The 144,179-nt window shown below is 48.1% G+C and overlaps 1 protein-coding gene and 1 pseudogene across 1 annotated transcript; one reads left to right on the top strand and one right to left on the bottom strand.

Moving 5' to 3' along the window:
• The first annotated feature begins 2,006 nt into the window (after positions 1 to 2,006).
• LOC120838193 lies at positions 2,007 to 3,878 on the top strand (annotated as a pseudogene).
• A 58,588-nt stretch (positions 3,879 to 62,466) lies between these two features.
• On the bottom strand, positions 62,467 to 143,181 carry LOC8034602 (mediator of RNA polymerase II transcription subunit 1; the record flags this gene model as incomplete). The annotated part of the gene is made up of 9 exons (XM_040207998.3): positions 62,467 to 67,600; positions 68,870 to 69,204; positions 78,198 to 78,533; positions 85,903 to 86,171; positions 88,135 to 88,857; positions 92,576 to 92,955; positions 95,024 to 95,222; positions 98,633 to 98,905; positions 142,918 to 143,181. Coding segments are annotated over 9 exons (2,865 nt in total), but the record flags the coding sequence as incomplete, so codon positions are not given.
• Positions 143,182 to 144,179: the final 998 nt, after the last annotated feature.

The raw sequence follows: 144,179 nt of genomic DNA, 5'->3' as shown, positions 1-144,179 counted from the left end.
CAACATCCGACAGGCAAGCGATCCTGATTCCGTTCTCATTCTCGGTTTTTCTGGCAAAAACCTTGCCCCCCGATGAAAACACAAGCTTCCATCCTACGCTTTTTTTCTTTGAGGTTGCAGCACCAAGTAGTCTTTGGTTTGAGCCAGACAGGTGTTCGTTGAGGTATGCGAGGTGATTGTTCACCCCCCCCTTCCCCCCCCCCCCCCCCCCCCCCCCATCGTAGTCAAGGTCTTTGATCGTGAATCGCTGCTTTTTGTTTTTCTGTGGGATCTTATTTCGTTTTGTGCGCTTATATTCTTATCCGAAGTTTTGAAAGACGGGACTCTGTGACACACGTCACTATCTAAATCTGAGATCGGCTCGTTTAGAATAGTTTCAATACGTTTTACAATGTCGTACGGGTCACCTTCATCCGGGACGCCTTTAATTTCGAGATTGTTTGATGCTGGTGCCTGCTCAAGCCCCTCAATCTTCTCGCTCAGCCTTCGGTCCTTAAAGGACAATTCATTTTGTTTAGTCAGCTTTTGCATTTCCTTCTGAATTTCTTGTATCTCTTTTTTTTTATTCCATTCACACTATCGCAGGTGTCACTGCAGTCTTGACACTAACCTTGATATTTCGAAGGTCAACTCCAGGTTCACCTCTTAAGCCATCAACAGCCTTCGCGATTTCTTTGCCGGTTTCTTTGATCATATCTCAGACTAGGAAGGCGAAGTTACGCGGATTACAGAGCAGAAATTTAACACTGAAAGAAGACCAGGCGAAGTTACGCGGATTACAGAGCAGAAATTTAACACTGAAAGAAGACCAATCACAAAAACAAAACAAAAACAAAAAATAATGACAGTGTGCTGTGTTCGGCAGTAGTGCGCAAAACAGGCATATGTGTATTCCCTTTTAGACAGAAAAGAAATGCTCACCTGCAATAACAGACGGTTAGTGTATGCACTGCTCGCGCGCCATCTGCCGAACTGAACTCCCGAATTAAATACATACACACTAGTGATGGGGCTGAGCAGATTATTTCAGTGGAAAAGAAAGTGAAGGAGGCAGAAAGGAAAATGTGGGAGGTAGGAATGCGGAAAAACTTAGGTCTAATAATGTACAGGACACAAAAACAGGACAAGAGAAATGAAAAGGGGTTTAACAATTCACTGGGAAGTTTACTGTTTCAGGCCAGAACAGGAGTTTTGATGTCGAGGACGTATATAAGGCTAAATTTCTGGAGACTGACGCATTATGTGCTGTCTGTCATAATGAGAGCGAGACACCAGAGCACTTGGTTTTTAAGTGCATGGGCTTCGCCCTGCCCTCCCTCAAAGGGTAACAGATCTGACCGGGGCCCTGAGTTTCGCTGGCGACGATGGAAGGACTGAAGAGAAATGGATTAGTCATAAAGAGGCGATACAAAGATTGGTGGAAATTATCTAGGAAGAATTGAATGATGCACAACTGGCTAGCACAGCTGGGGACAGGCGGGACAGGGGAAAATCGGGACTCCAATCCGCGTGGCTACGGCCCAAACTCTGAACCCTGTCTCCCAGTGGGTCTGTTGCTAATGGAACGTCATTAAGGTTTGGCCAGAGGAAAATCGGCGACTCCCTCGCCGGGGGAAGAAACGGAGAATAATGTTCTTTTTTTTCTGATTTTTCCAAAGGTCATTTTAGTGATATCTCACACTACCTGGTGACAGTTAGAGGTAAAATTGGCTTAGAAGGGCGGGAGAAAGAGTATGTTTGTCTTTCTAGACTTAGGTTAGGTGGCACAAGCTACCGCCCGCTCAAACATATATCGGTTTGATTACGCCAACGGCTCATATCTTGACTTCTATATTTTCCTTGCTGCGTACGCGTGGGACGACGTCCTTCGTTTACACTCGGTTGACGAGGCGGTCACTGCTTTGACCAATATTTTGATGACCGGCATGCACAGCTTTATACCTCGTAAACAAACTGATCGATCAAACAGATATCCCCCCTGGTTCTCTCCCCAATTAAAACACGTAATGCGCAAAAAGTTACATTTGCACCGTCTTTACCGCACTACTAACAGCAACGAAGTTTATGACAGGTTTAAAATATGCCGAGCCACGGTTAAAGAACTGTATAAGCATGATAAAGAGGCTTATCGTAGACAAGTCGAAGGAAGTGTTTCCAAGCGTCCCCAGGATTTTTGGCGATTGGTTAAAAAGCATACTCGAGATAGGTCGAGCCCTGCTTCACTTATGATTGACGGAGCATATTCTTCTGATCCTGATAAGATATGCAATCAATTCGCAAAGTTTTTCCTGTCCACCTATTCATCAGTCAGTGTCGAAAACACAGAGCTTTTACTAACTACTCATAACCATTTTCCTCCTCCGACAATTGACCTTTCCAACGTTGTTTGGGCAATTCATCAGCTCCCATCTAAAAACTCTTGTGGCCTTGATGGCATACCGAATTTTATTGTTAAGGGGTGTGTCGACATACTGGCTCCCATTCTACACCACATATTTTCTATGTCGCTGAAGCAGTCTATCTTTCCGACCGCCTGGAAAAAGGGCTTGGTAATCCCTCTTCTTAAATCAGGCACCTCAACGAATATCACAAACTATAGACCGATATCATTGCTTTCCGTATTTTCGAAGGTATTCGAAAAAATCCTTCATTAGCATCTAACACACTGTTTTAAGCGCTTAATACCCGAAGTTCAAAATGGTTTTTTGAGCGGCAGGTCTGTTGAAACAAATCTTGCGTGTTTTTTAAATGATGTTGCCCCCAGAGTCTGTTCTCGAGAGCAAGTTGACGCAGTGTATTTTGATTGTAGCAAGGCATTTGATCGTGTAAACCACAAGTTACTGTTACACAAACTTTCTGTTTCTGGTCTCAGCGACGAGTACTGTTCTTGGTTTGAAAGTTGTCTTTCTGCAAGAGAAACCTTTGTCGGCTACGCAAATGTTAGGTCTTTTTTTTTTTTTCCTGTGCCATCTGGTGTACCCCAGGGTTCCAAACTGGGACCTCTTCTTTTTAATATATTTGTTAAAGATGTCCAAGACATCATTCGCCATTCGAGCCTCTTGCAGTTCGCTGATGACCTCAAGATCTATAAAAATATTTCGTCATTAAATGATTGTGGTCTACTGCAGGAAGATATCAACGCCATCTGTCTATGGTGTAAAGATAACGGGCTTGATCTTAACATAGGAAAAACAAATGTAATATCTTTCACGCGTAAGACTAAACCAACTCACTTTCTGTACTACTTAGAAAATTCGTCGATTACTCGAGTTACGATTGTGAAAGATCTGGGAGTGATGCTAGACTCCAAACTCAACTTTAACTCGTACGCGACATACGTTGTGAGCTCTTGTTTTCGTCTTCTCGGTGCAATTTGAAGATTTAGTAAGTGTTTTTCAAGTGTTTACCTTTTCTACGTACTTTACCGAAACATAGTTCTTCCAAAACATGACTTCTGCATTGTGATTTGGAACAGCCTTAGTGCTACAGCTTCCAATAATGAGGAACGCGTACAGAAAAGATTTGCCAGAACTTGTCATTTTAGATCCCCATCACACGATCTTTTTGATTACAACGAAATGCTTAGACAATTGCAAATCACTAACGTCGCATCAAGACGATGCTCGCGCGACCTCTTATTCTTGTGCAAATGCATACATTCTAATCACGATATTAGCTCTCTGGTCACATCTATTAACTATCATATACCCGGTAGAAATGTTCGTTCTAGTCGCACTTTCCATGTCAATTACAGCGATTTCACGTCACCCTCGGGCCGACTGCAAAACTACTTCAATCATCTGGAATCAGATGGCATTGACATTTTTAACCCTAACCAACCTCATTTTAGGAAGTGCTTGCTTTATGTATTGAAATAATGTTCATGCTTTGCAACTATTCAATTCCTGTGTTTCTCTTTTAGAGGTGTGTGAGGCGACCATACTTTTCTTGTTTGTGTTTATATGCTTTCTGAAATGTTACTAACAAGCGCACCAATGTATAGGCTTTGGCTGTTTTTGGGCACTCAAAATAAACAAACAAACAAACAAACAAAGGGTATAGTCGTGAACATCTATCCAATATTCATTCATAAGTACTTTAGGGGTGTCTACAGAACACCGCTCAATACACCTTCCAGGGGATCTAATCTGGACACTTGGCGTAAAAGACGGCAAGGAATTCGACCGCCGTGATTGGACGGCGCCAAGGTCAAACGCGACGCCGGCCAATCACGGCCGCCGAATTCCTTGCCGACTTCTTCGCCAAGTGTCCAGATTACAGCCCCAGTTGGGACATGGTATCGCCGCTGGAACTATCATGCAATCAATTCGTCTGATACAAGTTAGTTATCCCAACAATGCCGCCTGTTGCCGTAACGGCAATCTCTATCTTTTGGTGATGTCGTGCCCCTACGAACGACTTGTCAGTGTACCGTAGGAAATGTTTGAGATTTGTTCTTATTTGTTCATACCATGCGATATATGATATCTCATATTTTGCTCTGAATCTCGGGTGACATTGAGACAAACCCTGGCCCTATCGGTGCTGAATACCATTCCATTCTGGAAGCGCTAAACCGTATTGAAACTGATCGAGCATATATGCTTGCAGCAATCGCATCCTTTCAGAATGAACAGCGCGCGGCTGTTGCCATGGCCAAACTTTTTGACGACACAATTACTAACATCGAGGAAAATATCGAAGCTATGAGGAGTGTGCTAACTCAGTCGCAATCACCTAACAACCCGCTAAACAGCATTCCATCAAAACTTCTCAATCTGAAAGCTAGGTGTCGTGACTCAGTAAACGGCCTTCGTCGATGGAATTTACTTTTCTTGGGATTGCCGGATTCAGAAACGTGGACGAAGTCGCAGGAAAACGTTGTTAAGTCCGGTTCACACATTCGCAACTGTTTACGACCGAGTGCATTAAGACCTCTTGTAATATCTTACGACAAGATAACACACAGGCCAGCTGGTCTATGAGATGACCTGGAACCACGTTTCGCCAGAGCGAAGGTTTTGCAGTATTTTCGAGATTAAGTATATACGTACTTTTTATGACAATTGGTCGTTTATAACATTGTCAAAGATTTTTCAAGTCAATGGTGAAAGAATGAGTCACGGAAGCAATTGGAAATATACGGAAATCGCGATAGATGGCGCCGGTGAGTTCTCTCGACGTAATATATCGGAAAAGCTCGTAACGCGTTTGGTCGTAAGCAGTCGCAAGTGTGTGAACGAGCCTTTACCTTCGAGGATAAAACCCTGGAGCTCTTCTCTTACCCACGTCCATCAGTGCGGATTATGAGCGAGACTCAAGTTGGATTTCACACTGGGCAGAACGCGAATTGGATATCACACTGAAAGCTGGTTCCCACGCTTGAGAGAGTACGACCCTTGCAATGGCCGAGGCCTGCGCTCCCAATTATCCCAGCGTGGGTGGTGAGAGGTCTCGCTGCCTCAGCGAGCGCTCCCCAGCTGGTAACCCTTAATTTGCCATGTTGACGCTCCAGTCACTTTCGCCGCCGATGAGTCAACATGTTCCTACGGGAGTCGATTCGCTGCAGTGGGTTCTGTACGTACCTTGAGTCCCACTCCCTGGCTTGTTAGAACCTTGCCAACCAATACGAAAGGCGAAAAAAAGAGAGACGTCTTATTAACTCCGGTCGCGCACGCGTGCTAAACAAATATTAATAATGGGTCCAGGGAATTATAGCAAGGTCTTCACGATAGTTATCTTTTCGCTTCAGGCCGGCGCGAACATTCGTGTACGTTACCTATTTGGGTATAGCAATTCAATTAAAGTAATTTAATTACAATAGCGCGTTGGCACTTGGAAGGGACCATATAAATCGTTTTTTTAGCAATGTCTTATATCTCGACGAAAATAATCCCTGGAAAAGGGTTAATAATCCCTTCTCCAGAAATTATTTTCGTAATTCTTGTCCAGCTCGCTTACATTTTTGCATTTAATGGCATTATAATCTTATATCTTGTACGGACGTGGATAAAGATAAGGCATTTTGTGCATTCATTTTTTTTAAGATTGAGTTTCTTTGTGTATAGTAGCAAATTAGGAGCGCGGATTTTCCATCGTACAGTCATCACGTTTAATAACGAAAGTCGTCTGATTGTCGCAAAAGCCGACAAATTGAGGAACCTGTTGGCACATGGCCGAAATATCTCAACAAAGGATTTATTATTTTATTTTCAGGAAACCCTGCAGCGCCGAAGCATTACAACAGGAGAGTTGGTATATGGAAAAGAGCACAAATAGCACATATCATCAAAACACATCAGAACACAAAAATGATAATCAATGAAGCAAATCAAATAGCGCATATCCTCAGCACACGACAGCAAAATATAACATGTATACAAAAAGCGATAGCTGTAGCACGATCACGCAATGCGGGTGGTATGGTGCCTTCTTGCACCTGAGGACGGAGGTGCGACGCGGGTAATTCTCATAGCGGTCATGGTTGGCGTCGTGGATGCCACTGACGACTGCCACCAGTGCTCGATGATCCATGAAGCGGGTAAGCTCGGTGGAGGTTTAAAAGTTTACAAAACCATTGAACATTCGGCGTGGCTACTGGATACTGCCAAAGTGGGATTTCGCATAACGCGAGGAATGTTTGAAAACAAGTGTTTGAAGCAAACGACACGGAATGCTTTCCTTTCATCGCGTTAATTATTAGTGGCTGGATGCCGGGGTTGCCCTTTCTTTTCTATCCGCGTTACTTGGCCGACGGGAAAACCCAACTTCCCTGGCCTCGCGCCAAGAACGAAGAGAAGGGTTTTTCCGTGGATGGGACGACAGCCCACGAGGGCCTCTGCAAAGTGTCGCCGGAAAAAACCCTCTAGTGAAGAAGGGAGACCAGCGGAGCTGTACAATGGAAAGTAATGGCCGGCCTAAAGTCGGCAAGCCAGAGTGGAAAGGCTGCCGCCACCTATGAGCGGCGGCGGCAACCAGGTACGTGGCTTGCCGTCGTCGCTCATAGATGGCGGTAGGTGTCCACAGTTCGGTGTCTTCATTTCTTTGCGGGGGACACGATCCTGGGGAAACTACCCCTTAACAGCTCCGCTGTAAAAAATCACAAACCATGCACATTATTGAAGCCCACCAGCCAAAAAAGCCATACCAGATATGGTTCGTGGAAAGAACGAAAACTTTTTTTTATACTTGGTCCGACATTTTTTTCTCACGAATTTTCTTACTATGGTTCCTCCTGTTTGAAATGTAATAAGGAGATCAAAGATATACATCTTTACTAATTCTAGTTGAACTGTAATATATTAAGTAAACTTCATTCTACTATTTTTACGTCTTTTATCTAGAGTTTCTATACCAGAATTAGATTTTATTTCATTGGCACTTGCTTCTCGGGAGTATTTGTTCAAAATAGAACTTACTGAAATATTTTGTATTCTTTCAATCTTACCAATGAGCTATTTTTTGTGAAAATCTCACACGGCGCTTGCCTATTCTATATGTGTCATTACCAGTGAATGGTCTTTGAAAATCCGAGGAACGGTACGAAAGTTTCAGATGACTAAGCTAAGTACTTTACCAGCTTTGTTTCAGATCATGACTATGTGTTAACTAAAAGGAAGGTTTTCAGGAAGAATTACACTTAGGTATACAGTTTATAACGCTAATAATGTCGCAAAGCAGCGACATTATTAGCGTTACTTATGGTTCTGCAAATGACACAATCATCCGCAAATAATTTGATATAAGAGGAAATAGAGGATGTTATATCATTAATAAAAATAAAAAATAATAGTGGCCCCAAAACAAACCTCTGAGGCCCTCCCGAAGTTACCTCTACAAATTTAAATTGCTTTCCCCCAGAACAAAGCACTGCTTTCTCTCACTAAGGTAATCCTCCATCCACTTAAGTATAATAATATCAATATTTATAGCGCTCATTTTGTGCAATAACAAGTGCCGAAAAACAATATCAAAGACTGCTGAAATCTGAAAACATTGCATCCGTTTGCAGTTTCTTTTCAGTTGCGCTGACGTGGTTACGATAAAGCTATAATAATTGAGTGCAGCAAGAAACGCCTTTGCAAAAACCATGTTGGTTTGGACAAAAAAAAAATGATATCCTCTAAATATTTCATAACCATTGCTGTACACAATATACTCCAATACCTCGCAGAACTGCCAATACCTCGCACAACTGCCGTCTACTCTGCCTTCCTTCGTATACTTCGTATTCTCGAATCGATGGAACTTGGATTGGGGGCCGAGAGATGGCGGTAGCTTTACACGCTGTGAACCGTGCTCTTCAACATCTGGTTCAACTTGCTGAATCGAGCAGTGGTGTCTCGCTGTTCACTGACATGCAACAGCGTCATCTTTCACAATATGGCCGTCACTGCACCTCTCTAGTTGAGGCTCTCGGCTTCCTACCCTCCGTCCATTCTCCTCCAGGTGACTCCCCATGGGGCAAGCACCCGTCTACCGTCTACGAGGACATCCCGACTTTCCACGGAAAATCACGACACCCCTGTGTGGTTAGTCGAGCCCTGACAGAGGAGGTTATGACGTCTCGACATGCCTCGTTTACGGCCATTTATACTGATGGCTCTGCCGACTTCATCCATAACGTCGTGTCTGCAACTTACCACATCCTCTCAGAATGCTGCTCATGGTCAGGACGGTTCGATCATGCCGTATTGTCGACTACAGCTGAGCTGAGTGGGATCCACACAGCTTTTTTTTTTATTTTTATTTTTATTTTTCACATTGCGACGAAACTACCAAATAACTGGCTTTTGGCAACAGACTATGCGTGCGGTTCAAAATATTCTCAGCAGCAAAGGCGCCAATCAAGATACGGTTCGTGGAATAATTAGTCTGGGTCGTCTACTTGTCTCCCATGGCTCTAAACTGCGAGTACAGGAGATCCTCTCGTACATTAGCTTACCTTTAAATGCGATGGCTGACCATCAAGCCTCAACCGCTCTAAAACAACCCACAGTGACGTTGAATCTCCCCAGCCACTTTGACCAGAGATTGGCTATTAAGACGTGGATACAACACAAGCATCCCGTTTCCAGTTTGGCGTCTGATGTAGTACCTCCTCGTTCAGCCTGTACGCGTAGCCTAACACGGAAGTTCGCTTCTCCTCTCCACCACCTAAGAGCAGACTGCGCGTATACGCAAGTGAACCTGCACAGCATCAAAAGAACAACCAGACCCTTCTGCGAGCACTGCGATCAGCCAGAAACGCTGACACATACATCTTCTTTTTTTTTTTTTTTTACTGTGGACACTACGATACAGAAAGAACTGTGCTTCTAGCTTCACTGAAGAGCCGCGATGTTTCATCTACCTTCGTGGGCAATGCTATTCCCCAAGGGTCCACCATCCACATGCATACGTCTCCGAAAGACTGTGTTCAGCTTCTTAGATACCTGTGGTCTTTTGGCAAGGCTGTGATGTGTTAGAAAATACGACCGCTCACTTCTTTTTTCGTGCTTGTGTGCCAGTGATAGTTTTCTCGTGAAGTTTCCTGCGGGAATTTCTGAACATTTTGTGATACTCGCGTTCAAAGATGTGGTCATCCTATCACTTTTGACTGATTTCTTGCCGATTCTATTTTTTAATTTGTTAACGTGTGTTTCATGATCCTATATTTCTCATCGCCATCTATTCCCCTTCCTTTCCCCTGCATTCATTCTCATCAAAACAGGAATACCCAAGGCCCGTGAAACTTTTCCACAGCCAGTAAGAAAAACCTCTCGTCAGGCAGACACCACCACCACCACCACCTTGTACGACATACAACTGAGTAAAATGGGCCTATAGTTGCATACAAACGATTCTGGTCCATTCTTACAAATTGGTAGAACATGTATTGTTCCATTCTTTAGGCAATAGTGCAGATTCAAGAGATTTATAAAGTAAAGTATTATATGTAAGTATTCTGACACTCTACACGAGCAGGCTCTAAGTACTTAGGGCGATATATCACCTGAGCCAGCTGCCTTTCCTTATTTTAAAGAGGCTAAACACTCGCTTACTCCCTCAGTCGGGATCGTGACAGGAGGCATTACATTTTCTACCGATAGCCCTCTATGATTCAGAAGTGGCGTATTTACAGTCCTTTAATATGCCAACCAAATAAGAACATATGTAGATTAGTAGGACGATATGCGTACATGACATGGGTGTTTCGTCTATAAGGCATTTATGTTTGTTTTTCTTCCTGTTTGATTAATTGAGATTAAACTTCAGTTTCCAGTACGCTCTTGGTGTATGTGTGTCTTCTTTTATCGGTCCTTGTCTTTTTAGCCCTTTTAATCGCCACAATTATTACCTCGTCAGCAGGCGACGGAAAACATCGATCGTAGCCACTGCTTTTGAAAAATGTTGACTTGAAATAGTCATAAAAAAGTTATATAGCCTTTGCAAAATTTTCATTTGCTACTTTACCGGAATCAAGAATGCTTGAGATGCCCGTTTTCTCCTTTCGAGTTTTTCGAAGATAACTCCCTAAGGCTTTCGAGTTTAAGCTGATAGCCTTCGCCAGTCCAGAGAAATAATCCTCCTTGGCGTTACATATGGCATTCTCATAAATTAAATTTAATACTCCTAGACGAAGCTCAAGATTACCACAAGGATTCTTTTTATAAGTGTCATGCATACGTGAGCGTTGTTTTACTATATTTTAACCGAGGGATTCATCCAAAGCTTAACAGGCCTTCTGCTTGTCATCACATGTTTAAAACGAATATGCTTGTCAACAAGGGCTGAGCTGATAGTGAATTTTTAAAGTTAATCTACAGAATATCTGCACCTCCAGGAAAAACTCATGCCATATATTTCTCTAATCATTTCTCTAGGTCATTTATTATTTCGTTATAGTTAGCTTTAATTTTGCATGTACACTTTTTCAAAGTCGTAATTCCAGGGATTAATTGAAACACAATAAAGTTAGGAGTAACTATGTTATGATTACTTATTCCATTCAAAACACTCTCACATTGAACAACACTGGGATCATTACGTAGAATTAAATCAAAAACATTGACTATGTGTAGCGGTCAAAATGTGCTGCTCAAAACCATATGTAATAATTACATCATAAAATGTTAAAGAAATTTCACTGGTTGGTATATTTCCATCCCATTTTAAATTTGGTAAATTAAAACCCCCAGTCAAAATACTACTTTCTTGAAGAAGCGTTGCCAATCTAGAATCTAGTGAGCTGATAACCTCAACACTGGCTCCAGGAGGTCGATAAAAAGAACCGAAGGCCATTGTTACTCTATCAGGAGTGCTCGACCTACACCATATATATTCATCGCCATTAGTACTGAATATCAATTAGGGTGCTATATAATGTTTCTTTAACAAGAATAAACACTCCTTCACCGCAAGCATTCATGTCCTTTCTATCAACTCGATTATCAGAAAGAAACATTTCACCGTCTGTAACAATATCATCTAACCATGACTCGGTTTCAAAAGCAATATCAGGATTCAAAGCTTGCAGTACACCATTAAGTCATAAATGTTATGTTTCATACCTTGACAGTTAAGCAAAAGGACAGAACACTACGCCACTCCATTATTTGCGGTTAAAGGTTGTCAATTCTATTCAGTTTCGTGACAGATTGGGTATCATCATTCAAAGCATGGATATACCATATATGATTAACAACTTATGCGGAAGCAAAACCTTATCCAGACCGCTTTTGTTTTCTTTCCTTTCCAGCCGACCAAAGCTTGCGGCGAATTTCCCTTACACGAGTCGAAAATCTCTTGGCACGCCGGAGTTAGTATGTACATCAATTTCTTCCCGTTACTGAGAATTTTTTTGTGCCCTTGTATGACAAACAATTTGTAATAATCGGACGATTACAGTTCAGCCCATGCTTCCCAATTCTATCAAATCTGCATTTCCCCCAAGAATACCTACAGCCTATCCCGGCAAAAAGCCCGACTTACGTTTTCAAGAGTTTTCCAGCTCTTACGTGGCTCCCGATCTTCAATGCTATAAAAAACAAGGTTCAGCCTTCTGCTCCGATATTCTAAATCATCTCATTTTCGATAGATTTCTTCTGCGCTTTACGAGTGAAGTTGAATCTTGCTATGAACCTGTGCCTTGTCACGATCTCCATTTTAGAACGTTGCATTCTAGATTCCAATGACTCTACCCTTTTGCCAGAGTCACTGACCAGATCATCTAACTTAGTTTGTCATTTTTCTATATCTTCTAATTTACTCAAGATAGCAGTTTAACTCTGCTGCAGCCCTTGTGGGATGACATACATATCAGTTAGAGGATTTTCCTCCACATCAACTGACAGAATCAACAGCTTCAGAACAAGCACTCTCAATGACAATAGCACGCGTGCTTGTTATAAGGAAGGCAGCAGCAACGAGAACTTATCGTCACTACAATATCGCGGAACATTCAACCTTACCTATAGAAGACAAAAATTCGTGATTGAACACATGTTGGCACGAGCGATACCGCCTTTCTCACTGAAACCGGAATGGTCCAGCATGGTCCTTTGACGCTGCTCGTCCAGGATGCCAGCTGATTTACCCGAGCGTATGTGGCGTAGATGGTTGTACAGGCAGAGCAGCCATGACCACACTGATGATCTTGGCCGACAGGAATATCTTTGCAATCATGTGGCGCGTGCAGCGTCGCCGCTGTTTGTTGCTTTTGTGTTAATTCAGTGTGTTGTATAAGTAAAAAATAACGAAATCATGGCTTACATGAAAAAGCCCGCGCCGTACTTGACTCAAAAACATTGTATGCTCTATACTCCGCGACAACTTTTCTTGGCAATGCAGTGGAAGGTACAGGCCCGCGTCCCCTCTCCCATGTTGAGTGTACGCAGGCTCTCGTCCTCCCCCATTTCCGGGGAGAGGAGGAGAGCCCGCGCACACTCAAAATGGGAGAGGTGACGCGGGCCTGTACCTTCCACTGCATTGCCAAGAAAAGTTGTCGCGGAGTATAGGAGATCCTTCTGTCGGCTGTTCCGCCAATCAGACGCCTTTCGTTAGCAGCCGCCATAGGTAGCGAATTCAAGCTCTTAATATTTCACTCTTTGCTCAGGTAAGCTGTTCTTTTTTAATATTGATACACAAAAAGAATCATCTTGCACACCTCCATCCAAAATTTAAGCTCGATACGCAAAGAAAACGATTTATGACTGTAAGCTTTGTCTGACAGCTCATGTCTGCAAGCTGTACTGCTTCGTAAGAAATCTCTCTCTCTGCTGTTTTCTAGCGTTTATTATGGGTACGTTTCGTGTCATAAAAACGATGGTCATCAATGATTATCTCGACATGCCACATGCCGGTGCTCTGGTATGAATTATGTATTTAAACGTCACACCCAAAACCATTCGATTGTTGGTTTAACAGTTTCAAGAAATACGTAAATAACTCGCTATTTATACCCATTGGATGAACTCAGCGAAGTGATTCACCAGGATTCCTATAAACTAATGCCTGCGTAGTCTACAAAACTGGGAAATGCTCGAAACCATTTAAACGAAAAGGTATGTCAACTCACACCTTCCTATCAAAAAAGAAACACGCGAATTTTTTTTTTTTTTTTTTTTTTTTACATTTGGGTAAATTTTTTTTTAATTTTTAAGAAATATGTGGTTGTTGTTTTTTATTCTATACAAAAAACAAAAAATAAAAATTATAATGAGACCGATGGAAATGCTAGAATTAACTTCATAAGGTTCTATCGTTTGGGGACAGCCAAAAACAGAGGGCGCTTGCAGCAAGCACATTAGATATTTCGTTCAGATGCTTCAGAGCGGTTCACAAAGCTCCCAGCAAGGCCTGCACCCGGGAGAGTCGCACCCCCATTACTCCAATGAAGACGTTCCAATAATAACAACAAAGTTCTGGGAGGTCTCTTAGGCCCGCTTCAGACGGAGCAATTTCGCCCAGCAACTTGACGTCGCAACACCAGCAACATGGGCCGCCCGCGTTCACACGCAGCAACCGAATTGCTCCGACTTGCCATCATCATCATTAAATTCGATTTTTCTTTCACTATTTAGACGCCCAGCTACGCGCTAAAAACGCGTTCTTATATCTGTGAACGGCGTTGAGAATACTAATTTATTTTTCTGAAACTGTTTATTTCCAAAAACGATCCATTTCAAACTATAGAACTTAGTCTTTAGCTGTCATCATCACCACCACAGGGGTGTCACGGAAAATATCGCGTCTCTGATTAGCTGCAGCCGTTTCAAACTTCTTCGAATTGCTCCAAGTTGCTCGCTTGTTCGAGCCGGACCCAATCTCAGCAATTCGCGTCGATCTAGGGAAAGCTAGGGAACAACCCACCAGCAACCTCAAAATGGACTGTTTCCAAAACCGACGCGCCCCAATGCGGCGAAATACCACGCAGTGCACTCTGGGAACTAGTTGGCCACTCAGTTTCGGTTTCGACTGAGCAGATTCATCTCGTGATTATACCGCCGCGACCGAACGCGCTGCTTGCGTTTTCGATTATCTGACTTTTTTCCGAATATACAATACACTCATTCTCAAGCGATACAAAACGAAGGCCGGGGCACTTTCCTTGGTTCCCGAAACACCGGATATTATGAGTGCGTATGCAAACGTAGTAAGACGTGGCTTAGTCACCTCATCTTTGAGTCCAATTTCGATAATCTCGTCTAGTACCAGTGAAGTACAAGTGAAATTCGGTCACCTGGAGCATTACACGTATTTTGTTTGCCAAACGTCCGTTTCTTGTGACTTCATTGGGCGAAAAGCAAGCCGCATCCTCACAGTAGTATCAAAGTTGAGCCTGCAGCGTTGACGCATGAACTTTTAAGGAAACGCAATAAATTCGACCATAGGGGTTCTTGCCCGTCCGGCGCACTCCCGGCGAACGGTGCGACATTCTTCACACAAGTGCTCGATCTTTGCTTTCTAAAAATGGTCTGTATGTGCGAATGTACCTATATGCTTGCAGGATAACTTTATGCGCATACGCCATGTTGAACATTAGTGGAATGCAAGCGGGTGGGGACCTCACTTCGTGCAGTGCTGCGGGTCAGTACAGATGAGAGATTAGAAGTGTTAAAATTGAGCTTTTCAATGGCGCCTCCGAGTTTTACTCCGCGTACTCAGGCGTATTAAGAAAAACAGTAATCGCAAAAAGGGATTTTTCGTCTATGGACGCACGAAACAAAAACAAACTTCCTGATCAACAACACTAATGTAAAGGCGCGAGCTCGATGTATGCGTACTTATTGGTTGCTACAGCCTGTTGGTTCGTACATAGGCAAGATCCCCGAGCTTCGCAGCGTCGAGATTCCCAGCACTGGCTCGTCCACATACCTCGATTGGAACGCTAACAGAAAGGCTCAAGTACAAAAATACAACAAGCATGAGTTAAGACAAACTATACGTCGCGGGCTTGTCTAAAGCTTCAAGGTCTGGCCATTTAGGTTAGTTTAGAGACCACAAATGACGCTCTCGGGACCAGAAAACATGAGATAACGGCCGTTAATAGTCCACGCTCTGTGTATAATCTTTTGTCGACCTGTCAATCGAAACCGAAACCATGCCACCCTCCTCCCTGGCTGGCCAACTAGTTCCCAGAGCGCAACGCGCGCCGTGTTGCATGTAGGGCTTTATGGAAGTAGTCTATTGCTGGAAAGGTTGCCCCGTCTGAAGCGGGCCTTAGACAACCACGACGAGATTTTTCTCGCCTGCGACTGTATACCTCATTGTATATACTATATAGTATTCATGCAGAGAAAAGACACCTGATTACTTGCCTTGAGTTGTTGTTGTTGTTGTTGTTGTTGTTGTTGTTGCTGCTGTTGTTGTTGATGGTGTTGTCGTTGTAGCGGTTGTTGTTGTTTTTTTTTGTTGTTGTTGTTGTTGTTGTGGTGGTTTTGTCGTTGTTGTTGTTGTTGTTTTTGTTGTTGTCGTCGTCGTCGTTGTTGTTTTTGTTGTTGCTGTTGTTGCTGCTGCTGCTGTTGTTGTTTTTGTTGTTGTTGTTGTTGTTGTTGCTTTTGTTGTTGCTGCTGCTGCTGTTGTTGTTGTTTCTGTTGCTGTTGTTGATGTTGTTGTTGTTATTTATCTACCCATATCGCTACATTTATTTAATAGCCGGGTTTTACTATCCATGCCATGCTAATCATTATCTCTAAATTCTAACAATCCTTTAAAAAAACGGCAAATATGATGCCAAGACCAACACTGAATTGTCCCCGCGCTTTTCAGCGACGCGACGGCTCATGTTGTGAAACTTGCAGGTCGAACAGGCAATTTAAAAAACCAGTATGTTTTTTTGTTTTTTTGTAGTTTTGCCGGAGTAAGTTTCTGCAGCATTAATTTTGCTTTACCATGACTTCTGACCTGCCAGGAGCACGTTAACCCACCCAAATTATATTTGACCTTATCTCTACTTCACCTGATCTCGTCTTTTCTCTACCTGATATCGTCTCTTCTCTAACTTACACTCTAAGAAATGCCTGGGCGTCTACTTACCCTAAAAACACTCAAAGAACTAATCTCTGCGATCTACGAAATCAGCTCAGCGCATGATGAGGCGGAACATCCGTTTAGACCTAAAAATGAAGTCTGCGCTGTGGCATTGCGCAATGCAAAGTGCATTGCGTAATCCCACCGCGCAGGTTTAATTTTGAGGTCTACACCTCAGTACACGCGAGTCACGTAGCTGTAGTTGGAGATTTGGGTTTGTCCTTTGTCCCCTTTGTTCCCCTTCTCCAGGGGTTATTAGTGTCATTCTTGTCCAGCTCGCTTGCACCTTTGCATTGATTGCATTATAATCATAACCTTAAAGGGATACTACAACGAAATTTCGGCGCTTATTTTATCGTCTATATGTGTTCAAAGGAGCAGTATCACATCGAACACACTAACACCTTGTTAAAAAAAGTCACGAAAAGGAGTTTTAAAACGAATTATGCGATTAGCAAAGAGCACCTGGTGGATGTCGCTAACGCCTCGTTTATAATAGGGTGTCTTCATGTGCGCACATGAAGACACCCTAGTTTGTAATGCCCGTCTAGGAACCTTGACAGCTATAGTCAGTTACAGGTTAAGAAGGTAGCGGCAAATGCCCCTCAAAGGGAATCATATATCCCTCCGCCACCTTTGCATCCAATAGCTTCCCACCGTTTCCGTGACGTCGCGGACAACGCGCGAGGAGGGTCTTGCCTTTCTGTACATATTTGCTTCATCTTTCGACTTTGACTTAACATTGTGGAAGCCACGAGAGGGAGATTAGAGTTCTCCCCCACCGACGGAAACAGATACGACTTTCGGGGATTAGCTTCCCCCCCGATGGATACAAAGGCTGCTTTCAGGGGCTCGGTTCCCCCTCCGATAAATACAAAGGTCGCTTTCTTAAAAAGTGGGGTCGGAGACAAGTGGGAATCCATTGAAGCGGAACAAGGAGCGTTTCCAGTGAACTCTTCTTTCGACTGCGGAGAGATTTGAAACGGGCGCATCACACTTGTGGGAGGAGCTTCTCCTACCTTCTTGACTTGTGAGTGACTCGCCTCCGCCCACGACGAGAGAAGGGGGGAAGGAGGAACTCCCGTCTTCCCGAGAATCCCTTTTGTGTGTTCCAGAAGTAACTATTGTCCCCCTACAAGATTATAGAAGATTAACCCGTCACTCAAAATTCGTACAAAAGCAGCCGCTTCGGTGGCTGGAACGACTAGGCCATCCTCTCGACGTCAGCCTCGCCGTAGCTTTGCTCGTCCCGAGACGACCTACGTCACGATTGCGTCGGATGTCACGTGCTCTAAGCGGGGCCTTCTCCGAGCGCTTGCTAGAGTGGGCCGTTTATAACAAAAAATACAGCCACCAGGCTCAAAATACAAACGTGCGATTGTCATTTACGGATATTGTGGATCATATTCAACCTATTTTTGAACACGACGGATATATTTCAAATTTCGTTGAAGTATCCCTTTACAATGCAGGCTGTTCATCCTCGTTGGTGTTAGACTGGTGGCAGCTGATAAAACCTGTTTACTCTACTGACGTCCAACTCCTGGTTAGCTCAGTTGCTAGAGTTCTCCACTGGAAATGGAGAGGTTCCTGGTTCGATACCAGGACCAAGCGAATTTTTTCGGTCGCGCACCAGTCATCTAGCTGTGTTCAAGATTTGCGATCGTCCTTTGTCCCCAGGGGCGGATTTAGAGGGGGGGGGGGGGGTCCGGATGTCCTGACCCCCCTCTTGATTTCTGCACGTGCAAAATTTAGGGCGTGAAACGAGGGAGAGGGGGAGGGGGTTCCTAAACAAATTGTACGCTGACCAACACCTGACCCCCCCCCCCCCCCCCTCAGAAAATTCCTGCATCCGCCCCCGTTTGACCCCTTTGTTCCCCTTCTCCAGGGATTATTATTGTCATTGTTGTCCAGCTCGCTTGCAGCTTTGCATTACTTACGTTATAATTATAAATAAAAACGTGACGTCAGATGTAATTTGGGCAGTTGTTCTCGACGCGATACAAGAAGTTCAATGTTGTGAAATGAATCCTGGACAAGCTAACGCCAGCAAAACAAACAAAAAACGCGCAAAATATTGTTTTTTTTTAAGACTGACTGTTTCATTTGCAAGTTATACGACATGTGAAGTCACCCACTGGAGATCGGTCCAAACGTTTAAGGGCACAGGGTAAGTCCTGTACACCCCACGCATTTAATTAATTAATAGGAGTATTTCAACCATATATACATATATATATATATAGAGAGAGAGAGAGAAAGAGAGAAAGAACGTAGCGCAGAATGACGAAAAGTATATACGGCAGAAAATGAACTTGAGACGGTTGTTGAAGTTTTTAAAACATATTATTCGTAAAGTTCGTCGACGTTTCGGCCTGAGACAGACCTTTTTCTAGACTCGAAATAGGTCTGCCTTAGGCCGAAACGTCGACGAACTTTACGAATAATATGTTTTAAAAACTCCAACAACCGTCTCAAGTGCGTATTCTGCCGTATATATATATATATATATATATATATATACAGGGTGTTTCAGAGAACGCAGGTCAAATCGCTCCTGCGAAAACTACTCATCGCAACGAAAAAAGGCTTGTGGCGTTTTGGTCCTGGTCCAGAGGCCCATTTAGGAAAATTATTAAAGTCCACGATAATTAAGTTTTAATTATTTTTGCGTAATTAACTTTTTTAATGTTGTGTTTAAGGGCATGGTTTGAATCAGAAAATTGCTCAGCATCATAGCAAAACACTAAATCAACAAATTGCAGAACGATAGCAGGCACGCGAAGCATTTTACGCCTTTCTGAAAAGCCGCACAAATTTGACGGGTTTTTAAGTTTCGGTTTGCTATCGGAGCGCATCTCGGCCCCGGCGGCACCACGCCCCGTGGAGAGGTAGTGCAACCAGCCTCTGCTGCGCTGTCATCGCGCGATGCAGCAGAGTCTGGTTGCACTATCTCTCCACGGGTCGCGGTGCCGCCGGGGCCGAGATGCGCTCCGATAGCAAATCGAAACTTAAAAACCTGTCGAATTTGTGCGGTTTTGAGAAAGCCGTAAAATACTTCGCGTGCCTTCTATCGTTCTGCAATTTCTTGATTTAGTGTTTTTCGATGATGCGGAGCAATTTTCTAATTTAAACCATGCCCTTAAACACAATATTAAAAAATTAATTACGCAAGAATAATTAGCAACTTAATTATGCCAGACTTTAATAATTTTCCTGAATGGGCCCTTAGACCAGGACCAAAACGCCACAAGCCTTTTTTCGTTGCGATGAGTCGTTTCCGCAGGAGCGATTTGGCCTGCGTTCTCTGAAACACCCTATATATATATATATATATATATATATATATATATCGCAAAAAGGAGGTAAATGCTTTAAAACGTATTTATTGGACGACGTTCCGAGCGGGGACCGCTCTTCTTCAGGTCCTAATGTATATAGATACTATTTTGTTCAAACTTTTGTGCGTTTTCTGCTGAACTAGAATGAAAGAGACCAGATGAAAATTAATATTTTTATTCATATTTTTAGTACTGCAGTTTTAGCTCCCTTGGTGTATTAAAGATTGTCTAGCACAAAAACTGTTAGGTTCATGTTTTTAATTCTGGTTCAGAACTTTTCAACACCTACGTAAGTGGCAGGAATAAAAAAAAATCAACTCTTTATATTGGAAGGTTAAGGAAATAATGGTACCTGTAGGTACTCAAAAACAGTGTTTCGAGATGATTGAGTTTAAAGAAAAAAAGACAGGTGAATAACAAATTGTTATTGGCCGTCATTCTTAGAGTCATGTCTTCGCTTTTTGGCTTTTCGCCTTGCGTGCCGGGCCTCTTTTGCGACCTGTCGCGTCGTTCGGTCGGCAAAGTATGTTCGAGTGACGTCAGCTTTCCTCAGCCACTCGATGGTGTTTTCTACCCAGGGTTCAATCCACAGGACTTCAAAATATTAACTCGTGCGATGCCACCACCATTGAACAAAAGAACAGCATCCAATGTCCCCATTTTGTCGTTTAAAAACACAGGCGCTTGAAGTACACACGTGGAAAAAACGTCCACAAACTCCTGGGATTGTCTTGGTTTAAAAAAAGAAGCTTTGCAATAGTTGCAAGATCATTTTTAAGGTGTACGAAGCTCATTTCGAACATGCTTTTAAATCTGGTGCTATTTTTTATAGATAAACAAGGAGCACACTTCAAAAGGGGGCATGGCCACACGCTACTTGCTAATGGGAAAAGTTGTTTTCAGCCTGAAATATAACTTTCTAAGAAAAGTGTGACAATGGAAAATGCGCAGAAAGAAAGAAAACTTTCAAATTGCAAAAACTAAACTTTTTTTTAATGTTCCCTTACCCTGTGTTTTTAATGTTGGTTTGGTGGCGTAACTGCGATTTATCGTCTTCTAAATAGCTATTTTTACATTATAGTTGGTGACATGTTAAGAGTTCAGAAGACGCTCCTCTCATCTCTTTCCACTTTAGCGGAGCGGGCGCTGAAGAGGAGGTCCTCTCCTTCCCGGCGATCGCTCTGCTAATGCGGAAAGAAGTAAGAGGAGTTACTCTTGCGGAAGAGTCAAACCTGGGGATTCCGAAAACCTGCTTAGTATAAATAACTAAAAAAAAAAAACTCTGAAGCTTTGTTTTAAGGAAACGGAAAAGTGTCGCCGAGCGCTGCGTAAAACTATAGTTTACCCAGACAGTCTGCCGCATTCATTACATTTTGTTTAAGGTGGTACAATGTGCCTAGTGTATATTTTGCATAAAGTGACGTGACAAGTAATATTTGGGGGCATAAATTGAGACTGCCTAACTGCAAAAAAAAATGTAACTGTCAGTCATTTCTAAAATGGGAAGCCGGATGTGTCGTATTTGGGTCGAACCACGGAGCACACGCTTAGTTGTCAGTTAGGGTAATTCCAAATGTTCAAGTGGTACGCGCATTAAATAAAAAGCCTGACAAGCTCCTGTTTTACTTTTTTAATGAGGGTCACGACAAAAATCTAGGTTTTTGTTTTGTTTTGTTTTTACAAATGATTTTCGTAAACAAATCGAGATAATCTTGTTGTTCAGCATTTGTCTGAGGGGACATCGGAAATGTTATCAACCATTCACCAAAAAAAGCAAATTAAACACCGTTTTCGTTTGTTTTTTTTACGTTTTAGCGTTGAGGTTTTTTTTGTCCCTATCTGCTTCCACAATTGGATTGGTCCACGCGTCCGAAATGTCGGACTGTCAAATTACCGAACGCGTCACGACATATTAGGTTGATAAAAATCGATGAGATAAAAAAACAAAATACCCATGACGTCGTTTCATTTCACATCTGGCGTTTTATTTCGATTTCTCTTCATGCTTGAAAAGAGCCCAGAGCTATGGATTCTATTAGCGACGTCTCAGCCGGCCTCGCGAGACTTCGATTTCAATTCCCCAAGAAGTTCTTCGAGCGCGTGCTTCTTTGTCCTCGTGGCTTCCGGGCTTTGGCGAGATGCGATGACGACGAACTGAGGGCCGTATAAAAATTAAAATCGATTCGACGCAAGAGTGAATGGTTGGCACCAGAGAAAGAAAACGGTCATGGAAACGGGCAAATTCGGGAAGAGAACACAAATGAAATCGTCGACGAGACATTCCGTATTATAGAAAGTATTCACCGGCGGCCATAGCCGTGTGCGCTGCTGCTGAGCGTGTGCTGACGGCGAACTTCCACAGTCCTTTTGAAGCGTGCATTTAGCACCATCAAGGTTGCCGGTCTTAGCAGGCTATTAATGTGAGCTCGCTCTGAGCATGCGCTCTAAAAATCGCCCTCAAATATGGCGTCCAATGAATACCCTTAAGCTGAGACTGCAGCTCATAGAGAGTTTTAGTAGATAGCGCTTTTAGGCCACGCTAATCGTCGGGAGCTCGCGCTGCCACTTCGATGCATGCTCTGAAGCGCGCGCTCGTAGCGGTAGCGGGCCTTTGGAAAGGATCTACTAAAGCTCCCTAATACGACAAGCACGAGAGTTTGAGTTATCCGCTGCTCTGATGCGTTCTCCTGCGGAACGAGCACTCGAGCGAGAAATGCACGTCCCAAAGCCAGGAGCGCTGGCTAGCTCGCGCTTGTAGCTTTGGCTTATACCCGTGCCACACGGGCAACTCGAATGCCATTTGCAACGAATGACATTTGAACGATCGGCCAATCAGCGCGCGACACTCCTAGCGTGGGGCGTTCCACGTGCGACAGATCGCGAGCCTATTCGTCGATCACACGAATGTCGTTCGTTGTAAATGGCATTCGAGTTGCCCGTGTGGCACGGGTATAAAAGGTGAACAGAGTATAGTCGATTGCGAGCAAGACTAAGACGTACTGAGCATGTCCTTTAAACAGCGCCCCCAAATATGGCGTCCAGTGAATACCCCTGTACAGGGGCGTATCCAAGGGGGAGGGGGGGGGGGGGGGGCGAGCAACGGGGGCGGCCGCCCCCCCTTCCCCCAGACAAAGTCGACCCCCCTCCCCCCTTCTCAGAGGGCGATTTGACATGGGTGCACCCCCCGATGCACAAAAAGAATGGGAGAATAGTATCCCTACAAATTCAACGCCCCCCCTCCCCCCCTCCCCCCCCCCCCCCCCCCCAAAAAAAAAAAAATAACGGAGTTCTGGATCCGCCCTTGCACCCTATAGTGTTATTATCAAATCGGCCGTGAGCTAGTATCGGAGCCCCCCCCTTCCCAGGGGCTCTGCGGGAAAGACCTACGCCTCATTCACCTCATATGTGCACCGTGGCGGGTGCTTGCGCGTCCCGACATGTGTCGCCCTTGAGTCAGAGCGACGAGAAAAATGAACTGAAAACATTGCGTCCCCCTTTGGGGAAACGCTAACGCTGACCCCTTCACCCTTATGTTTGGCTTTCTTTTTTGCTAAATCTACCTTTAGCTGCCTCTTTTTGGCTTCGTTACTGGGTCAGCGTTAACGTTTCCCAAAGGCGGACGTGTGTGATGTTTCCCAAGGGTCATGCGAACTTAAGAATCCACTAATAAAACAACCTTTAGTTTTTTGTGTTTTTTTTTGTTTTTTGTTTTTTTTGGCGAGGCGCCGAGCCCTTTTCGCCCCAGTTTCTGTCCCACGCAGACACGAGTCGGCTTGCCGCTTCTGGCGCCGCATTTCGGTCGGTCGAGCTAGGCGCTGCTTCTGCTCTGCAGTGTTGTAGGAAACGGCGTTCCTGGAACGCGTTCCTTTCAGGAGGAACGAAGGAACGCTGCCGTTCCCTTTTGCCTCAGGAGAACTAGAACGGGAACTCGTTACATTTTTACTGGAACGGAAAAAGTAACGGCGTTCCTTTTTTTCGTCCAGTGGGGTCATTTTTATTTTATTTCGAAGAGGGAAATTCTAAAAGTGCAAAAACAATATCTTTACGAAAAGCAGGATGTCGTAAACTTTTTGGTAACTTATCTTGGGATTTATTTTTTCGTGGTACTCGCTTGGTAACAGTCGGGTGCAGGAGAGCTTGTGGACATCGATTCTGTTTTCAGTGACCGAGACTTCGCTACAGGTTGCAAAACTTTTAGTCGAAGGAAGAACACACAGAAAGAGGGAAGTTTTAAACTCAGCTACTTTCTTTGCGTCCACGAGTTCTCATACACCCAGAAATCTAAGGCCGACTACACCCATCACTGCACTTCCCCAAAGAGGCCTACAAATACAACAAAAGAACAGGTTACCAGACATCGAACACACCCTTGTTTCCCGAACATTGGACACTTAAACGATACACAAAAAATAACCCTTATTCATTCTCTGCTTGTCCCCCGCCTTCCCACTGAATAACGAATCCAGCCTTCACGAAGAAGGACTTGTAGCTTTCAAGACTGACCTTTCAAAAGCCCTACCCTCTTCTTCACTTGCTCGTCTTGCGTACAACAACATCGAGAAGCAACTGTTGTTGAGTTCGAACAAGAGACTTTGCTAAATTGAAGCGTGTGAGGTTGTTGTAAAACGCTTGTGCAATGTGTGGTAACAGTACATTTGGTTCATCTGAATCCCCCACCATAAACATGATTATGGTTAAAAGCTGAAATTTTTAAAGGTGAATATATCAACAAATCAAACCCTGCGTCCGCTTGTTTTATTCTCCCGGTGCTTTTCCATTACGAGATTCAAATTCGTACGTTCCCATTCAATGGAACAGATAAAAAGGAAACTTTTCTTCCCTTTAATTAAGTATGATAATCAGCAAAATATAAATGTAACGTATATGTAACGATGCGTTCCACTGTTTTAACTGTAACGGAGATGAGTTCCTTTTTCGCATATGCAACTTGTAACGGGGACGCGTTCCAAAATTCAGAAAGAACGACGAACGATCTTTCGTTCCTTTTTTTTGAGGAACGTGTACAACACTGCCGCTCTGCCTCGTTCGCCCGCCTTGCACGCTTAGCAACGCGGCCATCCGCTGCCTTCTCTGTACCGGTTTTCCGCGGGCGCATTGGCTTCCGCACCGTGACGTCGCCTGCCCCTCGCCTTTGTACTTCACTACTCTCCTCCTCTCTACTACGCGACGCGCTTTTTTTTTTTTTTCTTTCCTACTGCTCTGTTTGCAGACGGTCGGCGTCCGCCTTTTCCTGTATAAATACTAATTCTGATGTATTAAAAAAAATGTGATCCGCTTATTTGCGCAAGCGACAGCAGCGAAATGCTTTTTTTGAGGAAAGCGGGGCAAAGGTGTTTCCACCGCGGCTCGTACAAAAAAAAAAAAAAAAAAAAATGCCGGAGATGAAAAAAAAAAAAAGAAAAGAAGAACATGTATTATGTCTTGTTGGCGGTGTGTTGTTCTACGGCAGCAACAGGCGGCAAAATTCGAAGGCTTCGCCAGACACGACAGAGAAGGCGAAGAAGCTTCAACGACAGACGACCACGGACTTGGAGGCGCCTGACCGCCGGGTTACCCAGCGCCAGCCTGGCTCCACGGTGGCTTCCTACTTGGGTTGGGTATTGTCTCAACTTTACAAGGGGGTGATGAGGACGGCAAGAAGGGAGGTCTTTCCTTTTCGTTTTTTGTTAGGGGACAGCCAAATCTCCATCAAGCAAATCGTGTTTTCTTTTTGTTTTGTTCATACAATCCTCCGTTTTGTCTGTCTTCAATACGTTTACTGTCATCGAGTCCTTAAACTTTGACGTTCAAGACACCAAGGAGTAAGATGGAACCTCGCATGTGAGTACTGTTCCAGAAATATCACAAACAAAGCGATAGTAATTGCTAGTTTAGGCAACAAGCCCGACAAGATGACAGAAACTAAATTAAGCATACTCGTATATTTATTCGGCTGCTCCTATATTCAGACGACGTAGCAATGAGAAGCTTGACTTCTCATTACCATGTTGTTCTGCAAAATTATTTATTTCGAATAATTATTTGCTAGACAAAATCGCATTTCTAACTTGGTAATGCGTTTTTCCGAGGGGGGGGGGGGGGGGGGGGTGCACTAGGATTCGTCGAGCCCCTTGCCCCAATCCCCCCCCCCCCCCCCCCCCGGGAAATTGAAAACTTTCCGCCTATGGCCGTGCTCTCAAACTCTTCCTCCTTTAAAAGCCCATATAAGACCTTCGTCGTCTTCCCAATGTTTCCAGACCATTCGCAAAAGATGGAATACAAAAATAATTTGCTTTCCTCGTGAAAACCGATCTGGGTAACACTGCAGACTTCCCACTCTTGACAGTTTGCACTAACTCTAGAGATTTACATTCGAGCTCTTTCTTTATCACTTTTACCTTTTCGAAGCTCCTCCTTTACATTAGGTAATTTTTGCCCGCGACTCTCTCACTTCGGCCTAGCGTTTGATCAATGAATGCCACCCTCTCACCCGCGCTGGCAGCTCTTGCTACCGTCTGAATCGATGAGAACACATCCATCCTGGACGGCCTACGGTTCAAACAGAGCCTGGGCCGCTACTTAACGACTCTTTCATCCTCCGGGAAATAGCTTCTTCACACTTTAAGCACCCTGGAACACATCCCAAATACCATTTCCGAGTTGAACATGAAACTCTTGATACTTCTGCCAACAAAAATATTCACGTAATATATACCTAACGTTGCTCCAAGCCATAGGCGGAAAGAATTAAATTTCCAGGGAGTACGCAATCCTCTAAGTTTGACGTCCCTCCCCCCCCCCCCCCCCCCCCCAAATACACGATGTTCTCCGAAAAATACAAACAACACCTGGCCGGACGCTTAGTCTCCGCCCAAATGTGCCTCTGGCGGTCCGGACCAGATGCCAAAGTTTTAGGACCAATTGTTATCTAATTAAAATGTTACAAGCGATTTTCGAAAATCTTCGATGGGAAAATGGTGGCCGACGGATCCCACGAGGGGCTGGATGGCGCAGGCTACCAGGAATGGGCCCCATTTTCTTAAAAGTTTCAGAAAAAAAGCAGAACTATTTAATAAAATACTTTTAGTCCTAAAATTGAGTTATTCGAAGGTTTTTGACGACTCTTAGCCAGTATCTAATTGGAACAATATACTTATTTCCGCTAAGTAAAAAGTAAAGTTTAGGAAATTATTTTCCCAATTAGTATGAAGGGGGGGGGGGGGGGGGGGTGGGCTCTGTTTTTTTCTGGGAAATTCTTCGGGCACCCCAGTACCCCGATAGACGGCGCCAATGCAGCTTCTGCACTTGTCTTTTGACGCTATCCCAACATGCCCGCACCTCAAGTACCAGCAACGGTTGAAGTGGACGACCCTAATGTTGCCCCTTACAAAACTTATCAATGAGTTTCTATTGGGTTTCTAATGTATTATTATAATACATTAGAAACTCAATAGAAGCTCATTGATAATATTTGTAAGGGTGTTCCCAATGCTTGCAGTCGTTGTGAAGCTTGAAGTCATCTCCCATCAGCAGATACCACAGCCCTTCACTTGAATTGCGGATGCCCAAAATTTGACTTGCTCCGTGCCGCAAGTGAAAGGCTGTGATAGCCTATCTATACGGCTGGGAGAGGTCATTAAGCGTTACGACTACTTGCATTGGGAACCGCAGACGGAAAGTTTTTAATTTCCCAGGGGGCGTGCTGGTGCCCGACGAATCTCCTCCCCCCCCCCCCCTCCCTTCCCCCTGAAACATGCATTATCAAGTTACAAATGTGATTTTGTCTAGCAAATAATTCTTCAAAATAAATAATTTTGCTGTGCAACATAGGGATTAGAAGTAAAGTTCTATAGATACAGGAGCAGCCGAATAAATATACGAGTAGATATCCTTAATTCGGTTTTGGCATCTTGTCGGTTTTGATCGCAAACATTACTCTTTGCATATTACTCTGTCCTAGTACTAAGGTAGTAATTACTTTCGTTTCGTTTGTGATACTGTATTAACATGCGTCATGCGAGGTCTCACCTTACGCCTTCGTGTCTCGAACGTTGAAGTTGACGGGGACGAATACAGTAAGAGTATTGAAGACAGAAAGACCAAAAAAGTGAAAGCCGTTTACAACTCCCTGTAACGCCGAATTGGAGCGCAGCTCTTGAGGAGGAGGAGGGAAGGGTACTGAGGGGAGGCTAGACCCCACCTCCTCCTCCTCCTCCCCTTTAATATGCTCCGGAAGGTCACCTGACCTCGGGGGGAGGAGGTCACGTTACCTCGGGGGGGGGGGGAGGTGTCACGTGAGTTTGGGGGGAGGGGGGTCACGTGACCTCGGGGAGGGGGCCACGTGACCTCGGCGGGTCACGTGACCTTGGGGGGCCACGTGACCTTGGGGTGACCTTAGGAGGGGTCACGTGACTTTGGGGGCCACGTGACCTTGGGCGTCACGTGACCTTGGGGGTCACGTGACCTTGGGGTGACCTTGGTTACGCCGACGCCGACGCCGCTCAAGCCGGAAACGGGCGCCTAAGAGCTGCGCTCTAAAATGAAAACCGTTTACAACTCCCTGTAATGCCGAATTAGACCGCAGCTCTTGAGGAGGAGGAGGGAAGGGTACTGAGGGGAGGGTATTCGCGACTCCAGCGACCTATAGGGGGCGCCACCACCAAACAAACATGGCGGTTGAGTCCAGGTCGCGTCGGCTCGGCCGGGCCGCCTGAACAGGTGGAGCGTTCAATTTAACAGATTTTCTTTTGTTTAATGCCCAATTTTAATGGTATTTGAACTGAGACGGTTAAGTGTAGCCGGTGCACATAAACTTTCAAAGCATGGTTTTGTTTTCCCGGTGTTTTTTGTTATTTTCATGTCAAACTTTCGTTTCGGAGATTTCGTCCAAAACCGAAACTATGGGCTCCGGAGAGACGGCAATACACTAATCAGTTTTGATCATCTAAGGAAAGCGGCAATGACTACAGAATTCTTCCCCCGAGAGTAATATTCAGCTAACTCGCATGCCTCGACCATGTGACTTCTCTGTCCGCGAAATCGAGCTTTTGTGCGTATCCGCGTTTAAGAAACAGCTCCAGTCGTCTGCTCGGTCAACAACACAGGCTGCAGGAAAATTACGAAAATTAAGCAAGCGCTTCTTGAGCCCAGGAGCATGTTAACCCGCCGGCACCCCACTAAGCAGCTGATACTCGTATTTCAATTCAGGTTTTAGTAGCAATCGAGAAGTCATTTTGACGAGCGGGTTATGTATTATATTACGTACTATGGTCCCACTAAAGCGATATTAGTATATTCTCGGGTTGAAATATGAGCTTAGTTGACTAGATATTAGGTGAACTGCCGAATAAAAGTCTATTTGACAGAGGGAGAGATACTACTTAAACTTAGCCAAATGGTTCTAGCCGGCAGCACGGAGACAAACTGAAGAGAGTCTTCATTGGAGTTCACGCAGGATCTCTCTGCACTGAACTTTGCTTCGAATCCTGAACGGAGAAAATAAGTATTTTTTTGTGGCCGGTCAACCTGAGCAATGCAGACATATATTGCTGCCGGCTTCGACGGGGGTATAATATAAATATTGAAGGCGCGATAGATCAAAATGCCGTGACAGCATCTAACGTTTCGAGACGCGTCCCTCACCTTTTGAAAACATAATTTTCCTCATTCATCATTTGCAGCGAGCAGGTTTTCCTGAATGAAGTAATTGCGAAATCAGCCCAACTCTTTCAGTGTGGTCCAGAGTCTTTTTCGGCGAAAAGCAGCCAAGATAAATAGCCAACGCACCGACCGGCGTGGGTGGCTCAAACTTGAAGCTAATCGAACACAACCAAACTCAAGAAAAGCAGCTATCGAACCTTCCCATGCACTTGACTGCAACAATGGCGTTCCCTCCAGTGAAATGCCTCGTCTGTCGTCCTCAGTCCACTGTTCTACATCCTTATAAAGAAACCCCTTATCAGTTACCAAGTGGTCGTCACTTTGAATGTGATTCGAGACAGACAAGAAATCAAAACGTTTTTCCGTGATTTCTCCCCATCCAAAAAATCGAAAGCACGAGACCGTGTGGTGTGGAGTAAACGGGCTTTCAAACACGTGATGGAAGGAAACAATCTACTGAATCTTCACCACACTAATGAACACTCAGGTTGAACTTAAGAAATTTTCGGACCTTCGTGAAATTACACTGTTCGCCGTCGCGCCGACAATACGTGTCTGCGAAAGCCACCAGAGACGCGGAGGGGCGCGGAGCGACCTGGACCGGCTGGTTCCCGGTTTTCCCGCTTGGCGGCGTCCGTTTTGCTGGAGTCGCGAATACCCCTCCTCCCTCCTCCTCACCTCCTTATCCTGCCTGCTACTCCTCCCTCCGAGCGGCGTAGGCGTCGCCGTCGCCGTTGGCGTAACCGTGAAGTCACGTGATCCCCTTAGGGGGTCCTCAGGACCCCCCTGAGGGGGGTCACGAGGACATTTCGACACGGTGCCGAAACGTCACCATGCCGAAACGTTGCCGCGGTTACGCCGACGGCGACGGCGACGTAACCCCGGAAAGGCCGGAAAGGGGCGCCTCAGAGCTGCGCTCTAAAATACATAAAGAATGATTGTTTTAACAAAACAAAAACAAAGAGAACACGAGGCTTGCTTGATTAACGAAAACACAGTGAAGGCGCAGGCGAGCTAGTGTAAGTTAACCATTTTGTTAAAACACCTGTGACTGGGCGAGAAAACTTGAAACCACCAAAAGGTAGAAGAGACAGAGAAAGAATTCAGTCAGACGACGTCTCAAAGTCCTTTCTTGCCCTCCTCATCACCCCCTCGTAGTGTTGAGACAACACCCAAGTAGTCGAGAGCTACCGTCGAGCTAGGCTGGCGCTCGCGGTAACCCGGCCAGGTGCCTCTGAGGTCGCGGTCGTCGGTCGCTGAAGCTGCTTCTTCGCCTGCTCGGTCGCGTCTGGTGGCGGCTTCGTATTTTGCCGTCCGTGGCCGCCATAGAATAACACATCACCGACAACACGCAGATGTTCTTTTGTCTTTTATGTTCGGGTTTTTAGGGGCGAAGATCCTTAGGGGCTAGCCATGTCCGTATGTCCGTCCGCCGTCGGGTCACGAGCACGTGAGCACGTGCTTCCGCGCTCGTGTAGGGCAAAAAAAAAAAACCGCATCTCCACGTGGTGAATAATGTTGATTAGGCGTGATTGGGGCGAAGCTCTGGTGGTGCTTGTCTGCGTAGACGGTGAGCCGCAGCATGCCGAGCCTTTCGTTCGTTTTCATCCATGTCAGAAAGAGAATGTGTGGTATGGAACGTGGTTATATACCCATTTGAGCATTTGACCGCAGCGTTACATGGATGAAAACGAACGAAAGGCTCGGCGCGGCTCAGCGTCTACGCAGACAAGCACCACCAGAGCTTCGCCTCAATCAACATCATTCACCACGTAAAGATGCGTTTTTTTTTTTTTTTTTATGAGTTGCCGGGGGCATGTCTTAGAGCGCCTTTGGCCCCTCTTTCATCAAATATTCACTGGTGTCACTTGTGCGAGTAAGCGAACCACTTTTCTTTATTCATCAGTCCTTCCTCTTGCTTCTGTTTTATTTTTTAATAGACCCTTTTCAAAAGACCGTGCCACATCGCCTGTCCGCCATTGCTCGCTCACCTATACTCTAAGCAAGTATTGGACACGAGGTTCAGCGTTCAGCATGAGCTCGGCCCAGCTCATATTGGAAACGAGAGCTGTGTCAGCATTCGAAGAGTACTCGGATGCAATCACGTGATTTATGCCCAAGAAATAGCAGTCACCAATGTTGCTTGACTGACTTTTGAAAAGTGTCTATTGTAAGGTTCCCAGCTCCTCTTTCGTCTCTGTCCATTTTGTTGGGCAAGAGCGCCGCCATGATATCCGCCGCCGAGGGAGTTTGTTTCTACGTATTTTGTGCCGTCTGCGGGCTTGTTCTTTTTTTTTTTTTTATTGCTTTTTTTTACCTGGAATTGAGTTTTACAAAATGTCTCGTATAGTAATGTCGATATGTGCATGCAGCCGCTCTGGCGTACATATAAGGTGAGTGTACAGGGTGTCCCCCGAAGAGTCTTACAGAGTTTTTTTTTTTACCTCAAAACTAAACACCACCAAGCGGTCATTCTCTGCCCAAATGTAGCCCTAGAGGTACAAACCAGATGACAAAGTTTCAGAACTAACCGTTATCTTGTTAAAAAGTTATGTGATTTTCTGAAAATTTCAATGGGGAAATGGGGCCCATTTTTGCCTGTTTTCAGTAACTGGCGCCATTGGCGGCCTGCGTGAACTACAGGGGCGCTACTCCAGCTCTCGTCATCATCGTTTGTGGCCCCGCCGGTAGGAGAGATGGCGCAAATCTTGGATCCTTCGGCTCGTCAGCTCAGTGCATGCGATGTTTGTGTAATGCGTAAGAAAGCCTCTTTCACGCGCTGTGTTGATTTGGTGAAGTAATATTTGTAGGAGGACATTTTACCGAAGCTTGATGTGAGGCTGAGGTGTCGAAGCGCTGGGATGGTGGTGAGGTGTTCTCCACCTCAGTACAAAATGCTGAATGATGAAAATGGAATATAAACCGCTTTACCTCACTACAACATCTGCCACGGCGAAGAGTGAGTATTCTTTTATTATACTTTGAACAAAATAAAATTGCGAAACGAATGTCACATCAAAACGAAAATAAGGAAACGAAGTTAGAGAACCTGTCGCGTGTGTAGTAAACTCTTCTGTGAAAGCGACTCCGTGTGTCCTGTTGGTTTCAATGTGCTTTGTGAGTGCTGGTCATATTGGTTTCAAGTTGATTCCTTTTCGAATTCTGTAAGCATGGCTTCCAGAGTCGTTTCGGCGAAATCCCTGCTAATTCACCCGATCGACGTGAAACGTGCGAGGCCCCTTCGCGATCGAAATCTCTTAAATCTAGTAAGCCGGTGGCACTTCAGCGTCCCAAAAGAATGAGGTATACAACTGCTATGAATTACTACCATTTGTATGCTTAATTTTGAGGACCGAAATAATTGCGCATAATGAGTGATGCGCTTCTCAGCGTGCGATTTTAAATGTTTGAGCACTTATTAGTACAAATAGAATAAAACATTAATCAATCACCTCAATTTGCCGGGCCATATGGCCGACAATTAAAGAAGTTACGAAAATCTCTGCATTTCTTTTGAGCACAAGTTGCGATCTAACAAACTTCTTTGCCACGCATCGATGCGGGAGGAGCTCAGCAGCGTCAGTTACTGTCGAGCAAATGCTCGTCAGCAACTGTCGAGTCACAGTAGGATTGAAGCGTCGGTATCATCAAGCTCAATCTAGCTAAAACAAGTGTGCGGGGTGTGCGGCACTCTGCAGCACACCTGTGCGCGCGTGCGCAGCTAAGGCGACATCACGTCATTTACTTTGGTGAATGCAAAAACCTTTTTCTAAAGGAAACCCCAGATTCGAAAAAAAAAAAAGAGCGTGGTTGTGAGCATCTTTGACGCGCGACGCGCAAGCTGTGACGCGCAAGCTGTCAAAAACAAGCTCCAGGCTTGTTTTTGAACATATTGAAGTTTGTGTAATATGAAAAGCAACTTCGAGGCGCTGTTATTCATTAGAAAGGTCACTCAGATCACTCACAAAAACATCATACACGTTTCTTTATTAAATACCCGGTTTTAATCGGCATAGACGTGAACTAACATGCTACTCCATGCTATTACATAGTGCGTCGTCTGCTCGCACCCTACCGGCTCAGTCCCAGGAGAGCGCCCGCGAGGTGGCGCCACCAAAACATCTCACCGCCAATAGAGTTCCGTATCCGTGTATTATAACCATAGAGTTATTACAAGAAACGCTAGAGGCTCAGCTGGCGCTAGTGTGCTGTTGCATTTTGAAGCAGACAGCAAGCAGTCAGAAATTGACTTCCGGTAATGCATTTCTATGGGAAAAAGCGAGTGCATTTTCTCTCTGCGCTCGATTATAAAAGCCAATATCACGAATAATTTGTACGTACTAGGCACATTAGAACATTTCTCAGTCACGCAGACGAAATGATTGGTCAGTTACAGCATTTTTATTTGAAATTCGCGGCATTAAAAACGGTGTTAAAACCGCTTCGTACGTGTATTTATGTGCACTGTCGGACACTGTTAGCGCGAACACGGCGTCGACGCTTTCCAGCATGGGGGATATACCATAACTCTATGGGATATACGTGCCAAACGAACGAAGGACAACTGGAAAACCAAGAGAGACGGCAAGAACTACGCAGTAACACTGGGTAAGTAACTCCTTGTGCTTGCAGATGATCAAAATAAATTGAAAGTCAAGTAATATAGTCAGATTTGCGATAAATAAGTACTGCTTTATTCTTTCTGCTCGTGAATATGTGCGAGGATGCTTGTTCTGTGTTTAAATTATCACCTGCACGCTCCAAATCTTTGCAAATAGGGGAAGCCAGAGGACAGGTGCGCGATAAAAACTGCCCAACATAGGAAATAATAAGAAAACACACCTTTCGTAGCCCACGTACTTTATTCTTTACGTTTTGAACGTTTTTTGTTTTTTTTAACCACTCGTAAAGATGCACGACGGGGTCATTTTCATATAGTGAAAGGACAGGCATATTAGCAATATATAAGCACCAACAGAATGCTGGCGAACTTTGAACACACTCTACATTCCTTTCGATCGTTATTTTTCTTAGAGATGTCGCTCGTTTCTACATACCTGCCATGGAACAGTGGTTTGGGCCTGAAATATAGCGAAGTTTAGCATCGTTCAGTGGTAAAGGAAAAATGCTGTAACCAAAGCAATTACACTTTCACAATATTAATAAAGGTACATACTACCCGGTACAACCGAAATAACAAAGGTTATTCATGTTATTTTCCGGCAATGAGACAAAATTCACGCGCGTTTTCCCATAGGAATACACAGGAAGACTGGAAAAGTAGACTGCATGCTGTCTGCTTCAATTTGCAACCGGAAGTCCCATAGACACTAGCGCCAGCTGAGCCTCTAGCGCTTATTGTAATAACTCTATGATTATATAACTTTTATAAGGTCCATCGGCCGCCGTTTCCCCATTGCAAATTTAAAAAAAAAAAATCGCTTATGGAATAAGATAATGGTTAGTGTGGAAACTTTGGCACCTAGTTCGGACTAGAGTCACTAAATAAGCTACGCTTAAGAGTAACTAGAGTTACTAAATACTAGTTCGGACCTATAGCGCTACATTTGGGACGAGAGTGAGCGTTCGGTAATGCATGGTTTGTTTTTGCGGTGAATAAAACCCTGTAATTTGTGTGTGTGTGTGTGTGTGTGTGTGTGTGGTGGGGGGGGGGGGGGGAGCTCCCCGTAGTCGGCGCCTATGTTGCGAAAAACATCAGGAAGGTTCATGTCAATCGTTGTTGGTACGTGAAGCGCAGGCATGCTCGAGATATTGTCAAAAGGTTGAGCAAGTGTGGGAGCATGTTAGAGATACAGCGCATGGAAATTTTGGTTTGCAGAAATATCAAGAGTCTCATTCCCAGTCTGGAAATTGTGTTTCGAACGTGTCGCAGGGTCCTTTAGTGTAAAGAACTTATTTCCCGGAAGATGGAAGAGTCGTTCCGCATATCATTCCGCGGTTCCACTGATCGGAGGCTGGCATTGGTCCTGGCTTTGGAACATACTGTTCCCATCGCTGGATATGACTTTGGTGGGTTGCGATCTTTGATCGCTTTTTTTTTAATATGAAAATCGGCCACGTATCGTCATGATTTAGAAATTCCTAGTATACTTAATGCCAGCAGAGTAAGTTATCATCATATTTATGCGATCCCAGAAAACTCCTCAGGGCACCTTCAAGCCGTCAAGGTTGGATGTGTCCTCATCGATTCAGACGGTAGCAAGGACTGTCAGTCCGTATGAAAGTGTGGCGTTCGTTGATCAAATGCTGGACCGATAAAGAAAGAGTTATAATATGAATCGCTAGAGCTGGTGCAAACTGAAAAGAGTGGTAAGTGAGCCGGAAACACTGAAAAGACTATGAAATTTTTATGCAAGACTTATAAGAAGTAAGAGTTTGTGAATATACTATAGGGAAACTTGTATTTCCCTGTTCTCCACCCAGCTTCAAATGGTTTAAGAAAATGGAAAATCATAAGGTTCATTACTAAAACTATAGACATTAACCCAAACCTCATCCGAAAGTCGATGCAAAAGCAGAACAATTTTCGGTAATCGGAACGTAACCGATATACAGATTGGGTGATAAACCAAAACCCGAACCAAGGCCGGGAAAGTGGTTCAAAACGAACATGTTAAAAATAAAACCAAAGAACCCCGAAGTCCAAACCTGAACCCATCAAACCAAAAACGGAAAGCGCAAGGAAACAACTGTCCAATGACGGCTAGCCTCAAACAATGAAAACCGTTTCCTTTCGGTGTTTACGGGTTCAGGTTAGCGTAATTTCGGTATAGGTCACGGCGCATTCACTACGCCCGCTTGCGGATGGTAGCACGCGCAAAGAAGGACGCGCGGACACCGTTTCGCTGTCGGCACTGCTTGATCGGCTCCATCAGCTCGAAGCGACGGCGGCGCTGACTTAAAATGGAACAAAATATAGAACGGTGTGCATAGGTGATTACTTTCACTCCCGTGGCTGTTAAAGCTTGTCCAGCAAGGCTCGAGTCGACACCTGCTAACACTCCCTGGATCTTTTAATTGGAGGGAATGAAACGAGCGATTTCTTCGAAAGAAAGGCGTCCTCAACGACTAAACGAGGAGGACAAGGGGAACGGACCACAAAAGCGAGATTCGACTGTCCGGGGACAATTAAGCAGTTACGAAAGTAGCGTAATTGGATATCCCATTAACGTTAGAGTTAGTCGCGCTAAAGCCTCTGCGCGAGGATTCCGGCCGGAGAATTCTCCCGTTCTTCCACTCAGCGAAATGTGGAACCAGCGAACATAGCTTGCTGAATTTTTCTTTCGTATAGCTCGCGGCACCCTTTTACAGTCTAATGAACGCTGATGTACGCTCCTTCCGAACCAGGTGCCACACACCATTGCACTGACTGCTCGCGGTGCATTCACTGCGAAGCCGACTGTGTACGAAAGGACGAGCAAATTTTCCTGAAGTCTGAAGAGTTCCTGATTTGTAGCCCTACTAAGTAATTCGACAATTTACGAAACTGTACTCCACTGTGCGATTACTAAAATCGACTAAAATGGGAAGGCTCTTTGAATGAAGCAAATTAATCGATCTAGAGTTCGACGTAGCTGGTTTTCTTAGGTCAGCAGCGTCACATCTGACAATGGTTTGGCTCGAAAACGCTATACGGCAGATTTATTTTCACGTAAAAACTACAAGGACGCATTTTATATTTCAATAGTTTACTCAGTCCCGTAGCCCAAGCAGCAGCTTGCCGTCAGTTGCATGCCTTCCGAAACAAACCGAGACTTTTCTCCAATTGAAACAAACGAACATCGATCGATTCCTCAGGGTTATTGGAACAGCCGTAGGAACCCCTGTGAGGCGAATGAACTCAGTTATTTGATAATGAATGTACAGTTAAGCTAAGTATTTGTCCTTGCTTCATGATTATGCCAATGAATGGTAGTTAATAAAAAACTTAAAAAAACAAGCAAGTCGGCTCATTTTGTATTTTCGAGTATGGACGTCCCAAACACAATTCGGAGTCCGAAAACACAGATGGCTACGGTTACTATTGGAATAGTACCAATGGGTTACGGTTGCAAATAAAAAAAATTAAAAAAAAAGTGAAAGCCGTTTACAACTTCCTGTAACGCCGAATTGGAGCGCAGCTCTTGAGGAGGAGGAGTGGAGGGTATATTCCTCCTCCTCCCTCGTGATCATGCCTGCTAGTCCTCCTCCCCTCCTGCTCCCCCTCCCTCTCCTTTACCACCTTTACCGGGCGGGGAAGGAGGGGGGAGGAGGAGGAGGGGGAGGGGCGACGCCGACGCCAACGCCGACGCCGCACAGGCTGGAAACGGGTCATGTGACCCCCTCCCCCCGAGGTCACGTGACCCGCCCGGACCATACTACACGATGAGGGGAGGAGAAGGAGGAGGAGGAGGGGAGGAGGAGGAGGAGGAGAGGGAGGGGCGCGGTTACGCCGACGGCGACGCCAACGGCGACGCCGACGCCGCTCAGGCTGGAAACGGGCCCCTAAGAGCTGCGCTCTAAAAATGTCAATGGGTATTTTTTTTAATTGGGAGTCCGAAAACACAGATGGTTTACACAAAGGCCCCAGGTGGTCCCATATCTACATAAAGTTTCACATAATTTTAAAAAGTGGCTAACCGGTTCAATGTGCCAATAGTGTTCTAGGCGCCTCGCAGGTTGGCACAACATTGCCCGCGCTTAAACCAGGCCAATCAGGCAAACAGTAACAAGCGGTCATGGACGGTTAAACATGCCAACAACTACGTAGATCGTGTGATAGGTGTCATCTACAAAATCCCGTTGGCACGCGAATGAGAGCGTGAACATGCCTTTTCCTTATGGTCAATGACCGGAGGTCACTTGTATGTACACTGCAGAGACTGTCTGTGTCACCCTATCTCCGATACCATAATCATTGGTGGGAGATGTACAGAAGTGCAAAGGGAGGTGCTGGAGGCGCATGCAATAGAAAAAGCTGGCTCGGGGCACCGCGTCAGCCAGCCTTCAATTTATTTACACAAAAAATAGAGATTTTGTATATGCCTGGTGAGCGACACGCCATTGGATGTGACGGCGTTGGTTGGCTTTGTTGTGTTTTTCTTGTTTGAGCCGTTTTTAATAAAACTTCAGTTTATACTTTCTAGTCAGCGCTCGCCCTGTGCTCTGCTCTCGTTGTCCTCGTCTTTTTGCGTGCTGTTCCTAATTTCTTAAAACAGATGGCTACGGTTCCAATTGGAATCAAATGAAAAAAAATGCCAATGGGGATTTTTTTTTTTCAACTGGGCAAATACCAATTGGTTTTTCACGGATGGTTACGCCAACTGGTACCAAATGGAAAAGCCTATTGGACACAATGGGTATTTTTAACTGGGCGAGTAATACGAATCACGCAGTGACTATACTTAGTTTTAGCTAATGTCCGAGCGTTGCCGTTGTTATGCGCCGAAGATCCAATGAAACAGCGCAAAAAGAGCAACGTCATGGCGTTCTCCGCTCTCGATAGGACGAGCTAGCGGCAGAGCACGCCCAGGAAGACGGCGAACACCGCTGGTCCTATCAACTGCGGAGAGCACGCCATGACGGTGCGCCTTTTTCGCCGTAAGACTGGCGCTTCGGCTCGTAACATCGGCCACGCTCGGACCTAAGCTGAAACAAAGTATACCACGGAGGGTTTCAGGAAAATTTTAACTTGTTTCTGGCCATCGTTGGTTGGTTGGTTGGTTGGTTGGTTGGTTGTGTTGTTTGCCAGACGTGACATTTGCCTCACTCACGGTGGGCACATTTCACGGGCCTGGGTTATTGTAGGTTGATGAGGGTGAATGCGGGGAAAGGGAAGGAAAAATATGGTGATGAAGGGGTCCGGGGATGACGAGGGCAGCGTTAGCAAAAAAATGATTAGGGCCGTTAAGACGAACTGTGACATATGTTCAAACAATGCTATACACGACATAACCCCATAGCGCGCACCAGCAAGCACAAAATATATAATGAGAGTACTTATATCGACCTAAAGAAATACTTTACTAAAGGGAATACATTCCACTCCTCTCAAATACAATAGCTTCGGCGCGGACAGGTTTCCTGGGCTTGGCGAGAGCCATCTATCGTCGTGGAGGTCTCGGCTACCGGGCGGTAAATATACTTCGTTTCACCTTATGTGCGAGCGAAGGCAAAGCTGGAAGCGCGAGCACGAAAGCTCCGCGCGTTCAGGCTTTGCTCGAGCGCGCGAGCTGGGCAGAAACGCAAAAAGCGCTGCTCTCGGGCTTTTAGCTTTGCCTTCGCTCGCAGATAAGGTGAACCGAAGTATAGCTCAGTGCTGAGCCAAATACTTTGCTGCGCTGTGCTGCCGTAATCTTCCCAAGGGTTGCACGTTGCACGTGCCTCGTGCATCGACGCACCTCGCGGAGACGACACCGCCGCGGCCGCCGCGAACATCCACGTGCACATGCGCGAGGACTGACGCGGACCTCCAAACCGTCAGCGGCGCTGTAGGCGTTCTGTCTAATGCAAATGAGCAGAGTGGAATGTATTCCCCCTAGTAAAGTATTTGACCTAACTATGCTTCGTTTCACCTCACGTGCGAGCGAAGGCAAAGCTGGAAGCGCGAGCACGAAAGCTCCGCGCGTTCAGGCTTTGATCGAGCACGCGAGCTGGGGAGAAGCGCTAAAAGCGCTGGTCTCGCGCTCTCAGCCCCGGCCCCGCCCGCAGATAAGGCTGTCAGGCAGCTGGGCATGGGCGCCGCCATAACCGACCTTCAGTTTTTGTTCCCTCTTATTCCGTTCGCTCCACTTCATCATTACCACAGCAGGGCAGGTCATTGCCATTTTAGATTCTATCGTCTCCTTCTCCCCAGCATAGGCCCTCAAAGAGACTCGTCAACGCCCGCTTCAGTTGCTCGGCATCTCAGTAAGGTAAGAGAAGGTCGGCTATGGCGGCTGAATTTGGCGCGCGCTGAAAGCGTCTATAGGCTACCGTTCTAAAGTTTCTTACACGTCACAGTCACAGTCTTGAGAGTAGTTCGCACGCGCCCAAAGAAACAAAACACAAATTTTCTCAGCCGTATGCACGTGGAAGTTGGTCCCTTCGGAAATATAGTAGCTTCGAGCGTGAAAGGAATGTCGAGCCCTCTCAGGCAGTTCAAGAATTCAATTCGTTCGGATGCGTAGTGTTCGCACTTAAAAAATATGTGTTCAATTGTCTCTTGTTTGTCACAGTGTTGGCAATTAGGGCTGGCCGCTTTTCCAATCCGGTACAAGTTAACGTTTGTATAAGCGGAATCTGATCTAAGACGGTGAAGAAGGGAAGCGAACTTGCGTGTTAAGCCCCGCGTACATGCCAGGGGAGGCGGGTCATGCGCTGAAATTCTTGAAACCGGATGTCTATGCTGTATCCAGGTTTGGACTGCTATTTTTGAGTCAGTCTAGGTCGGAAGCTGTAAAGTAGCAGTAGGTAGGAGCAGAGCGTTGGAAGCCAGTTGGTCCGCCTTTTCATTGCCAAGAACGCCGACATGTGAAGGTATCCATTGCACTCGAATGTTACAGCCTCGGTAAACAAGTAGACGTCCCAAGTTAAGTATCTCACGAGTCATGTCGGCATTAACGCCTCTGCCACTTCGAATGCTTTGCACTGCACACTGGGAGTCCGTTGCGAGCAGCCAGTTTTCTCTGGTGGCCTTTTCAAGATATAAAGAAGAGCTGCGTGAATTCCACAAAGCTCGGCCGTAGTCGATGAAACAGCGTGATCAAGCCGTCCTGACCAAGAATGGTGTTCTGATGGGATATGGTATGCCGCAGACGCGGAATCGTTAATGAGATTAACAGAGCCATCAGTGAATATGATCTTAAATGAAGCGTGGTGGGACGCCAGGACGTCTTCCGTCAAGGCGCGGCTGACCAGCGAGGAATGCTGTGATTTTCCATGAAAGCCAGGGATGTCATCATATACGGTGAATGGATGCTCACTCCACGGTGAATCGGCTGAAGAACGCTGAGCAGCTGGTGTAGATCCGAGCGCCTCTATCAAAGTGTTGCAGTGTCTGCCATAATGAGAACAATGCCGCCGTTGGATATCCTCGTAAAGAGAACCACCGCTGCTCGACTGGGCGAGTCGAACCAGATGGCGAAGAGCCCGTTCCTTAGCGTGCAAAGATACTGGCATTTCCTGGGCCTCAATCCACGTTGCCTCTATTCGAGAGTAAGAGGGGAGTCGTAGGGCCATCCTTAGCCCAGCGCGAGGCCATCGTTCCCATTTGGGAACATCCTGTATATGTAAAACCGTTATGCCAATTTTAGTAAAACTTTGTATCATGGCAATTTAGAAACAACTTCCAAAAATGTACACGATATGTTCATTAGAAATGGTAGCGGAGTTTAATAGGTTAAAAATTTGCATGAAAAGACCGACACGCGGGCTTGACGTCACGGAGCTGCGGCGGCGCTGCGATCGCGCCGGAGCCGGGTGGTGTGGGCAGAAGGGCGCGCGTTTTGCATGGGCGTCATAGCATAGCAGCATGCCGCAAAGCTGTGTAGCCGTTAATTGCACCTAAAGGTGCAGAGAAAGTAGCGGAGTAAGTTTCCACAAGTTCCCGGCTGACTCTAAAAGGCGCAGAAGGTGGATAATATCCGTGGATCGAAAACAATGGTCGCCTCGCGCGAACGACCATTTGTGCGGCAAACACTTTCTTGAAGGCAAGTGCGGCTTCAATTTCGATCTCCGCCCCGAGGCCTGCTTATGTGCAGGAAAACCGTCGTCTGATCGAGACCACCGGGATTTTGTTCCTACGGTGTTCACTCACAAGGCACCGGCCTTGCCAAGCGCTTGTCGGTGGCTCGCTACCAGTGTTGGCAGCACCGCGTTACAAGTAGTGGCGTTGCCGGCAATGCGTTACTTTTTTCTGTAACGTAGTAACGTACTCGTTACTTTTTCAACACAGCAAGGGGTAACGTACTTACGTTACTTATTTTGAATGACGCGTAAAGTAGTTACGTTACTCGTTACATATTCTTCCTCAAACCTGAAAAAAGTTTTCTTTTTTTTTTTGCGTTATTTTACACTTTGTCTTACCTTCAGCCCAGACACAGCCGACGCTACGAGCTGATGGGACCAATCGATAGCGTCAAAGGCGCACCATCATGGTGTTCGTCATATTTCTGTACGTGTTCTACCATCGCTGAAGCAATTATAAATAAGAAAGGCCCAGTGACTCGCTCTTTTGAAGCACCTTGATCGGTCCTTTTAGCTCGTAGCTTCGGCTGCGTCTGAACGTAAGCTGAAGTCCTTAATTATTGCACTACGTACCACCTATCTACAAGATTTTGCTTGTCTTTTCCCCATGCAGAAAGTCCCACTTCCGAAAAACCCCAACGCCCACGCTTTTTGTCCAAATGTCAAAAAACGCTGTAGCAAAAAAAAAAAAAAAAAAAACACTGTTACTGTTAATTTATAAATAAAAAGCAGTACAAAAGTAATGTGCGTTACTTTTTAACGGTAACGCTTTCCTTTTATTTTGAGGTGACGTAGGTCGGTGGCGCGTTCCTTTTATTTGTAAGTAACGTATTTCGTTACTTTTTTTTGGTAACGCCTACATCACTGCTCGCTGTGCCCGTGCTACCAAGCGGAAAGAGACGGGAGGCTGAACGGAAAAAGCGTTACCGCTTGTCGTGCCTTGTGGTCATGAAGGTAAGAAAAATATCATACTGTGACTCAGGGCCGCACCCAGAAAACAATTTCGGGGGGGGGGGGGGGGGGGGGGGTTTCGGGCACAACGGCGGCCATTTTGAAAGTGTCTATTGTCTTATTTTCGCCTATGAATCATGTGCATCGGTGGCATATAATGGAGAGTTACAGCAAACCGGAGAACCGGTCCCGGTTTGGTACCCGGTAGCCGACCAGCGCCACTGCGCGTGCGCAGAGGTGGAGATTAAAATCGGCTGGCTGCCAGTGCACCGACCAGGGCCGTACCCAGAAAAAAATTTCGGGGGGGGGGGGGGGGTCAGAACCCCCCCCCCCCCCCCTGGTTACGGCCCTGCTTTGACTCGAAGGACGCTGTATGTATTTAATCAATTAAAAAATACGCTTCCGCAAACCCACAGTCTGCTGATACATTGTACTGAAAACTAAATAAACTACGACGTCAGCCGTCGACGTCGGTGGCAGCAATTTAATTCATATCGGAACTCAAGCAGTCCTTGTTTATGGCGTGCGGATCGTAAGGCAACGCCGTTTAGGCACAGTTTGTCTCGACACCGCTGCAATTAAGCTCAGGTAGCGAGCTCAAATAGTCGGGCATAACATACGACATACGTTGACAGGAAATACGACGCACAAATAAAGATACAAGCGTCTCTACAACGTCACAACGAGCGCACGCCACACAACGCAATGGCGAAAACACGGAGAGCCTGGCCGCTTCTGCCCACATAGCTTCTGCGCATGCGCGGCATTCCGACCGTGTTGGTAAACAGATCCGAGCCGCGGGTCGGTCCATACTCTGTTCATAGGTGAGAGTGCAGCCAAAGCTAAAAGCGCGAGGCCCGCGCTCATGGTTTTGGGACGTGCATTTCTAGCGCGAGAGCTCCGCCTGCGCGGGAGGATGTTTCAAAGCAGCGAAGTCGTGCTCTCGTGCTTGTGGCTTATCGAACTTGTTGTCCCCGCAGTCCGGTGTTTGCTAACACAGCATTACAAAGAAATTAGCACGGGATGGTGCACGAAAGCACCCCATGTCAAAAGCCCCGTGTCAAACGCCCCGCTTTCAAAAGCCTTAGCTTCAGAAGCCCACGATGCGAGTCCCCCGTGTCAGCTGGTCGGGTCCTCAACATGACGGCGGAGCACTCTGCTTTTAACTAAAGGAGAGAGAGTAAATGTGCACACGAGCTTGTGTAAGGTATACTCGTGCAGTATCCGGGAATCAAGTAAAGAATAGCAGGATAAAGCATTCCGTTGTCTTGCAACGTTAAAGGAGCTGTGCAACGATATTCAATTGGAATGTTTTTCTCTCTATACGAACTTACTGGCACACCTGGGATTCAAGGATACTCAGACGCAACGCCATTGGCCAAGAAACTCCTTTGTTGCGGTGTAATTTCAAGGACAAAAGCGATCATTTTCATTCAATCTCTCCTTTGCAAAATTGGATGACGTAACTCGGGGATCGCAATACACCCAAGTGACGATATTTGAATGAGGTTCATAGATTGGACCCGAGCATTGCGTGGGCACTCGACTTGGGCTCGTGACAATTGCTAGCTCGAAAAGCATTCGGGTTGTGACCCGTGTCCAATCGCTGCAACGACGACAACAGCCGAGCCATGACAATGTCTGGAACTCAGCGCGTGTCCTGCGCTTTGCCAACCCCAGCGCGTGGCTATGATCAACACTGGCGGCATATAATCGGCTTCAGATCACGTGGCCGCTTGTTCTGGCTGCGAGTTGAGGGGGTGAACGCTGCTCGTTTTTCTTAAATTTTTTTCTGGGACTTCTGTTGCGTAAGGTAAAGAACGAACGCGTGTTTCATAGGTCATTAGCGTTAGGGATCCGTTTTAAGCGGTATTTGCGCAAAGTACAAAAATTGTTGCGTCGCTCCTTTAAAGGGCAACTCCGCTCAATTTTGAAAATTTGGAGTTAGTGGATGATGTTACCTTGCAAAGCACTCATAAACGACCCTGCATACTCTTTTCCCCGAAAAGTAAATTAATTTCCGAGTAATCTTGAAAGAAGCAAAATCGCAAAACGAAACCGAAACTTCGGCAAGGATGGGCAACACTATCGTCAGCGTCTACGGTCGACGTCGAGAGCATGCACACACCACGTGGGATACAAATTGTCACGTGGCCTTCCGCACGGACAGGCGCTGCACACGCGTCGTCTGCATCGCGCCGGCTGCACAGGACGGCTCCCGCTTCATTTCCGTTGTGAACCGAAACACACAACGAGGTAAGTTCTTGCCAAGGTATATTTTGTACGCAATTGTAGTAGATGCAAGCTGGGCCTGTAGCCGCCGTCATATCTTATTTTATGCGGGGAAGCCAGTGCAATCACAAGCTTGTCAACGCTACGTTCTCGTGCACGCTGCACGCGCTTGCACGCTGGGAGAGCTGTATTTCTAACCTGAACGGGTCTGAGGAAGGACTGTTGCAACGTAGTCAGCATGTGCGGCTTCTGCTCGTTGTTCTAATAACTTGTGTGGTGCGACCGTTCGTTGTTCTAAATTCCGATTACGTAGTTCCAATAGCCCCCGTGTATATGAACTCATGCAACCCTCCGATAGAAACGACTGCGTTGTTGCGTATGAGCGACTGCCAGTCTGTCAGGAGACAGCGAACGTACGCATCGCGAGAAAGATACATCTCGAAAGCCCGCGATCACGTAGTGAAAACGTGTTCTGGTTGCATGAGCAATCGCTCAACACTTGTCTATGCCAAAGCGATGTGCTGGAGTAATATTTGATTGGATATGTTGCCGACGTAAAATCGCGTTAGCCACTCAATTTCCTGACTGTCGAGATCTGAACATGATGGAGCCACCGCTGAGCCGTCTGCTGTCGGGGAAGCTGTGCCGCGCGACGGCACGGCGTCCGGCTTCAGCTTCGCGTACTTCGTCGAGAAGCCACAGTCAGCTAACACGCGCATATTTCGCTCGTAACATTCGGGCAAGAAGTGATCGGAACAGATCAATATCCTGGCAGTTGGCGACAAGGGCTTCTCGGGGTCCCATAGGTACAGCGGCGTCCGTCCAAAGTTTCCGCCGTTTAAAGGGGCACTGACACCCCAAAGGTCGTATTTATTTTTATTGTCTAAAACGATGCAAGTTGCAGTCATAGACACGCAAAAAAAACCGCATCGCGAAAAAAAATTTTCCCGCGCGCGCGCGCGCCTTTTTATTTTTGGCGTTTGATTTTCCCGCCTCTCGCCTCCTCGCTTCTTTTGATCGGTGACGTCAAAAATCAGGAAATTTAGAAGCTTTGTAGGCGACATCTCTATAACATTTAATAACGGCAATCCTAAAACATGTTTTTTAACGCAATTGCGAACGCACTACGGCCCTTCTTTTTGAAATACCAAAAATCGGGAGTTCGTTGTGGTGCCGTCTCCTGGATTTGTATCCTCCAACGGAAAACAGGCGACACCGCTCAAAACCGGTCCGCGGCAACGCCGCCGCTCACTTGCGCTCACTCCTTTCCTCCTCGCTTTGGGTCGCCATGGCAACAGCAGGGGGTGGTGAAAGAAAGTCGACTCTCAGGTCTCCTCAATTTTTGACGTCAAGGCACCGGCGCCGATCGCGCGGGAACTTCGAATTCGGCATTTGGAAATTGTTTTTTTACTTCACAAATACTGAATTCCAAAATTTCAAATTTTGAGGGTAATGTCCCGGCATCGTTTTCAATCGTTTCGGATAATAAAAAAAAATATGATTTTGATGTGTCAGTGCCCCTTTAATGTCGCCAGGAAACCTGTGGAAGAGAGGACTTCTGGGCTGTTTAGCTGGTAGTTCGGGCAGCCAGCGACACAACAACGTGAGCCTCTGCCTTTGCGCTTTCTGCCAGCCATTGCAAAGGCACACCAGGAACAAATCTACGCGCCTGTTGCCTAAATAAAACACGAAACAACGAAAGATGAACACGGCACAACCAGCACAACGGCAAAGACGCAACCGGAGCCTCCGCGTTCGCTCGCAGATCACGTGGACACCGCCTCCGAGGTAGAGTAGGTGGAGTCACAATAGTTGGTAGAGTCAGAGGGCAGAGTGACCGCCGGAGGCGGCGAGCGTGGCGCCGCCTGTGGGATCTGTACCTCGAAACGAAAAAACGAAGAAAACACCTGACGGTGGAAGCGGCGGAAGCAGATCGGCGGAAGTGCAGTGTTGGCTGCGCCGCACGTTCCCGCTATAGTTAGCCGATATTGTTACTTTCGCGCTTGTACAATTTTTTAGACGGAATTCAATTCCAATATTTGACTTGTAGCCTTTCTAGATTATACTGAATAGAATTACATTGTTTTCTCAGTAGCAAAAATTGAGCGGAGTTGCCCTTTAAGAGTGAAAAAAAAAATCGCTGGCAAAACAATTTAGTTACAGCTTTGCATTGGACCCAAGTTTTCGTCGGCTCTGAAGCACGCACAGATTCACAGTTTCGACGAAGTGGGTTCCGTCAAAACCGTTGACCCGCAGCTCATGGCGCCACACTTGTCATAGCACCAAACACCACTTCTAAAAATATTTCTATCCATCTCGGTTGATAAAGTCTGAGCTTCCTCCATCACAGCCGAGTGCATCGCTAGTTATGCAGATTTATCCAATTAAAATTATTGTGTTTTTTTCGCTGAAAAGGTCCTTGTCGACCCTCATGCATATTAGGTTAAAGGGCAACTCCGGTTTATACTTTCGATTTTGGGATTATGACTGTTTTTAGGGCAGTCAGCGTCTCTGAATTGCAAGGTGCATATATATATATATATATATATATATATATATATATATATATATTTTTTTTTTTTTCTCGTTGTTGTGCGTAGTTTTAAAGATATCGACGCTTCAAAGTTTCGTTTGGGGCGCGGCCAACAAAACCGAAACTAGCCGCTCGAGGCCCCGGCAACACTGGAAATCAGCCGATATGTGAACGTGACGTCAGGATCGTTCTCGTTCTACGAGTACGCAGGCCGAGTGACACTTACCTCTGTTGCGCTAGCCGTCTAAAGATAGGAGGTAAGCTGATTTTGTTTTATTTATGTATGCGTGGTAGTTATCCAGCATATGTAGCAAGAGTTAGGCGTATACCCAAAAGCTAGCGACTGGAAAACCCGTGAACTCGTACGGTGCCGCACTCGGCGGCCGCCGCCGTGCGTGCGCTATGCCGTACTCGTCGCTTGTATACCCAAAAGCTAGCGACTGGAAAACGAGTGAACTCGTTCGCTGCCGTACTCGGCGGCTGTCGCCGTGTGTGCGGTCTCCCGTACTCGTCGCTAGGCCTACATTGTCATCGGATGTCATGGATGGAGCGGCGTTGCTCTACGCCGCGCTGTCAGTGACGTACAGTACCGGGGGTCTCTCTCGCTTTCGCGCTGCGCGTCAGTCCCAGACACGCAGCTTTGGGGCTCTCCGGCGCGGGCCGCGGCGCCCGAACGCACGTGCGCTAAGCTGTACACGTCTGTTTTTTCGTTCTTTTTTTCCTCGGGCGCGTAAAAGCCGAAGTCCAAAGTCCACTCGTCGAACAGCGTTCACCCACATCTTCTCTAATTTCCGGTCCGTTAGAAACTTGTGAAAAAGCACCTCCGTGTTGCGCAGCGGGTTGTTTGAGCAGCCCACAGCGCTACAAGTTGCACTCGGCATCTTTCGAGGAACAGCTGGGCAGTCTTGGGCGCAACGAGTTGCTCACTAAAACGAGTCTTGGAGTCCTCACAAGGGCAAATAAACAAAAGGCTCTACCGAAGCTACACGGGCTACAGATAAAAGCAACGGCTAAACACGCCAATCGCAAGCCGAAGCGGCTCAAAGGAGCGCACTCCGCGCAACACCCGGACCGGAGGAAAAAAAGAGAACGATACTGACGTCACGGTCCAATTTTGCTTTACCGATCGTCAACCCGTTGGCCGCTTGCTAAGGAGCATCGGCTCGCGGCGGCACGTATTTTTATTATCGGCATTAGTTGAGAATGCAGCGCCCCACGGACGTAATATTTTGGCTGGGGTCGTATTTTGTGTCACTACAGCGATACCAGTAATTTATTTCATTTCGAGTTTTGGCCGGAGTTGCCCTAGGGGCCCTGCAAAGACTTTCTTACTTACTGGTTTTTAATTTGCGACGAACTTAAAGACCGACCAACGAAACCATTTTCCGCAAGGTAGGAAAATGCCCCTCGCGCCCTCCTCTTTTCACCCTCTCCCAAAAATCACGTGACGGCAGGGGCTCGTTTTGTGTCGGCTTTTTATGTAGGGATAATCCTCAAAAACCGCGAAATGAGCGGCTAGCTGCGAGCGCAACAACGACCTTGAAACGTCCAGGTGTCTTCCCTCGTTGACGCGGGCACGCTCAATCCGCGAGATTGAGGAAGCCAGCGCGACCGAACGCTTTTTCCCATGAGCTGCAGGTCCGAGGCCGCTCGGTCGGTGAAGATCGAGGGATCTTGGTATGCTGGGTTCGTTCCAGCAGCCGCTCTCTGGCATCGCGCGGCTGCTGGAACCATTCCCGTCTCTGCACAAGGATTGGCTTGCGCAATAAAGGGTTCAGGTCGTCGATAATACATTTATTTCCGAAACTTATAAATCAAGTGGCTTTCCCTAATCTCTTCATTACTGTTTGAAACACATCTCCTCTCATAGGTTGTTCATCCCATTTTGGACTCTTTTACTTATTTATTCGTCCTTACCTCTGCTTGATGACTGTTTTATAGCTTGACAAAGACCTTTAAATATTGGCGCGGGCTTGAGCGATCAACGCTGTCCCGGATTTATTCAAAATTGGAAAGATTGGCGTCAGGAGGGGTTGAAGAAGCAAACCGTAATTCTAGCTTCTAATGAAGGTGGCACAATCGTAAGATCGGTCTATGCTTCACTAGCCTCCACAGCGCCCCATCGTTTGCACTATCGCAACTTCTCAGTGACATAGCTGTATACCACATTTTACTGATGGTTACTATAGATGTGGCCCCACAGGCTTTCCCGTCATCTGCGAGTCGACTTTTTAACGACCGGCGACTCTCCTGAGTGAGAATAAATATTATCACCTTCCCACAATATCCAGACCTTTCTCTCCCTCCCCCCCTCCCCTCCCTTTCCCGAGTTGGGGAAATATCAGGCCACTCCAGGGAAGCAGCCTGCAGACTGCGCTTTTTGGCTACTCATTCTCAACATATTCAAACGTGGAAGTAAGCACATCGCATGAACGGCGCCCAGTATATTTGCAACCTAAATAATGTGGCTCTACTGTTGGGGCCCAATCAATTTCATCATCAATCATTTTTTGTTACGACTTCATGGTGAAAGTGTGTTCGTCGTGATGCCACAAAAGTGGTTGATTCAAAGGGAGAAATAGGTCCTCGTATTTATTTTGCGGAAATACGCGCTCCTGTGACGCTCTAGTGCGCAAGGTCAACGCACCCGAGGCGATGCGTCATGCTTTAAAACTGTCGTTGACGATAAAATATTTGTGGGAAGTGCGTAAAATTGTTTACATCACAAAAGCATACCGAAAGACAACAAAATATTGCAATGGCTACAAAAAAATCATAAAAAAAAATCAGCCGGGGCGCTTGGGAAAATTGCAAATCATCTATTTGTCCCTTTTAATCGATCACTTTTGTGGCACCACGACGAACACACTTTCACCATGAAATCGTAACAAATAATGATTGATGATGAAATTAATTGGGTCCTAACAGTATAGAGCCGCATTATTTAGGTTGCAAATTAACTGGGCGTCGTTCATGCGATGTGTTTACTTCCACGTTCGAATGTGTTGAGAATGAGTAGCCGAAAAGCGCAGTCTGCAGGCTGCTTCCCCTGGAGTGGCCTGATATCTCCCCAACTCGGGAAAGGGCGGGGGGAGAAAGGGTGGATGATGTGGGAAGGTGATAATATTTATTCTCACTCAGGAGAGTCGCCGGTCGTTAAAAAGTCGACTCGCTCATAACGGGAAAGCCAATGGGGCCACATCTATAGTAACCATGTGTAAAATGTGGTATACAGCTATGTTACTGAGAAGTTGCGACAGTGCAAACGATTGGGCGTTGTGGAGGCAAGTGAAGCAAAGACCTATCTTACGATTGTGCCATCTTCACTAGAAGCAAGATTTTCGGTTTGCTTCTTCAACTGCTCTTGACGCCAATCTTTCCAATTTTGGGTAAATCCGGGACAGCGTTGATCGTGCAAGCCCGCGCCAATATTGAAAGGTCTTTATCAAGTTATCACACAGTCATCGAGCAGAGATAAGGACGAATAAATACGCAAAAGAGTCCAAAATGGGATGAACAACCTATGAGAGGAGATGTGTTTCAAACAGTAATGAAGAGATTAGGGAAAGCCACTTGATTTATAAGTTTCAAAAATAAATGTATTATCAACGACCTGAACCCTTTATTGCGCAAGCCAATCCTTGTGCAGAGACGGGAATGGTTCCAGCAGCCGCGCGATGCCAGAAAGCGGCTACTGGAACGAACCCCGCATACCACGACCCCTCGATCTCCACCGACCGAGCGGCCTCGGACCTGCAGCTCATGGGAAAAAGCGTTCGGTCGCGCTGGCTTCCTCAATCTCGCGGATTGAGCGTGCTCGCGTCAACGAGGGAAGACACCTGGACGTCTCAAGGTCGTTGTTGCGCTCGCAGCTAGCTGCTCATTTCGCGGTTTTTGAGGATTATCCCTACAGAAAAAGCCGACACAAAACGAGCCCCTGCCGTCACGTGATTTTTGGGAGAGAGTGAAAAGAGGAGGGCGCGAGGGCCATTTTCCTACCTTGCGGAAAATGGTTTCGTTGGTCGGTCTTTAAGGGGTATTCACACGAGGGAGAAATCCCGGGGATTTCTCCCCGGCACGCGCGCATCACGAGATGAAAACGCGAGGCTTTTGCACATCGCAAAGCCTGACGTTTTCGTCGTGGGATGCGCGTGCCGGGGAGAAATCCCCGGGATTTCTCCCTCGTGTGAATACCCCTTTAAGCGCACTGAACGTAGTAACCTAATGAAACTTTTCTTTTCTCGAATTTCGCTTCATTTTAAAAGTTATAGGCAAAGTAAAATTCAAAAACAAGCAAATAATAACCTTTTCATGACGTCCTTGGTTGCTTGAGTGGCCGTGAACTAGAGGAGTCAGCTACTAAAGCATGTTCTGGATAGGCTGCGTGAAGCGGGCAGCTAGGGCGGCTCACATTGCATTTGCTGCGTGATTAAACACTAATTCGGCATGACACTTCACTGGCCACAAACGACAGCAAACACGGGGTGAAGATTAGTTCAGAACGGGAGCCACTTCGCGCTGCCATACCGCCAAAGGGCAAAACCGCAAGCCAAAGCTGCTCGCCGAAGGCCTTTGGAACGCGTGGAACCGGTCGGATCCTCGACTGCAGCGCCGCCGCGTACATCCGGGACCTTTCTATGTTCGGCGCTCGTCGGTGCCTGATCCCACTACATGCGCCGGCTTTTCCACCACTTGGTGGCGGGCATGTCGACGGGTCATTTTTTTTTTCCGTAGTTTATAAATTGCATTTGTTTCTTTTCTGTTCTAAAATACTGAACAAATACTACTTCTATAAATAATTCAAACGGCTCACGCCACTTATATTTTGTGTTGCGACTAAAAAGAAGCTTTTAGCGGCTCATACCAGTAATAAGCCCAGGATCAAAGACGTCACATTTCGCACGCTTTCGGCACCGCGGGTCGCCCCCGTAAGCGGAGGAGGTTTCTGCGTCGTCCAGTTAAAATATGACACACTGATATTTAGTTACTCTCTCCGTGCCCGCTGGCTTGCCCGAGCCCCAAGAGACGTGAAAACCGCAAAAAAGGTAGACTCTTAAATATGATTGCAGGGCCCATGGAGCAATGCTGGTAGGAGCTTGAAGAGGAATATGGGACGGGGGCAGTGGGGCCGGGGCTTTTGGCAAGCGGGGAATACGGGACGGGGTCATTGAACGCGGGGTTTTCGGAACGTGGGGCTGATGACGTGGGGCTTTTGCGACAGGGATTCTGCACGCGAGGCAATCATGCCACGCTCCCTAGCACGGTCTCGGCACTTCGCTCTGACCAGTACTTTGGTCGCAAGAGGAGCGACCTTCGAACAGTCATCTTCGATTTCTCGGATCAAAAAGAAACAAGAGACTACGGTTTGTTGTCCCCACAGCTGAAGCGTACCGCTAGAGGCGCTTTGGTTGCACGAGGAGCGGCCTTCGAACAGTCATCTTCGATTTCTCGCATCAAAAAGAAACAGGAGACTACGGTTTGTTGTCCCCACAGCTGAAGCGTAGCGCTAGAGGCGCTTTGGTTGCACGAGGAGCGGCCTTAGAACAGTCATCTTCGATTTCTCGGATCAAAAAGAAACAAGAGACTACGGTTTGTTGTCCCCACAGCTGAAGCGTACCGCTAGAGGCGCTTTGGTTGCACGAGGAGCGGCCTTCGAACAGTCATCTTCGATTTCCCGGATCAAATACAAACGAGAAAGTATGGTTTGTTGTTTCCACAGCTGAAGCGTAGCGCTAGGGGCGCTTTGGTTGCACGAGGAGCGGCCTTAGAACAGTCATCTTCGATTTCTCGGATCAAAAAGAAACAAGAGACTACGGTTTGTTGTCCCCACAGCTGAAGCGTACCGCTAGAGGCGCTTTGGTTGCACGAGGAGCGGCCTTAGAACAGTCATCTTCGATTTCCCGGATCAAATACAAACGAGAAAGTATGGTTTGTTGTTTCCACAGCTGAAGCGTAGCGCTAGGGGCGCTTTGGTTGCACGAGGAGCGGCCTTAGAACAGTCATCTTCGATTTCTCGGATCAAAAAGAAACAAGAGACTACGGTTTGTTGTCCCCACAGCTGAAGCGTAGCGCTAGGGGCGCTTTGGTTGCACGAGGAGCGGCCTTAGAACAGTCATCTTCGATTTCCCGGATCAAATACAAACGAGAAAGTATGGTTTGTTGTTTCCACAGCTGAAGCGTACCGCTAGAGGCGCTTTGGTTGCACGAGGAGCGGCCTTAGAACAGTCATCTTCGATTTCTCGGATCAAAAAGAAACAAGAGACTACGGTTTGTTGTCCCCACAGCTGAAGCGTAGCGCTAGAGGCGCTTTGGTTGCACAAGGAGCGGCCTTAGAACAGTCATCTTCGATTTCTCGGATCAAAAAGAAACAAGAGACTACGGTTTGTTGTCCCCACAGCTGAAGCGTAGCGCTAGGGGCGCTTTGGTTGCACGAGGAGCGGCCTTAGAACAGTCATCTTCGATTTCCCGGATCAAATACAAACGAGAAAGTATGGTTTGTTGTTTCCACAGCTGAAGCGTACCGCTAGAGGCGCTTTGGTTGCACGAGGAGCGGCCTTAGAACAGTCATCTTCGATTTCTCGCATCAAAAAGAAACAGGAGACTACGGTTTGTTGTCCCCACAGCTGAAGCGTAGCGCTAGAGGCGCTTTGGTTGCACGAGGAGCGGCCTTAGAACAGTCATCTTCGATTTCTCGGATCAAAAAGAAACAAGAGACTACGGTTTGTTGTCCCCACAGCTGAAGCGTACCGCTAGAGGCGCTTTGGTTGCACGAGGAGCGGCCTTCGAACAGTCATCTTCGATTTCCCGGATCAAATACAAACGAGAAAGTATGGTTTGTTGTTTCCACAGCTGAAGCGTAGCGCTAGGGGCGCTTTGGTTGCACGAGGAGCGGCCTTAGAACAGTCATCTTCGATTTCTCGGATCAAAAAGAAACAAGAGACTACGGTTTGTTGTCCCCACAGCTGAAGCGTAGCGCTAGGGGCGCTTTGGTTGCACGAGGAGCGGCCTTAGAACAGTCATCTTCGATTTCCCGGATCAAATACAAACGAGAAAGTATGGTTTGTTGTTTCCACAGCTGAAGCGTACCGCTAGAGGCGCTTTGGTTGCACGAGGAGCGGCCTTAGAACAGTCATCTTCGATTTCTCGGATCAAAAAGAAACAAGAGACTACGGTTTGTTGTCCCCACAGCTGAAGCGTAGCGCTAGGGGCGCTTTGGTTGCACGAGGAGCGGCCTTAGAACAGTCATCTTCGATTTCTCGGATCAAAAAGAAACAAGAGACTACGGTTTGTTGTCCCCACAGCTGAAACGTACCGCTAGAGGCGCTTTGGTTGCACGAGGAGCGGCCTTAGAACAGTCATCTTCGATTTCTCGGATCAAAAAGAAACAAGAGACTACGGTTTGTTGTCCCCACAGCTGAAGCGTAGCGCTAGGGGCGCTTTGGTTGCACGAGGAGCGGCCTTAGAACAGTCATCTTCGATTTCTCGGATCAAAAAGAAACAAGAGACTACGGTTTGTTGTCCCCACAGCTGAAGCGTACCGCTAGAGGCGCTTTGGTTGCACGAGGAGCGGCCTTAGAACAGTCATCTTCGATTTCTCGGATCAAAAAGAAACAAGAGACTACGGTTTGTTGTCCCCACAGCTGAAGCGTACCGCTAGGGGCGCTTTGGTTGCACGAGGAGCGGCCTTAGAACAGTCATCTTCGATTTCTCGGATCAAAAAGAAACAAGAGACTACGGTTTGTTGTCCCCACAGCTGAAGCGTACCGCTAGAGGCGCTTTGGTTGCACGAGGAGCGGCCTTAGAACAGTCATCTTCGATTTCTCGGATCAAAAAGAAACAAGAGACTACGGTTTGTTGTCCCCACAGCTGAAGCGTACCGCTAGGGGCGCTTTGGTTGCACGAGGAGCGGCCTTAGAACAGTCATCTTCGATTTCTCGGATCAAAAAGAAACAAGAGACTACGGTTTGTTGTCCCCACAGCTGAAGCGTAGCGCTAGGGGCGCTTTGGTTGCACGAGGAGCGGCCTTAGAACAGTCATCTTCGATTTCTCGGATCAAAAAGAAACAAGAGACTACGGTTTGTTGTCCCCACAGCTGAAGCGTACCGCTAGAGGCGCTTTGGTTGCACGAGGAGCGGCCTTAGAACAGTCATCTTCGATTTCTCGGATCAAAAAGAAACAAGAGACTACGGTTTGTTGTCCCCACAGCTGAAGCGTAGCGCTAGGGGCGCTTTGGTTGCACGAGGAGCGGCCTTAGAACAGTCATCTTCGATTTCTCGGATCAAAAAGAAACAAGAGACTACGGTTTGTTGTCCCCACAGCTGAAGCGTAGCGCTAGGGGCGCTTTGGTTGCACGAGGAGCGGCCTTAGAACAGTCATCTTCGATTTCTCGGATCAAAAAGAAACAAGAGACTACGGTTTGTTGTCCCCACAGCTGAAGCGTACCGCTAGGGGCGCTTTGGTTGCACGAGGAGCGGCCTTAGAACAGTCATCTTCGATTTCTCGGATCAAAAAGAAACAAGAGACTACGGTTTGTTGTCCCCACAGCTGAAGCGTAGCGCTAGGGGCGCTTTGGTTGCACGAGGAGCGGCCTTAGAACAGTCATCTTCGATTTCTCGGATCAAAAAGAAACAAGAGACTACGGTTTGTTGTCCCCACAGCTGAAGCGTACCGCTAGAGGCGCTTTGGTTGCACGAGGAGCGGCCTTAGAACAGTCATCTTCGATTTCTCGGATCAAAAAGAAACAAGAGACTACGGTTTGTTGTCCCCACAGCTGAAGCGTAGCGCTAGGGGCGCTTTGGTTGCACGAGGAGCGGCCTTAGAACAGTCATCTTCGATTTCTCGGATCAAAAAGAAACAAGAGACTACGGTTTGTTGTCCCCACAGCTGAAGCGTAGCGCTAGGGGCGCTTTGGTTGCACGAGGAGCGGCCTTAGAACAGTCATCTTCGATTTCTCGGATCAAAAAGAAACAAGAGACTACGGTTTGTTGTCCCCACAGCTGAAGCGTACCGCTAGGGGCGCTTTGGTTGCACGAGGAGCGGCCTTAGAACAGTCATCTTCGATTTCTCGGATCAAAAAGAAACAAGAGACTACGGTTTGTTGTCCCCACAGCTGAAGCGTAGCGCTAGGGGCGCTTTGGTTGCACGAGGAGCGGCCTTAGAACAGTCATCTTCGATTTCTCGGATCAAAAAGAAACAAGAGACTACGGTTTGTTGTCCCCACAGCTGAAGCGTACCGCTAGAGGCGCTTTGGTTGCACGAGGAGCGGCCTTAGAACAGTCATCTTCGATTTCTCGGATCAAAAAGAAACAAGAGACTACGGTTTGTTGTCCCCACAGCTGAAGCGTAGCGCTAGGGGCGCTTTGGTTGCACGAGGAGCGGCCTTAGAACAGTCATCTTCGATTTCTCGGATCAAAAAGAAACAAGAGACTACGGTTTGTTGTCCCCACAGCTGAAGCGTAGCGCTAGGGGCGCTTTGGTTGCACGAGGAGCGGCCTTAGAACAGTCATCTTCGATTTCCCGGATCAAATACAAACGAGAAAGTATGGTTTGTTGTTTCCACAGCTGAAGCGTACCGCTAGAGGCGCTTTGATTGCACGAGGAGCGGCCTTAGAACAGTCATCTTCGATTTCTCGGATCAAAAAGAAACAAGAGACTACGGTTTGTTGTCCCCACAGCTGAAGCGTAGCGCTAGGGGCGCTTTGGTTGCACGAGGAGCGGCCTTCGAACAGTCATCTTCGATTTCTCGGATCAAAAAGAAACAAGAGACTACGGTTTGTTGTCCCCACAGCTGAAGCGTACCGCTAGAGGCGCTTTGGTTGCACGAGGAGCGGCCTTAGAACAGTCATCTTCGATTTCTCGGATCAAAAAGAAACAAGAGACTACGGTTTGTTGTCCCCACAGCTGAAGCGTAGCGCTAGGGGCGCTTTGGTTGCACGAGGAGCGGCCTTAGAACAGTCATCTTCGATTTCCCGGATCAAATACAAACGAGAAAGTATGGTTTGTTGTTTCCACAGCTGAAGCGTAGCGCTAGGGGCGCTTTGGTTGCACGAGGAGCGGCCTTAGAACAGTCATCTTCGATTTCTCGGATCAAAAAGAAACAAGAGACTACGGTTTGTTGTCCCCACAGCTGAAGCGTAGCGCTAGGGGCGCTTTGGTTGCACGAGGAGCGGCCTTAGAACAGTCATCTTCGATTTCTCGGATCAAAAAGAAACAAGAGACTACGGTTTGTTGTCCCCACAGCTGAAGCGTAGCGCTAGGGGCGCTTTGGTTGCACGAGGAGCGGCCTTAGAACAGTCATCTTCGATTTCTCGGATCAAAAAGAAACAAGAGACTACGGTTTGTTGTCCCCACAGCTGAAGCGTAGCGCTAGGGGCGCTTTGGTTGCACGAGGAGCGGCCTTAGAACAGTCATCTTCGATTTCTCGGATCAAAAAGAAACAAGAGACTACGGTTTGTTGTCCCCACAGCTGAAGCGTAGCGCTAGGGGCGCTTTGGTTGCACGAGGAGCGGCCTTAGAACAGTCATCTTCGATTTCTCGGATCAAAAAGAAACAAGAGACTACGGTTTGTTGTCCCCACAGCTGAAGCGTAGCGCTAGGGGCGCTTTGGTTGCACGAGGAGCGGCCTTAGAACAGTCATCTTCGATTTCTCGGATCAAAAAGAAACAAGAGACTACGGTTTGTTGTCCCCACAGCTGAAGCGTAGCGCTAGGGGCGCTTTGGTTGCACGAGGAGCGGCCTTAGAACAGTCATCTTCGATTTCCCGGATCAAATACAAACGAGAAAGTATGGTTTGTTGTTTCCACAGCTGAAGCGTACCGCTAGAGGCGCTTTGATTGCACGAGGAGCGGCCTTAGAACAGTCATCTTCGATTTCTCGGATCAAAAAGAAACAAGAGACTACGGTTTGTTGTCCCCACAGCTGAAGCGTACCGCTAGAGGCGCTTTGGTTGCACGAGGAGCGGCCTTAGAACAGTCATCTTCGATTTCTCGGATCAAAAAGAAACAAGAGACTACGGTTTGTTGTCCCCACAGCTGAAGCGTACCGCTAGAGGCGCTTTGGTTGCACGAGGAGCGGCCTTAGAACAGTCATCTTCGATTTCTCGGATCAAAAAGAAACAAGAGACTACGGTTTGTTGTCCCCACAGCTGAAGCGTAGCGCTAGAGGCGCTTTGGTTGCACGAGGAGCGGCCTTAGAACAGTCATCTTCGATTTCTCGGATCAAAAAGAAACAAGAGACTACGGTTTGTTGTCCCCACAGCTGAAGCGTAGCGCTAGGGGCGCTTTGGTTGCACGAGGAGCGGCCTTCGAACAGTCATCTTCGATTTCTCGGATCAAAAAGAAACAAGAGACTACGGTTTGTTGTCCCCACAGCTGAAGCGTACCGCTAGAGGCGCTTTGGTTGCACGAGGAGCGGCCTTAGAACAGTCATCTTCGATTTCTCGGATCAAAAAGAAACAAGAGACTACGGTTTGTTGTCCCCACAGCTGAAGCGTAGCGCTAGGGGCGCTTTGGTTGCACGAGGAGCGGCCTTAGAACAGTCATCTTCGATTTCTCGGATCAAAAAGAAACAAGAGACTACGGTTTGTTGTCCCCACAGCTGAAGCGTAGCGCTAGAGGCGCTTTGGTTGCACGAGGAGCGGCCTTAGAACAGTCATCTTCGATTTCTCGGATCAAAAAGAAACAAGAGACTACGGTTTGTTGTCCCCACAGCTGAAGCGTAGCGCTAGGGGCGCTTTGGTTGCACGAGGAGCGGCCTTAGAACAGTCATCTTCGATTTCTCGGATCAAAAAGAAACAAGAGACTACGGTTTGTTGTCCCCACAGCTGAAGCGTAGCGCTAGGGGCGCTTTGGTTGCACGAGGAGCGGCCTTAGAACAGTCATCTTCGATTTCTCGGATCAAAAAGAAACAAGAGACTACGGTTTGTTGTCCCCACAGCTGAAGCGTACCGCTAGAGGCGCTTTGGTTGCACGAGGAGCGGCCTTAGAACAGTCATCTTCGATTTCTCGGATCAAAAAGAAACAAGAGACTACGGTTTGTTGTCCCCACAGCTGAAGCGTAGCGCTAGGGGCGCTTTGGTTGCACGAGGAGCGGCCTTAGAACAGTCATCTTCGATTTCCCGGATCAAATACAAACGAGAAAGTATGGTTTGTTGTTTCCACAGCTGAAGCGTACCGCTAGAGGCGCTTTGGTTGCACGAGGAGCGGCCTTAGAACAGTCATCTTCGATTTCTCGGATCAAAAAGAAACAAGAGACTACGGTTTGTTGTCCCCACAGCTGAAGCGTAGCGCTAGGGGCGCTTTGGTTGCACGAGGAGCGGCCTTAGAACAGTCATCTTCGATTTCTCGGATCAAAAAGAAACAAGAGACTACGGTTTGTTGTCCCCACAGCTGAAGCGTAGCGCTAGGGGCGCTTTGGTTGCACGAGGAGCGGCCTTAGAACAGTCATCTTCGATTTCTCGGATCAAAAAGAAACAAGAGACTACGGTTTGTTGTCCCCACAGCTGAAGCGTACCGCTAGAGGCGCTTTGGTTGCACGAGGAGCGGCCTTAGAACAGTCATCTTCGATTTCTCGGATCAAAAAGAAACAAGAGACTACGGTTTGTTGTCCCCACAGCTGAAGCGTAGCGCTAGGGGCGCTTTGGTTGCACGAGGAGCGGCCTTAGAACAGTCATCTTCGATTTCTCGGATCAAAAAGAAACAAGAGACTACGGTTTGTTGTCCCCACAGCTGAAGCGTAGCGCAAGGGGCGCTTTGGTTGCACGAGGAGCGGCCTTAGAACAGTCATCTTCGATTTCTCGGATCAAAAAGAAACAAGAGACTACGGTTTGTTGTCCCCACAGCTGAAGCGTACCGCTAGAGGCGCTTTGGTTGCACGAGGAGCGGCCTTCGAACAGTCATCTTCGATTTACCGGATCAAATACAAACGAGAAAGTATGGTTTGTTGTTTCCACAGCTGAAGCGTAGCGCTAGGGGCGCTTTGGTTGCACGAGGAGCGGCCTTAGAACAGTCATCTTCGATTTCTCGGATCAAAAAGAAACAAGAGACTACGGTTTGTTGTCCCCACAGCTGAAGCGTACCGCTAGAGGCGCTTTGGTTGCACGAGGAGCGGCCTTCGAACAGTCATCTTCGATTTCCCGGATCAAATACAAACGAGAAAGTATGGTTTGTTGTTTCCACAGCTGAAGCGTAGCGCTAGGGGCGCTTTGGTTGCACGAGGAGCGGCCTTAGAACAGTCATCTTCGATTTCTCGGATCAAAAAGAAACAAGAGACTACGGTTTGTTGTCCCCACAGCTGAAGCGTAGCGCTAGGGGCGCTTTGGTTGCACGAGGAGCGGCCTTAGAACAGTCATCTTCGATTTCTCGGATCAAAAAGAAACAAGAGACTACGGTTTGTTGTCCCCACAGCTGAAGCGTACCGCTAGAGGCGCTTTGGTTGCACGAGGAGCGGCCTTCGAACAGTCATCTTCGATTTCCCGGATCAAATACAAACGAGAAAGTATGGTTTGTTGTTTCCACAGCTGAAGCGTAGCGCTAGGGGCGCTTTGGTTGCACGAGGAGCGGCCTTAGAACAGTCATCTTCGATTTCTCGGATCAAAAAGAAACAAGAGACTACGGTTTGTTGTCCCCACAGCTGAAGCGTACCGCTAGAGGCGCTTTGGTTGCACGAGGAGCGGCCTTCGAACAGTCATCTTCGATTTCCCGGATCAAATACAAACGAGAAAGTATGGTTTGTTGTTTCCACAGCTGAAGCGTAGCGCTAGGGGCGCTTTGGTTGCACGAGGAGCGGCCTTAGAACAGTCATCTTCGATTTCTCGGATCAAAAAGAAACAAGAGACTACGGTTTGTTGTCCCCACAGCTGAAGCGTACCGCTAGAGGCGCTTTGGTTACACGAGGAGCGGCCTTCGAACAGTCATCTTCGATTTCTCGCATCAAAAAGAAACAGGAGACTACGGTTCGTTGTCCCCACAGCTGAATTAAGCGTACCGCTAGAGGCGTGACTGTTCGATCACCTCCCCATCAATTTACTCGCATCTCCTGCACTGCGCAGAAAAGAATGGGGCGGTGTACTTAGGTGTCGTATCTCAATAAACAAATTGGAGGAAGTACACAGCCCTACACTGTTTTGCATTGGTGCAGGAGGTGCAAGTAAATCGGACGAGCCTACTGTTTCTTTAGGCAGCTTGCTCGACCTGCAAGTTTTTTTAAACGTTACGTTGCCTCACTAAAAAACACGGGTAAATTTGAATGCCGATTTCGCCACCACCTCCATTTGCCATTTTCTCAATAGCTATTCATGGTAAAAACGCCTATCGGAGATGTCTAGGCAACCTCATTTAATCAGTAGGGCTCATTCGTCCGCATATTTTGACTATTTACTGCCTCGGAACCCCCGACAACGAAAATGCTGAGATGTCTAATGGCTCTCCAGGCAGGCTACCTTTAGTAAGACGTTGGCACAATTTCCGACTAAATTCTTCTCGGCAGAAATGACGAGGACAATAGAAGCATTACGACGTTTCTCTTTTTTTTTTATTATCATTGTATCATCACGTCTCACAATCAAAAGTGGCGATAAATAACCTCTCTCACTCGTCTCTCATTTCAGCACCAAACAATGACAAGCAAACCTACACACGCACAAAAAAAAAAAAAAGGCGAGACACTGCCTTGAAACAAATTCATCGTCGTCGTCATACACACAACTGTACACAGGTTTGTGCGCATTTCTCCTCAAGAGGCGGCAAGCCATTCCACCAACCAACGTCGATATCACAAACTATATCTGCGACAGCACCACCCCAAACACCTTGCAAGGAGAGCGACAAAGCTCTCTCTCCTCGAATAGGTGCCCCATACAAAACTCGCTCTACTCGTGACCATCCTACTCGTCAACAGGACGACCAACCCCTTGCGGCGTGAACACGCCAGACATGCACACCTTTTTTTTTGTTCTTAGAAAACGCAGCGCAGTTTGTCTCGGCAAACCACGCGACGGGACGACCACGACACGACGCACTCGATTCTCATGGATACTGTTCCTTTGATCTTGTCGACCCTAGCGGCAGAGGTGGGAAACTAAGGCGGGAAGAAGACGGACCGACGACGTGTGCGTCACTTGTTATTTAAATCGCCCAAAAGAGCAGTTCAATGTACTGAACTGCACCAAGCCTAGCTTAAAAAAATCCTTAAAAACTGAAGAAAAAAAATCGAAACAATGTGAATTTGGAGTTTACAACAGAGATAATGCTTTCCCAGACGACACCAACCACCCAAAAGAGAGCTGGTCGTGACTGGCAAGTAATGCAAACAGGAATGCATTGTATACCTAAAGCTGTAAGTCACTAAGAAAACTAATCCAAGTGCTTCAATTTCCCACCTCGGCCCTCGCACGGCGTAACTCGGGCTCAACCAGGCTTATAGTAGCTTTTGTTTGAACAGTCGTAGTAGTCACTCCTACTATACAATTACATCTAAAATGTGCATAACTTTGAGAGTGCATGTACACCGTAATTTGTGTAGGTGAGGTCAGTGACTAAGGGAGATGTCCCGCCTAATGTTTTTCCCGTTCCTCGCAAAAGGGGCAGCGAAAAGTGGGCAAGCCTTCCTCGGAAAACCAAGAGCAACTTCAAAACTAGACCTTGAAAACATTACGAGCAACACTGCCTAGTACGAGCTCTTTCCGTCGGCAGGGCCGTTTATCGGACATGTCCACGAAACGCAAACATAAATGCAACGCGACAGTAGCAGAAAACGGTGCAAGGCATGAACCGATCGTTTGTTAAGAGTACAGTTGTTCACGAGCGTGACACAAAGGAAGCTGGAACACCGCTTTTCAACTAAAAGTGGCATTTGAAAGGATACCCTACGTTGCCACACTTGAAACAGCTTTTTTTTTTCTTTTAAGAGGAGGAGGAGGGGGGGGGGGGGGGCTGAATTTTACTTAGGAGTACCAAAAGCACTAACTATACTCACTGACAGGAAGAGAGGGGCAGGGAGAAGTTTCAGTTTTTCCTCCTCCAGAAGAAGCTTTCTACCTTCGATAACGTTTCAGCATCTCGAGCCACAAGCGTGCATGCGCGGCCAAAGCACAGAGGAAGGCAACGAGCGCACGCTGGAGGCCAGGCATTTGAAAGAGACACACTACCATTCCCATCTGGTCAGTGACTACAGTAGTACAACATAACATATCTGTCATGCTCATCCAATTAAACCAGTTCAGTCTTAGACTTGCCGTGAAAATTTTGGTGCACTCCTATTATTACAAAACCTTGCCAGAAAGTTCCATGAAAAAGCAAACCGACTGCTTTATGAAAAACTACAAGTTGTATGATCTGTAATGATAATTAGTGTGGTAGTAATATTTAATGGTACTAAAGAACCTGATAAAAAAAAACAACTCGATATTACAAAAAGCCTGTCATTTGCTTCACCTTTTTAATGCTCCAACTTCATTGATGACATAACTGAAAATTACTCATTGTCGTTCGGACAAAACTGTCCCAAAAGCAACCATAGTGCATGTCTTGCCCTGGTTTGAGTTACACACAACAAGATTTATCACATGTCACAAGTCAAATGAGATGAAGCACAGTTTAGTTTTCTTTCTCTTCTTTAACCAAGTCCCGAGCCGTAACATGTCACAATGTATCTTGTTCGAAACTGCACCTAAAACGGTTACATGAAACGGAAATAACTTAGAAGAAACAATTGTAAAACAGCTACGTAAAATATCCTTGATCTTGCGTTTCAAGGCAGCCTTTGATAATCAGGCATGTCCCCTATCACACACAAAGTGTTGCTCAGTTCAAATTGTTCAATAAACAAACTAGGTTCAATGAGACAAAGGCTATGCTAAAACCTTAAATTTGATCGTCGAGAAAGAACAGTGAAAAACAGAAAAGTGGGGAGTGCAATAAGACAAAAACGAGCATTTAGTCATGTCACAATTTTTCAACGAGCAAATTACTTTGCACATCACAAGCCCAATGCCCAGCTTACCAAACATTACAACAGCACATCCAGGGGTTTTATCAAACTGCATAGAAAGGTTGTGGTGTAGAAACATTTTTGATTCTACTGCAAAAAAATGGTAGCAAGAAATTGTACAGGAACACAATATGTTTCTCTCTTGTTTTGACAAATACCAATATGCCACACTTCTATGCATAGCATAGGTAACCAATAGATAGCAAGTTATATATTTGTTTTTAGCTTAAAAGAATCTGAGGTGTTTCCTAATTATGTTTCTTGAAAGTCAGATTAAGCCATATCGAAACAGAGTTTCATAAAACTGCATAGCTTTTTCTCCCTGAGGTCCGGTAGTGGAAACTTTCTTTGAACTCTGTCACACATAAAATGTCTGGTCTTCAAGATCATTATCATACATTGTTTTTTGAGTGAAAAATTAACCAGACTAATCGAATATACCGCGATTGTAAAACAGATCACTGCACTTAAAGGATTACCATGAGTAAAAAAATTATTCTTTATATGCTATGCAGTGTGCACAGTCATAAACGAAATGGACCCCACTTCTGCCTATCATGACCATACAAGCACCAAACAACTTTCCTCCATATTCGCACAACATAGTATTATAGTACTAACTTAATGCAACAAATGCGCTGGCCTAATCTTAGAGTGCTCTTTGACCCTTTCTACCCCTGAAGTCTTTGGCTTTAGGAATAAAACATCTAGGGGCCAAATTACTCTGAAATTTTTAATCCCATAATTTCAAAAACTTGCATTGTTTATATTATAAAAAGTACCAATTAACCTTGCCACCACTCATGCCCGGTGCTCCAGAACTACTTCTAAAACTGCTTCTTAAACCACTGTAGTGACAACTGATATTTGATACTGCAGCAAGGCGATGGAAGCTTGCCAAATGGTCAACAATGTTCACTAATTTGCAGGCTTTCCTCACATTTCCCTGCTGCCATAGCATAAGTATGCCAACTGCTCTGATGAAACATCTCTGTTTAGGATAATTGAGGAATATTAAAGCTGACACAACTGGTGCATTGACAGCATGTGAGCAAACTGAAGAACTTTCCCTCTTCACAGCCTGTACAGATTCTAGATGTTTATAAATCACTAATATAATCACAGGGTTTGAGTGCTCAATTAATTTACTTGGTTTGGATGACATAAGCAGCTCAGGGCAGGAACAGCCCATTGTATGAAAAGGAAAAAGGATTAACGGTACGGGAAGCACAGTGAATAGTCAAGTTCTGAAAAAACAGCCAACACTTTAGGATGCCAGAAAAAAAAATTGTGCTCCTGAGATGTGGAACTTTTTTTGTTTTCTGCCTGCGTATCACACAACTTTTACTAGGGACATGTTGCTCATATAAAAAAAATCTTGCTTTAAAATAGTCTACCTCGCTATGTACATATCCCAAACATGCGATGCTAAGAGGAAACTACACTGAAAGAGACAGAGAGAGAGAGAGCAAAAGCAGATGTGTGCTAGTCTTCCTTACAGAGCTTAATGTTACATGTTCATCGCATTACTTTGTGTAACTGTGTATATGTACATACGCATGTTGCCCCCTTACTTTCGGGAAAACAAAATGAAGCCAGCCTCAGTTTAACGACGTAACTCTGCCAAGCGTAACGACTTTGCTCACGTGAACCTTTCCTTCCTAGAGTGGCCCTTCCTGCTTCTCCTTTCCTTTCAAGACACCACAGATACTCATGCTCTTATGTACAAGGGGCAGACCGAAACTCGCTAATCATCCGCTGGTAGCTTCTGACTGGTCACCACTAGCCTACATGTCTGGATGTCGCTCCCGCCTTTAGATGTTTGCTCCTCCAACATACATAACCCAAGAAACTATGTACTCTCCAAAACACACACAGAAAAAGATGCTGCAGGGATGCACAAGTGACACAGGATCCTTATGTAAACAACTTCCCTTCCACACTCTCTTTAAAAAGAAAAAGAAAAAAAAAACATCCAGCATAGAAAATTATTTCTGACACGGATCACAGCAAAGTGCCAGTCTTAAGACACCGATGGCCAGAGTCCTTGCCATAAACTCACCAGACGTCTGCATTCACGCCGCGGGTGATACCGTTCTCGACGAGCGACGTCCGTGATCAACGTCGCAGCCCACACTTTCTTAAGACAGCTGTTCAGTCGCACCACTTTGTGGGGCCTGACAAAAATGAGTTCAGGCCAAAGCACTACCACACAATGGGAAATAAAAAAAAAAAATTTTAAAAAGATGGTACGGCTGTCAGTCACAATGGTTGCTGGTGCGAGACGAACGGCTCCGTGCGTGTCAAGTTCGAGCTTGTGTCCGGTCGGCTCTTGGTTCAGAAATGTGCGAAGTTCTACACACAAAAATAAACAATGACGAAAGCTTGCTGCGAGAGCACACACAAACACGTGGAGTTGCAGTCTTAGGCCAAGTATGGGCTTCAGGTTCGGATGACTCCTACAGCTCTAGTAGAGCTGGGGCAGCGACTCTGGGAGCAGCCCACCGACGCTGCTGTTATTGCTTCGAAGCGCGAGTTGTCCTCTTGCTTCTCCTCCTCCGCAACCCCCTTTGTCAGTCTTGCATCTTCTCTTTTTGACTCAACGCAATGTCGGCCAGGGTTGCCAGGCCGCTGGGAAGGTCTTCTTCTCGAACAGCCCCTGTGGATGTGCCCAAAAAGACCGTCCAGGGAGTGAGTTTCAATTGGCGTCAGGTACGCCAGAAACTGTTTGAAGCTTGGCGCCAACGAGGTAACGTCAAGGCAAAGAAAGGACGGAGAGAAGCAACTATGATTTATGCAAGTCTCTGTACTCTTCTTTCTTCTTATGTGTGCTTTATATAAATTCTCCCTCCCTCCCTTCTCGTCCCCCTCCGCTCCTCCCTCCCCCTCCTCCTCCTCCCTCCTTCCCTTCCCCTTCCCTTCCCCCCCCTCCCCCCTCGCCCCCCCCCCCTCCCAAGTGTTAGGGTGCTAACATCACCTGCTAGGCTCTCTTTATTCCTTCTTGTAAGATGGACCTGTCTAAATTCCAATTGAACTACAAGCTGCAAATGGCTTTCTATGTGTGAACAACATCTGCCTGCATTCTCTTCAAAAAGTCTTTACAAAAGTAAATGCCACATACAAAAAAAACTATTGGTTACTCATTAGCAAAAAATTTGAATTTCATGGCCCTGATTTGTTGTCGTATATCTCATAATAGATGCAGCAAAGCGGCTCACTTGTAAAGTTAGTTTTATCAAAAAAATGTTTTCACTGCATCAGAGGGTTTGTAGCAGTATTACAAACATATACGACGAAGAAGCTTGACGGTATGTCCACTTCCTTATAAATAGTGTGTCGTTCGGATGTAGACACGTGATAAAAACCACGTCCTTGACCAACATGTGCAGCGACTTTCGCGTGCTGCTGGATCTGAAATCACTCGCCCCAATGGACCCACCTCAAGTTGCTTCGTCGCACATAGTTCAAACTTGCTTTGCTGTTATTCGTATCTTCAATATACTACCGTAAAATACCGGGCAAGTGCCCACTCAAACTTTGGAGGTAATCGCAAAAAAATTCTCCGGTCATCAATTTTACATATAAATGTACTGTGTGTATTTTCTCAGATCCTATAAATTTCAGAAGAGGCGCTCAGTGTGGTGTGGGCGGATGCACGGTATTCTACGGTATACTGGTCTTCACCATTTTCTCAGTGTTTTTATCCCGTTAGAATTGAGGGTGCTTAGAATGTCATAAAAAGAGGTAATTTCTACAGCTACCTCCATAGCTTCTCAGTGGATGAAAACTTACGTTACAAAGGACACTAAAGTAATTCCATAAGAAGGAATGTGCGCAGATACAAGAAAATGTGCAAAAACCCTCTTCCACACAGTGAACTGTTTCCCACAGCTGTCTGTCAGTCATAGGTGTCCAGGGATCCACTGACCTTTTCCTTTCTTTCTCTTGTCCTTCTTGGGACTGGTGCGCTCTCCCTCTCCTGCTTCTTCCTCCTCTCCACTGTGCCAATCCCTCACCCCGTTCTCTTCCGTGGACTCCGAGCCGGCTCCCTGGTCCGATTCCGTGCCAGAGTCCTCGATTTTGGAGCCTGCAAGGGAAAAATGCTGGGCCGTGCTGACCGCTCCCTTTTTTGCACCAGTCTCAAACCTACCTTGCTTGCCACTAGAGGATCCGGAATCGCGCCTAAGCTCTTTTCTTCGTCGACTGAGGACCTCGATGTCGCACCTGGGAAGGGCTGCGAGGTGTTCGTCAAGGTCGAAGTCCCTGCACACGAGAGAGGAGTAGAAATTGACTTCTGTGCCAAACTGTATACCAAATTTACTCGCTTAAAAAACCGTTGGTCATAAAAATTTCGGACTTTCGCCCTCAATAATGCCTGCGACCTCGATTTCAATGCCACAAGCAAATGCGGTTCACTCATTCCTGCGCTATTTTGAACAAAATACGACCAGTATACCCTGCTTGCAGGCTAAAAAAAAAGCCTGACAAGCTCTCCCCCGAACTCCTCCACTCTTTCCGCTTTACCAGTGCGAATGCCGGAGTGGAGGTGGGACAAGGAAGGGACTCGCCTCCTTAGGGGAGGGACTCGAAGGAGGAGCTAGTCCTGCTTATCTTAACCCGCAATAGGGCGGAAACATGCTCCAGGGAAAATCTTTCTTTTTAATAGTTGGAATAGCTTAATGAAAACTTTTCACAGTTTATAGGACTTGATTTCCTCTCTAAATCTTGCGTTAGTTTCAATGCAGCTACTTTTGCCGATGTTCTGCACGCACTACATGCATAAAACAAATTGTTTTATGCATGTAGTGCGAAAGCAAGCATGAAAGAGCATAGTAAAATAGGCCAATTTGTTCGTTGGGAACTACTGAGTGCAAGTAACAACAAGAATAATGTGTGTGAAATCTCACCAAACTTCTATGACTATAGTGACATATATTGTAACAGAACCTTGACAGGTGCATTCTACACACCTCAGAGCATATGCATGCCAAATTTGGTTGGGATGGGACTACATGAAGTACAAAAAGTACAAAAAGCTACAAAAGGAGAAAAACACTAGGGCTGGGCGTCGATTAAAAGTTTTTTCCCGATTAATTGCCCTTTCATCGATTCACTAATCAATTAATTGGTTTTAACGATGTTCAAAGAGCTTAGATTCGGAACATTCCCCGAAAATACAAAATTTGTACAAGAAATATGAATTTATTATAATCAATATGAAAAAAATAAATGTTCTATACGAAATAAATAAAGTAAAGACTGTAGAGTGGCCCGCTTGCCATCAGTTTGCACCACGGTCGACTAGTCGCTCTTGCAACACTAGTCTTTTGAGGATGACAGAGGGCGCAAGTTTCCGAACGTCGGCTGTGATGCACAGCATTACGGTCACCCTTTGCTTGTCATAGCCAGTCGTACGCACTTTTACCTCTCGGGCGCCTATTTCGTTCTCGGTGCATGTCCTTGGCATGTCGATGTACACAGGGGTCTCATGGGCATTGCCGATCTGCCCGAGTCCATAGCGAGATTCGCGACGCAGCTTCATCACAAAACGTTGGAAGGTGACAAGTTTGTCCTCGAAGTCCACCGGTAGCTTCTGGCAGATAGTGGTGCGGCGCCTCAAAGAGAAACCGTTCCTCTTCATCGTCCGCTCCACCCAGCCTCGGCTTGCGCGGAACGCCGCACCCCGAACTGTTCGGCAGTGCCGTGATTTCCGTTGCCTTCCACGTAAGAAATAACCGTTCTCTTGAATTTCATCGTGTATGAAGTTTTCTTCGCACTTATGAAGGACGGCTTCCACAAACCACGTGCACACAGTGAATGGAATACGATAGCGAGGCCAACGCGGACGAATAGGCTTAACAGACCAAACAACTAACTGCAACAAGCACAAGGAGACCAAACAGACAAAACATCTACGATAGAGAGTACGGCAACGCACCCTCTTTTGCAACCCGCACGGATGCGAAAGTGGAAAATGGCGGTGTGTGCTGCCATCTATTAACTGACATTGAAACCAAGCGCCGACGGCCGTTCGCGACTCCGGCGCTCGGCGATACCAGCGTCTCCGATCTCAAATTTCTTGTTGGGAGGGAGGTGCTTACATTCGCATGCAAACTTTTTTTCAGGTGTTTATGTTTGCAAGTGGGGAGGGGGGTGCTTACAATCGGGGGGGGGGGGGGGGTGTTTAGAATCGCGAAAATATGGTATTTTTATCTATAACATTAAGAAATTTGAAATTAATATATTTGTCTGCCTTTGCTGAATGTGTGATAAAAGGTGCAACATACAACTTGGATTATGAAGCAGTCTCAATGTGTAGTTAAGAACTCAGACACTCACACTCACTGATTTTTATGTCAGCTGCATGCGGCAAAGAGGTTGTTTGATATTCTGCAGCAAGAGCAGCCTTCTTTGATTGTTCACAATAGTCTCTGCTGCGCAAAACGGACACTCAAGCAGCATTGAAGTGGCCCAGACACGTGTAACCCTCTGCACTTCTCTGGAGTTACAAATCTCGCAAATAGTTTACCTTATTCCAAAAATTTTACCTAAAGTTTGCCCTCATGCAGGTGTACTCGCTCGTCCACATTTGCGTGGTGGACACATTTAATTTTTATTTCACTGTGGTTTGTCAAAAATTTACCATTAAGCGGTTAGAAAACTTTAATTGTGATTAAAGCAATAATTGATAAATTGGTAGGTTAATCTATCCATTGCCCAGCCCTAAAAAACATGTTTGAATGTTATTATGGACATGCTCTAGTAAAAGAATGGCCTAGATGACATGAAATTTGACCACAATGCATGCCAGGCCTCTGCATCATGGCACAGAACTTTAAAAATGTCTCACGCCATATGTGGCTCCTTCACAGTCCATGCGAGCAGTGTCCTGAACACGAGCCCACTTCAACATTCGGCAGTGATGGGATTTTGCTTCAGCAGTCCTTTTGGTGGACATGCTGGCAATGTGCTTCTTGTCGCACTTATCTCTGAGCGTGATGACTTCCTGAGACTGGAGAATGCCAAGCTCCTGTAGCACCTGCTCAAAGCCCGTGTGACCCTTATTGAACCATAAGGTTGCAATGGAAGTGGCCATCTCCACGACAGCGCACAAACCTCGTCTTGGGGCACAGCATTCAGATTTTGCTGTTGAGTGACTCAGCAGCACTCTGAGTCTTCCCTTGTACAGTGTAGACAACATATAACGTATGTCGCGGGAGTCGCGAAAATCCACACGATAAGCGGTACCGCGCTATAACCAAAACATCAATTTTTCAGGCCAAAATGCATGCCATAAGACAACATCGCCGTACGAGTAGGTGGATCTTCCCTTCTAGTACGTGCTGGGTTATCATAGCGACACACAAAGAAAATTCACAGTCAAGGATAGCGCTTCTACGCGGAACGATGAGCTTCTACCACGCCGTCTACGTCGACAATTACAACCGATGCCATGTTTGTGCATAGATGAAGCCGGCCCGCGACCGGCATGCAACGTGAGCGAACACTTCTCCTTGACCTGCGATTGGTCTGTCGTTGCGGTTGTTTTCGAACGCAGCGCAGGGACGCACGCACGTGAACAACACGTGCGTGCATCCCTCCGTCATTATGGCAACTGAAGCCTCTCTCTTCGCTTCTCCCCGCTTCTTCGGGCAACCTCCTTGCCCTACGAGTGCCGCTTGCGCCGTTATCTTGTGTCACACAGGGAAGCGTGCACTCTGCGTCGGTCAGTCGGCGCGGTCGCCAGGCTGTTCCGAAAACTGCACTATAACCGGTATTTCCCTTCGCGCGCCTGCATTTTAAGCGGTATGTAATTACATGGAGTTCTATGGGAGGCGAACCGGTGGTTTAAAAAAGCCACGTTATACCCGGTCCTGCACTATAAGCGGTTACGTTGTAAGTGGTCTATACTGTATGCAGTGGGACAGCAGTTTTTCCTTCGTCAACCTTCTGTAGATGGGCAGTATGGTTTTGGCCCGAGCATATGCGAGAATCGAAGTGTGTGGCGGTGCTGGTTCACCCAGGGCTTGTGCTCTCTTGTGCCTGCACCAGGAAGGTTCCCCGTCTGAACAGAACTTGTGGCTGCTGGCAAGATCAGTGAAGCAGGCGTGAAAGTATGATGCCCCGATAGTACAACACATTCCCCAGACACTTCCTCTGTTACTGGTGATCGCACTTTGGAAGTAGTTCTGCAGCTTCTGGATGGTTCCATCCTTGAGCTTTTGTCCATGTGGTAGTGGCGGCACCCTGAGCTTCCAGAGTCCAGTACCCAGTCGCTTTGCCACGTGCGGGTCACATCATCTAGAAATAGGTGGATTACCTGTCTCATCCTCCAAGAGTGGATACGAAGGGTCTGGGGCTGAACGTCAACAACGTGAGAAGGCTCCTCATGCTGGACCAGGCGCTGATTAGCAAAAAACTGAGGCTGCCCGAGAAGCTCTACGCCAGGGACAGAGACGCAGCCCTGGTACCAGGCGGCTGCACCTCACTACTGCAACCCGCCGATGTGTCGTGGATGAAACCGTTCAAAGATGCGTTGCGTGAGCGTTGGACAGTGTTCTTCAGAGCGGGCGAGCTGACCCCCAAGGGAAATCCAAAGAGGCCGTCTAGGCAGAACGTCATAGACTTTGTGGCAGAGGCGTAGGCACCCCTCTCCGAGGACACGGTGTGGCAGTCCTTCAAGAGGTGTGGCATTTCAACGAGCCTCGACGGAACGGACAACGGTGAACCCAATGACTGTTTGGCGTCGGTGGACGATGCGTCAGAGGCGGGACCTGGGGAAGACGAGAGCCTGGTGGACATGGCCTTGGACTTGATTTTTGACAGCGGCAGTGATGTTTCCTTCAACGGATTTAGCAACGAGCATTAGCGAAAGTAAACGCACAAGGAAATCTGCCTTTTCCCGTATTTTTCGTGGTTTTTGGAGTTCACTACCGAAACATGGCCCACCCCACTTTTTGCTACAATTATCTCTAGCAAAAGAGTGGGCACCCTTTCTGGATTTTATGGTACGTGTTTCAAAGTTGGTCTATACTGTGGTCTATCTAAAGGTGTGGACAAAAATATTTGTTTTTCAATATTGCTCACTACCAGCATCATCCAGAACATTTGTTGCAATCACATTTGGCAGTCAGCAAGTTGTGTTTGCCCTTGATGCCCCTTTGGGTTAGGGGCAAGGTGTACCCATACCTCCAATATGAAGACGAGCATTCAATTTGTTTCTTTTAAACAATATGAATTATAAATGCAAGAACTATCAACAGAAGATGAATTTAGATTTGTATTGTTTTATTAATCCACTTGGAATCATATTTGTTGGGATCAAAGTATGTATCATTTTAACGGGAATAGGGATGAATGAAATGATCAAAAAGCGCCAACCCTTTTTTTTCTTCTACTAGAATATGTGGGCTATTGTCCCAAAAAATTGCCATTTAGGTTTAGGTTCTCCTAACAGCCTCGTTCAAGCAGAAACTTTTTTTTTCTTTTCACAATCTCGTTTTTTGTGAGAGGTAGGGTGGCTTGCAGACTCTGGCATTGGACTAGAGCTTACAAGAAGTGAACCATTAACTTTGCATCTGTCTGGAAGGGACGTCGCAGTTTCGCCGTCGAGGGTTTGGGATGCAACGTCGGGATAGCCTATAGCGACACCGTTTTGGGAATGAAAACACAGTGGGAGAGACCGAGCTGGCCAGGACTCCACTGGTCGTCATCGTTTCGACATTGAGTATGAATTTTTTTGTTTCTGTCCGACAGATAGCCCTAGTTCGTCGTGTGACCCGAGTGGCATAAGGCCTCTAGAGGAGTGTTTGCCTTTTGGCATTTAGCTCTTCCCCTTTTTAGAGTGTGCTTGAGTGTCTGTGCATGGGTGTCGTGTTCCGGTGGCCCGCCCAGCAACGATGTCAACGACTTCGGACTGTGTCATGTCTGCATCGCCCATTGGTCACCCTACTTAGGACAGCCTTCATTCAAAATATTGTGTCTCTTGCGTCGGTGTTCACATCAGCAAACCCTGTTATGAGGGCATAGCCTTGAGCAGTGATTCTCAACAACTGATATTTCGCAGAGCCCTTGTGGATTGGCGGAGAAGATGGAGAGCACTGTTCATGGTGAGGGGAAGGGAAAGGGATAGGGATAGGATAATTATTATAATGACTTATTAAATGAATATAACTAAAGACAAGTGTGAAGTATACTTCTCTTATTGATATACACACGAGAGAACTCCCTCGAAAATTGGAACGTTTCATCTCAATCTAAAGGGAATACAACTTTCATTGCCGGGCTTGACTGATGAGGCGGGGCTTCACGGTCCCCTAAAATGCCTTTGCGGACCTTTTGGGTTTGCGGGCCCCCATTTTAGAAACCACTGGCCCCGAGGAATGTTTCTTGGGGCAGTGCAGAGAGACTGTTTGTTTGTTTTTTAGTGTGTTGGTTATAGTCTTGGTCCACACAGCAGTCAGTGTTGGTGTGAGAGTTTTTTTAGTACCCGAATAGCTGCAATATTTTTAATCTCAGATTTGTACATTACCTTCGCAGATGATAGCGTTCCATTGCGTTGCACCTCTACCAGCCAAGGAAATTTTTGTGTCGCTGGCATTGTAAGCAAAAAAAAAACTCCCAGCGAACAACTGAAGGCAACACAGCATACTCCTTTGAAATCAGGTATACGACATACAGCTCAGTATCCGTTTCAATGAAGAGAACCACAAAACAAGCATCAACAAAACAAGTTTTAAAATCACGTGATGGATGATAAGGCACGTGTGAACAATAGGATCACCCTCCCACGTGTTCCGGTGTAAAGATTACGTTTGCAGCTGCTTCGAAAGGGGTTGACGTCATTGAAAGCCCTCGTGTGAAGTGCAAACTGCATAATGGATGATAACGGCACCTGTGAACAATGCCAAGCACGTTCCTTCTCCCCGCATGTGTTTTCGTGCCGGCGTTCTCACGGAAAAAAAGACTTCAGAAGATTGAAGCGAAAAGTACAACCACTACGCATCAGCATACAGCACAACATGCGTTTCAATAAAGAATAAGCACAAAACGAGCATCCTAACCATATAATAAAGGATAAGGAGCTCCTGAAAACAATGTGAAGCACGTAGCGCTCACCGCATACGTTCCCGGTGAAGAAAGAAGAACCTCCCTATACCAAATTTCACCTTACGTCCAAATGCAGCAATTGCTACGAGCTATCTTAGCCAATCCCGTTCTGTGGACGTGGCCCGTGACACGCTTTCCGCGCGTCGCTGTGCCCCCTCTCTAAGGTCATGTGACAAATCGCTTGGCCTGCAATTGGCTTTGATGGCTCGTAACATCTGCTGTGCATAAGATGAAACGGAATATAGCAACAGATTTCACTGTTGCTGCAGCACCGCAATGAATAGGCCACAGATAGTTAGGACTCCCGAGGAGCAGCGTGAATACTAGGAGCGGCAAAGGGAAAAGAAACAGCAATACGACCAGCAGCGGCGTGCTGCGACCGGCGGCGGCATTTCTTATAGTGCAGTAGGCAGTCGTTGCAGATGATACCACAGCTTCGCTGACCAACCCCCTTCACAACGTGGATTGGGGCCCCAACTTTTTTTATTGCTTATTCATTCTCTTTCTTTGTTTCTACCTTTTCGTATAGTCATCTCCACCTGTTGTTTCATCAGGCACGGACCTACCTATCGCCTGTCACTGGTTCAAGCTAGCTCTTTTCATTTTTATTTTCTATGAAAGTTGGCTTTTTATTTTCATTAATTTCTCCCCCCCCCCTCCAAGACAGTGACCTGTTTTCTATCCAAACAGAAACCATGCCACTCCACTTCATATGCAATGAATTTCCAGAATGCATTGTGAACAGTGGAGCAAGCGTGGATCTATTGAAGCAATGAATATGCAATCATAGACTTAAAGGGACCCTGCAACAACTTTTTGACTGGTTTTTAATTTGCACCGATCCTGAGAGCACTGAACTTAGTAACTTAATAAAACTTTTCTTTTCTCATATTTTGCTTTATTTTAAAAGTTATAGGCAAATTAGAATTACAAAAACAAGCAAAAAATAACCTCCTTCATAACGTCGTAGGTCCTGGCTTGAGTGGCCGTGAACTAGAGGAGGGGTAGTGAGCTCATCAAGTGCTCACGGCTGCCGCACTCAGTGTCGACGGCTCAAGAGGGCGCCACTAAAGAACACGTTGGATAGGCTGTATGAAGCGGGCGGCCAGGGCGGCTCGCATTGCATTTGCTGCACAATTAAAGACTAATTCGGCATAACACTTCATTGAACACAAACGACAGCAGATACGGGGTAAATATCAGTTCAGAACAAGAGCCACTTCGCGCTGCCATACCGCCAAATGGCAAAATCGGCAGCCAAGCCTGCGCCAAGAGCCTTCAGAACGCTTGGAACCGGTCGGATTCTCGAGCCAGTATACGACCGCAGCGCCGCCGCGTACATCCGGAAGCTTTCTACGCTCGCCGTTCGTCGCGCCTCATCCCACTAGCCCTTTCTAGTATGCGCCGTTTTTCGCGCCGCTTGGTGGCAGGTATGTCGACGGGTCATTTCTTGTTTCCGTACTTTATAAACTGCATTTGTTTTGTTTTCTGATCTAAAATACTTATCAAAAACTACTTTCATACATAACTGAAATGATTCGCGACACTTATATTTTGTATCTCGACTAAAAAAAAAGATTTTAGCGGTTCTGACGAGTAGTAAGTCGAGGACCAAACACGTCGCATATCACGCGCTTTTGGCAACGCAGGTCGCCCTTGTAGGTGGAGGAGGTTTCCGCGTCGTCCGGTTAAAATATGACGCACTGAGATTTAGTTACTCTCTCCATGCCCGCTGGCTTGCCAGAACCCCAAGAGACGTGGAAACCGCAAAAAAGGTAGACGCTTAAGTATGATTGCAGGGCCCCTTTAAGGATCAATACCACCCAGTTTAGTGTAGAGTAAAATCCACCTATAACGATAGTGAGAAAACCCAAAAATGTGATTGTTATAGTAACCGATTAATTATCCTTGTGTTTGGACTAGAAACTGATCATTTCTGGTCTAGAAACTCTAGAAACTGATTGTTTTATATGATATTGTTATAAGTGGGTTGCACTGTAGTCACTACCGAAGCTGAAAAAATGTTGGGATTTATAATGTTTGTCTGTGAAGCAGACAGCCACTATAAATGTTTGCACCACACCCCACGAGGACCTCTGAACAGAGCGTGGCACACCAGGGATGCCCGGCGACTCGACGTCACTCACCCAGTCTTGAACTTCTTGGGCGTAGCGAGGTCCCTGCTTCCCCCCGGGGAGCAGGGGGCCTCTTCGGGACTGTCGGGTCCGTCGGCGGGGGCGTCGTTGTCTGTGTTGGAGGCCCCGGACTCGCTGCGATGCCTTGGACGCCGGCCGGCCGGGCTGGGCCGGAAGTCGGGGTCCTTGGACGGGTCCGTGTCGCTCTGGAAGCGGTCGTCACGGCACGCAAACTCCCCGTCCTCCGCTCCTCCCTTGCACTTCTTTTTGTTGCTGCGCCGCCGTGTGAAGGAATCCATGCTGCACTTGGGCAGGGCGGCGATCTGAGCGTCCAGGTTGAAGCTCCCACTGCGCAGCAACGAGCGCGTGCCTTCCGTCCAGGTGTTCCGAGAAGTCCGGACAGTATGGCCGACACGCGGATAACGTAGTTTCGAGAGTTCGCGCAAAAATGGACAATAATAGACCAGTAACGAGAAATAGACCCTTTGCTTGCCCTTGCCGCCAACCTTTTTGGTGCTTCAGTTCCCAAATGTCTTTGTAGTAAAAGCAGCTTGAAGAATATGCAAAAGTCTCACTACAACAGCACCTTCACCTTATGCCCCGCATGTATTCCTCTCTTTCCCCTTTATGTGGTGAAAATGAACCTGACCTGTCCAGCAACATATATTTCATTTGAAATTCTGAAAAAATTACAAAATTCAAAGTCACAGCTCTTTTTTCTTTTTTTTAACTTTAATTGGTTTTACAATGATACAGACCATGGTTATAATGAGGCTGTCTTGCTTTGGAAAATGTTTCGGCTGTAAGACCAAGAGGAGTGTGTGGAGCTACGAGTGCTTGCCTACAGACTTAATCCTACTAGTAGTACAGACTAATGCCCTGCCTACAAATGAGCTCGATTTGCCCATGTACACTATAGTTAGGGTTCCACGTTTTCGGTTTCTACTTTTTTCAAAATTCGGCGTACTTGTTTCGGTGTTTATTTTAAAATTAAATTTTCGTTGTTTTTTTTTTTTTCGGCGTATATTTATGCGCACAAAATTTTATCGGCTTTTTTCGGTAAATATAAAACAAACACCAACATACACCAGATCAGATGATCCTTGTAGCTCTGATATTTGTGATCACTCAAAGAATAACGGCACAGATACATTGAAAAAGAAATGGACACACTATTTGGCAAATGTGTGAAATTGTAAAAGAAACAAGAAAAACAAAACACAGAAGTACAGACACGTCAGATATGAAGCTTAGGCCCAAAAAACATGGAACTTCATCTTCTGTACATCAGGATTACGTGACCTTGTTATAGTACACACACATGTACTTTCTCAGGTTCTCCTCGTTGATCCGCACTCTTTCTTTTCTGTTAATATGACCCTGAGCTTCGAGAATGCCCTCTCATTGCTAGCACTGGACACTGGCAGGCTGAGGAGATTAAGCACTGCCTGAGCCAAAATCGGCCAATCAACCAATTGTGACCGCCGAAAGAGACACGGTGCGACGTTTTGAAGCACAACACAACATGCAGAGCTTGCATCATGTCAATCTTCCTTACGAGTTTGAAAACACGCTCGTACATGGCGAAGTCATGGGCTATTTCGGACTTCACGTTCCGATCGATGATGCCCACATTAAACCAAAACGTCGTGATGGCATCCTTGTATCCCAGTTGATTCGGACACGTTTCGATAGACACTGTCGTTCCACTTTTTCGCCACGGCTCTGCGGTACGACTGGAAGGTCAAAGTGACCTTTTCAAATTAAAAATGAATTTTAGAAAATGGATTTGATGTACTTTTATCGGTTTTTATCAGTTCAAATCGAAAATGCCAAAACTAAAAACTGACCTTTTTCGATTAAAACCGAATTTCCGAAAATGGATTCGGCATACTTTTATCGGTTTTTATCGGTTTAAACCGAAAACTCCGAACCCTAACTATAGTCAGCGACAAGTAGAACGCAGTAGATGCTCTGCCCCCATGTAGAGCTTTTTGCCTTTGATGACACTTTAGCTCACGAGAACCAAAGCCCAGCAGAAGTTCAACGAGCGCCTGCTAGAGCTTCTACTGCATTCTTAACCTGCCACCGACTACGAGTGCGTGTACCACGCGTGCACAGGAACCAACTTTGCGAGAGGTGATGCTGCAAGTGAGCAGCTTCACCATAAAGCCATAAGCAGTATCACTGCTATGGTGAGATACCAGGTGTGAGTCTTGATGTACACTTCACATGGCGGAGTGTAATGTGCACACATCAAACCTAATTAGCTACCTGTTGGCGTTCGAAGTTTCTGCTGCAATTCCAAACAAAACTCAGGTCAACTAGGGTTTTTTGTTTAATGTTATATTGGCATTAGGCATTATTGAGGGAATAAAGCTCTTCACCACAAACGTATAAGCACAGCTGTATGTGGCATTGTAAGGTGCACTTTGCAAGCATACTGCATCACAAAAAGCATGCATTAAAAAAAAAAGTGTCTTAACCAGACAATGAAAGTGAAAACCAAACGATCATGTACATGAAAGAAAAATATGCCAACAGATTGTTGCACATCTTTCTCTTCAACAATCTACAGAAAAAAAGATTCCTTTGAGGTTGACAAAACAACATTTCCAGGCAAGTGGTTCCACCCACCGACGCATTTGGGAAATAAGACATGCTTTAAACATCTTATTGGCAATAAAATTACGGCAGTTTAAATTAATGGTGGAAGGAACCTGAAACGGTCCCTGGCAGTGCAAACAAATAACCCTCCACCCCTTATGAATAATTCCACTGTAATGTTGCAACGACACATTGAGCACCATGAGGTGACTCAACTATGGTCGTGAGGCAGAACCTCATTGATATATTGTTGGTTAAAATGTTCTCTTTGCTGGTACATTCACAAACGCTGGTCCCATTGAACATCCATAATGATCTATGCATACCTCGGCAAACCTCCCTCAAGAGGGCCCTCACTCGCCCCCCTATTCACAAGTGAGGTGAGGGTGAGTGAGTTTCTGAACCCCGAAAACTCATGGGTGGCGAGTGAGGATTGTGAGGGCCGTGAGGGCTGTGAGGACCATGAGTGTGTGAGGGCCGTGAGGACTGTGAGTGCATGAGGGCGGTAAGTGTATGAGGGGTCTAAGGGCTATGAGTGTGTGAGGGCGGTGAGTGCGTGATGGGTGTGAGGGCCATGAGTGCTGTGGGGATTGTGATCCCTCAACATTCTGTCGCATCAGCGTTTTGGCGCGGCGTGGCGGCCGCGCTGACGTAGCGAGAGGTGGCGCTGCTTACCACTTTGAGTGGCTTTCTCTTCTCCCCCTTAGGGGCAATTTTCATAATAGCATCTTCGATCAACTCGCACCGGAATCGCCCTGAAACCAGCACAGTGCACAGCGCTCCTCGGTCGTGCAGCGCGATATCGGTGCAACATCGAGGACAAACTGCGCCGCGCCGGTGCACCACGGCGAGCTCCACCTTGCGTCACTTCGCGTTTTGTTCGTTTTTTCTCGCGTAGGTCAGCGCACGGTGCCCGTCTGCTGTCAATTTCTTCTATTCTTTTACTCGCGGATTTGACGGTCCCACAGAAATAAACATCGTGGACGTGATTGTCGATGGGGTCGCAAAGCGGGTGACAATTCCACATGTATATGTTGGCCATCATTATTGGTTCAAGAAAACGAAACACCAGATAATCGCCGTACCTCGCTGTGATCGAAACGCCTCGCGCCGCTTTCCACGAAGTTCGTGCTTTTCGGGCGCTCCTTGCCACCGCAGCAATCGCCAGTAATCGCGGCGATGGTGAGAAGCTCGTCGTCTCGCCGTCAGAAGACCCGAGGAAATCATCTAGTGCAGCTGCGAGGCGTGTTCGTTTTCGCAAGATCGCCATCTCGATAGTCTGCGTGTCTGCTACTCCCGCCATCTTCTCGATTCCCGCTCCTGGCCGCAATGCCTGATGGGACTGCCCCCCGGCGCACCGCCGATTTTCTTGGTGCGCGTTGGGGCAACGAAAAGCCGCACCGGGAGGGTGCGCTTCGTTGATCGAGGACGTCCGGTGCGCACCGGTGCACTTGATCGAATATGAAAGAGCGCACCTCAGTGCCCCGGTGCAGCACTGGTGCGTATGATAGAGGATGCTATAACAAACCCCCACAGAAAGGAGATCGACGTGTCGCTCCTTGATTGGCCACTTCGCCCCCGCGCTCATCTTAAAAGCACCGAACAGCAGTATCTCTCGCCTCTTCTTCATGGGATTTGGCGGCGGCGACAACGGGGAACCGTCTGGTGCACCGGTGAGCATTACCCCGTCCTTTGTATGTTTGTGAACGACCGTTCGGCCGTGGGCAATCTCCATACCGACAGCGTTCACCAGCTGATAGCTGCTGTCTTCTTGTTATTTGTTTTGTATTGTAAATAAACAGAGATTATCACCAAGACCAACGTGACTGGTGTCTGATTGCGCTCAACGAGCAGCATGCCACACGAGTACGAGCCCCCTTCGCGGTACAGCGTCTCGCCGCGAACGTGACACTCCCAAAGGCAGTGGACCGAAGGAGAACCACAGTGCGTGAGAGCCGCGAGGGCAGCGAGTGCGTGGGTCATGAATGCGTGAGGGCCATGAGGGCCTTGAGGACTGTGAGGGCTATGAGCGGATCAGGGCTGTGAGTGCATGAGGGCTGTGAGAGGCTGTGAGGCCCATGAGTGCGTGAGGGGCGTGAGGGCCATGAGTGCGTGAGGGCTGTGAGGACTGTGAGGGGTGTGAGGACCGTGAGGGGTGTGAGGACCGTGAGGGCAATGAGGGCTGTGAAGACTGTGAGTGCGTGAGAGCAGTGAGTGCATAAGGGCTGTGAGGGCCATGAGCGGATCAGGGCTGTGAGTGCATGAGGGCTGTGAGAGGCTGTGAGGCCCATGAGTGCGTGAGGGGCGTGAGGGCCATGAGTGCGTGAGGGCTGTGAGGACCGTGAGGGGTGTGAGGACCGTGAGGGCAATGAGGGCTGTGAAGACTGTGAGTGCGTGAGAGCAGTGAGTGCATAAGGGCTGTGAGGGCCATGAGTGCGTGAGGGTCCGTGAGGGTGAGTGAAGGGCTGGAGGTGAGTGTGACTGTGAGGATGAGGGTGGGTGAGGGGCTGAAGATGAGTACAGCTGTGAGGGTGAGTGAGGGGCTGAGGTGAGTGTGGCTGTGAGGGTGAGGGTGAGTGACGGCAAACTAAAATGCCGACCTCTATATATATATGTATTATTTTCTGTTTGTAGAGTTTGTCTGCTTAGCTGCTATGCCCCAAAACTGCCATCCTACATAGCCAGCGACGTCTCGAACTGCCCATTCGCGTTTTTCGTTTTATTTCACTGTTTCAATGAAACAGTTTAGACAGCGTGTGCAGCAAGTTTGGCATAAAAACTGGTAAGCCTATATTAGGAACAAAATTCAGAAAAACGACGCCACGCATTTCATGTCTTTGCAATGACCACAGCCCGAATAATGAATCCATTAACGAAGTAAACATCCCTGGAGTGAATAGAATTTCCATTTGCTAGTTGTTCCTCTTCCTGCAACCCAATACTTAAAGGGACCATGAAATGACCTTTTTACTTTTTCCAGATAACGTTTACATTAAACCGTCAATGTTCACTGAATGCCGAACAGGCATCCGTTTTCGTCTCGGTTTATTAACTTTTACACAAAAAATTATTGAAATATCGACTTTTTCATTCTCTCCAACTGACCGCAAAAGAAGCCGTGACGTAGACCGTTTCCGGAACCGGAAGTTCTCTCGGCAGTAGGAGGATGGGAGTGTTAGCGGCAACGAGTTGGGGTGCGCCGGTAGGTTTTACTGCGCTGATGTCACCGACGTATTTCCTGAATTGGCGCCTCTCATCGCCGCATCGCAGCTGAGCGAAATTCAATGAGATATGTTGCGCTACAGCGACAGCATGGGACTAGTCCCATACGCCGGTATGCCTGTTGGGAAGTGCAGCGAGTCTTGTCAACCACCCCGTCATTGTTGGCAGAAGGGCCGGCCCGTGTCAGTCGTTTGCAAAGCGACGTAGATGGCGTTTTTCGCGGCCTCGGAGATGCAGGAGCGAGCCGACGTTAAAAAAGATACGTTTGAACTACGAGTGTCAGCAAGAGCCACGTAAATACCTGTTTACACTCGGAGCGGACGCGCGCGCTTGATGGAAGTCTTGTATTCGCGCTGTTGGTAAGCGCTTCGGGACCGTTCTTTTACGATTGCAACTCGATACTGACGCGACACTCGGCAAAGAAAGGTTGGACCGGGGTCGACAGTGACGTGCAGTCTGTCAGAATAAAAATGGCATACCAATAACAAAGTGTACATACCGTGTTACGAAGGCAATCCATACGGCGTTTATTTCAGCTCTATATCACACAAAACAAGAAGATAGAATCGACGAGAGTCCCTTTTCGACGAGTGTTCGTCAACACTGCCTCGGAAAACAAGGGGAAGAGATTGACCTCCTCACCTCTTAATCTAGAATTGAGGTCAGTGATCAAACTATAATACGGGAAGGGTCCACAAGGGTCGCGCGGGCATATTCCATTTAGCACGCCAGCCGGTCGTAGGCAGACGGTCTTGCGACGAAGCAACGCAGCGCCGAGTCGGAATGCCTGCTAGGCCTATACGCTTCGTCGGAGTCGGTGAATCCAGCGTTCTTGTTCGTCGTGGTCTGTTTTAAGTACTGTTTTCTTGCTGCTTGAAGTCGGCACGCGCGGGAAGAACACGTAGAAAAATAAACGTTCAGTCAGTCAGAGTTTTGAGAGGAAGGAAAACAAAGAAAATAAATGTTCGTCGATCGCCGTCACCCAAGTAACTGGCGGCCCTGCCCTACTGCGCACGCGCAGTAGTTGCTTCGTTTACCACACGATAGATGGCGCTTGGCTCTCAGCATTATCAAATTTGGCAATTTTCGCCACACATCTCTAGTTATGCTACAAAATGTAGATCTGAATATTATTTAACAAAACTTTTAGGAAACATTCGCCGGCTATTTATTGTTTACGATCGCGGAGCTGGTGAGGTAGGCTCTTACCCAATAGGCGACCTGGATTTGGCTGACGTGCTCCATTTCCGCGTATGCATCGTAGTGAACAGGCGAAGGAAGGAAGGCGCAAAAGAGTCCAGTTTTCTTTTAAAAGTTCTATAGCAAATAATTTTTTTGGGCTCCCTATTTTTGTGTTTTTGTGTTTCTTTTCACACCTTTTACGACGTGCGGTGGATGAAACTCGATTTTAAAATCATTTCATGGTCCCTTTAACTTTCATCAGAAGTACATTAGTTGAGCAAAGCACATGTGCACACATGTGCACATGTGTGCACATGCGAGAAAGTTCATTTACCCACCGCAAAAGGTGGCACATTCAAACTGCCTTATTTTCACTCCTTCTGCCCACAACCATGATGGCCCCTTTCTTTCGCCTACTTTCGATCACCTGGCCAAGTTGGAAAAGAACATTTAAGCAAAATAACCGCTACAAAGAAGAGCTTTCTCCTTAGTGCCTCCAAATTTATAGCTAGGCCGACGTAATGCTTGCAATGTGATTTTGTTTCATCAGATCCATTACGCTGACAAGTCACATTCTGCTTTTATAGCACAGCCGTTTGCAGAGACACGTGGGACGGGCACGGTCTCTGCTACAGTCCACAGATATGCGGCCGACCCGGTCCCACCGACCAAATGCAGCGAGACAAAGAGAGCGCGCCGCACTCACCTGGCCTTCCTGGACGCCTTGCCACCGCCGTCCTCCTCCCTGCAGCCCTTCCTGCGCCCCCTGTCCGCGTCCTCCTCGCCCTCCTCCCTGCCGCCGTCCTCTTCCTCCCCCTCGCCCCTCTTGCCCCCCTTTCTCTCCTTGGCGGCCCCGGGCAGCACCCCCTCCGAAAGCAGGGCCTGGTAGCGCTGCCCCTTGCACGACCGCTGGCTCTTGCGAGACCCCGCACATTCCCCGCGCTCAGGGCTGCTGCCGCCGTCTTCGTCCTGCGCCTGAGGAACAGACCCCCGCCCGAGAGGGTCACAATCTCTTCCACGACACCTCCCACACTCACTGACTGGATGGGAAAGGGGGGAGGAGTCTTTTTTGTCCTGCCTCCGGCACACGATTGCTACCTTCGACAACGCTTGGGCATCCCGTAGGTGTCAAACGTGCGCATACAGCGCGGCAAAAGGCACCGAGCGCTTGCTGGAGGCGTATGCAAAAGACGCCCTATCGTTCCCCCTTTGTCGGTGGTTATGGGCAACAAGACCACAGTGCTGGATTTTCTCGGTCACCAGCCAGGGGCCAGTGGAGGGCACAGGTTGGACACGAGTGTTGCTTCGGGGGGTAATTGCGCTCTATCGGTGAGGACACGAGTGCCGGCCAAACGCAGGCCTCTGGTAGGCGACACAAAAAATCGGGCACTATTGCCTCACTATCTAGATGGTGTTGCTCCTAAAAAGATACTGTAAAAGCATACTGCAGTACCGTAGCATGCTTTTTCATTTTGTCGAGAATCAGCCTAGTCACAGCAGCGATTTCGGCATCATTTCTTTAAATTTTTCTAAATGGCAGTGTGAAGTTCAAGTTACTCCTGGTGGAGAAGGATTCTGGGTTAACCCTTTCCGGACCACGTTCACAGGTCGTCAATCATCCTTAATGATGGTTTCTGCACCCCAACGAAACCCAAATTTGTTGCGCAGGAACAGATTGCGCCATCCCGTGGATAGCCGAAGAACTATAGCTTCAGTTTCGATATTGCTTTGCACTTTCTCCCAAGCTGGTGAGCTATCAGAAATAAAGCTCCACATGGCAGTGGCACTTGTCATACCATGGCGTCCTGCTGACATTCAGGACCACTACAAAGAGAGCTTCAATAGCACGATTAAACTGCTTTTGCTTCTTGTTTGTTGCATGCCAGCTGCAGTGAGGACTGTGGATGATGTCGGATCCTTTGATTTGAGCTCCTATAGTGACGTTTCATCTCCGAGGTACAGAATATCGACAGGTGCTCGTTGGAGAGCGTCGTTATAGCTTTCTAGGTTGTCGTGAGCCTAAACACATTTTATGTGTCCCACACGTCTTAAACGGAAGCTGAAGCGGTTCTGTATTTGAGTAAAAACACCTCATATCCAGAGTTTTCGGAATCTCCACTCTCGCGCATCTTCGGTGTCTATCAAAGCTATGCATGTGCACTCTTACTATTTTCAAAAAGGTCTAGCTGGAAATGTTTAGACTTTTGGTTCTCAATTTGGCACACATTTCAAGTTCAGTATTTTAGGGGCAGATGGTAACTTCCGAAAATTCAAGTCACAGCTCACCATTCCTGTGAAAAATTGTAACCTACTTGACATTTCTAACCATGGGCTCAGACATTGACGACCAAGTTGCCCAAGAGTAGTGTTTGTGGCGTCATCTACCGATTGCTCCTGTAACTTTTGTGGAAATGCTGCAATGATACAGAGGTACACCCGCTGCCACGCTTGGCTTACCGTGGCATAACTAGCGGATTAGCCACTTAACTGCAGTTTGTTCCTTTGCAGACCATGGAACCAGTAGATTAGCTACAATTTCAGCTTTGTTAGTATAATCATGAGGCTTTTTCCTGCTCCCGGGGTTGCCAGAATTCCAGAGCACAGAAAAAATCTTTAAAATGAACCAGACCCACGAGCTAAACTTTGAATTACCACACAGTTTCTGCGTTTAACTCATATCTGACTGCTAAAACCACACCATCGTTCAAACTAACCCAAATATTGAATAACGCGACTGAATTACCAAGAGTCAACAGATGAATTCTATTTCATGCAGGCTCCAAAAGACACGCTAACTTCGGCAGGCTCCAAAAGACACGCTAACTTCGCGGCCGAATTCGCCGCTACGCCACTTCACGCTTTCAAGCAACGTCGCAACGAACGCCCGTCGCGCACTTACGCACATCGTTCTCCGTAAAAACGCGAGAGGGCGACTCACCTGCGCCAGACGGGCCCGCTTGTTCGGTGACGACGCTGAAGGCCCTTTTCTCCGAGCCACACCCGCCTTGCTAGGTCTCCTGGGGGACTCGGCCGAGTCCTCCCCGTCCCCAGACGGAGGCGGAAGGGCGGCACGAGGCTGCGGCTGAGCGCCCGCAATGGCGGCCGCCAGGGCCACGTTCTCCTCGGGGTGTCGCGAAGATCCGTCGGCCGAGAAGACGGTGCCGTCCAGTGGGGCCACGTTGCTGGGGCCGCACAGGAACTTCTCGATGATGTGGTCGATGATGTCCTGCTGGCAGGCCTTGATGGTCGTCGTCGGCTTCTCCTTCGACAGGTTGAGTGGCTCTTCCTCGTCTTCTGCGCGGCTCAGTGACTGCGCCAAACTCTTGGCGGACGACACGTTGAAGAAGCCTCCGGCCGGAGCGCCGGCAGTTGTCTGCGCAGCGTTTGACGCAGTCGCGATGGCAGGAGGCGCGGCAGTCGTCGCCAGAAAGGGCGGAGCCGCGGTGACCGACGCGGGGCCGGCCGTGGTCGTCGGCGCCGTCTGGCTGAAGGCTTGGTCGATGATGCGGTTGGCTGCACATACGTCGAACATGGGGATGGGGCCGAAACCTCGGGGAGCAACGCTGGCCGGCGGACTACTGCCGCCCTCTCGAGACTCCGTGGCTGGACCGAAGTCAGGGGGCTTCGGCCGGCAGGCGGGTTTCTTGGTCGTCTGGCATCCCTGGGGAAGTCCAAAACGCGTCGTGAGGAGGAGGAAAAAGTCGGGCGCGAGATGGGAAGTTTAGTCGAACTTTGAGATGACGCAAAAAAACTTGGGCATGTTGGTGTGAGGGGCACGTAAGAACACTCGAAACGAGGGAGTTCGAGGGGAAATGGGTGCAACGTCTTGCAAGCAGAGACCCCCAGTGATTTTAACGTCAGTCTAAAACCAACCAGAATGGAGGGTATGTCAAAGAAAGTGTAGGAGCATTCATAGGGAACGATTTTAGTAAAATATAGACAAACCAAGATTGAAAGCATAATAGAATTGCGCAAACAACATCAGTAGAAAAGGGAGCGGAGCAGACTAAAAGGGAGATGTCGAAGGAAAGAGTAATAAGACCGAACCACATAAAGAAAAGAAGAAATTAAAAAATGACATTCATTTGAATACATGGGAGTCTACGAACCTAGCACCCAACCTCGTGCACAATGCAAAGAACGTTGAACAGTCCAGCTTTAATCCGCAGTAGAGTCACGGCGATAGCTGCGACACGTCCCCGTGAAATCGAATTAGGAATTGGTGTTGCATTCACGCGCCATGGAGTGCATGAACAAAGGCGTTTTGAAGAAAATAGAGATATGTTTTGTTTCTACACTTTTGTTTTGTTCCAAACGCTTTTGTTTCTTTTTTGTTCCGGAGCGCGTGAAAGCGTGCCACTCGGCACAAACTCTTGGCATTGATAGTGTTACGACGACATTTTATTATCAGGCTATTATCTCTTTTCAGAGAACACTGCTGGTGTAGCTGAGTGGAAACAACTCCGCTTCGCACGCAGCAGACCCAGGGTCGATTCCCGCGGGTGGCGGGCAATCTTTTTCGAGGAATTGGCAGCATCGACGAAGGACGCCTTACATAGCCAACTACAACATCAACTACTACAACTACAATGACAACTACAACAACATCAACAATGGACGTCATTTCCAGAGGTGGAAAGAGCCCATAACAACTATCGCTATAAATGATGACACCATTTTGTACCTACCGTAAAATCCCGAGCAAGTGCCCACTCCAAATTTGGAGATAATCATAAAATCTGGGGGATGGGTGCTCCTTAGGTCAACAATATGCAAAGATATGTCCTTCGTGCATTTTCTGAATGTTACAAAAATTGAAGGGTGGCCGCTTATTGTGGAACGGGTGGATACTCATTATTTTACAGTCACTTAAACTGGAGACAAACAGACAATGAGGAAAGGACCTTCACACATGCCTCAAGAGACGAGGGACGTGCATATTTGTCCCATTCTTGCCTGCATGTTTATGAACTTTGTCTTCAGCTATTTTATAGTTGCAATGGCACACACTCCTAGCTGGTATTCAGATCTTTCCTTGCTGGCTTTTAGGGTTCCAGGCATGTGTGCAAAAGCGGTAACTCATGATAAAAACATAGTATGGGAGTCATGCTCCTACTTATCTTTAAAAGGGGCAATAAAGGCAATTCCAAATATTTCTTAAGATTAATGTTTTTTTATGTGGAATTTAAGCTAGAAATTGCAAACAACTTCCTTATTTTTTTTTTTTTTTTTTTCTTCAGAAACAACAGCATGCAAGAGCTAGTGGTTTCCACCAAGCACAGAAACACCGGTTTCAGTCCTGCAAGATTAGAGCAGTAACCAACATGCAGAAGCCAAGACTTCTTTTTCAACACATATTCGAGTGTTCAGAAACTGGAGGGAGGAAAAACGAAGGTAGCAATGCCAACCAATGGCTGCACTATACCCAAACGCTGAGAGTGGAGCAGAGGACAAAAGGGAATATTACAGCCATTATGCTGTGGAGGCCCCGCACCACGAAGCAGTCCACACGTCGCCCCTTTTCTAAAAGTCTCTTTGAAGAATGCCTTTTTACTTCATTTTATCATGTTTATGTTTACAAACTATAGAACACAAACAAGGTGTCTAGCAAATTCTTATTTTAAAATTCCCTGACTTTTCCAGGTTTTCCCTGACAATTAAAGCTGAAACTCCCTGACCACCAACGTGGTAAAATATCATAACAACACAAGGCTTTGAGCACTGTGAGGATCATTTTGCACGGACTCAATCCAACTTGCATATTCCGAAACATTCGGGTTAGTTCAGTCAGGATTAAACCAGCACTTTCTTGCCGCCGACATCGTCAGTGAAGAGGCCACTACCGGAAACACGACGCTCAACCACACTAGTCAATAACCGAATGGCAGCATGGCCACCAGATGCACACTTTCGGAAACTGTCGGATACTTTCGGCTTGGATTGGATTGGGGTCTGCGGCTTTTCCATTTGTTACTAAATCTAGTAGCTCTAACTGGATCTAGCCTAGTGTCGCGCCCTCAATCCAATCCAAGGCTCAAACTGGATTTGTCGGTTGTTTCCTTTGCATCGAGCGAGCAGAGCCCTCTACATCGGGCGAGCAGAGCCCACACACCGCTCTAAGCATAATTTATTGCCCATTTTTCTGCCCCAAAGTCCAAGTTTTTGCTCAGGGCACTCGATGGCGTTTCCAGCTCATTTTCCCTGACTGGGCTCGCTTTCTGACAATATCCCTGACGATTCCTCGATTTTTCCCGGTAATTAAAATTTTCCTGTCGATTCTCGGTTTTCCCTGTCACTGGACACCCTGACAAATAACAGATTATACTACGGTATGTTTCACTATATCTGAAAACGAGGGCAAAGATACAAGCATGTTGGCCTAGACAATGCTTGCAACTGCGCAAGCCTGCGTGCTTGCCAGGGCTGCTGAAAGCCCACAGCTAGATCTTCTAGCTTTTGCTATGCTTCCACTTCAAGTGAAGCGAAGTGTAGGGAGCAAAAACCATAGACTCTGCCTGATAGCAGCTCTGGAGCAGATGAAAGTAAGTATTCCCCTCTCGCTCGCCTGCAGCAAAGACATGTGGGAAGTCCTCTCACATGGCACAGAGCCAACAATCGATTGGTCCAGTCTCTGTGTAGTTTCCGCTGCAATGTCAGCCTAAGAGCAAACCGAGTACAGAGCCACACAAACATTTTAGCAAAAAGTTTACACAAGCTCGATACTGCCGACAATGACCGAGCACAGAACGTCTAGAGAGAAAACCACACATGATGTGTGTGGTTTGTGCCAGGCCTGCCCCGCTAGCATCAGCCTCACTCGCAAACCAAGCACGTAGCCAGGGGGGAAGGGGGGGGGGCATGGGGCCCGGGCTTTCCGCCCCCCCTGAAATTTTCTATTTTGCTGGGGCCTCCTCTCCCCCCTCCCCCTCATACAGCTTTTTGTCATGGATGGGCCCCCCCTTGAAACAAAATCCTCGCTACATGCCTGTCGCAAACGGCACACAGAGTGTGTGGTTTGATCGAGCTCGCATAAATGTTTGTGCTAACACGGGCGCATAATAACTGTGGTAACCCTCGAGCTATCAGCGCCGGTGGTGCAATGGGTAGAACATTAAAATTAATGAGCAAGGTGTCCCACGTTCGATACCCGACAGAGGTCAAAATGTCTTTAAACAATTCGGTCTGTGGGCCTACGTACGCAGTAGACCCACAGAAACACGTACATAGGCCCACTGACCTACGTACGTATATATGCTGTATTCGGCTTTACACTACGTGTAACGGCAAACGTGACGTTACAGACGAACGTAAGGTTTCTCACACGAAAATGAACGACAAAAGTTGTTCTGCGTAAAAATGCATCGGGGGAAGGAACCAACCTCAGCCAGCTCGAGGAGAGCCGTGCAGGCATTGTTCGTCTGCTGGTCGGTTGAAGTCCGGCCGGCGGGCTGGGCCACGCCACAGGGCGCGGGCGAAGGGGAAGGCGAGGGGGACGGGGACGAGTCCGACTTGACCCTGGCCGCCGCCGCGCTGCCCGACCCGTACGTGCCGTTCTCCATGTTCTCCAGGTAGCGCTTCTTGGGGGGCTTGCAGCTCATGGGAGGGTTAAGCGCCGCCGGGGCAGGGTTTGCCGTAACAGGAGGCGGCGGCGGCGGCGGCGGCGGCTCCGTTGTCGAAATGGCCGGGCCCAGCTTCACGCGCCGCTCCTCGACGGCGTCGGCCACGCCATCCTCCCGTCGGTCTCCTCCCGTCGGGTCTCCTAGAAAACAAAATCGACGTTCTAGAACTGCCCTTTATGAAAAGTCCAAGTGAAAACGCGGCACAGTATGTTGCTCCGAGGCGGTGGCTCTCACATACGAAATGGGGCGGAGGTAAATGCCGTAAAATTGAGGAGCCGCCTTTGATCGCTTTACTTATTGGCACCCCAAGTAGCCGTACTACAAAAACTTCAGCCTTTCCACTCTGGTGAAGAAGCAACACCAGCGAAGCTGTACTATGGTGGAAATGAAGTAATGGCTGGCCGCAAGTCGGCAAGCCAGAGTGCAAAGGCTCGAAAGGTTGCCGCCATCTATGAGCAATGGCGGCAACCAGACAACCAGCAACCCAGTTGTAAGGTTGCCGCTGTCGCTCACGGACGGCAATAGCTGTCCGGAGTGTTGTGTCGACATTTATTTGCTGGCAGACACAATCTTGGGGAAACTTGCTTTTAACAGCTCCCCTGTAAAATAAATTGAGGTTCTCACTATCCCACACAATAGTCAGTTCTGGCCATCACCTCCGCGAGGTGGTCAAGTGAACTCACGTGAGAGGCGCTCGGAAGTGAATAAACAAAGGTCGGTGCAAAAGGTGTATAGCGGCATTTTGGGATGTGGTACGCAACAACGACGGCCAATGAGTGACCGACTTGTTGATCCGGTACACTGTGTCATTCTCCAAAGTGCGTAGCAGCGAGGGAAATCAAACTATGTTTCGCATATTTCATGACAGAAATAATACTACAACAATGACGACGCTACACAGGGTGCTGCCGAAAGTTCGACGCTCCTCTACACTAATCAAAATAAGCAATATGTTCTGCGTGACCGACTAAACCTCCCAAGAATCAGGTTAACTCCAGACGGACAGTGCAACACACTGCCTGGGTCCTTGAAGTATTTGAGTTTGTTCCTTCACCCTGGTGTAGTTCTACAACAATATCCAGCAGCCTTGCTGGCAAAATTACAGAAAGACCAATGGCACAGCAATCTATTGCATCCCTTTTCCCTACACCAACACACTCCGATAGACAAAGGGAGGGGAGGGTAGTCATGTGACCATTTTTAATCCTAAGTTGTATGCAGAAGCTGTCCAATCGGCAGGTTGCTTCTACCATGCTGGCGAAACGGGCAAGGGTCATGAGAAGTAGCACTGCCATACTTGCTTTCCCTCACTGCTACAGATAAAAAATTATTCACTGGTTGCACAAAAGTAGTTCTCTCCTCCCACTTACGGAACTACGCAGCTACTCTAGGTGAAATTAACCTTTCCTAACAAGCTCAGAACAGCTTTTGTAGAGGTGCTATGTCAACTGGAGAACTGGAAGAAAGATGAGCATATCCCCAAGAGTAATATTAAGAGCATGTGTGACTTCAACACTAGCATGTGCCAGGCCAGAAAATTTCGCACATTCATGCTCTCAGATGCGCTGGATACTTTCAGTACAGCTGCATTTCTAACTGATCATTATAAAAAGCCATCAACCAAGCATTGCCACAAATTTGAGGAATACATCCATCCTGCCACTACACATGTTAAGCACAGTGAAAAGTTATTGAATTGACATAGAAAAAAAAGAAAAAAATTAACAGACATAACTTTCATGCTATAAATGATGTTACTTTCACATTTTCAAGCTTCAGAAAGGCTGATGCTCACCATACTCGAGACAGTGGCACCATACATTGGAGGGAGGGGGGGGATTGCTTGTTTTTTTAATGTCCAAACATTTTCAACCCCGCTGGCTGAAAGCTGTTGCCACAACAAACTTTCCTCGCTTTGCCCCACTATGTTTTGAAAATGGACACTGTGGCAGTACAGGGCTGAGGGGACTGTCGGTGCCACTCTGTCCCTTGTGATACACTTAAAAGCTGGTTCAGACAATTGTACTTGAGTGTGACCAACTGCATCACGACTCCTTGCATCCTATTATGGTTGTCATAGCAACTATCTTGTCGTAAGCAGCCCTAAACAACATTAATGCCATCAGTAGCACACTAACGTTAATGTCTGAACCAGGCTTAACTGGTTGAAGCAGTGAAGCACAACGAGCGTATCGGGGGTGCACTCACGGGGGTGGTTTCCCTTGGGCGTGGGCAGGCGCGGCAGGTCCCCCTCAGCGTGATTCTCCTCGGCCCGGGGGTGGTCGGGGCTCCAGCGCAGAGAGTCCCCCTTGCCCCCCTTGGTGCGCGTCAGCAGGGTGCGCGTCGTTGGCGTGGGCATCTTGCACCACTTGAAGTCGGGGTTGGCCTTCATGAAGGCCTCCTTGTACTGGGGCCAGGGCAGCAGCACCGCACGGGAGGGAGAAGAAGCGTGCAGTCGCACGGTCAATCAACTGCACGCACACACTCGCGGGCTATCGTAGCTGCAAACACCTGGCACATGTGAGACAGCGTGCGTCGCTGCGTGACGTCAGTTTGAGTGTTTGGTGCAGTGAAGAGCGGCGCTAGGGCTATAGCGGCTGACGCGCAAAAGTCAATGTCTGCCACTGCAGACACACCTGCTGCGCGTGTGGCTTGCTTACACGCAATGCATTTCCCTTTTTTTTTTTCATGGATAAAACTTTTATGACAGTTCTACAATTCACATTGAGGATTGAATTCTCAGTGTGAATGGTAGAATTGCTTTTCTCGGAAAATAGGTTGCAAAGTTCAGCCCGGCAGGCCTGATCTAAAGGTACTGCATGCAAGAGAAAGGCGAGAGAACTCTCAAAATGATGCAAGTAATCACCTTCTCAACCATTCGAGCAAATTTGAATAAGAACAGCCTGAAAAGTAATTAAAAAACAATGCTGTAAATGTTACACCTTGCAATAACAGGTGCTTCAGTGCTTTACACTTTATACACTACTTTACAACCTGCATTCAGAGAGGCTATAACCATACTGACCTCATCAGTTCAGTACTCCAATAGTTACATTGTCGTTTAACTGTTGCCGTCACAGTCCTTACGTACAACAATCACCCTCAAAGGACAAAAGCGCGAGTTCCAAAGCGTTTTAGGAATATATGTCGCCTTTTCTTTTTTGCCCTTCTCTGCTAATCTGCCCCAAGCTTCGCTTGTAAGAACCTCATAGAAACGTTGGAAGGGCACTGACACCCCAAAGGTCATATTTATGTTGTTGTCTACAATTATGCAAGTTGTAGTCATAGACACGCAAAAAAATACCTCAACGCAAAAAAAAAAAAAAAAAAAAAAAAATATTTACCCACACGGCACGCACGCCTTTTTTATTTTTCGTGCTTTTCTCTCCTGCTCCTCACCACCTCACTTCTTTTGATTTGCAACGTCAAATATTATGAAATATAGAAGCTTTGTAGGCGACATTTCCATAACATTTAATAACGGCATTCATAAAACATGTTTTCAACAATTGCAAACACACTATGGCCTTTCTTTTTGAAATACCGAAAATCGGAGTCCGAAAAGATGTCGCCTCATGGCTTTTTATCCTCCCTCGGAAAACATGACGGCGCTCACACATGTGCAGAGGATGATCAGCGAGTCGGGGAATCAAAAGTAGTCATCATTTTTAACTGCCCTATGACCTCTCAGACTTCGAAAAGGAAATCGTCTAATGGTCAAAACAACTGGGTTTGGTGTCTGTATCGTAGTTTCGGTTGTGGGTTTGCCGGGGCAGCCTTTCACTCAGAACCGGTGCGACATGGTTCCCCATATCGCTCACAAAAGTCCACTGCGAATTCTCTTTGTCCTCACACCGTTTCAAAGAATTTGCAATCACTGGGAGGGCCCTAAAAGAACTTCAAACTTGAAAGTCAAGTGTCTTCTGCTCGCAGCTGGTTATTTGCCAGAAGCCGGCAAACACGACACTTCGAGTGGCGGCGGTTCCAAGGCATCGGAGAAGCTTGACTTGCAGGACGGCTCAATATATGACGTCACTACATTGGCGCGGATCGTGCGGGAACTTCAAATTTGGCATTTGGAAATTGTTTTTTTTACTTCACAAATACTGAATTCTCAAGTTTCGAATTTTGAGGGTAATGTCCAGGCATCGTTTTGAATTGTTTTGGATAGTAAAAAAATGCATGATTTTGATGCGTCAGTGCCATTTTAAGAGACATTCTCAATGACCCAGAAAAAATCCAGAAACAATGTTTTTCTGCATTTTAGGAGCAACAATAGTTCAAATGATGTTTCCCTACATGGCAATGGCAAGAAGGACTACCTTCTGAACTGGTATTTCAAAGAAAAACTTCAAGTAACTTTTAGTGGCTTTATCTGTTTAATAGTTTTACAAGTGCTTTGCTGTTCTTGCTGTTCACATAAGGCTGTGCGCGAATTCATATTATTGCTGATGCCAACCATTGAATTTTTCTTCCCACGAGTTTTTTTAATTAGTCATACCATTGAGTGCTCCTTTGACTACTTCCTTATGCTGTCTATTTCCCACTCAGTGCCTTTGTACCCTCAATGCCTTTCATACTTAAACCCAAACATTTTTCTTAATACTAAAACAATACCATTTTTTTTTTTTCCCCCTGAAAATGTCATTTACATTATCTTGGTCGTGTTCGAAAATCTACTTATTTTCGCCGAAGACAAGACAAAGTTTTGTAATTTGGCTTCCCACCACCACTGTATGTGTTCCCACGTGATATTACTGGAGCAACTCGGATCTCCTCCAGCAAGATTTGGAACACATCCCTTGTGATCCCAGCATGCTATACCCCATGTCTTCTAGAATTTTTAGATAACCATTTTACCACAGAATGGACAATGCAACAGCCAGCGGCAAAAACCCAAAGCAAAACGTTCTTCAGCCAAATGGAAAGAGACGAGAGGAGACGATAGCATCAGACACGGCGAAGGAAACCACGCGTAACTATGAAAGCCTGGATCACAACTTCCCTACGCATATTTTCTGCCTAACGGTTCTGCAGGGGGAACAATACCATCCGTCCGAATTAAAACTTAGTCAATGTCATCGGGGGAACCTCTGCCATCTAATACAACCATAAAATTAGCATTGAATATCAATCAGGTGTCCCTTTCAACCTAAGTCAGAGGCTTCACTAGGGGAGGAAGAGGGGGGAGGGGCCAGGGAGGGCGAACCGCTTCAGGTGCATCGCTAAGGGAGGTGCAGTTGGGCAGTGAGAGGGGAGTGTCGTGGCGAGCCATTGCTTCGGGTGCCACTGACCCTAGTGTTGCCACTGAGTGGAGTTATGTACGATGATTTGAATTTATGTTTGCAGCATGCAACACAAGAACAAACAAACCAAACAGACAAATTGTATCCCATAAATAAATTAAACAAAAAATGAAGATTGTCCCAGTGGCACTTGCCTGCATACATCCCTTGGCGCACACCGATATGAACCAGGAGTATAGTGGGAGAAAAAAAAAATGTGCAAGAAAGGATCCCACCTCCTGCAGTGGTCCGTATCAAATTTGATTTGATTGGGCATTCACTACTTTTTAGACTATCGGCTGAAATATGGTTTAGAAGGTTGCTACTCGTTTCTGCGTCTTTTTGATAAAACAGTTGTTCACACATTTTCGAGAACATTGGCCACTGTACGGACGCCCCCAGGAAATGAAAACTGACATCCCTACAAGACGCAGCACATCACTTAGCACATGCCGAGGAGAGTCTGCAAAGAGGTGCGGGCCAACATCAACACGGCCGGGGCCCAGCCCAGCTCTGCCTCCCAGCCCCTCACCTGCTTGGCCAGCTCGGTGTAGGTGTTCTTCTCATCGGACTCCAGGGTGGCCCACCACTCTCCGAGGATCTTCGTGATGGAGCGGTTCTCCAGGTGCGGGTAGCGCTCACGCACCACGCTGCGGTGCCGCTTGCAGAAAATGAAGAAGGCGTTCATGGGCCTGCGCATCTCCCCTCCCACGCACCAGTCCTCCTCCCCTCGTCCCCCGATGTCCTCCTCCTCGGGCTCTGCCTCGCCGGGCACCAGGGGCATGGGCATGGCTGAGGGGCCCGCCTGCAGAAAAGGGAAGGAAGGGCCATCAATGTACGCTCGGAGTCAGCCCATCAGTGAACTCTCCCCGTACACATCTTGGTTATCTGACGTTTCTGCTTCAAGACGTTTAGGTGACCCAAGTTTTGAATGTCCCTAATTTCAATAAAACATTCCTGTTGGAACATTCCCTTCATCAATTGTCAGGAAATTTTTAATTGATCCTTTCCCAAATGAGTCGCTACCTTGACAACTTTTGAAAATGCGGCTGACCTCAATGTTCGGGCAAGGCGCTGGCATTACGTGGTATGAACCCACCACTGGTCCTGATTCACTATTGTGAACCAGGAGCTCGGTTAACATCCCAAATTGGTACACTAAGGATAACTTAAATGACAACTGCCGCCCGCAAGATGAGCGACCAAAACCGAAGGCACGGTTCAAGTTTGTGACTGCAAGTTATGTGGAGGCATCTTAGCACAAAACGGAAATTTTGTTTTTTAGGCTTCGTTTTTGCATTTGCGATTCAGTAGGTTGTCGCATTTTTGTTGGCAATGCTGCCCATATTGGCGATGGAGTCGCTCATCGTGTCTTTGTTGGCGATGCGGTTTACATAACACAATAGGGTTGCCTGTCACGCCATTGCTGCCGACATTGTCCACGATAGAGTCCCTTATCGTGTCTTCGGCAGCATCAGTAGAAACCGTTTGCTTCGGCGGCAGTGGTAGTTTTCGACTCCACATTCTCTCCTCTAAGGCCTTTCGGCGAAGTTGAAAGCAAATACTGTTAACTTTATTTACACGGCATCAATTGTTCACAAATTTTACAAAGTATGGGTTTTGGGAATACTTGGCGGGCATAATATTTTGTGATTTGAAGAGGTACACTTTGTATTCCTTACCATAGAGTAATTTATTTGCGTGACCTATTTTTTAGAATATTTCTTAAGTCCCGATATTCACGAAAAATAGGTCCTTACGAAACTTAATTTGTTTACAGTGTACTTGAAACAACTTATTGCATTAAGAACCAGCGGCTACCAGCGACGTTCAAGAGGTAACCAGCCTGCCTGAACTGCTTCAGCCTATAGCTTTGTATATTTCGTGCTATTATGTGTCACAGTGTCACCAACATAGCCATTATAAGAGTTCGTCAGCGCCAGATTCAGCGACTCGGTTCTCCTAAACCAAATGATATATATTATTCTTAATAACACAAGACAAAAACTCCCTCAAATAACATATGTTGAAAAAACACTGATGTCAACTTTGAAGTAGTGTCAAATCTTTAATATAAGTATTGAATGTATCACTAGCGAATATGGAAATGACTGCTTCATGGCTGCAAAAAATTAACAATTCAGCTGAGGTAATCGGTACATGATGACCCTAAAGTGGACCATTGTTGACCTAATTGGAAACATTATTTGTCCAATGATACGAGAGAGAAATACGCCGACAATATGTTTACATTTAGGTCTTTTCAGTGATTAGTTTCTTTGATAGAAAACAGGAAAACTGTCTTTTCAGAAAAACTTTGAAATCATTGATTGTCTTACTGGTTTGAGTTCAGCTAGTGGGTACATTGTCACTGATGGTGGGGAAACAGCTTGAACACTAAATGATTAAGGCCCATTAATACACTTGCAACTTCATAGGACTGAGTGCCTTGAAACCTCATAAAATCTTTTACGACAAGAGAACACACTGGCGCCATCTATCAGATAGCGGACTTGGCGGCTTTGTATATTTCCCATTTCTTTCGCACTCTTTCTTTCTTGGCATGAAAAACTTACTTGAACTGGAAAAACAAGGTCATAAGCGCTCATTTCTCAAAGTGCGTACATTTGAGCTCGCAAATACCGCCAAACATTCACTCGAATAAAATGTAGTTCCAGGGTCACCACATACATGGCGCCAGCATGTCAGCGCTTTCTCTAGTCCTAATAGATTCAAGAGGTTGAAAGGCACTCGGTTCTAAGGAGTCGCAAGTGTGTGAACGGGCCTTTACATAGAGACAACAAGCGAAGCAAATTGTTGTGCGCATCTTTATACAGACGCAAGTTAGCCTACCATGGTGGGTGTCTGGTGTCTCAGCTGTAGACGAGCAGTTCAGCCAGTGCAGTACAATTGCTAGCTTTGGATCTGCAACGTGCACCACGCAGCAGAGATACACGATCGCGCACCGGTACGAAGCTCATCCAGATTAAAACGGGCAGGGGTAGGAATATTTTATACAATAATATTTTATATAGTAATATTTTATAAATTTATAATATAAAAATAAATAAATTGTAGATTATCTTCCGTTTTCTGTGACGCGTGCTCAAAGGACTGTTACTGAGTCACAGCACACTTTGTCTTGTCCTGTCTCCGTGCGATTGTTTAGTGTTCAAGCTGTTGCCCCACCATCATCGTTGATTGTGAACTCAAACTGAACATCTCTTCAGTTGTTTCCTTTGGTTAAACAACCTGCCCATTCATCACCTTTTTTTCCCCCCCTCAAACGCATGATTTTGTTGGGTTACGAACACCATCACACAATCGAAGATCAAACAACAACTGAACTGCACAAAGATGTCACATCCAGCCATGGCCAACTGTTATCCGACACAGCGAACTGCCGCTAGCTACCCTTGGGCAGCCAGACACAATTGTTTCCGCGACAGTACCCCCGAAAGACAAATGCTGATGGATGCATTCAGAGTACAAATACTTTGTTCATCCCTCAGCTGACAGTGCGGTCAGAGCTACACGCTCGCCCTCTGAGCATGATCATGTGACGAAGACAGACGCACGACTGGTCTGACGAGCGCGTAGCTTCCATTGTACTGTCAGCTTTGCAGAGAACAACCAGTACAACGAACGCTTCTTTCTTTTATGGCACTCCGCACTTGTCCAGTCAGAATATCAGACACGGAAGGGGTACCGACCGAGGATAGCGAGGTTATAAGGTAGGAAGAAGGTGCGTGTACGAGCGGCCTCCGGAAAACAGACCAAACAAAACAGGAAGGGACGATAACAGTAAAACGATTCTACCAAACAACATGGCTCATGTAAAAGGAAATCGCTCGAAGAAATAGATTGACCATTCTCCGCCTAGCAAATTATGCGCAAGTTACCAGCGAAGCCACATAGTATTAAAATAATAAAAAACAAATCGTCCTTTCGCCTCCCACTCGGGAAACGTCTTACATTTTCGGCGAGACGTACGAACATGGCCGTCTACCTTGGAGACTGCTTCCGTCGTACCTTCGCGAGGGACATGTGCACATTGTTTTGGCTTTCTTTTTTGGTTCGAAGATGAAAAGCAGTCGAGTGGCCGGAAAGTCAGACAACTCACTACCCATTGTTTCCTCTTTCTGCCTGAACTTTTGACGAATGCCATATCGGGGGAGGGGAACCAAGGTGTGGTTCTTGGCTCGTGACAGTGTGGTGCAAGCTACGAGCTCGATGGACAACTCATATGCTTCCGCCACGTGACCACGCTCCCGCCCATACCCAGGTGGCAGGCGCAAAGAGCAGGGTCAGGCAATGAGATCGAGGCGGCTGATTGGTCCGGCGACCGCGTAGCTCCCACTGTACTGCCAGGTTAAAGATTATGAACAGAGCATAACAACCCGGATTCCAGAAGATTGCAGAAATTATCCAAAAGGAACTGCACCAATTTCACATAACAAAAAGAATTTCATCAAACGTTTCGTTTTCCATACAGGAGATATCAAGTTAAATCCGGAGTGATTCATGGGCCTGCAACGCCGGCCGACCCGACCCGACCCCCCCCCCCCCCCCCCCTTCCCCCACTTTTCCGACGTGTACGCGGACGTTCTACACGGCGAAACATTGCCGCCAGCTGCGATTGGCCAGCTCCGCACCGCCGACCAATCGCAGCAGGCGGCGATGTCCCGGTCCGGCTTCCTCCCGCCGTGTAGATTAGGGCCCCTGCTTGCGTTGTCTTCTTATTCCTGCCATCTCGACACCACTGATGGTGTCTCCTATGTGGGAGACGAAAACGTCCGATGAAATTGTTACTTTTTGTTACGTAAAGTCGGTGTACTTTATTTTATCGAAAAGGTCCGTCCGCGAGAGCAGCGGACCGTGCAGCCAAGAGCTTCCGAAGGCGATGCAGCAGCCGTACGCAGTCGGCCGGCGGGATCCAGCCAGAAATCCGGCCGGAAAGGCCAGCGCACCGGAGGGGGGGACGGCACGCGGACGCAGGCGGAATAACCGAGCGGGGGGGTCGACGACCCCGGCCCCCATCTGGAGAGGCGCCGCCGCCGCCAAGGGCCGGACAGTTCAGTTAGCAGCGCGGCGGCGCGCGCACGTACCGAGCGACCCGGCAGCAGCAAACGGCAACCGCTTCATCACGGAAGGCGCGCGGGGGAACCGCATTCCAAGCCCGCCGCGGAAACCTTTCTGCCCCGGCCGGTGACACCGGCGGCGCGATAAGCCGGACATGCGCTCGAGTTGCAAACAACACCGCTCTCGGGTAGCCCATATGCGGGCACACAATGAACGCGGGACGTATTGCTGCTCAAGCTAATCAATAGGCGGCCCACAGCGAGAGAAACCAAAGGGCCGCCGATGCGAAGACTGCCGGGCGGATGGCTGGGCCGCCGAAGGTAAAACCGAAATGTGAATGGTGTCATTCTGCAGCACAGGGCCGTAACCAGGGGGGGAGGGGGGGGGGGGGGGGGGGGGGGGTTAGAAGGTTCTGACCCCCCCCCAAAATTTTTTTCTGGGTATGGCCCTGGTCGGTGCACTTGCAGCCAGCCGATTTTAATCTCCACCTCTGCGCACGCGCAGTGGCACCGGTCGGCTACCGGGTACCAAACCGGGACCGGTTCTTCGGTTTGCTATGACTCTCCATTATATGCCACCGATGCACATGATTCATAGGCAAAAATAAGACAATAGACATTTTCAAAATGGCCGCCGTTGTCCCCGAACCCCCCCCCCCCCCCCCCCCCGAAATTTTTTTCTGGGTACGGCCCTGCTGCAGCATAAGTTATATAATCCCGCGCACCTCTAAGCTGACAGGGCACCGAAGGCTACGGGCACGACGAGACCGCCGCTCTCATAAGTGCTTATGCAGAACGAACGCTCTTCTAAAAAGGCGCGTAGGAAAGAAAGGAGCGTGGGTGCTTGTAAAATGCCGTCCGCGAAACAAACCTTCTACAATTAGAACCAGTTGCAACTTCGTACTCGTATTTCTCCATGTCGCTGACCATTGAAACCTCCGCCTGTTATAAACTGCGCCACTTGTCTCGCCCCTGAGCTCCAATAACTCAATCAAAGGCACTTCACAGGAGATCGAATGATCGGATGCTACCACCGGTCGACACGTTATGTTTCCGCTTGTTTCCGTCACGCCTACGGCGCATGCTCAGAACGAGCTCACATTACTAGGCTGATGGTGTGGAATGGGGCGCTTCAAAAAAACTGTGGAAGCTCAACATCAGCTCAGCATTCGAGCCCACAGCCATGGCCTTCAGTGAATACGCCGATGAGAGCCTACAGGGGCCTCGGGACACCCGAGCTTTGGTTGGAATGATTAGTGGGCAGACACGAAGCTAGCTGCTCTGGTCTGCTCACTGTTCAAACGCCGGCGTCCGACGCTCGCTTCCAAAAAGCGAATAGAGGCCAAGACTTCGTGTCTAGCCATTAATCATCCCAACCAGAGCTCGGGGTTCTACCTCCTCTCCCCCCAGTTTCTAACCGTATAACTGCACTGCTTAACAAACATGATATGCAAGCTTTCTTTTTTTTAAATCGTATGCCTCTACTATTATTGGAAGGCTCAGCTTCGCATAACTCGCAGGCGTTTCGTCACGTTAGAAACGTCGCAATGATTAAATATGTCAGTTGATAACATAGGTATTACGCTATCAACTGACATAACACTTGTTCCTGCTCGTTTTCGCCACAGAAGCAAATAAGGCAATCTTCAACCAAGTTGGCACCTTCAACGACAGATGTCTAAAATAACGCCCTAAGATAGGTTGTAGTCCCGAACTTCAATTGCCAGTGATTGATACGCATCTTCCCCCTTAAAGGACACATGCAAAGGAAAAAAACATTTTTTTTAAACGGCTTAGATGGAAAAAGGACGTCATAAAACAATTTTACAACGAAGAAAAAAAATTTTTAGAGCTATATTTACGGCGCAAAACGAATTTGTAGTTGGCGCCCGCGGGCACCGCGGAAAAGTGGTCTGTATTTATCACGTGACTGGTCTTTATTTATCACGTGGTGCTTGCGCTCTTTCGGAAGCTTCCTATGGCCTCTAAAAGTAACTTATTCATCTTTGTTTGAAGTATAACAAAAAAACAAGACGAATAAGTAACTTTTAGAGCCCAAAGGAAACTCCTGAAAAAGCGCAAGCAGACGTGATAGACCCGTGCGCCGGTCAGACGACGGCGGCGGCGCCCCGAAGCAGACGAACTTGTGCGGCGGCGGCGACGGCGGCGTGGAGAAACGCGTTGAAGCGGCGTTCGCACAACGCTCAGCGTGCGGCGGCGACGCAGCGCGGCGGCGCGCGGGCCTACCACGTGACCAGCGGCGGCTCCCGCGAGCGCCAACTACAAATTCGTATAGCGCCGTAAATATAGCTCTAAAAATTTTGTTTCTTCATTGTAAAATCGTTTTATGACATCCTTTTTCCATCTAAGCTGTCTAAAAATTTTTTTTTTTCCTTTGCATGTGTCCTTTAACGCACCCCCAGGCTGAGTTCAATACCCAAGGGAACGGGTCCGGCTCGCCATTAAAAAGACGTGGTCGTGTTCGAGAAAGACGAATGTCACGCGACGATATATTTACGTCGACACGCGCGCGGCAAGACGCATTGCGGATACAAGAGAGTGTAGAGATACCTGGTTGCTCCACGTAGACACTCAATTACAGCGCTGCCTCCAGCGAGTGGTTCTGACAACACGCTCCGTTCCATACCACACGTTACGTAGGACGGACGTCGGAGAGCGCATGTAATTGAATGATTCATTCTATAACCTGCGCTCCACGACGTGTGTCCTACTTCGCAACACGCGCCTGGTTACATGATTCGGAATCGGATAACCGCTATTAGGACTGGCATCCACGCGTTCACGCAACGAGCGTTACGACGACGGAAACGTTACCGAGATCGCGTCACAAAGCCGAAGCGGCGAAACAGTCGAGGCCACGAATGAAAAAGACGAAATTCCGGACAATAGGCAGTGACTATTGCTTGTGAAGCGAAAACGAGCAGCAACAAGTGTTAAGGTTGCTATACTTGTGCAACACGCTAACGGGAGCAATCAGCCTCAAAAGCGCAAGTCACTGGGTCTCCTCTGTACATGATTGGTCCAACGATAATAGAACACGTACGATCGAGCACGAATGAAATAAGCTACTCCCACCCCCTTCCACGCTAGTAGAGCAAACGCTGGAGAGGAGGTCGCCTCCTCTCCAGCGCTCGCTCTGCTAAAGTGGAAAGAGGCCGGAGAGATGTCTTTAGGTTGTGCAACATGTAACGTAGGCAACCTATGCCGGATGCAAATCTGGTGCGCTTTTTAACGCTGCTTCCGCCGATGTGGTAGCCCAAGTAAGCATGTCGACCTGGCAACACCCACCGGTGTACCACTGCAGTCAAACTGCGACTGCTGAGGTCGCTTCCCGATGAGTACGCGCGCCGCCGCCGCGAGAGGCGCACGTATCGGCACTGAGTTAGATCCACAGGGTGCCCGCGGGAGATGACAACGTTGGAGGGGAGCTCGAAAGCGTTCGGACTTTCAAACAGTCCACAGCCGAGGGGCTTCGGCATATCAGTGGCCGCGAGTTCGTCATCGAAACGATAAACGCAGGGTGTGTCGAGTCCTTATTATCGCAATCGATTACGAGGTTGCGACATCAGACGATAAGGAGGCCGCAGAACAAATCACCAAACAAAATGCATTACCATAATACCTTGCGTTCTCATCTATCAACAGGGAGTTTTAGTAGATCGTTTCGGTACCTCAGATAACACGGTATACGTGCAAGGGCATCAGCGGAGTATAGAGTACAGTTATCCGTGTCACCGGAACTATCTACTAGAACTCCCTAGTGACTTGCCACCGTGACGATTCCAATCAAACGTGCACACCTGCGAATCCCCATGGAGCAGACCTCCCAAGCACACCGAGGAGCATGCTGCGAGTGTAGTTACACGCGTTGCGCGTGCTGGCGTCTGCAGCAGTAAGTGTTCTAAAGCAAATGTATAAAACAAACGGCATCTTGCAGGCGCGTTCGTCAACGCTTTATTTTGGTTATTTACGTCGAATCTTTTATGGGAGAAGGCGAGCGCGTGTGGCGCGTGTACATACATTCCCAGCATTCATCTTGATGCTTTCGGACCGAAATGTTCGCAATTGGACGAGGGCTGGCAACCTAACAGTTGTTTACAAGAGACATCGGTTACCCACGAATAAACCAGACGACAAGATCAGCGCCGCTCCATAGATGACTGTCGTATTGGCACGCGGTAGCCAATGAAACTGGCCGTTCGACCCTTGTCGGCACAATGACCATCCGGAAGGCACGACGAGACGCTAATCTGTGCGTTCAGCCGGCGACGCGATAAGAAAGATAAATATTCTGTTATCCATCTATTCTTCGACGCGGACGGACCTGACGCTGAAAATAACAACATCCGAGTTCCATGCGATAATATAGCGCTGTGCTGCTTAACATCTTTTTAATGCGTAAGCAATAGAACGGTCGCCTTGACGAAAACCCGGCCCTCTCTTTCGTTTCTCAGTTGTCGCGTGACGCTCTTATTGGTCCGAAGCGCTGACGTATGCACGCGTCAACCTCTCCCTCTCTCCCCGGCGCTGACAAACTGACAGACATTGCCGGGTTTTCGTCAAAACGAGCCCTTTCGTTTTCGGCAAAGTCACGCCACAGCTGGCGCGGAGCCAGAGAGGATGAGGCGCCACGCAACACCTCCTAGATAACGAAGCCGTAGAGCTGAGATGGCTTAATCAAAAAAGGCTAACACTGGACACAGATTGGAAACGAGTGCTGTGTCAGCGCTCGGCTTCGAGTCAAGCTTGAGCCGGACAGTGACGCAATCGTCCTGTCCAACCTGTGTCCAGCGTTGGCCTTCGCTGATGACGCCATCTCCTTCAGCACTACGACTTTGTTATCAAGGAGGTGCTGCGCCGCGGCGCAGTGAAATGCGGGCGTGCTCAGTTGCCGCCGGTTGTTCTTCGCTCTTGGTTTCCGTAGTAGCGGTGCGTGGACTGTAATGTGATGTGATGTGATGTGATGTGATGTGATGTGGTGTGTGTGTGTGTTTGTGTGTGTGTGTGTGTTTAGTTAAAACGATAGACACGGCTCGCTCCACGAGGGATGTGGATGCGGTTCCTTCACGAGTGGTGTGGATGTGGTTCTTTCCACGAGTGATATGGATGATCAAGGGAATCGACGTACTCTGACAGGCAGAATAAAATAAAAAAAAGGGGCGAAAAAAATTAGAGGAAGATCCATGGGTGGATTCTTGGGAAATTCGTTAGCATGACCCTCGCGAAACGCCGCGCACGGTCCCCCTTTGGGAAACGCAAACACTGACCCCGTAACGAGGCCAAAAAGAGGCAGCGGAAAATAGAGGAAGCAGAAGAAAAAGCCAAAAGGTCCATTGATGGGAGGACCCAGCAATGAATCCTCCTGCCTTTTTTTTTAACATGCGATTAGAAGACAATCATAGTCAGTAATTAAAATCATCAGACCAAAACGCTGTGAAAAAAACAAACAAACTCGGAACAGGTCTGATGTTTTGTACACCCGTGGGATTAAAACGACTCGAGATATTGGAGCTTTTCATAGCTATGTCTAAACGTTAAAAAAAAAAAAAAAAATAGAAATTAAAAATTGGTCGGTGCATAGTTTTACCATGCTGCATAAATTTCCGTAGAACTACGGCAGCAGCTGAAGAAACGTCCACGTGCTCCTCCGCATGACCGTGGCCGGTTCGCCGCTCCCATGAGAGAGAAGCGTGTCGCGTTGAAGCGAGCAAACGAGCAAGCCAGTAGAGGAGAAAGGACGCGCGTGCGCACTGCGCGGTTCTCGGCGGCAGGCGGCGCGCTCGTTCCAGTGGTATCTGTGTGACGTCACTTCCGTGACCAAGTTTTTGTGACACCGACCTCCCAACTTTCCCCTTCCAAGCGTTAAAAAAAAAAAAAACGTAGTTCTACGTAAAAAAAAAAAAAGAAAGGGAAGAAAAGCGAGAAGGTTTTGTGGCACGGACATGAGTTAGGCACGTGTTCGCTTAGTCGACTTACAACAGGCAATTACTGCGCCTAACCTGCCCTCTACAGAAAACTTTTAAGAACCCAAAAACAGTAGACCGCGATTCAGTTTTGCAGCTGCACCGAGCAGAAAAGCGGTGGCAGAGCGCAGAGAGCAAACGCAGAGAGCCCCACGCGCAAAGCGCTGCAGCGATTCATGGAGCGGGACGCACTACACAGCACCCTAGCGGGCGTCCCCTCCCCTTCAAGCCCAAAAGCGCAGATGCGGTAGCCCGTAGCCGCCGTCTAAACTTAAAAAAAAAAAAAAGCTAATAAAACTTCGAAACATCTGCGGTCCTAAGAATCTGGTTCCAAGGTCAGCGGCAATGGTGCCTGCCTGCTGTTAAAATACCGCCCGGCGCTCGGCGGTACAGCAGCGCCGCGCTACGAGCGGCCACTTTCGAAACTAACGCACGGTTTGATGCAACCCGAGGCCCTGCTGAAATGGAAGGGTCCCGGATCCGGGATGCGCAAACTGGAACGGGACATGAGTCAAACTGACATATACGCACGTAGAAAAAAGAAGAAAAAAAAGATAGATAAAAAAAATCTCGAACCAACAGGAAATGGCAAGAACGGTTCTTCTTCCTCGTCCGCTATTTTTCCTCACTTTACATTTTCCAAGAAGCGTGTTCGTCAGCTCGCACAGGGCCACAGTCAAGCTGACGAAGATAGTTCTCTTCTTTATTCTTCCTGGAGTTTCGTTCTTTTAACAGACTAGGCAATGGTTGCCATCGCTACCATTGCTTGGACTTCTAAAGCGGGGAAAAAAAATCAGGTTTATAACAATGAATAAGAAAACGGTAGATTTACGGATGGTCGGTAGAATATGTCAGAATCTTTTCTTCGGTAACAAGGACTGACACTTACTTCGCTCCAGCCATAACAGTCCGTTTTCGCCAAGCGCCCGGATTCCACAAAACGGGAGTAAACACGACCCAAGGAATTGACAAATCAACCGGATTTTGAGAGAAATATCGAACTGTTCAAAGACCAGGGGAACAGAACGTAAGGGCGCGAGTGAGCTGGTGTACTGTATACCGAACATGGTGAAGCAAAACCGAGACTGAAGAAATATGGAAGTTGAAAATAAGAGAAGGAGGAGATGTTCTCTTTCTCTTCTCTTGTTGTCAACTTTCGTGTTTCCTCGGTCTCGGGTTGGTTCCCAATGACCAGAGGAAGTCTACGTTGTTGTTCAGCACAGGAAGATATTACCTACGAACCGCAGTGAAACGTTTCGGTGGCTGTTTCCGGCGATGCGATTGGTCCGAGCCATTTTGGAGCACCTTTTTGAGCAGCCAAAAGTCTATTTTAAAGCAGCGAGAATTTTTGGAGCATAACCGTACACTCCATTTTTAACAATACCACTGCAATTATTGTTATTAGCTATTACAAAAAAAAAATAAGCTTTGCCTTTTCCCTTTTGTGCAAGCTTTCGTTAACATCAGTTGCACGACAGGTTGGATTTCCTCAAACGCAGAACTAGTAGTTGTGTACAGAAGCACCGCACGCGACGGAATGGTTGTTCTAGGTACGGAATCAAACGTAAATCGAATAGCATATTCAATTGAAATGAAAAAACAAACAGGTTTTGTCATTTGATCATGAACATCAATGGCATTGATATGTAGAACTTCATAACAAAAAAATGTCATGCGAACAATATGCCTTCTTAAAAAAAAAAAAACTCCCGCTAAACAAAGGGTATTCCCCTGCTTCCCTTCACTACTCAGTTTTAATTTACTCTAATGACTGTGCCACCAAGCAAATGGAACCGATACAAGGTGATAAATGAGCAACAGAGTAGACAAAATAAACAAACCTATCGAGGAAGAGATCGAGGATTGGCGCTCCCTAGCGGTCACCTCGGGAGCTAACGATGTGCGGCAAACATTGCCACACACCGATTGTTTGTGACGATGATGATGAACTTGCGCCCCCTACAGTTAGATTTCCTCACCAATAGAGAGCAGTCTAAATAAATCTTTTCACAATACCCAAGGACCCCCTTAAATCACAAATTTGAAAGTAAAAATATATATATATATATATATATTATGAGATCATTGCAGTCTATCGTATACATACTAAGCGCGGTTTCAAGGCCGATACGCACATTTGCGTTTGAGTGCGTTCCGACAGCGCTGCGTCGAGAAGCGAAAGCGAGTCCCTGGTGTGCTTCGTACGAAGCGTCGAATCCAATATTCAAGGAGTAGCTTCGCACGAGACGCAAGAAACAAGGATGCCTTGGTTTCTCGCAACTGCAACGCAACTGTGTGTAGGGGCCTTTCAAGGGACCGTGAAATGATTTTTCTACTTTCTCCTCCTTAGCTTTAATCCCCAACTCAAAAGCGAAATGAGAAATCACGTGGTCGTGACATGATTGGGCACCGCGAACTTCCGAAGGAAATGAGGTAGGAAATAGTCCGCTATATTTTGAAATTTTCGTACCCAGAAGCGGGCTTTAGGCTCTCTACGCTCGTGCACTAGTTGTATTTTGGCGCACTAAATGATATGCGATTAGTATAAAGTTCCCATTTATCCCAGCCGAAAATTCATTTCATGGTCCCTAAGCATACAGCACTGTTTTCTTAAGTTTTCTAATGCTACGTATAGGTCACTGAAACATTCGTGTCTCGAATGTTCTGTGCAAGGCAATCTCCTTCAACTGGTAGTCAATATGAAGCACAGATCTCTCGGTGACTCGTACATAAGCGTTCGAAGCGTAACGCAAGGAATCGGAGATGTGTGAACCAGCCTTTATTCAGAAATCGTGCGTAACGTCCCGCTCTGGAGGAATGCTCTCCCCGCAGTACGCAGGTGCACCGCGGCGAAGCAAGATACCCAAAATCGAGATGGTAACTTTTGCGTTTGTCGCTTCACTGCAGTACTCCAGAGCGCGGCGCGAAGCCCACTCAACGAAGCCAACTAACCCGCCAGAAAGGACAAGGAACGCGAAAAATAGTTCGGAACTTCCCGGGACTATCAGTGTTTGATACAGAATTCAAATCAAATAATACGTTATTCGAGGCGATACTCGAAACTTCTGAAAATCAGCACACAAACGTAACGTAACGATCCGACCGTATAGTGGGGAGCGAACTATTACATTCTCAGTATGAATAGAGTGAAATTAAGTTTCAGAGCACTGTTGGCGCGAATTTCTCGGCAAAATGTGACAGGATGTAGCAGGTTAAGCAGCAATCGCATCACGGCGTTGTGTCTCCTCCGCCCACCGACGTAAACAACCCCCGCAGCGTGACCTCTCCCAGATGGTAATTTAACGAGCAGTTCGGTCGTAAAGCGCTGGATGTATTCTATAAACAAGTACCGCCATGCTGGTGCATGCTGGGAAGCTCTTCGGCGCCGGCATCTAAAGTGCACCAATGGGAGCGTGCTTGCAAACGGCGGCGCGTCACTGGCAGCCAGAACGGACCAATAGGAGCGTGCGCGTCCGGATGTGGGACCCGCCATGAGCCAAAAATGGCGACGCGTCTCCGACATCCAATAGGAGCGCCCGCGGCACGATCAAACGATGACGGTACTCGAACAAGTCAGGAAATCCAGCGCTTTATGCGGACAAAGTCGCCCCTGCGACCTGGCGGGCGCTTACTGGTCACCAACATTTCGGCAGCCTGTCGTCGCGCGGTGTGTCAGATGGAAGCCCAATTAATTCTTACGTAAAATGCTCTCCACCTTTGGGGACTTCTCCTGAGCATCATTATGCGAATTAATCGTCAGTCCCGCGTCAGGGAGTGCCAGGTGCCCCTCGCTGGTTCGGCAGAAAACTCGGCGAGCTGCCTTCAATCTCGAAACCATATCACCGAACGCAGTCAGCCCAACACCTAATAGCGAGGCCGTATCGGGCTGACTGACCGTCCGTCCCCCCCCCCCCCCCCCTCCCGCCCCCCCTCCCCCCTTCCGGGAGACCAGCACTATCATTGTGGTGCTGGTCAGAAAGGTTCGCACGCTGCCCTCCTCCTTCCAACGTACGGCTTTGTCATGTCCAGCCATCCTCAGCGAACAAACTTTCGGCTGGGACCGACCGAACCGGAACGACCTCGCGCGAATCGCCGGCACTCACGAGGACGCGATGCCACCTCGCTGCCCCGTAACGAGGCCTTGGAAAACCGCAGCGTGCGTACGTCAAGCGAAGCCTCCCGTATACTCCAATGCGCTGCGAGGACAGACATCTCTTCGAGGCACGCCGTCTCCCCCGGCTATGACAGGTATCACAACACGGTTGCGCCACGGATAACGCCGTGCAGTTCGTCTGCTCTGGAGTCTCGTTTCACACTACGATAAAGCGCAGCGGACGCTATGAGCCGTCCCAGCCAATACAGCGCTGCGAACGTATCACGTGACTACGCGACATCCTGCGCATGCGCAGTAACAACAGCAACGCCACCATAGTGGCTGACGGCTTTCGGGGGGGGCGTATACCCTGCAGATCGCCGGGATCGGAATCGCTATTTCGAAGCGACGGTGTGCGTGAAAGCCGCCATTAAGAACTACCGATCTCTATTTACGCAACGCGACACGGCAGAATCAGCCGTATTTGGAAACAAATCTCGACGCGCCAAGAAATGCGCTTCCCACCCCGGTTTCAAGCGTCGTTACCGCCACATAATCCTCGTTTCGCAAGATTTCCTCGGACTCCTGATGCTGAAAACTACAACGCCGCGCACGTTGCCCCCGACGGGGAAATAAAGAACAAATGAAGAAAAAAACACTCCTTGGGCAAGGCTCTCTCCGATAGTCCGAATCGCCCTCTGCATGCAAACCTCGAAGTTCGTTGCGCAAGAGTGGGGTTTCTTTTTGCCGCGAAAACTTATTCGAAGAAAGACAGAACGCATTCGAATGCGAAATGGCGGGGCACATCGCAAACACACCGCTTCACCCCTGCACTCTCCACAGCAGGGAACCGTTTCACTTTTATGATATTTCTTTCTTCTTCTTAAGACCGTCGAAGGCAGAGCTACCTAGAAGATGCACGCGCTGCCGAGTGGAGTTGGAAACCATCGTCCCAAATTTCAAAGTTATGGGGATCGTATACCACCTCCATCCGCCTCTCTCTCCCCCCTCCATTTTTTTTTTTTTTTTTTTTTTGCAAAATATTTATAGAGAGATTTAGAATAGGGGGCCCCGAAGCTTTGGGTGCCCCAACCATTGGGGCCCCATATTCTAAAGTTCCTCAATGTTTTGCTGTAGAAATAGAGCAACAACGCGCGTTATACTCAAGAAGCGAAAGGCGTCGCCCGCAAATAGGACGCACTACATTAACTGCGCGCGTGAGAGCAGAGCACGCCATTGCGCACGTGCTCACCGCCCAAAAGTCTCGTTTTAGGAAACCTGTATTAAACAACGCCCTGGGAAACGTATCCAATCAAAATACGGTCGTCATTATCCCGTTTTTTTTTTCTTTTTTTTACTTTCTGGATTGCTCATGTTTATCTCGCAGGATATCGCTGTCGCGCGATTACCTACGCCCACTCCGGAGCGAGACAAATTAAGAACCGGCAAACTCGAGAGCGCGCTGTTCTTGTTTCGCCGAAGTAGACCAGAGCGCGGTCGCGACGCGCGATCGCGCTATTTGCGGTCGAAACGGTGGCCGACGTCCCTCTTTTTCGGAGTCCCTGGCCCTCGTATCGGCCGCAGCAGGAAAATCCGCCGCAAACTCGGGGACGCGGGAACAGTTCCTCGAACAGCGTCGGTGGGACAGACTTATATTTTTTATCCGTGCGACCCTATAAGCCAACAGTGCGGTAAGAGATACGGGCTTGCCGGACCAATCAGCCGCCTCCCTTTCACCGCCTGACCCGGCCCCCCTGGCGAAAGACCGGTCCAAAGAGCGGGCAGCTTGCACCGCATCGGCAGGGGAGTGCAGTTCTGCTTGCACGCGTTCCCGCGGGATGAGAGCCGGTTGCGCTGTACTTACTGCAGCATTTTCGGAGAAAATATAATAACCAGAAAGAAAGCAGGACGCGAGACACGTTTGCAAAGGCCGCGACGCTATAAGATATCGGCGAGCGAACGGACGGGCGACGTGGGAACTGGCCAAAGGCGGCATCAGACACGTTAGCACCCTTCTCTCGATTCGCTCACGCTCCATTCTGTCCCCAGCTCCGTGCAATAAAAAGACCCGCGCAAGCCGCGCCCTGCGTAAGAGTCAAATAAGATGTTTGCTACGTTAGGCAAAGTAACAAAAACACCAACTGCGGATATGTCACCCTACTTGTCACGGATATTTATGGGTAAAACGACCGGCCCCAAATCGGCACCAGGGTCTTCTAATCAAATCAGCACAGCGTCTCTGGGCTTCGCGCATCGCTCAAAGCAAACGAATTCCCACAGCCCTGTGGAGAAAGGTCATCGTTCTAGCCCAGCACATACGAGACATAAGGAAATTCGAGAGATGCCTCAAACGCTCTCCAAAGCTTCTTCGTGGTACTGAGACTCGAGAGGTTTGGTTTCATTAATATGGTTTCATTAATTCCATATTCTGTAGAAGGCTTCTTTTCTGCCTACTTGGCACCGTGAAACATTGTTTGATCGGATTTTCTGTCGTTTTTACTTTTGTTCTATTGTTCATTGCTAGCCTGTTTTGTTTCCCTGCTGAGCAGAGTATAGGGCGGTGGGAGGTAAATCTGTTTACCTTTTGCCCGAGACTCAAGGAGTCCAAATAAAGATTGTTTTTATTAAGAGATATGTGCGAAGTTGGGGGCACAACCCCGCTGCCCACGAGTCGCCGGAAGTTGTTTCGTAGCCCTCCGTGGCCTCGGTTTATGCTTCGGGTCATTCGAGCTTTCGCACATTAGTCGAGTCAAAAATATACGCGGGATGTTGAGCATAGCTGTAAACCCGAGACTGGGAACAAGGGACGAAAACACAAAACGACATTGCTTCATTACGCGGGATGTGTAGTCAGCGCGGTAGTGTTACTACGATCTCGCGATTATAGATGACTGGTGAGCGACACGCCATTGGTTGTTTCGACGTTGGTTGACTGTGTGGTGTTTTCTTGCTTGAGCCTTTTTTTAAAAACTTCAGTTGATAGTCAGCGCTTGTCCTGTGCTCTTCTCTCGTCGTCTTCGTCTTTTTGCGCGCTGTTTTCCAATTTCAGAAGATAATCACATACATGCCCACCTAATCTCAACTACGCTCTTGTGGCTCTCAAGGGCGGTTCACACATTTCCGTTGAGTTCAACGGAGTGCGGGGGTTGCTATGGCAACAGTTGAGTCGACTCCAACCGGTTTTGTTGGAGCCGACACAGCTGTTACCATAGCAACCCCGGCACTCGGTCCGACTCAACGGAAGTGTGCGTACCGCCCTTCAGCTCGGAACGTCGCAATCTCAAGCGGTGGAGTGCGCCCGGAAAACAATGTGAAAGTTGGCCTCCTATATTCAAAGTAAAATTTATATGATGCGCGTAATATGATTCACGTGGCAAACCCAACGCCACCACCCAAGTAGCGAGATACACACAGGTCATCTCTCAACCTACCGCAAATGTCCAGAGGCAATTCACGCGCTGTCGCCGCGACCGCAATAAAAGACACCGACGCGATAAAATATGACCGACTCCCGACATAAAACATTGTACCCGTGCGCAGTCATGCTGCAGAGACGCGCCTCCTCCAAATAAAAAGAACTCGACGGCTTGAAAAGTAACACTGAATATCCGTGTGCCATCTATCTCTCTTTCAGGTCTGCGAGGAGAACAGCAAGCCCAAGGTTGTAACGAGGACGTTTTCAAAAGGAGGACCGGAAGGGGCAGGGCGGTAAAAATTAACAAGCCGAAACGGACCAGCTACAATTCTGAATATGCACAAAGAGGAGAACGACCTCGAACACGAGTCTAGAATGAAAGAACAAATAACACAAAATTTCTCGAACTTTACAACTTTCGCGGACGCTCGACTCTAAGCTATTTCAGCTGATTGAGCCCTTTCTGATGTGGTCAGGAGCAGATTGCTGGCGGGATTTGGCACTGCGGTATCACAGACGATACAAATTCAATCATTGATAATTCCATATCTAAAATCGAGCAGAGGTCCCTCTCTTTAGGATCGTGTCTCCCTCTGCGTTTTTTTTTAGGGGGATCGATAAACTAGACTCCACTGTCATCATCCTTTTCTAACACCAAAAATACTAATGCCTAAACGAGTTTTTCTTTCTTTTCTCTCTCTCTCTTTCTCTCCGGAAAATTCGCACTTTTTTTTTTTTCTTCTTATGGGTCACATGGCGGTTTTTATAGGGTCAGCCCGAGTCCTCTACACCTTCGCTCCCAGTATCTTCGGTTGGTGACCCCTACTCTCAGCTGCATCAACAACGCGATGCAAAACGGAAAAGAAAAAAAAAAAAAAAAAAGACGCAGCACGGTGCAAGAGTTGCAGCCCCATAAAGCGGAGAAAGAGACGCTGTTGTCCAGCGGTGGCGCTGCGGCGGCAAAATTTAGCGCGCACCCACCCGTGATGAACCGCACCGCTTCCCCGGCCAGTGCACCACAAAGAGGGAAGGGCGTACACCGCATCCACGCCCGCCAACGCCGAGGATTCAAATGCGGCGACGTCAACTCACGGCGCACGCCCCAAAAGGGGCGAAGCACGCGACCAGTCGGAATACGTAACGCTCTCCTCGAGGCAAGCCACCCCGAGAACAGACGAACAGATGTTCGACTCTGAAAGCGCGCGACACACATCTAAAAAAAAAAAAAGAAAAAACAACGGGCTGGATTGCAATCAAGGCTACGAGCCGCCGGAGCCAGTCCAACATTTGCGGACGTATCTCACGACTACGCGCGACGAAGCGACCATTCCGAATATCACTTGATTTTTACGCGGCATTTGATTAGCTTCGATGGCAAGCAGCGTCGCATGCGCTCCATCGTAGGCCCGCGTCACCGTCGTCGTCCCAACTCGGCGCGACATAAAGCAAGTCACCAACGCCGAGGCAGAAGAGGCCGATGAAAGGGGGATTCCTCGGTGGTGGGTGCCTGCCTTCTTCAAGGACAGCGTTGTAAACGATCGGCAACGGCAGTAAACTCTACTCGGGAATGAAGTACCGCGGCGCGTCGGGCCTCTGCGAGCCTCCCGCGACCGTTTGTCGCCGAGTGCTGGCTGCGTGGAGGTGTGCCGGCTCGATAAACAATCGATGTCGGCCTCTGGCTTCCCTCCACCGCGAGTGAGGGAGGGAGGCCGGCCATCGCCAGATGAGACTCGTCGCGGGCGCAACACTGCGGTCCGCAGACGTCACGTGCGACGAAGCCATAAAGCGAGCGCTCACACCGTCCGTCGCTCTTGCGTCCACGGTGGCTGCTGGCCGCGTGCCCGGTTTCGGGTCTGGGGAAAGCGGACGCAGACGGGCGGGAGAAGAGTGCACTCACTCGGAGTGCTCCCACACGAACGCGGAGTGGAGTGCCGAACGTCGCCTCCATTAGAGAACTCTACACCATTTCACCTTACGTCCGACCGCAAAGGACGCTACGAGCCATCTCTGCCAATCCAGCTCCGCCGTGAACGTAGCACGTGATACGCTTTCCGCCCGTCACTGCGCCCCCTCCCCAAGGTCACGTGACAACGCTCACACGGTCTTGGAAATGAAGTCTAGTAGATCGCTCCGTTAACGATACCGATGCGATGCAGGCACAAAGGCGCCAATAGAGAGTTTTAGTAGATCGTTCCGATACCTCCGATAGCCCCGATAACGATACTATGCATGCGCAAGGGAGGCGGTGGCGGAGTATCGGGTATCGTTATCGGAGTCATGGGAACGATCTACTAAAACTCTCTAATAGAGTAACGGGTATCGTTATCGGAACGATGTACTAAAACTTTCAAATAAGGAGTTTTAGTGCACATGCATCGTATTGTCATTGAATATCGTTACCGGAGTGCAAAAACTATCTACTGAAACTCTATATTACCATATTTCACAGGCAAAAATATATTGTTAAAAAAGGCGTCTTTTTTTACGTTTTCTTTTTTTTTTCTCCACACAACGCTTGTTTGTGCTTTATCTAAAGTGCAGTAACGTAGCCGACTACACACGACACACGACGTGGCATGCCCCACACAAAACGGGCGGCTAGAAACTCAAAAGCAAACCGTGGCCGGCGCTCTTCTTTTTTTTCTTCTCTAGTCTATTAGAGTGGCGGCACCATGCGGTGTCAAGATGCCGCGGGATCTGGTCCGGCCTTGGGCGAGCCGCCCCCCTATGGCAACGGTTTAAACAGCCTCAAAATGTGGGAAGGAGACTCGGTGCAAGCCCTTCGGAACGGGGAAACGGCTGCCGCCTCGGAGCACGCAGCGTGCCGCCCAGGGCCACTACCGGATGCGAGCCCCGAGGCGGCCTTGGAAGCGGGGAGGAGCCGACGCGCACGTTTCCCAAGAACATTTCAAGGGCGAGATGCCCGTTCCCCCGATGACCATCCGCGACTTCGGCGGCCGGGCAGAGTCTCGCCGTCGCGAGCATTTTACCAAGAGCATTACAGCACTGGGCCCGAGAAGAACTCCACTAACTCCACTCTCCGCTCCAATCATTCGGTCCTCCGCAGGGCCGGCTGAGAGTCGAGCAATGGCAGAGGACTAACGCCATTTCTCGAGGTATTCTTGAAAGCCGAACGTAAAGATACTTTTTTTTTTTTTAAGAGGGAGGGGGAAAGAGAGAGAGAAAAAGAAATTCTGCTCATGGAAAATTGTAGATCGTACCGATGACTCCGATGACGATACCCGATATCCCTCCGACGCCTTTGCGCGTGCATCGTATCGTTATCGGAGGTGTCGGAGCGCTGTATTAAAAATCTCCAACACTCCACGCTTTGTATCGCGGACAAACTTGAGAGAGTAGAGAAATGAGAACGAACACGCAGACGAGATCGTCAACTTTCAACATCCTGAACATCAGAGACAACGATCAAAGCACGGGGGGGGGGGGGGGGGGGGGGGGGGGTATACACACACACACACGTCTGTGCGTGTGTATTTCTGTATGTGCGTGTGGGGGTGGGTGGGTGTGTGTGTTTCGTTTCCCTGTTTGTTCTTTTGGTCTCGGCCTGTCAAGATGTCAACGAGTCTCATCGGTAGCCCAGGTGTGTGGCGGCTTCGCTCGCATGTGCACCATGTTGCTCGAGGACCGTCTACGTAGGTTCAGCATTCCTCCAGAGAGGAACGAACCAGTACAGCGTTCGTTACGTCCCCATCTAAGAGAGTTCACCAATATTCCGGTTTATGTGCCCTACCGAATACAAAAAGAAGCTCGCTAAAGTAGCACCTTTTACTCAGTAAGACTAAATTCAACTAAACGCTGTGAACGAAAAAAGAAAAAGAAAGTCTTTATTTAGAGAAAACTGACAGGAGTTTGTGCGATATCGGCTACTATTATCACAAGAAAAAGCAAGAGATGAAAAAAGACGAAAAAAGAAATGACACGTGTAACGACAAAAAGGCGAGGAAACTAATTAGCACAGGAGAAAGTCCCCCATCTAAATGCGGCAAGAAAACGACGATCGTTGAGATAAACACCGGCTTCGAGCTCCAGTAGCCCAATGAACTGGATAACGAACAGCCATGTCGGAAAACTTCCCAAATGTTCGAAGCCATCTCACAAACTTCTGCAGGGCTGCTGACAAAGGTGCGGGAGCGGGCGCGTGGCTTTGGAAAGTGCCTTCTATGGGGGATCAGTCGTACGAACAAGACATTCTGCCGAGCTAGGCTCAGACGCCTATGTCTCCACTAAAGACATGCCGCTACGTTGCAAGGCCAGTTGTATATTTACAAATCGCAAAAACAGGAACCAATTAAAATTTTCTCTTTTTACTGTGTGCGTGTGTGTGTGTGTTGTGTGTTGTGTGTGTGTGTGTGTGTGTGTGTGTGTGTGTGTGTGTGTGTGTGTGTGTGTGTGTGTGTGTGTTTTTTTTGAGAAGCGGCAATGCGTTCAGAGACTGGGGAAAAGGAGGAAACGAGAGATCGCCGGAATGGTCTCCCCAATATACCGTTTCGGTTCTTCCGTCGATCGGCCACTTGGCGCGTAGCCGCAGACCCCCGCGCACCATCCGAGCGCGCCTGCGACGCCAATCGGGCCGGGGATCTTGCATCGGGCCAAGAGGCGCATTCACCCCGACCCGCTCCCCGACTGAGTCAGCCGGAGAAAACTGGAATGACGAGCACTCGGGCTGTATTCAAAGCGCTGGGAAGCGGCAGCCACCGACGGATCGATCGAAGAGCCCGCTCTTCCAGTCCGCCCGCCTCACGGCGCAGCGCAGGCAGCACGCATGCACACGCTTGGAGCGGCGTTCTGGCACGTCAGACGGCACGAAAGCGCCCGAGCCGAAAGCTCCACCTAAGGCATACCGCTCCAGACACTCGAGCTATACTCGGTGTTTAAAATCGTCCGTCGCTGCCAGCCAGGTGTCCGAAGCCTTATTTGAAATGGCAGGAAACGGTTTTCCGTCCTCCAGAAACGTTGAAACACTCCGCGACGGAACAATATTAACTATGCCGCTCCAGCTTCCTGACATTGAATCAGAAGTTCGGGAAGCCGCATGTTCGAATCGCCGAAACAATTGCCCGCTCTGGTTTAAGCCCACCAAAAATGACGGCACACATAAGCGACTCGTGGAATGCAACGCCGATACTCCAAGCTATAGGTTATTGGTAGCTCTATAGTACTACGGACAGCGCAGAATCGACCGAGCCAACAGCTTGACGCGTGGAGATGAGCGCTTCTGGCAACCCCATTTATCGGTTCGAGATTTCCGAATTTTTTAACGCAAATTTTGAAAGGAGTTTGACGATTTTGGGCATGGGCGGGAATTTCAAATGAGCTGACGCCGCTTGGAAGAGGAAATTCGCAATATTTATCGGGCACATTTTTTTTTTTTTTTTTCTGTTAGAGCGTATATTATGTTCCAAACACTCGTGACTATATAGCCTAAAATGTACATCAAACTACTACGTATCTTTTTTTTCAATTACATATTAATATTAGGCAGCACCGTTAAAGAAGTCGAACTTCGTCAAATTTCGCTAAAGTTCGCAAAGTTCGACAAACGTTCGCGACATCCCCGCTCGACCCCAGTCAAGCGGTTCATCATTTTTCACGTACTGTCCCTCGTAAACGCTTTTTCCCTGCCACAGAAGGATAAAAGCGGTACGCGAATGCTCGCGTCCAATTGTGGGTCTCTCAAAGCCACAGCAGCTACCCGCCCGTGGCACTGTCCTCCGAAGTCCCCAGTTGCAACATGCACAATGGCGAGGGGACGCCAAGAGAGGGCCTCGGACATTGGCGAGACGGATTGCAAAACGACGGGACAGTTTGACAGGAAAAATGAATTGACGTCCCATTTCGTTTTTAGATGCCCATAAACCCTAGCCAAGCAGTATTACGAGATCTCGTTTCGCGCGTGTCTGCGTGTGCATGTGTGTGTGTGTTTGTGGCGGCGGTCCGAGGGCCTATAAAACGCGTCTCGGCGCAGTGATTGAGAAGCGCTCGAAACATACGTTATCATTTCTGAAATGGACAATAAAATGGGACAATCCGAGAGGCTGTATACGCTTTCGCGTTTGGAAATCATTAAAAAAAAAAGAAAGCTATCCTCATATTCTTCCTGCGCATTAATTAGTACTCCCCCTCTCGGCGTGAACCGCGGTTTCGGCATGGCACAACCCCCGAAAACCTAACGATTCTCAGTTAATAGTATGTAGAAGCAGGAAAGAGAAGAGTTTCGAAATACGGGGCCCCAACGCTTTGGGTCCACCAAGCTTGGGGCGTCGCACTGCGCGTGCTTTGTGGGACATCCCCAGCTGCTAGGGGGACCAAAAGCATTATTCGAAAACTCCCCCACTGGTGGTTTTTGCCTGACGTGGGGTTTCTCACGCTGGCTATGGAAAAATATCACGGGCTATTGCAGTTTCCATGAGATGAATGCAGGGGAAAGGAGAGGTTAAGAAAATAAAGTAGAATAAAGAATCGACAAAAAAAAAACATTCAAAAGTGAGAAAATGGGCACATCTAGAATGTGAGTATCACAAAGCGTTCACAAGGTCCCGCAGGAAAATGCATGAGAACATTATCACTCGCAAGCAAGTAGGAAAAAGAGAAGGAGGCGGTCATATTGTCTCGCACATCCACAGCCTTGCCAGAAGCACACAGGGATCGGCGGCCGAGAGTATTAATCCATGGCAACTCGGAGAACCTGGAGCGAAAACTCGCGCTGCAGGATACACAGATCCTGGGTTCAATCCTCACCCCTGCCCGTTTCGATCCCGATGAGCACCGCACAGGCGTGCGGTCCTTTAAGCACGTTAAAGACCCCAGGCTAGCAGTCGTAGTGCATTGGCCAAGTTTCTCATTTACAGCGGAAACAGCACATGTCCATTGGGGCTGGCTCGCTTCCCGCCGTCTAAACATACACGCAACACAATTCACCCTTTAAAAACATGGTTCCAGAGGTTCTGGTATGAAAACATATGTTCGCGTTCCAGGGATTCACGAGCGACCATGAAAGGTTTCCAAGCGAGAGGCCGGCGGTGCCAGCGCGCGTGGTATGCACGAACGTTCTCTGCCCACAGCAGCTAACTTTTTTTTTTTTTAAGAAAATGCATAGTGAAAAGAGGTTTCTCACCGTGAACATTCGAGACCGCGACATCTTCGTCCACCCGAACTCGCGCAAACGACACGACTGGCCCTACGTCACGCAGGTACGAAATTAAAAAGATATTTTGGAGGTGCACGCGATGAGAGCTTGAACACTTCAGGGTTGGGACACACGGTCAGAACCAAGTTCCAGATATCACTCGGGTATCGCACTCAATCCGACGAGCCAGAAACAGCACAGATAAAGCAACGCTGGGCCGCGACAAGTTCTGGAACAACGGATTGCAGCAGCCACGCAGCGCAGGCTCATGCGTTCCTTGCCAGTCGAAGGAAGAGACGCCGAATGAACGCGCCGTGCTGAGGATAGAGTGCCTTCACGTGCGCTTTGCTTGGTGGGATGACATCTGACCATTTGGTTTCGAACGCTTTTGATTCTTTTGTTCTAGAACGCGTGAAAGAGCGTCTGTCGGGCCAAGCTTCGCTGTACTACGGCGATATTGAGCTCATGAGCGCGTGCTGTCGACATCGGGTACTAGGGTGCCTTCATGTGCGCTTTGCTTAGGGTGGAGACATCTCGCCATTTTGTCCCACACATTTATTTTTGTTTTTTGTTCAGAAGCGCGTGAAAGAGCGTGTCCCTGCACGCGTTTGTGGCGGTGACTGTGCTATGGCGACATTTTGTTTTCGTCAATTTCTTTGTATTTTACCCGTGAGCGCGTGCTGTCGGCATCGGGGACTACAAAGGGTGGCATCACCCTTAACAGAAGGACATTGAGGCACCCTTTCGGGTACTAAAGACAATAGACCAATCTCACCAGCCACAGAGCCGTATATGTAGAGAGTTTGGTCAATGGGAGGCGCGGGCAGAGCCAGGGCGTGCGGCAGACTCGGAAAGAGGGCTTGGCATGCTCTCTTGACCAACCAGAAGCCGAAAAGAATCCCCTAGCGGTGGTAGCGAGAAACAGTTCTGAGCCGATCGATCATCGAAGGTCTATGTTCGTATATGGTTTTAATAAGTGCGTAAGAGTGAAGTGTAGTAACTCTTTGTGGTTGAAAATAGGGTGCACATGATGTTTCGATCATGATCATGCAGAAAGATGTAAGAAACGAATGCGCCGCTCAACTCTGTTTTGCGCGGACAGAGTGTGACCGCTCTGACGGCAGATTCCCGGCGCTCGGCTTTGGCGTAAGGATTATGTCGATTTTTCCGCTAGTCGCACTCTTCCACCATCATTTTAGATGAGTGTGATTGAAACATCACGTGTACCATATTTTCAGCCATCAAGAGTTACTCCAATGCAGTTATCAGGTTTGTTTCTCGCGACCACCGCCAGGGTATTATTTCCGGCTTCTGGTTGGTCACATTCGAATTTCTGAAGACGCCCTGGAACACGCCCAGCCCGCTTTCGGCCAATGGCGCCGCTTCATTTGTCTCCTATACTTCCCAACGAATGGCCAAACTCTCTACATATACGGCTCTGACCAGCCAGCTTGACTATGCCACCCCTGCCGAAATGCATCGAGGGAACTTTAAGTCTTTCTGCACGCGCAAAAACCTTGCTCGAGCTCTGCGCGTGTGGAGCATGAGACGGCACGAGCCCTCGCATGCAAGGCCGTCTGCCTCCCGGGAACTAAACTTATGGTGGCGTCACACATGCGCCGAACGCTTGGTGAGATCGGTCTATTGCAAGCGTGGTGCCCCCGACTAAAGGATGGCAGCATTCTAAACACAGGGACCATTGAGGCACCCTAGCTATACTTTTCCTGCGCTGAATCTTTGAACTGTGGCGCCCTCGTAGTACAAGCTCACCTAATTGAATGTTAAGTTGGGCTAGTTGGTTGTTCATGACTGGAAGGAAGCGCCGAAAGACAGGGACAAAAGAAGTAGGTAACGACGACACGTGGCGCCACGTGTCGTCGTTACCTACTTCTTTTGTCCGTCTTTCGGCGCTTCCTTCCAGTCACCTAATTGGGCCTCGCACTGTGGCGCCTTTCATTGTTTTTTTTTTTTTTATCTTTTTTTTTTTTTTTTTTTTGCAGTGCTGAAGAATTGAAAAACACGTTTCTGCTTCCGAAGTCGGCTATAGATTCAACGCCTTGTAAGACAATCGAAAGTGCCAGATTCACGCCACCACCGGTAGGGTACGCGTCTCTCATCTCTGGGTGGCGACGTCGTGATCGCGTTCCGCACCAGAGCAGTCACGCTTCCCCAGTGTGACAGTTTGAGAGGCTCATGTTTGTACTACCCAGAAAACAAGTCCTAACAAGTTCCTTTTCGCAGCGCCCGCTGGGCAACGAGGAGGCCTATGGTGGCCGTATACCGCAGGGCGTTCGTTCAGAGTCTCCGCAGTTTTACACATTTTGATACCAGAAACGGGCTTTTGGCCGGTGCCATCATCAGTGTTCGTGCGTAAGACCGCGTGGCCTTAGAAAGCGTTCCTCTCGCACTGGTCCGCTTAACGGAGGAGCACCTCTAGGGTCTTTATTTTACCCTCAATAAAATCATTTCTCTCTCTCTGTCGGTGGCTCGAGTGATCGAAGCAGAGCCAAGCTCGCGCGCCTGCAGCTTTGATAGCCTGGCACGCAACTGGCGAAATCGAGCGACACGTTCGATGTGGACACTTTTCTCGAGTGATTAGCTCGCGCTCATTCACGTGGCACACCTAAGGCGCGCGAAACGTCGATCAGCGACTGCACGGACTCGACTTTCGTCTCACGCCAGTCCGAGCGACCCAAGTAATCCAAGAATCTGCGAAACTCGCTCGAAACAGTGCACGCGCCCCAAGGTTGACGCGTCCGAACGTGTGACGTCGCAATTAAGATTTTTTTTTTTTAAATATTGATTGTGTTTTAGCTATTGGTGTAAGGCGAATGCAAATAAATAGAAAGAGAGTACGACAAAAAAAGCCCGAAATGAGACATTGGGAAGCGTTCTTGCAAAGCATAGCAGCAGGAAGCGGACAAAGGAAGTTTGAGATTGCACCCAAAGCACGACTTTGCCGCACCTCCTGCACTACTCGGCGAAAACAAGAAAATATGGCGGGGAAGAACCTTTGTTTGTGGGCAAAGGAGAACGTCGCTCTGTCTTCTGGAGCACTGCTGAGGGAGGCTCGAGTACGTCGTTTGCACACAACCCAAAGATCGCCGAGACTCCTTTGGGGAGGCAACTCGACTTCAGAGAAGACGACAATTAGTGGACGCCATATTTGGAGCGCATTGTTCACTACGCCCGCACAGACCGAGCTCAGATTTACAGGCTGCTAAGATCGGGCAATCTTGATGGTGTGGAATGCCCGCCGCAAAAGAACTGTAGAAACGCTCCGCCAATACGTGCTCAGCAGCCGCGGACTCTGCTATGGCCGCCAGTGAATACTCCTCATATACTCCTTTCGAAAGTCATGTGCCGACTGACGAAAGAACCGACCCACTGCACAATGGCGGAACTGGCTCTTTTGGTGGCGCCCTCTTACGGTTCCCTCTCGTGACGTCATTAGCTTCGGCCAGAACAATCGGTTGGAACGTTTATATAAAGAAGCGTTCGTCCGTGATTTTCACCCATTCCGATACTGTCGACTTAGCGAACATCAGCAGGTAGGCTTGCCTCTTCTGTTTTGTGCCTCTGCACTAGGAACAACGCTCGTTCTAGCGTGCACAGTAAAATGAGAGTGGCCACCAAAACAATTCCGCGTTTCTGCGTGTGCTATGCTCATTTCAGAATCCACGTCACACCTACGCACGATCGATCCCTCTCTTTTTCTCTCTCTCTCCCTGCATTACCATCATCTGTGCTTGTCAATTTGATCATTTCTTCTTTCTTCCGAGTATGTAGCAGACGGGAACTATACGCGAGTTGACCCGATTGTTTCAAACAAGTGCCTATCAATACATCCACCCCCTGATCGCGATCGTATTGGGACGTTACGCAGTCTATTAACTTCCTATTTCCGGGTGCATATCTCCCTAGTACCCGCGATATTGTAATGGACCTATGAGACTATTCTTTGTTTTTGCTTCGGCTTCGTAGTGCTCCGAAATTTGGTACGAAGGGTGCGACACAAAGTAATTACCGCAAGGCTATGGCTCTGTGCCATCTCTTTACAGAAACCTAAAAAATACTGATATTCAGAAAAAAGTGTTTGTATGATTAAAAAAAAGAAAAAAAATGTCGCTGTAAAGTAACGGGTTACTGGAGTTAAAAAAAATGGTAAAGACTAAGTCTTTCTAACATTTCCGTTGATGCCTTCATTCTTTAGATCAATTGAATCCTACTCCCAACCTAAAATCCCAACAATACAAAAACATTTTTTTTTTTTTAACGTGAAATACGAACAATTTGCTAAAAAATCTTCCTTTTCGTTTACAACTTTCGCTCGGGGCAAGAAGTTACCAAGCCGCAGCATTGCAGTAGATTGCACAATCGCTGCGAAAGTGGTTTGTGAGATTTGCTCGCGAAACGGGTTCGCCGACCCACGGGCACAGGTCGTGTTTCTTTGAATTCACTCAAACAATCGCAACCCTCAACGGTCTTTAAAAAAAAAAAAAAAAAAATGCTCGCAAAGCGAAACGAGAACATTCAGGCAGCGAATGAAGAACACAGGCATCTGATTGCTCGGCGTGATCCGGGAACGTATCGCAGCACGCGCAACCATCAGTTTCAACTTTGGCAAGTGCCCCCGAGAGGCGCCTCATATCTGGCTGCACGAAGGTACGCGGCTGGCTGGCTCCCTGCGCCGCACGCGATGTCGTAAGACACTCCCTGTCGCTCCGTCACGTGCATACACACTGGTTGCATGCAACCAAGTAGGAGGCCTGGGTGGGGTTTCCAATTTGTCTTCCATGTTTGCGTTCCGGAGGCTTCACGTAGATCCCTTCGCGTCTTCTAAGAGGTCTCGCTGCAGGAAAACGATCATCTGCTTCATCTCGATCGTGCTTGCCTCGTAAAGTCCAGCCCCCCAAAAAATGCTGTTACGTCATTCGAGCTATACGGTTTCCACTGTGTGACTGGCGCCAAAATGGGTGCGGTGAAGCCGAAGAAAAATGGTGCGAGATCACATTAGGTATTCGAATAAAATCGAGGATCCGCCAGCGAGATTATCCAAGTCACCCAGAGTGCCTTCATACACAGACAGGCTTTAATGTCACCACAGGCGACGCCATGCATTGAAATGGCGGGCTTCTAAAAGAACTATTGCTATTGGCGGCGAGATCTTCTGGTGGCGCCCTCTTACGGTTCCCTCTCGTGACGTCATTACCTTGCGAACAACAAGTTCGATGGTGTTTGTAATGAGCATGGTGGAAGTTTGAAATCGTTTGAAAGCAACACTGCCAACACCGTCAAAATTGAAGTTGTTACATTTGATGAGAAATCCTTTGCTGACGTAAAAGTCAGCATTCGGCCAGTCGTGGCAGGCCGACCACAGCGCCGCTTTCGATCGCTCACGTCGCCAATAGGGAGCATTCACTGGCGGCCATAGCGGTGTGCGCTACTGCCGAACGCGTCTTAATAGGTGGGAACAGCGCAGGAAAAACCGACGAAGGACGAGTAGAAGAAGTGCACAGACACAGCGCTGTGTCTGTGCACTTCTTCTACTCGTCCTTCGTCGGTTTTTTCTGCGCTGTTCCCACCTATTAAGATGCTTAACCAACTCGCCCAACTCTCTCCCGTGTTGCCGAACGCGTACTGAAGGCGAGCTTCCTTGGTTCTTTTGCAACGTGCACTGTACACCATCAAGATTGCCGGTCTTAGCAGACCAATAACGTGAGCTCGTTTTGAGCACGCACTCAAAACGACAACTTTGTTCGGCGTTTCAGAAGTGAAGAACGGAGCTCACGGTGCGCAGCCACTCGGCGTAGCCACAGAACGTTGTCCGAGAGTGTTCCTTTACAACGAGCCGTCCCAAAAATGTATCATGTTGCTTAGAAATACCAAAGTCTGAAGTGTGACGAAGGCTATGACCGGAATCACCGGACAAGAAACTAATGGCGAATTCAAGTGGTCAATCAATCGCCGGCGAGCCCCCGACGTCGGCACCGGCCACCAAAAACGCGCCGGCGGCGCACTACTCTCTCAACCCGAATGCAAAACGCCGACAGATGGCGTCTTCTTTCGCCTGGGTGGCACGTGAGTTTCGTCAACTTTTTCATACTATGGTACACTGAGCACCCTGAATGCGTCAACATAGAATTTGAGTCTTTGAGATGTGTGGAAACACGTATATAAAGAGTCATCATCACAGTTCGCACAGCTTACAGGATCTTAAATTATAAAATTAATGGGAGGGAAGATTACCAATTCTGTGTGGTACTCGTCCGCACACGCCTCAAATTTCAATGCCGAAGCCGAGCATTCCAAGGACTTACATGACAGCCCCCGAATGCTTAGCGCATATAGAAGCTTATGTCACGGCACGGTGACATCAACAATAAAGCGACTAACGTGTGGAATGTTCAGGCTCCGCTTGTCTGCAATTCTTTCTTCACCAGCCGTCAAAAGGTCGCCATTAGCATGTACAGATGAAATACACTTAAATTATGATAGTTATGGAAGTGGTCAGACAATTTCGGGAAAGGTCTATTCTAGCAAATCAACACTGCTTCCCCCCCCCCCCCCCCCAAAAAAAAAAAAAAAAAAGGAAATGAGGTTTTTTTCTAAAACAATCGCTGGAGATAAGTTAGATAATTTAACAATACAACATCACAGATTCACAATAGACCTGTAGAAGGGCATGCACTTGGGCTAGTTGGTGATCCATGCTGGTGAGGGTAAAAGCGCTATAAACAACGGACGAGTAAAAGAAACGAACAACACAGAGCGCTGTGTTGTTTGTTTCTTTTACTCGTCCGTTGTTTTTAGCGCTTTTACCCTCACATTCACAATAGACCACTCATCCATATTTTACTATATTCGGTCAGCTCTTTCATCTAAAAACCAAAAACTTGCGATAACTTATGCCAAAAAAGGGTGTCATAACAGACTTAGTTTCACAAAACGCGGCACGATATTATTGAAGGCTGTAATTTTATACGAAAAAGCCTAGCCCAGTGAGAAGTACCTAAATCGCAAGCTAGTTTCAAAAACCTTCTATCAAATTTCTTTTCTTTTTTTTTTTTCAGTGAGCGTCGTCGAGCTACGTGATCAGGACCAGTGGAAATCAATCGCACCGTCAGGCATCGCCCATCCATCAACTTGCCGCCACCCGGTGCCATTTCGTGTTTTTCTCGTTTCAGACTCGTTTATTTTTCTTTCTTATTTCTTTCTCTTCGACTAGTTTTTATTTTCCTCGGTAAAGCCGATGTAAACTCGGCGACTGTATATAAATCGACGCAATTGAAGAAGCGATATTTCACTCGAGCCGAAAGAACGAGCAGGTCGACGCGCGCAAGCGCCGACAGTTCGAACTACTAAACGTACACATACTTCGTCTTATGCCACATATGTTAGCGAGTCAATAAATCGTCATAACCTCAATATTTGCCCCCTTCCAACCAGCCTCGTTTTCTTCACTCCGAAACTGTTTTCTTCTTCATTCGTTTCACCGCGAGCGGTCAGTTTCTTCTTTTTTTGCGCGTTATTCTTTCTCCTCGCGTGTGTCTTCGTGATATCCCACGCGCGGTTTGGTATCCACCCTTTGCGCAAGGGCCAGCCCGCCCGAATAAGTAAACAAAAGCCGGGCAAAGTGCACGTCGAAAAGAAGGACGCCGTCGTTCCGTTTCTCTTCCCTCAGACCGGGCACAAAGTAGAGCAGCGCGCTCGGCCACCGCCGAGTTCGCGACCGGAGCACGCAGCAGCAGGCGGCGTGCAGTGGCGGGCGGCGCAGAGTACGAACAGCTGAGTTCCCTCCCGCCCGCCGGATCGGCCGCTGCGCTGTGGCCTCTCCAACTTTCAATCCGGTCGTACCGGCAACGCTGCTAATTACACCACACAAAAGACAGTCCGAGGGGGACACTGTCTGAGCACACAATAACTATCCTCAGATGCTACGAAATAGTGGCCCAGTCGAACAGCCTCAAAAGCGCGAGTCACTGGTGCTTTTCTGTTGATGGTTGGGTCCGTGCCCAGATGGTAGAAATGAACCCCGAGTTTTACGCGTGCCAGATGCCGAAAGCACGTAGCAGCGCTGCATAGGTGGAATACGCACAAACCGTATACGTTCTCGCTCGCTTCTCACGCGCCAGGCTCAGTAGATTTCGCCGTTCATGCAGGAACGGAGACAGGTGCACGGTCTTCCTGTATGGACGTCACTCAGTTCACAAGTGTACTTCGAGCCACAGTGCTACAAAAAGGTGACCGCCCAAGTCGCTCTCTCTTCCTTTTCTTTGTGTGTGGGGGTGCGCCTGTGTGTGTGCGCGTGAACAAGACGACTCCTGCGTCATTCCTGTTCCGACCCGGGATGTATACAGTGAGGGCCCTTTGAGCGCCTCTTTCCCTGGACAGGTGCCAATTAACGAAGAAACATCGGTCGATCAGGAAACCGGCGTTCGAAAGACGCTGCCCCCAGCCGGGATCCAAACACCAGGGAACAACCGCGAGGCTCTGAATAGCAGCGTTTATTGGAGGACTACTTTCTGCGTCATTTCAGAAGTAACGACGGCGCGTGTACAGCTGCGATCGCCGTAGATCGGCATTCAAAGTGCGTGAGCGAACTCGATGGTTCTTGCTACAGTGTATCACAACTTTGACTGCATTGCCATTAAGCGTTGTTCACAATGCATATGTGGGCAACCGGAGGTAATCCACAGTCAAGCGAAACGTCCAAGTGTTACTCTGTCGTACTCATACGTACCAAGCATGGTACTAGCCTAAGTTTCCCCCTTTTGACGACTACGGACAACACGTCCCGTCTTTGCACTTTTCCGGGATAAGCACTTGACGAAGGTATTTCCGGGATTTGAAGGTATTTCCGGATTGCGTCCATCGGTCACGCCTATGCTACAGTTTGTTACAGTGCCGCCCTCGGCGTTGTTAGAACCAGTTTGTTCGTTAGAAGACAATTCGATTAACTCCCAGTGGCGCGACGGACACCATATTTTATAACCACCGAAAAACCAATACCAGCTCCTCGGTGAGAAATTTCCCTCGTGCACGCGCACGTTCTATTTTATGGCTAGTTGGTGACGCTAACGCATAAACAAAACCACAGCCTCCTCTATACTCACAAAGCTTGGCAGTTCGACGACGGGGCCATGGACTGCCCAGGTCGCAGATTTAGAGCGCGAGGAACTGGTAGCACAGGACATCAAAGAGCCATTTCTCGGGGAACCTGGATGTCAGCGCACAGCTTTTGCACTGGCGAGGACCCGAAACACACTTGTTCGCTCGGAAGAAGTGTGTTTCGGCGCCTGGCCACAGCGGGGCGCCAGTCACGTGGCTCTCCTCTCATCCGTTGTCTGCCGCTCCACCTTTTCCATTTCGGCGGCCGCTTTTCGTGGCGATCTTCCAGGCTTTGTCAGTATATATGAGGCTATGACAAAACTGAGAGTGTATTTGACAGGACTGTCAGCAATGCTCGTTGAATTCTGTGCAGACCGTAAGAATGGCATGTTGTCAAAACGAGGTTACGTCAATAAAACCAACCTTCGATGTATCCTTCAGTCCCATGAAGACATTGTAGTTGATGTTACAAGCGCCACCTCATTCTATCGCAATGTGCTTTTGCTAAATGAGCATGCGCGCGGCGTGCTAGACATCTGCCATAAGTAAGATCTTGCCCCGTTAGATACAGCAAAGTTAAAGACGCGGCGACGTACCGCGCCGGCACGCAGTCCACGAACCCAACGAGGGAACAGTAACGAGTCACAGCGAACCGGAAAGCCTGTTCTGTTAGCGCGACCGAGAGTGGGCGGAAGTGCAAGTAAGTGGCGGTCAGAGCAGACTTCCGGTCAACCGTCAATGCCGAGGAAACCGCACCCACCCCTTTGAGAGGGCGGGCCCTCTTTCCGACTTCCGGCGCGGGCTTTGGGCGAGGGATTCGCTACAGCCTCCCGATTCCCTCTGCCGATTCCTCAGGACCTCGGGCATCGCGTGCACCCAAATGGAAGCTGCGCCTCTTTCACTCTCTCTACCCGCGGTTTGAGCGTAAAGGCCCGTTCACACTCTTGCGACTGAGTAAGACCGAGAGAGACCAGACCGGTTTTTAAGCCTCTTGCGATCTCTCAGGACCAGTGTTGGACAAAATACTCGATAAAAGTACTTGAGTTACTAAATACCTGCTTCATAAAGTATTTAAAATACTACTCAAGTTACTTTCACTGTAAAGTATCTTGAGTAGAGTACAAATACTTAGAAAAGTATTTCAATTACTTCTGAAGATACTTCCGCATTGCGTAATTTGTACTGACGTCACTGACAACGACAATTATACAGCTGCACAAATCTGGGTTGCCAGCATAGTTTATTAGCACGCAACAACACAAGACGGAAAAAAAAAAGGTATCGTAGGACTTTTTTGTGCGGTGGAGCAGGACATTGTCACGAATGACAGATGATGAGGTGGCGAATAACTGAAGAAACTAAACGTTTAATGGAGCGAACTTGTGCCCAAAACAAAATAGAGAAAGACTAGCGTCGCAGGCGCTGATGTCGGCGAAACAACAGGATTGAGCGTTCAAGCGAGACTGACTCCGGACCGCCAATCGGAGCACCTTGTGTACGCGCTTGGGTTTCGGGAACATTTGGCGCCGAAAGTTCGGCGCGTAGAACATCCGTAACTCGATCAGACGACAAGGTTCTCGAACCTACGATAATGTCAAGTTGAAAGAATAAATAAAAGAGTGGCCCGCGCTCTCTGGTATCGAACTCGGAGCCTCCGCGCGAGAGCCAAGCGCGGTAACCATTCGGCCACGCACTTGCTTGGCAACGCGCGTGGCAATATCACTGATAGAGGTTACAAAACATTTGGGACAAGCAAGAAGTCGCTTTAGCTATTGGGGAAGAGATCAAACCGTGACGCCCCAAGCGGTTAACTGTAGAACTACATTGACGGGGACAACAACCACAATGACTCAGCGCTCGGCTGACGGCTGACGCGGCGTCAGCGTTCGGCTGGAGTTCGTGTTCTCCGGTGAAGGGGTGGAGGGGCTCTTTTGTTACAACTCCGGCCTGCGTGAACAATACAGCATGCACGGGCCATATGCCCATCTCAGCACATAAGCCCAAGTGGGTCAAACTCTCATCCTCTGACGACTGCTTTCGGGACAGATCCGGCACTTAACGTCACTTCGCTAATTGTTAGTATTTTTATATTACACTGTGCCCCGCGCTCTAATGACAAAGATGACATATGAAAATGCCAAGAAGGCCTGTGGGCAGGTGCACAGGCCTTGTGTTGGGTAAATACCGAGGTGTGGGGGTGACAAACGGGTCAGGGCGCCTCGCCAATAGTGACATCGCTGAATATCACGTCCTGCGGAGCACCTTAGCCGCATCGTTTAACTACAATTCATATTCCTTATATGGGGAGTTCACTATAAACAAACTTGGCATACGGATATGAGTGAATGGATAACAAAAAGAACCCACATAATAGTCACGGCAGTGGTCCCACCTTCTTCAGGTAGGTTGCGTTCAGAAAGGCACTCAACGTTGGGGGACACTTTGTTTGCATTGTGAAAGGTCATCGAGCTCGTAGTTCGTTTCCTGTCCTGTTCTTTGCATATCAATGTTCGCTAACAGACAGTGTTCGCGAGAGCAATATGTGACGGACTGACGAGAAAAAGAAGCCAAGAAAAACCTCGACGTTTTGCCCCCAGCGGGGTCCCCCAATATACAAAAGGCAAAACAAAAATGTCCTGTTCTTTTTTGTGTGTGTGTCCTTTTCTCATTTTATTCTATTTGTTATTGTCTTGACACTCAAGTCTGCATTGTTGTCATGGGTCGTTTACCGGTTTGCGTTGCGGCCCAGGGTGGCATCTTTACTTCCGTAAAACCACACCTTTTGTTTGAGAATTTTTGTTGGAGGGGGGGAAACTATGGAAATGAAAGGCGCGCTCTTGGAAAAACGAGGGGAAAACCTTCATTGTACGAACTTTGGGCTGAAATATGACTCACAATCGGCAGAAAAGCGATGTTTTCACGAGCTCAATCTAAGTCACCGTAGCTTATCGGAGCTAGCAACAGGATTTGGTTGCTCGAAACAATGTGCATGTTTGCTCGTGCCACGCCCACGTCACTTCATACCGAAAAACTCGGAAAATGGCGGAATATCAAAACTGTATTTGGGATAACTAGTACAAGATACTCGGAATTATAATTAAAATACAGTATGAAACACTTTCAATCAAAAGTATTTGCATGATAGCAAGATACTTCAAAAAGTATTTAAAATACAGTCTCTTGAGTAGAGTATTTGAGATAGGCACAAGTCTGCTTAGGACCAGCTCCGCTGCAGCGCATCCGGTCCTAAGAAGTCGCAAAAAGCTTAAAAACAGGTCTGGTCTCTCTCGGTCTTACTCGGTCGCAAGAGTGTGAACGGCGCTTAACTGGCAGCGTCACGACTCCTCGCGTTCCACTTGGACACATTGCGCGGAGCTCGGTCAGCGTATCCTATGTGGAACAGCAAACGCCTCGTCGTAAGCAGTCAGTAGCGGTGGTACCGCAGTCGGTCACGCTCGAGCACGAATGTCTGCACCAGCCTTCAGTTACCCTGTAAACCAGTATGTATAAAAACAAATAATAAAGTACCCAGATCACCATGCACCCACGCAATATATAAGCATATTGTTGAATTAACAGCGCAAATACGACAAGGAAGGAGAGACAGGATAGAGCGCTGAATCCTGTCTCCCTTGTCTCCCCTTCCTTGCCGTATTTGCGCTGTTAGTTCAACAAAATGATCAACCAACTAGCCCACCAGATGATTGTGATGCAATATATAAGCAAATTGCCTAATCACAGCTGCATAGCTCCCTCCCCTCTCGATGTCGAATGTCATCCACAACGTGCCCGCATAGCTGTCAATGTCAGAGCTCCTTCCTCTACAACAAACGAGTGTGGATGGAGTCCAGGCCCGGCACAACCGCCAAGCAGAGGAATGACCCGAAGGGATGAAGAAATATCCCCTCGAAAGTGGCGCGGCCCCCAGCGCACGGGCGACGCCCCCTCGCTGGCGCAGCCACAACAGCCGCAGCGGCGGCAAACCGGGTACAATTAGGTACAATGGTACACAGTCCTGCCGCGGGGACTGGTGGAAGCGAAGTCCGGGAGCGAGGCAGGGCAAGCGGCGCACATCCGTCAAGTGGCCCCCGCGAACGAAACAACTGCGTACGCCTGCTCCACCGTGGCCTGCTCCTCGGTACCGTCCGCACGTGTCCGTCCCTCGTGCGATTTCGGGGGAACCCATCGGTTGCGCTCCCACGCCAGTCGGGGTATGGCCGGACCGGGCCGCCAGCGCACAGGGGGCTCGCTTCGCAACTCTGCCAGCCCAGCCGCCATTTGGAAGAGCGTCCGGCGTACCACGACGGAAGATGCACTCTTCTCCTTTCGTCCTTGCCTCAGCTCCCTCGCTCCGCAGAACCAAAAACAAGGACAGCAAACACGCAGGCGCAAAGCCAGTTTCATGCGGTGTCATTCTGCTTGCGACTGTCAGTTGCAACGTCATTCGTGCGGCAAAGAAAGAAAAAAGCGCGGACGGCAGCTCAAGTGCGTGCGGTGTCCACAAGCTCCTTGCCGCGCGAGACCGAAAATCGCGGGCAGATCTTGCACCACAACTTCGCCCGACGGTGCGTACTCTTTGCGCATGGCGCAAGTCACTGTTCTGACATCAGGCGCAGAGCAAACGCCGTCGTTCGAAATTCGTCGCTTTTCTCCCTCCACGTGTACTCCGGCCTTTACGGATTCGTTGAACTAAACTTCTGAAACACCCCTAGACAGAGGAAACGGAGGATTCATTGGTGCCAAAGTAAAGAACGCGAAGAAAGAGTCCCCGCTCCGAAAGGTCGGTGACTCTCCATGTTAATTGGTGTTCCCATAGGAACACCAATCAACATGGAGCCCCCTATCGACATGCTCCGACAGCACCGAGAACACACCCAGTCAACGCGGCCACTCTCTTCCGAGAGAAAAGAGAAAGTTCTTCGTCACGTCACCAAGAACATCGATCGCATGTGCACGTTGCAAGCAACACCCAACGCGAGCACAGACCGAATCTCTCGACTCCCTGGTTAATCGAGGCTCTAAATTGCCACGGCTTACAGCGTCCGACTGGAAACGATACCTGGGCCTAAAGCGTGGCTGACTGCTGTGCGTGGAAACAAGGCGGGTCGTAACAGGGAACTCCGTTACGTCGGTGGGCTCTTGCACGACTCCGTGTGCTCGTAACAAAGCCAGACGCTCACCGGAGCCAACGATACGTGCATCCGTAACGGTGCCTTCTATAACACTGGTGACTGAAGCTCTCTATCGATGCCCCCTTCCCCTGCCAACCGAACCCGCAACTGGTGGATGTACGCTGCGTGCCCAGCTTGCGTAGCATCGTCGCCAGGTTAAGACTTTAGGGGGAAGCTCCTCCCACCTCTTCAACTTTAGTAGAACGAACGCTGGAGAGGAGGTAAATAGCTGAGCAGAGAAAACGACGAGGTCGCAGCTTCCGCCCCAGCCCGCAATAAGAGACAAGACACCAGCTCCTTTACTCGAGTCTGTCAATCTAGGATTGTGGTATCCTCGCACTCTCGACCAGCTGTTACCAGACGGCGGTCGTTACACAACTCGAGCGCGGACAAGAAGCGCTTGTTACGAGGAGGCTACACGAGATGCGAGGCACGCACGTGACCTAACATGGCGCACAGGACGTCAAGTAGGACAGAGCGTCGTCCCCGCGCCGCCGCCGAGCTTGCAGCTGCTGTCACCGAGGCGGCGGCGCTCCGTGCCTTCCCGCCTGCGGGAGAGTGGAGCGTGTCCAACGCACTCCAGTCGACGACGCTGGTGCGTCCACCGCGGAAACCGGGCAGCCGGAGAAGAGCAAACAGAACCCGCAACGACGCGTCTCAATGTTCCGTAACAATAGAAAGTTCGTGTGACGTGATACTAAATGCCCGTCTAAACTCCAACCTAACGTGAACGAGCGGAGAAGCACGATCACAGCGATCGAGTATCTGTCCACTGACGACGGAACGCAAGAGCACCCAGAGATGGAAGGTTCAGTCACTCTGGGGTTCTGGCGACCGTAAGCGGAGGGTGCTATCGTTTCCGAGAATATTCGCGTCCGATCGCGTACGAAAGAAATAATAAAAAGAAAATAACTGCAGCTGTTAAATTCTCTTCGGTGGCAATGCAGCAGTGGAGTGACCGATGCCTCAAAGTCGCATGCGGGCGATGCCCTTCGGCTCTGCGAACAGCCGTCGTTAACTCGCCGCTATACCCGGCTCGTATAAGTATGGCCACCCCTGCCAGTAGGAAATTCTTGGCGCGAATAGCCCTAGGGTGACCCTCTATCGTAATAGGCCCGAGGTCCTTCCGGTGAGATAAGAGACGCAAGGGTTATTCGCTTCACGACAGGACAATCAACTTCTAAGCTGCAGCTGCGACAACTGGTGATGAGGGTGTGCGTAGTACCTCATGACGCAAGCTCCGGCTCACAGCGAGCCCAGGCGAGACTGAAACGGAATCACCTAAAAACCATAAATAAAACTTAAAAGCGACACGATCTCCACGGACCCACGGGGAAGCTGTTTTAACTCGTTCAATAACTTCATCACACTGCCATTCCCCCTTTTTGCGTTCCTCATGAATGGTTCATTTGGAGCGTCGACGTGAACGACGTCGGCTGTCTACCGTACGAAGACATCGAGGGTCTGCTTTGCTGGCTTACACCAACAACACGGAGGAGACCCGGCCCAAGCTGCAAACGATGCCCGACGAGAATACAGCGGCAGACGCACGCATCTGGCTTCATCGCGTGCAAGCGCTGCCCTCGTTACAGACGCTGGCGGCGACGCTGACGCGAGCTAGACGGCGCCACGAGGATTCACTAGTGGTGTTGCTTCCACCCCACAGCGGACTTTGACCCGTCCCGAGGATCCTCACCCACGTCCGAGACAACAAAGGCGCCATATTTGCATGCCCTAACGACGTCAGACTCATTTACAACCAGCCTAAGCTGTCTGCATCTGCCCGCGCGACGCCGTCGAATTGGGGACGCAGCGCGCTTTAGGCTTTCGAGCAAACAAGTTTTCCGTGGGTACGAAACAAGCCGACGACGCATATTTCACTCGCATCGCACGCATAGCCCCGGTTGCGCCACGAGGGAACTACTATACGCGGGGTGGTTAATTGTTTCAGCCTCGAAACATCACGCGCCTCCTTTAAGAAGAGAAACCAGCAGAGAAAGTCGAATCGGACGGAAGGCAACCACGAAACGAATAAAAGGCGAAAGCTCGATTTCCCTGTTAAACGTAACCGAAACAAGCTACACTAGCCTCGACAACGTAGCGCAAATCAGTATTCACATGTCGTAGTCAGCACGAGCTGTGGGTAAAACAAGTTATCGCTCGCAATAAGCAACAATTCTGACGATGCAAAACGATTCTAGCGAACGCTCGCTGTCAGCACGCTCTCAGGCACAAAGTTCACAAACATGGCGGCCAGTGAAAACTCCCTAGAGCCTAGTGCGAGACAAGTTCACCCGCAGGCCGTTGCGGAGGGAACGACGAACAAAGCGTAAAACGGAAACACCGCATTTGACGCCAATCGACGGGGAGATTCCGTCCGGGAGGCGAGCGACGGTGGCGTTTAATTCCGCCCGGGCAGTCCGTCGGTGAGTCAGAGAGTGCATTGTTGCGAAAGCCGCACTCGACACTTCCAGCGCTCTCGTCGCTGCGCCGAGCACTGTCAACGCGATAAAAACGGCCAGAGAAATTACGGTCAACGACCCATAAGTTGCTGCTGCCTGCTCGCCTGGCTGGTTGCCCCGCGGGAAATAAGGTCGCGAAAAGCGCCAGAACGGTCTGGTTAAAGAAGAACAAGAAGAATGGGCAAAAGAAAAAGAAAACCGAGAAAGGGTGATATCGCGTTTCGAAATAGTGCACCGTCCCTCCGCCAGGAATTCTGGTTGAAAACGAGCGCATATAGTCGTTTCCCGTGGCGCCCATTCTAAAAATACCGTGGACGCGAAAAGAAAAGCACCAAGGCGGCGGCGCTCTGCCTTGTTCTAACGCAGTAACGTCTTCCTCGACACGACCTCGCAGCACCAGGGTAAAGCGTTCCGAGCGCGGAGCTTTCGAATCACGCGACTGAGAAACACGGGCTCGGAAAGACTTGACCAGCAAGCAGTCAGTCACCGACCTAACAGACGATGCCCAAACCCTCCGTCAGGGCGGTCAGGGTGCTGACCACGGCGGCGAAATCGCCCACTAAAGAGCAGCCGGGCTCTTTAACAAACAAATAAAATAAAGAAACAAAATGGGCGAGGGCTTCACTCTCACCCTTTCCGTTCCAAAAGCACGAAAATATCAACCCGCTTCCGCGATGTCGAGGCGAAGGAAGCTGCCAAACTGCTTTGGAACCATCTTCTTTTCCCCACTCTTCCCGGCGGAGAAAGAGAGAAGGTGAAACTGCACCGGACGTAAGTTGGCAACCTGGGTAGGACCCCCCCACCAAAAAATAAAAAGAAAGAAGCGCGCGTGGCGCCATCTGTGAGTGGGAATTCGCGCAAGCTGCAACGTCCAACAGCTGATTCGCCCGACAGGGCATGCACTGCACTCATCGGGGCTGTTTCAGCTTTGCTCGTCCGTTTCACGACATGCTTTACGAGCTCCGGGGCGAGTCATCGCCCACGTGTCGGCGGTGCAAGTGCCAGCAAAATCCCTCCGCGAGCAAAAGGCAGGGGAGAGCCAGAGACGAGTCGGCGTTAATAGAAAGATGGTGGCAAGAATCAAAGAAAGAAAAAAAAAAGATACCGAGGGAAGGGGGGGGGGGGGGGGGTAACCGTGCAGCGGCGGGCGCCGACGGCCCGAGGGTGCTGGCATGCAAGGGACGCACGCATGGCTGGCCTCGCGAGGGGGGAACGAACGCGAAACGCTTACGCAATCGCCGAGCGGGCGCACACACGCCAGTCTTCGATATCTTTATGATTCGCCGGCGTTAACCCCCTTCCCCTTTATTAGGAAAGTTCCCCGAGACCTAGTCAAAAAAATTAGTTAAAGCAGTGCCAAAATTTTACCAAGGAAAAAAAAAAAAAAAGAACGTTAGGAAGAATTTTGAAGAGTTTAGACTTCAGCGTCAATGGACCGTAAGCGAGAAAGGGTTTTTTAATAGAGATATTAAAATAAAAAATAAACGCTTTGTGAGAAGTGCTGGACGTTCTCACGGACAGGTGAACGGGCTCCCCGAAAATTTTCCTCGCCCCTCACAATGGTGGGAAAGGAGGGAAGAGGAAGGAGTGTCCCTTTTTCGAATTAGCTGGCTGGTTGAAGCAGCAAAACATCGCGCGCCCAAAGAAAAAACAAAAAAAAAAACATATCTATAAGTATTTCGTACACGCACGGGAGGTTGTCGACCCGTCAGATTTGGGTCTGGACCCGGAGCGTGAATTTACCCTCTAAAAACCCAAATTTAATAAAAAAGAAAAAAAAAAAAAAGCTCTTAAAAAAAAACTAAAAAAAAAACGGTGACAAGAAAGAAAAAAAGTGACAGGTACTCCTTTGCGGAGCAGACAGGCCGCCGAACGAAAACGTACCAATCGCAGCGTTGAAAATCCCAGCGAAAATTAAAATAATAATAAAAAAAAAAAAAGGCCTCGTAGAAACAAGACAGGCGGCAGGACCGCTCGAAAGAGAGATGGCACCAGGAACTGCCAAAAATAGACGACGGGGTACAAACGATCGCTTTCAGCAAAGCTCGCCCAGTGCTATAAAAAATAAACAAAAAGCATCAACAACATGAAGAAACACGCTCAACTTTAGCGAAAACCGACGCTGTTCCCAAATCTCGTTCATTTCTCCGCGGGTCAGAGCTCGAACGCAATCCCACCGCGATCGCTGGCCACCAAATCGCAGCCCGTTCACGTCCAGCCCCGGACCAAACAAATCACCTCGAACTAACAAAACAAAACAAAAAACAAAAAAAACACCGATTGATTAGGAAAAGAACAATGTCCGAGCGAAGATCAGCCCGTTGACAGGGGGGTCCGGACGCAGCAGACTCACCGAAGAGCTCCGCGTCCCACGCGGCCGTAATCCATTGGGCTGGTCGGGGTCTGCTGTGGGCACTTCACGACGGCACGCGCTTCGAGTATCCAAGCGACGGATCAGAGCAGCGGCCGAAGCTCGGGCCGGGCGGCGCGGTACAGGTGTGCGGACAGAGCCATTCCAGCGAGCGGGACCGACGACGGCAAAAGCGGCAGCCCGGCGGCGACGGGACCAACAGCGCGCGAGCGGCCCCCGAGAAGCCCGATCGAGTTTAGAGATCGTTCAACCCTGCCCGGCGTGCACCGCGGCGGCAGCAGGAGGAGGGCGAGGGGGCGAACGGGAATAACGAGGAGAAACCTCCGCAAGGAGAGAAAGAAAAAGAAAGAGGAGGGACGCGAATAGCGAAGGGGCAGAAAGAGAGAAAACGGAGAAAGAGACTGGGCCAACGCTGGGCGCTCTCTCGCTCGCGCGTCGGAAAAGAGGGAGAGAGAGAGAGAGAGATAAAAGCCGGGAGAGGAGGAACGATAAACGCGATGCAGAAAGAAAGGCGCGCGGCGGCGGCAGGCTACGCTGTTGGGGTCAACGGAGGGGTGGGCTGGCGGCTGGCTGGCTCGCCCGTAGTGCAAGCGGCTCGGCCGGTGGCTGTTCTGGCAGCGCCGTCCAAAACGCGAAACGGAGGAACACGCCTCAGGAGGAAGTGTGCGCGGTGGTGTCTGCTGCGTGGTGCTTGCTGCATGGATGCCGCCATGGCCGACAGCGAACATGCACGCGCCAGCCGGGCAGGCCAAGAGAGAACGAGGCAGAAAGAGCGGCGAAGAAAACTGCGCTCGGAAAGAGGGAAGGACCGAGGGTCCTCCTTTCGGGAGAAGTAAAGCCAGAATGGCAGAGAGATAGAGAGAGAGAAAGACGCGAAAGCGATGAAAGAAAGCAAAGAGCAAAGGTGTCCTTGAGCTCCGAAGATGAGATGTAGGAACGAAAAAGCGTGTATGGAGATGACCCGGCCGACGCTAGCTCCATCCGGAGAGAAAAATGAAACTACTGACACAAAATAGGAAGAAAAAAGAGAAAAGGTTCGAAAGATTGACGCAAAGCGGTGGGAAAGGTGGGCCCCGTAATTAACGGATTATCGGCTCAAAAGCTTCGACCTGGAGCGCGGGGGACTTGAATTGATTCGAAAAGCGAACGCGTTGTCTACTCACGAAGTCACGTACAGATTCCAGGAAGTCGAGAAATTCAGCGCGGCAGCCGGCACGCACGCCAACTCAAAATTGAACAATTGA

The sequence above is a fragment of the Ixodes scapularis genome, unplaced genomic scaffold (assembly GCF_016920785.2).
Source record: "Ixodes scapularis isolate PalLabHiFi unplaced genomic scaffold, ASM1692078v2 PGA_scaffold0__279_contigs__length_252992795, whole genome shotgun sequence".
NCBI lineage: Eukaryota > Metazoa > Arthropoda > Arachnida > Ixodida > Ixodidae > Ixodes > Ixodes scapularis.
The sequence above is the reverse complement of the archived record's forward strand: the minus strand, read 5'-3'. Positions and strand labels throughout refer to the sequence as shown.